Raw genomic sequence first — 144,179 nt, forward strand, 5'->3', positions numbered from 1 at the left:
CATCAATTTACAGTGCAAGACTTGTCGCCTTCCATTGTCAATTGCGCTCATTCCCGTTGCATGTCCTCAATTTGACAACCCGCTGGAGTGTTGAACCTGAGGAGGAGGGTGCGGGAGAAACAATATTTTGAATTTGGACTGCAGTACCCATTTCAGCCACTAGCTAATTTAAATTTTCTAGAAAACTGGAAAAAAAACGGCATTCAAGCGCTTAAAGGCATTTAAGCACATACGAAAAAAGTCATTATTTAGCAAGTTTGTAACCACCTAAATCAATGATTTAAAAAACATTTTTGGCAAATCCAGGTGATTTACAATCAAGCTGCACCCTCTCGCTCTCTCTATTGAAACCAACATGGAAGTGACTTAAACTGCAATTCTTCGACTGGCCCCTAGACAGTGGCTCCAAAAGGGGGTCAATCCCATAGACTCCCCATGTTAAAATGCCCAAACTTACAGCAGAAAAAAAAAAAAAACGTTTTTGGTACAAAAAGTGGTTTTGGACTACATAGCTATTTTTGCCCTTCATGACAGCTGTGAGGGGGGGGTGAATTTTTTTATAACTCGTCCATTTAAATTATATTAAGCCTTAAAGTTCTGCATAATTTGGGGCGTGGCCACTTGAGTGACAGGTGGATTGCCGCTGCTGACACTACCGTAGAGAGAAGTGCTATCTTAATTTAATTTGTTAAGAAATAGTAATTTTATTGGCACGTTGGCCAATTTATAGGCTGAGTGTATGCCTATTTAGAGCTGAGATGTTACGATGTTACAGAGGACTTACTTTATTTCTTTGTATCAACTTCCAAGTGGCCTATAGCCTACGTTAGTCATGAATCAATTATGTTAAAACATGTATAAATGATTCATTCTTGACAAAAGGCAAAAGAGCTGTCTGCTTGCACACATTTGAAAAATGTCGGGGTGTAAACGGGTTCGGGCTTTTAAAAAGCTGTCAATCAAAATATACTTGTCGGGCTCGGGCAGAACTCTGTCAGACTCGGGGCCTTGTCGGGCCTAACTTTTAAGGCCCAATTACAGCTCTAACGTGCAGTGATGTGATTCCAAGATGGCGACGTCCGAGTCCCGCCCACTAAGAGCTTCAAAAATGCTCTTCAGAAACCTAAGGGTGACGTCACGGACACTACGTCCATATTTTTTACAGTCTATGTTTACCATAGAAATATTATGTCTTTTTAACAGTTATGACTGTTATAGCGCCAGCTGTAGTCTGATCCCCTTAAAACTTTGCAAGCTTGTTTAGAATCACCTGTCACATGTGCTCAGCAGGTTTCATAATGCTTTGAGTTTTCCTTTAGGGTTTATAGGATTTTGAGGTAAATTGGACTTAAATGACTTTTCTAAATGACCCTGTTATAGCTTCCCATAGGGTAAAGTTCCAAATTTTTAATAATTATTGACCTAGAGAGTCCAGAGAATTGTACCACAGTGTTTTTTTTTTTTTTTTTTTTTTTTCCAGATTGAAGGACTAGTTCACAGAAGTAGGTTTTTTACATCTTCTTGATCGTTTAACAAACAATTTGATTGACAGCAGTGGTTCTAGAGGCAAAGTTGTCCAGAATGAGTAGTTCTACCATATGATATGAGTATCATGTGCATGTGCCAAAAAAAATGCACAATGTACAATCATTTACGGCATTGAAAAATGCGATATTGCCTCTCCAGTGGCCGATTTCTTTCAAATTGCTCACAGACCTTTATGTCTGTATAGACACTTGTGGCACTTTGGATCAAGACCATGCACAGCGATTTTCATGTTGATAGGACAAATAGTTGCGTAGTTTTAGCCATTTTTACATTTGTTCCCTCTTATAGAGCCACCAAGTGGCCAAGCTCCATGATTTAAGTAACATATGCATTCTAATTTTGGCGAGGATATCTTTTTTCGTTCTTGAGTTATAGGCATTGTACTAAAAGCGGCCCCGCCCCTTTCGAACGTTTTGCTGTCCCTTTGCGACAGTGAGTCAAAAGTTGATATTCACTCTGAGAATCCTTCTGCGCTGATTTAATTCCGATCAGGTGAAAAACCTAGGACTAGTTCGCAGAAGTAGGTTTTGCAAGAAATCCAAAATACCTGAAAATTTCACGGTTTGTCTGATGTGAGCCAAGGATTCCAACGATATAAGACACTCGAGCCTCCGACACTTGAGTGATTTCATACTTTTGATCAATGTAACGTCCCGTCAGGCCGATTGGGGCGAGCCTTGGTGACGTTGTCAGCGGTATGAGTACTACCATCCCTTTCAAGTACCACCCCCAAGTTTCAAGTCTCTACAACTTACGGTTTTGTCTGCACAATCAGTTTTACATGGAGATTGCTGATCCGGTAATTATAACAATTACAATATAGAGTTTCATCGCTACGTGCTTGAACCCCTAAAACAACATTTCCACAAAAATATTAATCAGCACGATTCTGTTCAACATTGATAAACAATCATCAACTTTGCCTAAACAGACACACAGAAAAAAGCTACTGCTGGCAGAATAAATGTGACAGAAAATGCATTTTGTTCAGCTTGAAGCAGTTAATTTAAAATATTTTAGCCATTGTAAAATGATGTTCCATGTAGGAAGATCATGAAGACTTAGATTACATTACGTACCTTACATTTGGGAGACTCATGCTTTGTCTCATGTTTAAATCCCTTTTAATTACCACAAAGAAAACGTGCATCTTTAAATAAACTGTAGTAACATGACTATAATTATTTTACACTTTAGCTGAATGTGTCAGCTGATTACAGAATGACATGGGATCACGTATATTTTCAGACTTCATCAGAACCAAGAGTTTACTATTAACCATCCTTGCGTGGGTGTTCATGCACCCCATTTCAGCCAATCCTATGTGAAACATATTAAGTAATTCTATTACTCATTATGCAGTAAAGAATCTGGAAACAGCTGGATTAAAGAACAATACAAATGTTCCTAATAGATTTCAGGCAAATACAAGCTTCCATAGGGGAAAAGGGTGTGGCTTCCCTTTGCATTAACATTTTTTTCCAGTGATAGTAAGGAAGTAGCTGTACATTTTTTAAGTATCTGTACTTTACTAGAGCAGTTTTTTTTTTTTTTTTTTTTTTTTTTTTTTTTTTTTGAGTAACTTTCACTTTTACTACATTCCAAAGCGTAAGATCGTACTTCATTACATTTCATAAAACATATTGTTACTCCTTATAATATATCACGTGCTCCAAGACGCAGAAGCGGTGTCTGATTCATGAACAAACTGATTCTTTTCAATGAACCTGTTTAGTCGATTCGCGAATCACACCAAATGATTCATTCACGAATTGGAATGATCCGATCGACAACTCATTGATTCAAATGATCCGTTTAGAGCGAGTCTCCAGTGAACTGAATTCACAAGTAAGAATCTTGTGAGCGCGCGCGCGATGGATGCTGCAAAAAGTTACTAATGTCGAATTTTAGGATTAATTATTGTAACTGAAAATCACATTTAGTTCACAACTGTCCGTTGTTTGTGAATTAAATCTGCTGTAAAGGGTGATCTGTTTAAGCAGTGTCTCTATGTTTTAGGTAAAAAAAAAAAAAAAAATTAAAATAGCACAGATACTGCTGTAACGTTTTATTAAAATGCTACACATTTAGTCCTACGTGGCGTCTGTTTTTATATTGTTTATAAACAGTATACATTTTTATATAACTAGCGGAGTAGACAGATATTAATGTTTATTCATAACCATACTGAAAATAAGTAAATATTGCTAGCTGATGCTAACTGTCTAGCTAACAAGCTTGCTGGTGCTAAGTTAAGGTAATTTTTAGATATAAAGTTCAAATATTTTTATTCAACCACCTAGATAGATTACATCTAAGGGGGAAAAAAAGGATACCTTAAAAACATAGTAACTACAGTAATTATCAAAGTGGGAAGTGATGCCCTTTGGGGGCATTTGGCCAGGGGTGTTTTTACACCACAGATAAGATTTGAGAGGAAAAAAGTCATTATGATAATAATTTTATTTTTCTTAAAATGTTCTTGCTAACTTCAGGCCTTATTCTCATATCATATATAACTGTGGCGTTATGCAAAACAACAAGCTTTAAAACACTTTTTTCGTGAAAATTAGATGGTCAAATCTGTTTTCCCTCAGGTACATTGCAGGGCAAGCTTCACAGTGAACATTACTACATCACTCTCGTCAGCGTAGTATATATCAACAACAAAAATGGATTTATGTATATATATAGTGTTTATTTTGGGAAAATCCCAGGTATTTTGAGCAGTAGTTTTATAAATAAAAGTGCTAATATAAAATTAAATTAAGCAGCCTATATAAAACTGCTAAATCTGTCAGTATTTTTTTACTTAAGTACATAAAAAGTACTTTTGTACTTTCCTTTTAAAATTGAAAAAGGAGCACTTTTATTTTTACTGGAGTAATAGTTTATTATACGTATCTGTACTTTTACTCAAGTAATTGACTTGTGTACTTCGTCCACCACTGGTGACCACACCCTGATGATACAAAATGCACATTAGTCACAAAAATTCAGCTTTCTCTCTTTGAGCAGTATATTAGACCCCACACAAATCTTAGAAACGTGAGCAGCATGAGTCTGCAGCCATTATAGGCAAGTTACAACAAAACAGAAAAGATTACCAACAGAAGCAAAACAGTTAAAGGAGAAGTCCACTTCCAGAACAACAATTTACAAATAATGTACTCACTCCCTTGTCATCCACGATATTCATGTCTTTCTTTCTTCAGTCGTAAATAAATTATGTTTTTTAAGGAAAACATTTCAGCATTTTTCCCAATATAATGGACTGATATGGTGCCCCGATTTTGAACTTCCAAAATGCAACTTAAATGCGGCTTCAAACGATCCCAAATGTGGTTGTATCCCAGCTGAGGAAGAAGGGTCTTATCTAGCATAACGATTGCTTATTTTAATAAAAATAATACAATTTATATACTTTTTAATGCCAAACGCTCGTCTTGTCTTACTCTGCCTGGACTGTTTTTGTTCCGGTTCATGACAGTTAGGGTATGTCGAAAAACTCCCATCTCATGTTCTCCCTCAACTTCAAAATCGTCCTATATCACTGTTTTACCTTTTTTGTTAAGGGTGCTCTTTTTTACATGTTCACTTTGTAAAGACTGTGTCTGTACTTCTGCAGTGATGTAGGATGATTTTAAAATGATCTTTGAAGTTGAGGGAGAAAATACGGTCAGAGTTTTTCAACAAACCTTAACTGTCTTGAACCAGAATACACAGAGTTCAAGGACTGCAAGGCAAGACGAGCGTTTGAGAATAAAAGTATTTAATTTTTATTTTTTTTTTTTTTAAAGTAAATAACCGATCATTTCGCTAGATGAGACCCTTCTTCCTCGGCTGGGATCATTTACAACCACATTTGGGATCGTTTGAAGCCGCATTTAAACTGCCTTTTGGAAGTTTAAAATTGGGGCACCATAGCAGTCCATTATATGGGGGAAAATGCTGTAATGTTTTCTTCAAAAAACATAATTTCTTTACGACTGAAGAAAGACATGAACATCGTGGATGACAAGGGGGTGAGTAAATTATTTGTAAGTTGTTCTAGAAATGGACTTCTAAAACATGAATGAACTGAACCACCAATGTAAACATCTTCATTTTGAAATCAGATGTATTTTTTTTTTTTTCTTCTTAACTACTGTTTTTGCAGTGGTTTTGTTTAAGAGTATGTTTACTGAGTATGTTTGTAGTATATGATTTCTGAAGGATAATGCGAAACTGCTGAAAATGTGGCTTTACCAGCACAGGAATAAATTACATTTTGTTGTATTTTGATTAAATTAATTTGGTGAGCATAAAAGATTCTGTCAGAAACTTCTGAAATTTACCAAATGACTCCTTTATCCAGGCTTTAGATATAAAGCGTATAAATTAGTATAAATTAGCGTTAAGTAGATTATCACAGAGAATGTCATCACATCTCTTTAGCTGTTTGACCTTTGACAATATTTCATATTAATACTTTAAATATGATTAATATGTATACCAGTATAATTCATTATTTGATAATAAGCATGGAAATTGATTCTTAATTTCAGTGGTGGCAAACGCTTCACCCATTATGATGCTGTACTGTAAATACAGATAGATAGATAGATAGATAGATAGATAGATAGAAGTCAAAAGTTTGTACCTTGTACAGTCTGCAAAATGTTAATTATTTTACCAAAATAAGAGGGATCATACAAATTGCATGTTATTTTTTTATTCAGTACTGACATGAATAAGATATTTCACATAATAGATGTTTCCATTTAATCCAAAAGAGAAAATAATAGTTGAATTTATAAAAATTATGCCATTCAAAAGTTTGCATACACTTGATTCTTAATACTGTGTTGTTACCTGAATGATCCACAGCTGTTTTTTTGTTTGTTTTTTTGTTTAGTGATAGTTGTTCATGAGTCCCTTGTTTGTCCTGAACAGTTAAACTGTCCGCTATTCTACAGAAAAATCCTTCAGGTCCCACAAATTCTTTGGTTTTTCAGCATTTCTGTGTATTTGAACCCTTTCCAGCAATGACTGTATGATTTTGAGATCCATGTTTTCACACTGAGATCAACTGAGGGACTCATATGCAGCTATTACAGAAGATTCAAACACTCACTGATGCTCCAAAAGGAAACACAATGCAGTAAGAGCCGAGAGGTGAAAACATTTTGAATTGAAAGATCAGGGTAAATGTAACTTATTTTGTCTTCTGGCAAACATGTAATCTTCTGTAGCTTAGGGCAGTAATAAATGAAAAAAATATATATGCGTGTGTGTGATATTTAGGCAAAATAAGAAAAATGAACACATCTTCATTCTGTTCAAAAGTTTTCACCCCTCAGCTCTTATGGCATTGTGTTTCCTTCTGAAGCATCAGTGAGTGTTTGAACTTGCTGTAACAGTTGCATATGAGTCCCTCAGTTGTCCTCAGTGTGAAAAGATGGATCTCAAAATCATACAGTCATTGCTGGAAAGAGCTCAAATACCAAAGAATTTGTGGGACCTAAAGGATTCTTCTGAAGAACAGTGAGTAGTTCAACTCTTCAGGACAAACAAGGGACTCATAAAAAACTATTACTATACAAAAAACACAGCTGTGGATCATTCAGGTAACAACACAGTATTAAGAATCAAGTGTATGCAAACTTTTGAATGAGGTCATTTTTATCAATTATTATTTTCTCTTGTAGACTGTATGGAAATGTCTTTCATGTGAAATATCGTATTCAGGTCAATACTAAATACAAAATAACATGCATTTTGTATGATCCCTCTTATTTTGGTTAAATAATCAATATTTTGCAGAATCTACAAGGTACTGCAATTATGAAAACTTTTGATTTCAACTGTAGATAAATAGATATCTATCTATAGATAGAGATAGATAGACAGATGTGTTTTATGGCCTCTAATGGCCTTCTACAACTATGCTGTGTGATACAATGAAGCATGTGTTGTGCAAGACATTTCACTGGTTTTGTCAGTGCTGTCAGATCAGTTGTACCGACAGCTTCATATCTCTGTGCTGTGGTCTCTCGGCTCTGATTTGACCATGAAGAGCCGGTAACACGACACTGAGAGAAGAGCACACTGAGCTGCCAGTCAGTCTGAGGAAGGAATGACAAGCTGTGGAGCCCTGGACAGATTCAGGTGAGATACACCCATAATCACTAGCATGTTACTATTGTACATGTATATTTTACTATGGTTGGTTCGTCTGGTTGGTTTATTTGTAGAGTCTGTAGTATGAACACCTAAATCATAAATATAAAAAAAAATACAAAGAAATGTCAAAATATGCATTAAATTAAACATGAAAGACTGAAATAGTATTTTCTTGTAAAACATACAAGACACTCCAATAAACTTCCAACAGTTTTTACAGTGTAAATGAATTAAAATGTGCATGAATAGTCTGTTCTGTTTTATGTTGCATTGGTGAAGAAATGTTATAAACATAATTATAAACTGCAGAAGCTTTACACTTTTTAGAATAAAGATTTGAACAGCAATGTTTGGCTAAAAAATGGAAAATGTTTTATTATGAGCTCACTGGTGAGCGAGTGTATGAGGTTCAAAAAAAATTTCATAAATCAAAGATAAATCAGGATTATTACACATACACCTAGGGAGTGTTAAAATGTCATCATATGAACTGTCATAAATGAGCTAGGCATACAAGTTCAGCCTTATCACATTCATGGACTCGCTGCCATTACTATTTCTTTATTAAGTCTTTATTTTTTTCTGATTTACATTTACAGTTCTGCTGGGTGTTGTTATTGATATAGTATTTGTACTATAGTAATTAATTCATACACTACTTAAACTTTACTAATATTTACTAAAACTAATATTGTGCTACCTGTTTCTCATGCAGCGCTCAGGGAGGGAAATATCATAAAAGCTCGACGCAAAGGCATATTTCAGTGAGTTAATGCTGGCGTGTTCTTTGAAGCATTAGTTTTGATCAGAGCAGCGGGGAAACGCATGTGTGTGTGAATCAGAGGGAGGAGAAGCTGAACACTCAGACCCACACGCATATTGATCATTAAAAGTGGGCGCGTTGTAATAGATTATCACGCCTACAGCGCGATCCTGGTTCAGATATCTTGCCGACTTCTCCCACTTGAGAGGATGCTCGTTCAGGGATGACCAAAGAGTTGTCGCAGGACTCTGTTCCAAACAGAAGTTGTGGTTTTCTTCGGTAAGTTTTGTTTTGATTTTGGCTCTGATATTAAGTTGTTCGGGCTTGTGAAGTGATTTTTATGTTCTTCAGCCACAGGGGGTTAAATGTTCACTTGAGGTTCAGGTGGGTACACCTGCCAGACAACATCGGTGATCCCCGAAATAATCGTTCGTTTAGAATCATTCGGTCATCAAGTTGTTTTAAAGAGAACTGAGTCGTAGAATGTTTATCAATGCATTATTATTTAAATTTGGCTGCATTTATTGCATCTTAAACCAGAATAAACTGGTTTGCTAGTCTTACCTGGTGTCCTTGACTGATCTTAAGAGAGGGTTTGCGTACTTTTTAGTTAGTTAGGCTAGTTTAAACATTTTTTTTTTTTCCCAACTGGAATGTAAATTAATATGAGAAATTCTTAAATCTTCTGCAGTATAAATTGACCTTGGTGAGTAATACAAGTTGTGAACGTTTTAGCCTAATATTTATTGATGTTTTGCTAAAAACAATGGTAACCATGGTCATTTTGTGTAAATGCATAATAAAAATATGTATTTTTATTATATATATGTTCCTCAACACTTCTAACCATAAGATATTTTGATCTATCTTACCTCATGATGTTTATAGTTTCATTGTGATTAGTGTTGCTAATTGCTTCTATATGCATTTTTCTGATGTACACTGAACAGCTGTCGTATGGTTAATAATAGATCCATTTTGTTTATGACTCTTTCTGGAATTTTTCCGTTCCTGTGCACTATGGAATCTTTGTAAGGAAAGTGAGGCCACTCTAATTGGATAAATTTCCACTTGGAAGGAGCGCACAGATTAACTGCATGAGGAAACACTTTAAAATCATGCAAATAGAGATAAAAACACTATTAGAGTCTTTTAATAATAAATAATGGATACTTGAAAATATTTTTTCTCAGATACATATTCTCACTCATAATAAATGCTTTTGGCCTCCACACATTATAACAATTACATTAGGGTTCAAATGTCCACAAATTAAAATCTGAAATAATAATAATAATAATAAAGTTTTAGAAACTTTAAAAAGAAAGATTATGACATAAAATGTAGAAAAATTGTGTCAGATACTGTACTGTATAAATATGTACATTTTTGACACTGATAATGCACACAACAACCAGAAACATAAGGTCCTATTTGGATCACCGAAAATCATGCTAGATCATGATCATCAGGTTTATTCCAGTTTGTACCAATAAACCAAATACTAATTCTGAAATTTAAAATTTCATTAAAATTTTTAATGCGATAATCAGTGCTGGGTAGTAATAAGTAATCTACTTTATGCAATGCATGAAATGTATGTCAGATACCAACAATAAAGTACTTGTAATTAGATTATATTACATTTTTAAAATGACCATGATCAAATTACAGTTACTTTTATTGTGGATTACATGATTACATATTATTCACACAAGAAGTTATTCATTATTTATTTATTTGACCTAATTCTTCCTTTTTCTTTCTTCTTTTACAAAGCAGTTTCAGAAACCCTGACATAATGTAATGTTTAATGCAGTTCATGTAGTTGAAAACAAAGAATGTAATATATTTTCTTTCTCTTCGTGTTTTTATATTAGTATACAAAACTATTTACATCTATGTAATAAATAAGTTTGGTCAAAAGTAATCTAAAAGTAGCCGGAATACATTACCTAAAATGTGTAATCTAATAGGTTATAGAACTACAGGTTTCGTCATGTAATTTGACTACAGTTTGTAAGTAATATACCCAGCATTACAGATATTTGTATTGAAAAAATGAGTGCTCTCAAATGATTAATTGCATCCAAAATAAAAGTTTTTGCTTACATAATACATGTGTGTGTACTGTGTATATTAATTATGTAAATACACACACTTGCATGTATACATTTAAGAAAAATATGTTTATATATAAAAATTATATGAATGCATGGACGAAATGTAAATGAATGAATGAAAATGTGTAAATATTTTCAAAATATATAATGTATGTGTATTTATATATACATAGTAAATATACACAGTATTCACACATATATATGTAAAAAAATTTTTTTTGGATGTGATTAATCGCATGTGATTAAAAATGCAAAATAGAAGCATTTATACTCATAGTCTTATATTTGCTCTCATTTTGTTCCTTTAAGGAGGTGTGTGTCGTCTTGCTCCTGCAATAACAGTATCATGGCAGCCTTCAAGGGTGTGTGGACTCAGGAATTCTGGAGAGCTGTTTCGGGGGAGTTTTTAGCCATGATAATATTCGTACTGATCAGTTTGGGATCCACCATCAACTGGACAGCAAAACAGGAGAACCCTCCACCCGTCGACCTCGTCCTCATCTCTCTCTGCTTTGGTTTATCCATCGCAACCCTCGTTCAGTGTTTCGGGCACATCAGCGGTGCCCACATCAACCCGGCTGTCACTGCGGCAATGGTTGCTACACGAAAGCTGAGTCTGGCAAAGGGTGTGTTTTATTTGCTGGCACAATGTCTGGGGGCAGTGGTGGGGTCAGCCATCTTGTACGGAGTGACACCAGCTTCAGTGAGAGGAGGAATGGGAGTGACTTCTGTAAGTATGTTTAATTAAATGGACAGTTCACCCAAAAATAACAAATCTGTCAATATAGGCCTGGAACACAGAAATCCGTAGGGTCCAGTTTTGTTTTGGACCCTATTGAATTTTATTGAGCAAAAACACTTGAGACAAACTTCAAAATATCTTCATTTGTGTTCCACTGAAGGAAAAAGTCATACAGAATGACACGAGGGTGAGTAAATGATGACAGAACTTTCATTTTTGGGTGAACTATCCCTTTAAGGCATTGGATTAAAGTTTTACACATGATTAAACCTATTAGTAAAGCACTCAGTAACCCAAATTAAGCATGTCACATTAGTGAGACCCCTAAAATTTGTAATTGGTAGGGGCCTCCAGGAGAATAATTGAAAAACGCTGGTGTCAAGGAAGCGGTTGAAGAAGTTCACTCTATACAAATAACTCACTATCGCCTCCTGCAGGTCAATGAGGAAATCTCCACTGGTCATGCAATTGTGATAGAGCTCATCATCACTTTTGAGCTTGTCTTCACCGTCTTTGCCACCTGTGACCCCAAACGCAATGATCTCAAGGGTTCGGCAGCACTGGCTATTGGTCTGTCAGTGTGCATCGGCCATCTGTTTGCTGTGAGTATTGATTAGTATAGTTTCGGTACATTTCAGTTGCTTTCCAAGGCATGTTTCTTGTGAGTGCTTTAACTGTTTAGAGATGATATTTTCAATCCCGCACTGTCAAGCACATTTTTAAGCAGTACTTGAAGATCTTTATCCTTTAAAGATTAGCCTCTTGAGGTGTATCTGCTTAGTTCTCCTTTGGAGAATTTGTAGCCTAGCTACGATCCCAAGTGATGGTGTTATTTCCATGCCAATAGTCCCAGCAGAATCTGCAGATGAGGTGTTTATATGAAAGCTCATTTGTGTTGCTAAGGATGTTGGCAAGAGAGCAGGATGCCCTCTACATGCCCTTATGTATTTAGGCCTGGCGCTGGTACAAACACTATTTAAGAACCTTTAGAGCAGATTTATGATTTAAAAAGCCAAACCGCTGTCACTCAGCTCATTCATTCTTCCCATATTTTCATGATAAATCTTCTCTCACATTTACATTTCTTCTCCTTGCATCTCTTCTCAAAATCCCAACCGAGGCCGATTGGAAAAATGGACATTTCTGCAAAATTATATTTTGTTGCTTATTGCAAGTTTTGCGACACTTTCGATATAGAATGTCTAGTAAGTGGTGCTAAAAGCATGTTTAGTTTTAGCGTTCCAAACCTGTAAGACCTTCGTTCATTTTTGAAAGACCAATTAAGATATTTTTGATGAAATCTGAGAAAATAGTCCATGTAACATCAGCGGTTCAACCTTAACTTTTTGAAGCTACAGGAGTATTTTTTGTGCGCAAAGAAAACAAAAATGACAACTTTATTCAACAATTTCTTCTCTTCCGTGTCAGTCTTCGACGCACTTTCACAAGAGTACCACTATGCATGGGTTCTGACGTAAAACCTGGATGCGCTACACCTTGTTTACAAGCAAAGGACTGTACACGCATGTGTTGTGGTACTGTCGTGAACGTGTGTCAAAGGCTCACATGAAAGGGTAGAGGTAGAGGTAGACCGATGAATCGGCATCAGCCGATTGTGCTGCATATTAGTTTGATTAACAGGCCGGCGCATCTGCAAGCAGCTAAATATCGTTGTGGAACACGTAATGCTGCCTCTTACATGCAATTCAGATGACTTTCCTCAATAAATGTGTCTGTGGGTCCAACATAGCCTCCACAACATCATTGCTGGCGGCCAGTGCACTTCAGAGTAGTTACAAGCAGCAGACTGTGTGCAGAGATGTAAACTTTCGGTGAAACACACTCACACATCTTCCCATTATACAGTGTAACACAGTGTAAATAAGAGATTGATTGTGTAGTTAGTGATTGATTATATGAGTAAGCTCGGCCAGTTTGCGCTATACATGGGGCGGCCTTTGCTCGGTTTCTCTGCATAATCCATTCACAATTTGAAGTAAAGTTTTGTTTGCCTTAGAGGATAAAACGTCCACGTATACTGTTTCAGGAATGACTAATGCAAGTGAATCTGCTAAATTATTCCGCTAAAAACACGAGTCATTGCTATGATTGACTGTGATAACTGTAGCAGTGGACAGAACAAACTATCTGACAAGCTGACGTCAAAATAGAGCTCTACATTAATACAGAGTAAATTCAGTGTATCAAAAATACAGAAACAACACGTCTGTGTTGGCTGATTATATAGCATCTTTTACAGTTAAAGGTAGAACTTAAGGCAATGTTTAAAAATGTATTTTTTAACTTAAATCTCAAAATATTTCAAACAATGCATTATTATTTAATTGTACATGCTAAACTTTATATTTCAGTACAATATGAAGTACAAAAATGAGCTATAACAGTAATTTTATAATATATCTAAAAGCAAGATGTGAAAACTAGCAAGAGGAAATGGTAACTGAGCTAATTAGTGTTCCTCTGCTGCCATCTACTGGATATAAACATCATTTCACGTAATTTTCAACTCCTGAATCTTTGTTTTCCATCAGGATTTTTGGCAGTTTTTTCATGTCATCTTCATAAATTAATCTTTAAAGGAAATTTTACTGCACAACTAGAGAGAGAGAGAAAAAAACTAATATAATAAATAAATAAACTAATATAAAAATATTAAATAAAAATATTACTGTCTACTATTGTCTACTAAATTATATTTTTACTTTTTTATAATTTATACTTTTTTGTTTTCTGAAACTTGATGAATGCTGCTAAGTGACTTTTTAATTGCGTGAGCACTTTGTTTTACTTAAAATGATAAGTAGATTTCAGATTCGGCCAAAAATATAACGGCCAAAAAATCTGCATCATATGTCGGCCATCGGCTACCCTGATTTCTAAGTATCAGCACTGGCATTGGCCAGACAAAAACCCATACTGGTCGACCTCTACATGGAAGAGAAGAAGTTGTTGAATAAAGTCTTTATTTTTGTTTTCTGTGCACACAAAAAGTATTCTCGTAGCCTCATAACATTACGGTTGAACCACTGATGACACATGGACTATTTTTACAATGTCCTTACTACCTTTCTGGGCCTTGATTGTGTCAGTTGTGTTGCTGTCTATGCAGGGTCAGAAAGCTCTTGGATTTCTTAATTCTTAAATATCTTAATTTGTGTTCTGAAGATGAACAAAGGTCTTATGGGTTTGGAACGACATGAGGGTGAGTAATTAATCACAAAGTTTTTGTGTGAACTATCCCTAAGTTGTTTTTTATACTGCATAAACCACATTTTCTGAAGTAACAATGCCATTTTAACCTGTTTCTTAATTTTTATTGAGTGGCATGACTTGTACACAAGTCCTGCACCAGGTGCGCTACCAAGCAAGTTTACTATGTCAAAAAACCCATACAGATGGAGTTGGTTATGTGATGAAAACATCAAAATGTCATAACATAGTATTTTGCAAGAAACTGCACCAAAAGAAGTCCTTATTAAAGGGATAGTTCACCCAAAAATGAAAATTAATTACTTACACCCTCATGTAGTTCCCAACCTGTAAGACCTTTATTCATCTTCAGAACACAAATTAAGATATTTTTGACTGGCGCAGACTGTTGAAGTCATAACAAATGTGACGCAGTTGTTATTTAACTATGATTATACACTTATTTGGTTTCTATTGAAAAGCGAAAGTGTTCTAAAAATGTTTGTTAGTGTATTTAAGATATTTGGATCTTAAGTCTAATGTTTAGGCATTTATATAGAAGGTTTCTGATTTTCTGGATTCATAATGTGAAACGTACCGATCATAAAGTGATGTAGTAATATCTAAGTGGTCTAAGTTTATGTTGTTTATCTGTTACAGTTTGACCACACACAGTCACAGATACAAAAACACACATACAATGATGTACAGCAAAGCTACTTTAATCCAAAGTCTGTAAATTGTGAGTTCTGCACAAAGGAAGTAAAGGAAAGAAATAGCAATTACTAGCTTACTACCTTTCTGGGCCTTGAACGTGTCAGTTGCGTTGCTGTCTATGCAGGTCAGAAAGCGCTCAGATTTCATCAAAAATATCTTAATTTGTGCTACAAAGATGAACAAAGTTCTTACGGGTTTATAACGACATGAGGGTAAATAATAAATGACAGACTTTTCATTTTTGGGTGAACTATCTCTTTAATCTGTAATCTGCACCATAATCAAAAATTGTGAGAAAAGGAATAAACGTTGCTAGTGTTTTACTGGCAGCAGTGTTCATTTCAGCTGGAAACGGTGATGAATTATAAGTACTTTTTGGAGTTTCAACATGTTTTTCCATTGTCCCTATTTTTCTTGCAAGTTCATAACAAATATAACAAGTTTTGTCTGTTTGTTTCAGATCCCGTACACTGGAGCCAGTATGAATCCAGCTCGCTCTTTTGGGCCTGCGGTCATCATGGCAAAATGGCAGGACCACTGGGTAAGATTTACGCAGTATCTTCTGCGTGTAGATAAACAATGCGAAGACTCATTAAGTTCTTGCTAATTCCTGCAGTGATATTTATGTGCATAAAGACTGAAGGTCAGCAAGGCTTTTGAAACTTTGGTTCATAATAGTGAAGCTGACAAGAATTTGATTCAAGGCCAAAACTTATTTAAGAAGAAAATTTTGGCTTTGTTTCACTCATGCATGAGAGACTGAGCTATATTTGGAACAACAAGGCGTTTATCTCGGACTGACCACAGACCTTTGGCATAAAGCTTGAGTTACTGCTTAATTAATTTTGAATATCTCAGTGTATTATAACATTTCTTGAACTGCACTAAAATTGTACTGAATATCAGTAAGGTTATATATTGCAGCTCTCTTGCTTGTAGGTTTAAATGTCATTCTGCTTGAAAGATTGCACAGCAGTCAGAAACCAGACAGATGTAGCATTCAAAACGACACTGGTACATAACACACATGCACATATGAACGTTATGCATCATCATGAGTGGCGCGTCTGGGTGACTGCTGCTGTCATCACGTTTGATACAGAGTCTCCTCATTGGTGCTGTAACATTAGAAAGGTCAAAACATTTCTTTCATGGAGTGTTTACCGCACTTGCAGCAGGCTACACATGGTGCCCTTTTCAAAGTGTTGGTGTGAGTTTCATCAATGAAAGATTTTGGAGATTATGAATGAAAGAAATGCATCAGGGATAAAGCCACGTGAAGGCCAAAGTGGTACTGTTACACTGATGAGAGCTGCTGGTGATCATTATACTGTAATAGTTTGGAAATAATGTGATAAACCAAATGAACTGCATTTTGGGCACAGGTGTGCGCGGCGCTGTCGAGGGTTGTGAAGGGTAAACGTATCTGTCCTGCACTATGCAGTGGGTTGCACCCACTTCTATTTCTGTCATCACAGCAGTTAGTAATTCAGGTTTGGCACAGTTTTGGAGTCAACATGCATATATCAGATATATAAGAGGATATAAGAGAAGCACAGATTTTATTGGACTGAAAATATAATGGAGTAAAGGAAATAAAAGGTCAACAAAGATTCACAAAAAAAATACAGAGAGTTAAAATAACTAATACACTGTGGGTTTCAGAAATATGAGTAAAAATGCTTGTTTTACATTTTTAATTTAATACATTTTCATTGCAAAATTATAATGTTAACATAACAATTTGAGTGAAGTCCAATTTTAAAAAATCAATTTAAAAGAAATCTTGAATATTATAGCGCTGACATACATATAATAGTAAATATTCTATTTTGATATATATTAATTTCTACCTTTCTACTTTTTTTCACATTTTTCCAAATCCGAAAACTTAAAATAAAAAAACTGAAAAAGTTTAATACTGGTGCAGACTCTGAAATGTGTTATTATATGATAACATTTTGTTAATTTAAAAAAAAAAATACTGACTAATTTTAATTAAATATTAAATAAGTATTAAAAGAAATCTGAAATATACTGCCACGGAACCTACATTCTAATGTTTCTTTGTTTCTATTATTATTATTTTCTTAAAATTGGAATTAAAGTGAAATGTTTAATTTAATTTAATTTAATTAAAAGAAATCTTAAATATACTGGTACAGAATCTGAAACATGTAATTAATTTTACATGATAACATTTTTCATTAAAAAAAAAAACTTAAAAACAATTTGAGTGCTTAAATTAAATTTGAGTGAAATCCAATTTTTAAAAAAAATGATTTAAAAGAAATCTTTAATAATATACATTATCATACAATATTAAATATAATAAATATTTTTATATATTAACATTTATACCTCAAATTTTTCCAAATCTGAAACAGTTTAATTAATTGATTAATTACATAAAAAAAATACATTATACATGAATAAAAACAAAATGTTAAATATTATGTATTTGTGCAGAATCTTAAAAGTTTACATCATAACATTTTCTCACACTTTAACACTTTCTCACAATTTGAGTGAAAGTTTAAATTAATTGTATGTAAAAGCATTGAAAGAGTATATAATAAACTGGTGTAGAATTTTAAATAATACTAATAATTTCATATAACGTTTTTTTTTAAGTAACATTTCCATTTGTGTCCATAAGTGTTATTAATTTTACATGATAATATTTCTTTCTTATTTTTTACTCCTTAACACTCAAAATTTGAGTGAAATGTTTAAATAATGATTAAATAAAACTTAATTATATTAAAGTATTAAATGCACTGGTGCAGAATCTGAAATATATGTTATCCTTTACATGAGAACATTTCTTTAATTTCTTTTTTCTTTCTTTAATTTAAATTCAACACCCACAATTTGAGTGTAATGTTAAATTAAATTAAATTAAATTGTTTTTTTTTAAAATCTTAAATATACTGGTGCAGAATCTGAAATATGTGTTACTAATTTTACATTGATAACATTTCTTTAATTTCTTTAATACTCACATTCTGAGTAAATGTTTAATTAATAATTAAATTAAATTAAATTAAAAGAAATCTCAAATATACTGGCATAATCTGAAATATGTGTTATTCATTTTACATGATTACATTTCTATAATTTCTTTAATACTTTCTATTCTGAGCAAAATGTTTAATTATTGATTAAATAAATTAAATTAAATTAAATTAAAAAAAGAAATCTTAAATCTTAAAAAAACTGAGAAATATGTTTTAATTAATTTTACATGAAAACATTTCTTTAATTTAAAAAATTGACGTATTAAAAGAAATCCTAAATATAGTGGTTACATGATAACATTTCTTTAATTTTTTTCGAAATCTTAAAGCTCACAATTTAAGAAAAAAGTTGAAAGACATTTTAAATAGTTTATACTAGTGCAGAATCTTAAATATTTTGTGTTGATTTACATTGTAACATTTACGAAAAAAATCAAAATTCTAGGTTAATTAAAAGAGATTCATTAAAAGAAATCTTAAATATATTTTGGTGCATAATTTGAAATATTGTAATTAATTATACATCATACATTTACTTTTTTTTTCATTTAAATGAGATGAATTCCAAATTTTCAATGTAGTTTCAGAGTTTTGGACCCCACCGTACTTTTTAATAACAACATTTATTGTTTTTCTCTGTCTTTCTCAGGTGTACTGGGTGGGCCCTTTAATAGGGGGCATCCTGGCTGCCGCTGTGTACGAATATCTATTCTGTCCCGACCCTGACCTGAAGCGGCGCTATGCCGACGTCCTCTCCAAGGGCCCCTTCCAAATCGACCCGTATCGGGTGGTGGACATGGACTCGTACCCCAACGAGCAAGCTCAGCTCATGGCCAAGCAGGCAACGATCAGAGTGCTGGACCTGGAGAGGGCAGAGAAGAAGGAGAGGGAGGCGGCTGGAGAGGTGCTGTCATCCGTATGACTAGTGAGAGGCACTGAGGAGGAACAGCACAACACTTACAGCATTAATGAGCTCAAAGAGACGGATCTGATCTAGAGTCACACAGTGTGCTTGTGTACAGATCCTCTACTGAATGACTCACAACACTTGACTTTAATCATTAAGAATGAGCTACGAACCACCTAATGGTCTCGCTTAAAACGCTCTTCCTTGTATGCCAGTCACAGGCCATAGATCTCATATCCAATAGAATCCTCTTTGAAGATTTTAGTCAGTCACTGAACATCCTTTAGCAGATGCACCTCATCAGCTACTGAATCAATAACTAAATGGGGTTCCCACATCTAAGCAAATGTAACGCTTTTGTTTGGTCTACGGGTTATTACCTGGCAATCAGGGTTGAGATTAGATCATCACCATAGTAATGCAGATCATTTTCCTTCTCAGTGCACTCTATGAATTAACCCTTTCTGTCCTCAGCTTCTCCCTTTTGAATCGAATGCTGTTTAGACTATTTTTATAGGTTTTTCTTTAAGGTTATTAATGTTATGTCTTTACATAAACTATGAAATAGTTATAGCTATTTTCTATTTGATCTGAAAATGCATGATTTGTCTGATTATGATTTACTTCTGTATTCACCTTCTGCCTTTTAAATCTAATGTTGCTTTGACTATTTTTATATTTTATGTTTCTCATTAAGGCTATTAATGTTACATCTTTGTTTCTATTAAACATCTGTATATTTGCAACCCTGGATGATTTTTATTTTATTTTTTTGGTATATATATATTTTTGCCCAAAATGCATGATTTGTCTGCCTATGCTTTTATTTTTTGAAATCACAAATATTGTGTCCTTTCACCTTTCCTCATTCTCTTTCTCTCATGAAAACATGTAATCATTGAAAAATGTTGCTAGTGTAATATTTAAGATTAATTTTCCTTTCAAGCGTTTAGAAGTTTTTATTTAATTTGATACGTCACAATCAAGCATAATCAAGTCTCAGTTCTTTAATATTAATAGCCAACTTGTTATAAAAGTATGTTATTTTATGCTTATTATTAAACTAATGTGTTGGATCTATAAAATTAAGTATGTTACAGTGCCTTGCGAAAGTATTCATACCCCGTTATTTTTTTCACATTTTATGTTGCAGCCTTATGGTAAACTGCTTTAAATTACTTTTTTTCACGTCAATCTACATTCCATACACCATAATGACAAAGCACAAAACAGGTTTGTAACAATTTTGCAAATTTATTAGAAATTAAAAACTTAAAAGATTCCATTGCATAAGTATTCATACCCTTATCTGGGACAGTTAAAATTTAGGTCAGGAGCATTCATATTGCTTGTAGATGTTACTACACTTCGAGTGAAGTGGCAAATTTAATTAAATCGGTATGATCTGGAAAGGCACACACCTCTCAATAAAAGGTCTAACAGCTGAAAATCCATATCAGAGCAAAAACCAAGCCATAGGGGGAAAAAAACTGCTTGTAGAGCTCAGAGACAGGATTGTGTCAAGGCACAGATCTGGGGAAGAGTTCAGAAAAAATTCTGCTGCATTGAAGGTTCACAGAGCCATGTAGCCTCCATTGTTCATAATGGAAGATGCTTGAAACAACCAGGACTCGTCACAGAGCTGGCCTCCTGGCCAAACTGAGCAACTGATGAAGAAGGGCTTTGGGTAGACTGGTAACCAAGATCCTGATGGTCACTCTAGTTAAGCTCCATGATCATATATGGAGACAGGAGAAGCCTACAGAAGGACAAACATCACTGCAACACTCCACCGATCTGAGCTTTACAGAGGTGTGGCAAGACTCAATCCTCTCCTCAAGTGAAGACACATGAAAACACACTTGGAATTTGCAAAAAAGCTCCTAAAGGACTCTCAGAGTGTGAGAAACAAGATTTTCTGGTCTGATGAACCTCAGTTCCAAGCATCATGTATGGAGGAAACCAGGCACTGCTCATCACTTGCAGAGTACCATCCCAAAAGTATAGTGTGCTGGTAGCAGCCTCTTGCTGTGGGGCTGTTTTTTAGCAGCAAGAACTTGTAAGAGTAAAAGGAAAGCTCAACACAGCAAAATATAGAGATAGCCTTAAAGGAGAAGTCCACTTCCGTAAGTCCACTTCCAAAAATTTACAGATAATGTACTCACTCCCTTGTCATCCAAGATGTTCATGTCTTTCTTTCTTAAGTCGTAAATAAATTATATTTTTTGAGGAAAACAGTTCAGCATTTTTCTTCATATAATGGACTGATATGGTGCCTCAATTTTGAACTTTCAAAGTGCAGTTTAAATGTGGCTTCAAACAATCCCAAATGTGGTTTTTAAACGATCCCAGCTAAGGAAGAAGGGTCTTATCTAGCAAAACGATCGGTTATTTACATAAAAATAATACAATTTTTATACTTTTTAATGTCAAGCGCTCATCTTGTCTTACTCTGCCTGGACTCTGTTTTTTGGTTCATGTCAGTTAGGGTACGTCGATAAACTCCCATCTCATGTTCTCCCTCAACTTCAGAATCGTCCTATATCACTGTTTTACCTTTTTTGTTGAAGGGTGTTTGATCTCGTTTGCATGTTCGCTTTGCAAAGACTGGGTCGGTACTTCTGCAGTGATGTAGGATGATTTTGAAATTATTTTTGAAGTTGAGGAAGAAAATACAATTGGAGTTTTTTGACATACCCTAACTGTCTTGAGCCAGAATACACAGAGTTCAGGCAGAGCAAGACAAGATGAGCATTTGAGATGAAAAAGTATTTAAATTGTATTTTTTTAATGAAAATAACTGATCGTTTTGCTAGATAAGACCCTTCTTCCTCAGCTGTGATCGTTTGAAGCCGCATTTAAGCTGCATTTTAGAAGTTCAAACTCAGGGCACCATACCAGTCCATTATATGCAGAAAAATGCTGAAATGTTTTTCTCAAAAAACATAATTTCTTTACGACTGAAGAAAGAAAGACATGAACATCTTGAATGACAAGGGGGTGAATACATTATCTGTACATTTTTGTTTTGGAAGTGGACTTCTTTTTAATGAAATCCCAGTCCAGAGCATTCAGAACCTCAGGCTGGGCAGAAGGTTCACCTTCCAACAGGACAATGAGCCTAAGCACACAGCAAGAGTAGGCTTATAGACAGCTCTCTAAATGTCCTTAAGTGACCCAGCCACAGCCTTGGCAAGAACACAATCAAATATTTCTGGAGAAACCTAAAAATGAGCATCTGCCCCCATCCAACCTGACAGAGCTTGGAGGAGAAAAGGTGAGGTGAAGAATGGCAGATCATTGCCAAATGCAGAAGTGCAAAGCTTGTCGCGTCATACCCAAAAAGGCTTGAGGCTGTAGAGGTACTTCAGCTAAGTACTGAGTTAATGGTATGAATACTTATGCAATGTACTTATTTCAGTTGTTTTATTTTTAGTAAATTTACAAAGTTGTGACAAACCTGTTTTGTGCTTTGTCATAGTGGTGTATGGAGTGTAGACTGATGTGGAAAAAACTAATTTAAAGCAGAGTTTAACATAAGGCAGCAACATAATATGTGGAAAAAAAAGGGGGTATGAATACTTTTGGAAGGCACTGTATGTATATGATTTTTTACATAATAATTTTAAAATGGTAATAGAATTATACTATATTATTCACCCTTATTTTACCCATGGCAATTTATAAATTTAACATGTCTGGCTTTCGGTGTCATTTCCAGCTATTGTACAAAACAGCTCGTTTTGCTGCTTGATATTGCAAACTGGTGCTCTTACCATATTATTTTAATGCATTATCTTAATTATCAACACAGTGGTTTGTAGTTCAAACAGTTTTACCGTTTACTGCACTTTGTTATTGTTCTCTTTGTATATGTCCCCCTGGCTAATGAACCGGAAGTCTCGCTCATTCACAAAAAACGGCTTACTTCCGCGTTGAAAAATAAAGTGTATTATTATGAAGAAAAGTAACTGGAATTTCATACGGAAGCCCATTCCACACACAAGAGTTAAAAAATAAAGAGCTTGTGTAATTCTTGTTTGTATTTACACCTTTTTACCAGCAGAGGACAGCACATCCTTAAATTGCGTCGTTACTCTGAAACTCCAGTAAAGCTGAAGCTCGTTTGTTTATTTTTTTTTTTTAATTGAGAATAGCCAGATTTCTGCCGATATTTTTAAGGAAGTTTTTGCTTCCAACATTTTTCAAACAAAGACTCTCTTGTAGAATGCCTTATTGCTAAGTCATTCTCCTTCTGTTGGCCTGTTTCACTTTTATAACATTCCCATTCTGTCACTTCCTGGAGAATGTGTGTGTGGTCATGGAAACTCTGGAATTTTTGTTTTAATAATTTTAATACTGTTTGATGTTAAAAAAATCTGACCTGAAAAAATCTATATAATATGTATAATATATATATATTTTTCCAAACATGGATAACTCCTTTGAGTTCATTAAACAGCACAGGAATCCTGTTGTATATATGTATAAATCAGAATGGGAGGGAGTGAGGAAGAGTGCGCACTGTTTATATTTTTATTTATAATTAAGAAGGTGGTTAATCCCAAGGCTTTTGACTGTAACAGAGGCAGCCCCCCACTCTTCAATCCCTCCCTCAGCTATTTATGGAAATTTAAATCTTAATTGCTCCATTTAAATTAATTGGAGAAAAAAAAAAACTCAGCAGTTAGTCTGTTAAAATATTTATTTTCCCATGTGACTACAAAGGAGATGCTCCATCATAACGCACATAGAAAGCTACCCAATACTGACTACCAGCATCAAAGCTTTTTAGAATGAGTGTGCATTAATCCAACTTCACAGACTCACAAATCATTACAGACATTAAACACCAAAACAAGTGATGAAAATTGCAAAAGCACAGTCAGTCATTTAGGCCGATGCACACATAAGAAGCACACGCGTGTGATGCACATACACAATGGCACGAAAGTTTGATGCAGTGACAGTTGAAGCCAGGGCCAGAGGCTAAACACAATAAACAATCTGATGATGAATATTCATGCAAGCTCACACTGTGGTTTTGTGTAATATTAAGCAACCCGATGAATATTCCTGGAGACAAATTAAAGTGATGGGCTGTGTGTGGAAGGTTGTATCTACATCTTCAAGAATGCCACTCTGATCTTGCTGATTGTAATATATACAAACCATGGTTTGAAGTGTTAAATAGTCTAAGGACTTGATTTAAATACAGAGGCCTTCGTCTGCAAAACGTATCGACCTTTCTGGAAAGTCTCTTTAAGTGACTCAAAGCATAAATAAAAGGAAACAGGTATAAAATAACATCATCAGGGCCTGTCTCAAGCCCTGATAATGTTATTTCATACCTGATTTTATTATTTTTATTTAACTTTCTTTCTCTGGACAGGTCACCTCAACAGAACTCTTATGTATTTTATGTGTCATGTAACAAAAACATATTTTATGTGACCATGTGGACTGAAAATAAAGCAATAATCCACAATACACAGTGTCTTTACAATCTTTACGATATGTTTGTTATGGTGAAAATGATCAATTGTATTGCTTATTTGTAAAATCTTATTCATAAAAGAACAATTAGGGGTTCCGCCTAGTAGTATAGTTAATTTTTTTTTATGTCTACTACAGAGTTTTTGTCAACTAAAAATTTTTTTCCAGAAAAATTTTTGTTTGTTTTTGTTTTGTCATCTAAACAATCAGTAGGCTACTCACAGCCTTGTTTTCATTCCTGGCACTATATGTTCACTAAAAATGACTAAAAAGTGACTTCGTAAATAATAAAAATGACTACTAAGGGACATTTTTCAGTCATCTCAGTAGCAAAACGTGTCCAAATTTACCTTAATTCACCAGTTACTACTTCTGTCCTTTACAGTTTTGTATTTATTCCTGTCAAAAATTTAAAAAAAGGCACAAAGGTCACTAAAAATGACTAAAAAGTGATTTAGTAGATACTAAAAATGACTACTAGGGGACATTTTTCAGCCATCTCAATAGCAAAACGTGTCCAAATTTACCTGAATTCACCAACTACTACTTCTATTCTTCACAGTTCTGTTTTTATTCCTGTCAAAAATAAAAAATGGCACTATAAAATCACTAAAAATGACTAAAAAAGTGACTAAGTAGAAAAAGACTACTAAGGGACATCTTTTACCCATTCATCTCAATAGCAAAAAAGTGCCCAAATTTACCTGAATTCACCAGCTACTACTTCTATCCTTCACAGTTTTGTATTTATTCCTGTCAAAAATTAAAAAAAAAAGGCACAAAGGTCACTAAAAATGACTAAAAAGTGACTTAGTAGATACTAAAAATGACTACTAAGGGACATTTTTCAGTCATCTCAATAGCAAAAAGTGCCCAAATTTACCTGAATTCACCAACTTATATCCTTAACAGTTTTGTTTTTTTATTCCTGTCAAAAATGAAGAAAAAAATTGTACTAAGGTCACTAAAAATGACTAAAAAGTGACTTAGTAGATAATAAAAATGACTACTAAGGGACATTTTCCCAGTCATCTTAACAGCAAAAAGTGTCCAAATTTACCTCAACTCACCCTACTACTTCTATCCCTCACAGACTCGTTTTCCTGTCATAAAATAAAAAATGGCAATAAGGTCACTAAAAATGACTAAAATGACTTTGTAGACGCAACAAAATGGCTAATAAGGTCTATAGCAAAGCAATTTTACAATCTGGCTCATTAAAAGTGCTGTTAATGTCCGCTCCCTGATTTTTTTTTATGTTGTTGTTTAGAGCCTATGAGTCTCAGAAACAGGTGTAGGCCTAATATCATCTGTTTCACGGATATTTGTTAAATAGTGACATTTAATGTGTTTTATTCCTAATTTTAATAGCTGTTAAATTGTATTCGAATGCAGATATTATATGCAGTCTTATATATCTATATGCAGTGCTTTTATCAGCATTTAAAATGGCTTGGAGTGCGGCTTAGCCAATCAGAATTGAAATCCGTTCTATAATTAAAGTTCTAAAATTACGAAAAACAATGTCATTTTCATTCTCACCTTATCATGTCAACATCAGGGATTAATATACCTGCAGACACGCACGCATTCACGCAGACACGCATTGTCTGCTTCTCTCGCAGGCAAACATGCATCACATAAGTACACCATGCGGAAACTCTGAGAAATGGCCGTTACTCAGGGAATTTTGAATTTTAAATGGCAAATCAAGCATTTAACACTTTCACCCTCCTAATAATTTATACAATAAACAGGAGCCTAAGTCACTTCCTTAATAATTTAGACATAAGCTAATGTTGATTTATTCAGCAGGGCTAGTGCCAGCAGGAGACCCGGAGGAGCTGAAATGTGTATTAAAGTAGGACAGAGGCAGCCGGCGCCATAATAACATTTGGATAATTTTATTATGGCTCACGGCTCAGTTCATTTCCCCTTCTGCTCGCTGCATGAAATTGTTTGATTCTCACAGTGCCTGGAGTGAACTGAGAAGGTGCCACACACGCACATAAACATATGCAAACACACTTTTTCGCGCAGTTCGCAGCACACCTACCTACTCCCTCATACCTTCTCTCTTTCTGCCACGCGTTCCTGACACACACACACACATTCAAAATCTCTCTAAACACACACAAATGGTTCTCGTGGCTCTGCCTGACACGCAGAGAACAGGCAGATAAATGATGTGTCTCATTACCGGAGATGCGGAAGAGTGGCAGCACTTTCAATGAGAATGGACTGAGATTAATACCCTCTATCATCCCTTCTTCTGTCAGAGAGATAGACAGCAGGAATTGGAGAGTGAGGACGAATGAGAAAAGAAAAAGACAGAAAGAAAGCTGCCTGCATTTGTTTAACTAAAGATGAGATGCTGATGGTAAAGTCTGTCTCCATAGACCAAGACTGGAACAGTGGAGTCAGCCATAATGCTCCAGCCTCAGGGCTGTGTGTGTACGACCATTTGAAATGTCCTGTTGTCATTCACTATCCTACCATCTTTTCTACTCCTTTTTTCTTTTTTCCTAATAGCATGCGTAATATGTAGCTTATATTCACCTTTTTTCGTAAGCCTATGGGTGAGACTTCTGGTTCATTATCCGCTATAAGAAAATAATGAGAAGAATTCAGAATAACAACATGCAGTAAACAGTAAAACTGATTGCACTACAAACCAGTGTGTTTATAATTAACATAATAACATTAAAATAACATGGTAAGATGCCAATTTGCAATACCAAGCAGCAAAACGAGCTGTTTTGTACAGCTAAAAATAGCAGGACACATATGTGACCCTGGACCACAAAACCAGTCTTAAGTCGCTGGGGTATCAAAACTTAATTTTTGATTAGTAATATGCATTAGTAAGAGCTTCATTTGGACAACTTTAAATGTAATTTTCTCAATATTTAAATTTTTTAGCACGCTCAGATTCCATATATTCAAATAGTTGTATCTCGGCCAAACATCAATCGAAAGCTTATTTATTCAACTTTCAGATGGTGTATAAAGCTGAATTTCGAAAAATGGACCCTTATGACTGGTTTTGTGGTCCAGGGTCACATATGAAAACAGAAGCCACACCCATATAATTTACAAATGGCCCACGCTGCTTTTGGGTCATTCTACAGAAATGTCCACTTTTGGTATGGCAAGATGCCTTAAAATGTATTTCTTTTTCTAACATTTAAACTTTGACCACATTATTAGATTATCTTTTGACTTTATGAATACATATAAATGACAGATTTTGTTTTAAATCTTTTTTGTGCAATTATTTAAAGACCACATGTACCATGTTTTGTCACTGGTGTTACCTTCTTTGGCAGTATTAAAGGTTTTTATGAAACATTATTTCTCAATGTTTTATTTCAGCACATGTTGTCAGAGTTATGGAAAAATAATGAAAATGCAAGAAATAAGGAGATTGTGTTTTATTTAATGTGACAGGAAAAAACACAGTGACACAGTGAATCACCAGTGACATATGACCTGACATACTGTTACCCAAGGAAGGTAACACCAGTAAAATTTTTCATGAAAAATGCATTTTACAAAATGGCTGCTGCAAAGGTATCAAACCACATGTTGTCAATCATGGTATACTCACTAAATTAAGTAGTTTAATCCATTTGTATTCTAGTTTTTTTACAGTTCCCTAACAATAAAGTAGGTCACACCAGTGACAACTAAAAAATTCATATGAAATCATGAGATAAATGAGAAAATTACTGATAATTGAAAAAAGACAGTGGACTTAACATGGGCCTTTTTTCATATATCTTTAGGAAATCAGAAGAAGGAAGTCAAGTGATGTCATCAGTGTGATTTTTATTTCAAAACTAACGTTTTTTGTTAAACGGTAACACTGGGGGACCACTACTTTTATTATATCTTTTATAATATTTATTCAGCATTTAGTTTTTTTATGCCATTTACATCATATAAGAATACATCATTGTATTTTAAATGGTAGAAAAACCAGTTTTTGACCTCAAAATAAAGCACTTTCCCTCTGTACATGGTATGGGGACAAGTGGTTTTGTGGTGCTTGGATTTCTATATAATTAATTTTAAAACAAATATTTCCACATTAATGGCTCAAGAAGTTGCTCAAATAAATGTTTTTTTTAAGTGTAATATTTATGTATAGGCTAGAGACAGAAAAAAATAACATTTCCATAGAATGACCCTCTTATAAAAAAATGCTGGATAGCATCTGACATAAACTGACATTTTATCAAGGTTGTGACTGTGTGAGTAAATATATATTGAACTAATAAGCCATTTTATTCATAGTGACATTTCCAAAAAAATGAATATATTCAACAAGTAACACCAAAACTGGTGAGAAATAAACACTCTGGTTCACGGTTCATATTTTACACAAAAATGACATGCGGAGTTTCCACACCTTTTGAGCAATGAATCTTCATGACATTTTTGTGACCTTCCCAGTTAGTTGAACTGGGTAAGAAAGTATTTTATAGAAACTGCACAACCGTTTCTATCTAATAGAGCTGGGCAAAACTATAACAAAAATACCATAATAATGCATATAAAATAAGATTTTTTTAAAGAATATGTTAATTTGCATTAACGTTTCACAATCACAGTTTTATAATCCCCCAATATTTACAGGTTTTGCATAGCCTTGACATAGGTTTCAATCTGTTTAATGGCCCTCTCCCCCTCTGTGAGCGCGCCCGTGCGCGCACACACCATCCATTTGCAGGAAGCGCCTGCGGCAGCGTTCCATCAAAACTAATCATAACCATTCAAATCTGCCTCCCCGCTGCAAGATGTAGGAAGGACGACGACTGTTTTACGCAGAAAAATCACCAGATCCCTTTTTACATCCTAGAATAAGCGAAACTGCACATTTTTGTGTATTACAAATAGCTCATTCTTGTGATCGGTTAATTCACTAGTTGTCCTGAAGTGAGCAGAGATCTGCAGGGGCGTTTGTTTGAGAGCGCGCTCTCTCTCTCTCTCTCTCTCTCTCTCTCTTTTCTCTATCCGGGTCTGGCCCAGAGGGGTTGTGAAACCCCTGGAGCGACTCTCTGTGAATTCAGCTTCAGCTGGGCTCCATTCCTCAGCGCTTGAGCGAGGGGCGCGGACAGGAGCCCAAACACGGAGAGGTGACACGTCGCTGGATGTCCCATGTTCCAGGTGAGGAGCGCCAGATTGGGCTTTGTGGGTTTTTTCTACAGAGAGAGGCAGCGGGTCTTCAGAGCGCAGCTGCATGTACGCATGTGCCAAAGGATGAGCGCGTTTGGGACAAAAATATTTATCTTCTCCCAGTTTACATCCTGTCGCTTCCCGATTTGTGTAATGGCAGCGCAAAACGACACTTGAAGCAGTTTATACGTTGTCACACGTGAAAGTGTTCTGTAGCGTAGCCACGAATTATTGACTGATATCGTAATGGCGTCCTCGATTGGGTTTCGCGATGCGCTACGATAAGTCGCACGCTCTTTGAACGCGAAGCGAATGTGGAAAGCGATTATGAAAATCTGTTCTTTAACACAGCGGCTGCTTTTGTAGTCATACTATAAGGTTTGGGGTTGCCAAATAGCAGGTCTGATCGCAACCAGAGTGCGTTTTTACGCAATTGTAACACTTTTTGAATGATGCCGAGGGTGTTTTTCTTGTTTATTTGTGTTTAGCGCCGGTTGTTGTTTTTAGCAGCGGTGTTTAAAGTCGAGCATTCCTTCATTCTCATCGTATAATACGCTACAGCTGCTGCGCTCTCAGTGCGCGGGTGGGAGGAACAAGACGCACGTGTTACAATGGAATCGCATTTTAAGTGCACTGATTGTTGCGTGATCCACTTTGAATGCATTCTCTGACCAGTGTATCATACCCTATAAGTTGTATTCTGTTGGCTCAGAGCCGTAGCGCCACATGCTCCCAGCTCGTGGAATTGCCAGTCGCTGTCCAAGTGGATGTGTGTGGTACTGTCACCCGGCATTTGAGTCTTTAGATATACTGTCTAATTAGGTTACCTGGCCAAGAGAGGCATCAAAAGGGCATTCTAGTGCGCACTAGAGGGGGCTTTGCTTCTATATTCTGTGCTGTATGCACACACATGCCCAATATCTATCTATCTATCTTGTTTTCCCCTAAAAGGTGCATATTATGCGTTCTAGTACCCTAAAGGTACATAGTACCTAATTGGGAAAAATATGTGGGTATCATCCCAGTGGCAGCTTTTGTACCATTCTTCCTTAGATAGATATATAGATAGATAGATCTTGCATCTTGATAATCTCTGTTTTTACTAAAAACATACCTTCAGATGAAGGCGGAACTACAAGATTTTTGATACAGTTGTCTTGTCTCAATTCTCATACTTTAAAGGGGTCATGACATGGATTTTATAATTATTTTAATCTGTTCCTTGATGTTTACGTATAACGTTAAGAGTTTTTTGCAAAAAAAAAAAAAAAAAAAAAAAAAAAGTGGAAAATTATTATTTTCAACCCTCATTCTTACCCTTTGTCTAAAACTACCTGTTTTTAATGGACGGGTCCTTTCAGGCTTGTTAATAATGATCCACTGTTATGATTGGCTAACATCATTGCATAGGAAATAGTATCAACGCCCGCCCCCTCGCTATTGCATGTGAGTGTTTTGACAACATGATCCACAAAAAAGGTCACTTCCAGACAAAGCATTATGAAATAATTTACTTACAGTTTGTGATGCAGCTGCATTTAGATCTAGTACCGCTTCATCATTTAACATATGTTTGTTTGTGAACTCTCCATGACACTGTGCCTCGTTTACAAAACAAAACACTATTGACTTGTTCCTGACGCTGGAATCCTTCTGATATCTGTACAAAGATGCGAACGAGTTTAAACCAAACGCATCAAAGCAAACGTTCTTTCACTCTGTTTGTCTTATTGACGACAGACTCAAATGCGTGGACTGTGTCAGAAAGCGAACGTGCATCTGCATACTGTATGAAGTGTAGACAAGACAGCAGTAATTGTAATTTCTATTTGCTTTTGACCTGAAGTGACACTCGCATTTAGCACATCAGTCATTATGTGACTGAACGCCAGTGGGCGGGGCCTATGGTGAGAATTGGACTATTAGCCTTGCTCTGGAAGCAGTGTTTATGCAAATGTTTGTGCCTGGGTGATGTCATCTTGCACCTCGGATCCAAACGAGCCAGTTTTGGAGCTTGATTAAATAAATGCTTTGCTGATAATGAGGAGGATGTTTTAAACCTATGAAACTTGCAGGATATTTTAATGGCAAAAAGACCTCTTATATGCCAAAAGATTAAGGTAAATTAGATTTGTTCATGTCATGACCTCTTTAAGTGGTTAACTTTTTTAAAATCTCAGGGCTCTTCAGTTCATGTTGCCTCCAGCAAAGTATCCATTGGTTGCACATTTTAGAATCTTAGTGAATTCAGTGCGTCATCCTGTTCACCTACTGTGTTATTAAATTTGTTTCACATTTTAACCGTTCATTAAAACCAAGTGCTAGTCATCCTAGTGAATACTGTCATGGTGAAAAGAAGGCTCCTGTTCTTCTGAGAAAACTTTGCACGGACAGAATCGCCGTGCGAGGACGACACAGTCTGCACCAGCCTCATCTGTTAAATCTGGAAAGAGTCTTGTATAACTGTAGGGGATCATAAAGTACAAATGTAATTGGTCTCGTAGAGAACACAAGCATTCCTGTACAGAACACCATCACCCACTAAAACGCTCACAATGGATCGCATGCAGCGAGCTGAATTGCTGCCCACGGACAGGGCAGAGTTGCTGAGTTTTCTGACTCACTCTTGTAGAATATTCAACATGTTAATGTGGGCTTGGAATCACCTCAAACACAGGTTACTAATCCTCGCGCTGTCTTCAGCGATTCTCGACACATCCATACTTTGCATATGCGCCCATGAATATGGATAAGATTATGAGCAGAATGTCATGCAAGTCTTTCCATCTTCCTGTCTCTCTCCGAGTCCCTTATGCCACAAACATGTGAAATGAACTGTAGCCTGATGGCCATCTAGCACCAGGGTTATTTTTGGCAACTAAAACCAATTAAAAAAAAAAAAAAAATACTTGAAATGAAAGAAATCCTAACTGAAATATAAATATTTAATGTATTATAATTATAATACATATATTTGTTATAAATGTTATAAATAATAAATATTTTTATTTAAATACAATAATATTTCTAATACGTAAAATACAACATTATAAAAAGTAAACTTTATTTATTTAAATTTATGTAAAAACAATATATATATTTTTTTATACTTAAGTTCTAAAATAACTAAGACTTAAACATGAGCCATCCACAGCACCAGGGTCATTATAATGAACAAAAAAACAATAAAAAATTGTTACTTGAAATAATAACAACTGAAATTGACTGAAAGGTATATATAAAAAGGTAAACAAGTGAGAAATGTTAAAAAAAATAAGTAATTTTAATATATATATATATATATATAAATATATATATATTTAAAAGTTGAACTTAATTAAAAACTGAGTTATCTGTTTTTGCAAATAAACACACACACATATATATATATATATATATATAAATATATATATAAAATAAATATATATATCAATAATCAATATATATAATTAAAAATTAATTAAATTCAAATTCAAAACTAAGTTATCTGTTTTTGCAAATAAACACTTTGTGTATGTGTGTATATATATATATAACACTTATTTGTTATCATATGTGTGTGTGTGTGTGTGTGTATATATATATGTATATATATATAATAAAATAAAATAAATTCAATTAATTCAATAATAAAAAAAATTGTTATCTGTTTTTGCAAATAAGCACTTATTTGTTTTCATGTTTTTATTGTGTTAGCTGTATTTTTTAGTTATTTTTTTTTTACCTAATAAAAATAACCCAACTGCAGTTTGATTGAGATTAATTGGAGCGCACAATGAATTGTTAAAATTTTTCTACAATTTATTATATTTTAAAATATATAAAATATACTAAAATATTACATAATACAACTAACTTTAGGTACTAAATAAAATAAAATAAATAAATAAAAACAATATAGCCATATTTAAAAAAGAAAAAAACTAAAATTTAACTAAAACTGAAAATAAATAAATTAATTAATTAATTAAATTAAAACATTAATAGAAAATCAGTGATGCTAAAATAACACTGCCCATCACACCAAATGGTAAAATATCAGTACGATATCGAAGGAGCGGCCAAAGAGGTCCGACTCGTACTACAGGTGCTCGATGCGATTTCCATCTCTCCCGTAGCGGATGGCGCACAAGGTTGGCTCGCTCAAAGATGGTTTCTATCTCTCTTGAAGCCGTACATACCCAGACACGCACTCGCACATTCAGTAGTTACTCTTTTTTGGCAGCCTGGGGCTCTGGCAGTAGGTTCAGCTATATCGCACCTTGGTGTTCCTCTCTCTCGCTCGCTTTCATTCTCTCCCAAGCCTCGGAGGTAGAGGCGATTTGTGATGCTGCGCTCACACTGTTTTTTAAAAAGTGCTTCCTCTGAACTTCTCTATCTCTTCAGATTAGTCAGGGAACAAATTACCTGCCTGCACATAAAAAGCCCCTCTCCAATCCTCCGCACAGCCATGTAACGAGCCTGATCTCCCTTTTGAAGAGTGGGCATGTTATTTTCCCTCTCGCCTGCAGGCTACCCTGCCATGCAAATGATTATGAAATTAAATTTAAAACTATACATGTATTCAGCCTCTCTCTTATCGCTATCTGCACAAAGCGCATACAAATCAGGCCGGGATCAGGGCCTCGGCTCAGGACTGCACTTTAAAGCTTTGCTAATTGCTAATTGGGTATCTAGGTGTGAAATGGGCTCTGCTAACGAGAATTTAAAATGTGGAAAGGAGGGTTTCTTTTTTTTCCGTTTCTGCTCGAGCTCTCTCGCTCTGTCGTTCCCTCTCCTTCTCTTTCCTTTGAGAGATGTCAGAGCTGTTTCTGGTGACATGCCTGTGGGCAGGAATGACAGAATGAGACAAAAGAAGAGAGGTCTCTCGTTTCAAAATGGAGGCTCATCCTCGCACGGGGATATATGTGTGCTGTGCGGAGGAGAGAAATGAGATACAGGTCCGGCGTTACCTCGGCCCTGCGAAAAGGATGCTGGGAGTTTAATGATTGAGGATTCAGGCGTCTAACACAAAGGTGGCTGCTTTAGTTCTAGCTAGGGGTAACCTGAGGACTCCAGTTACCGAGATCACGATCCGGTTGTGTTGGCGTCGTGGCCTCGGGCGAGGGACTGTGCGGCAGGTTTCTCCCAGGGAACTGTGAACCTCGGGAACTCCAGCACTGCTCCTTTGAGGTCTTTCTCATTTGACGCACCTCTTTCAGGTTATGGAGCACTTTGCTAATGAGTGAAGACTTGAATCGGGTGTGTTAGATAGGGAAGACGTCCAAAATGTTTAGTGCTGGAGGGTCCCAAGAGCAGAACACTGCTATTAGTGACTGGCCGAACACATGGAGCCTGATAAAAATGTTCATTTTAGAAGAAAATTTCGTGCAGCACTTAGAGGCTTTTGCATCCGAACACTTCTTTCTTTAAAGAAGTTCACTCCCAGAACAGAAATTTACAGATAATTTACTCACCCCCCCCCATCCATAATGTTCATGTCTTTCTTTCTTCAGTTGTAAAGAAATTGTTTCTTGAGCAAAACATTTCAGGAATGTTCCCCACATAGTGGACTTCCATGGTGGCCGCAAGTTTGAACTTCCAAAATGCAGTTTAAATGTAGCTTCAAAGGACTCTAAATGATCCCAGCCGAGGAAGAAGGGTACAATTTAAAAAAGTACAATTTATTTACTTTTTAACCTCAAATGCTCATCTTGCGTAGCTCTGAGATGCACAAGCGTACTTTGTGTAATCCGGGTCAATGTTAGTGGTCGACCAATATTGGATTTTACTGATACTGATAACTAGGTTGGACCACACTGGCCGATACCAATTAATCGACCGGTGCTTTTTAAAGTGGATACTGAATGGAAAATAAATAGTGCTCTACTATTTAAAAAAAAAAAAAAAAAAGTAGCCTACTGAACCATACTTTGTAAATGAATAAAATATTAATATTAATTATATATTGATCATTACAGTTAGTTCATTGTTTGTTAATGTTAACAAAAGCAACTAAATTTTTAAAATATATCAGTAAATGCTGAAATTAACACACTCTAACAAGGAACAATATTTCTATTGTACAGCTTTTATCAATCTTAATGTTACAAATGGACTCATATTGTAAAGTGTTACCATTACATCAACAATCAAGCCAAAGATCTTTAAATATCTACACAAAGGCCACAGTATTAAAATTGCATACATATGGATATTGTGTACTTTCACAATTTTACTGCTTCTATTCTAGAACATTTGTGGTTATCTAATCAGAATATAAAAAATGTTAGTCACACAACGGACAAAAGTCCAGTACTGCGTGTAGAAGAACTCACAGCTATCCGGTATCACACACACTGGACGTGTCGTGTTCAATTCAAGCGGCGGTCTACAAGACTTTATTTGATCACCAAACGGGCAGAAGTATACTGCTGTCCTTTCTCCACTAATGCAGCATCTAGTCAACAAATGTATTGCTTAGTAATGATATGAAAACATGCACTACAGTATACTGTACACACCGTTTCGTTGTCGATGTTTTAAATCCGCTTTTGAAGTGTCCTGCTCAAGTGTCATGTGTCTAAACAAATGGCATGTGCTGTCAATGATTTCCGCCACTAGAAGGCGCTATCGAAAAAACTATCAGCATGGATTTTTGCCGATAATCAATAGTTCCGCCAATCAACTATCGGTGCCGATTAATCGGCAAAACCGATACATTCGTCGACCTCTAGTCAATATAGTTAGGGCAGGTGGAAAAACTCCCATCTAATTTTCTCCTCCAACTTCAAAATCATCCTACATCGCTGCAAAAGTACAGACCCAGCGTTTACAAAGTGAACATGCAAAGAAGGTCAAACGTCCTTTACAAAAAAAAAAAGTTAACAGGGATGTAGGATGATTTTGAAGATGGAGGAGAAAATGAGATGGGAGTTTTTCGACATACCCTCACTGTATTGACCCGGAATACACAGAGTTCACGCAGAGCTAGACAAGATGAACGTTTGAGGTTAAAAAGTTGTAACCTCAACTTGTTTTGTAATTGTAAATTAGGAAATAACTGATCGCTGTGCTAGATAACACCCTTCTTTATCGGCTGGGATCGTTTAGAGCCCTTTGAAGCTGCATTTAAACTGCATTTTTCCAAAGGTCGCCGGTTCGATTCCCGCACCGGCAGGAATTGAAGGTGGGGATTGTGAACGACCAGCGCTCTTTCCACCTTCAATACCATGACTGAGGTTCCCCCTGAGGAAGGCACTGAACCCCCGATTGCTCTTTCACTTTCATTTTAGAAGATCAAACTCGCGGACACCATAGAAGTCCACTATATGGAGAGAAATCTTGAAATGTTTTCCTCAAGAAACATAACTTCTTTATAACTGAAGAAAGACATAAACATCTTGGATGACAAGGGGGTGAGTAAATTATCTTTACATTTTTGTTCTGGAAGTGAACTTCTCCTTTAAAAAGTGTATAAATCACTTGTTTTCCAAAGAAACATTGTCCAACAGAGATGCCAGCTGGTAAAGTTACAGTCTCTCTCGCCCTCCCTGAACCCAATGAGTTTTAAAAGACTTCCTAAAGCGTGCTGTGAGTTTGGTGGGGGATAATTGAGAATGAGTGGGAAGTCGCCATATGATTGGATATGACTTATGTTCGTTCGTTCATGTGATTGGTTCATCAACAAATCCCGCCTATTGTGTTCATACGCATTCTGCATTCACAAATGAACGAACAATATAATGCCGTCAATGGGAAGACTAATTAAAAAAAGTATGTAAACAGCTCACACACTTAGATATAAACACTTTCTGTCAAAATAAGACTTAAAATTGCATGAAAACATGAGTGGGAGTTTTTAGTGGTTAATCAAATTGGTGAAATTTAAAGTAAATCTCTGTGTCTGTGACCAATATTTACAGAGCTTTGATGACTGATCATCTGAAAGATTTAAAAATAGTTAAAAGTTAACTATTAAAAAGAATAGCTGAACATAAGTTCACAAATAAGATATATTGTTTAAATCGTTACTGCCTTGAGTTATTTTGTTATTTAAAAACACTTGATGAGATTCATATTTGCATTTAATAGAATATTGATTACATTGTTAATGTAAAATGATCAAATAGATTTAATAATTATATAATATTTAATATTCTATAATAGTATAATGTTATAGAATAATTATATATATATATAAATGATGTATTCAGTGCATTAGGAAAATACTACTTTATGTTATTATCATTTTACTTGGTTGTGCCATGTGACATATGAGTCATTATTTAAACTTTTCTTGAAATGGTGAAAACATTTTTCAAAGCCATCACAGACAGTCTTACTTGCCATTGACTCATATCTTTTCTTTAAAGAAATGTTCACAAGACTGTGGAAAGACTCTGACCGTACAAAGTTAATGAGTCAGATGATCGCTGTTGATTTGCTGATGGATGAATAGAGCTTTTTTTCATCCCTCCTCTAGCTTTGAGCCCTACTGAGCTCTAAAATCCGCTTCCTCATGCGTTGCCTCTCTCTGAGGCACAGCGCCGGAGACAAACATCTGCCTTATTCTCCAGAGCCAAACCTCAGCTCTGTGCTGTTCATACTGAGACAGCAGTTGCCTCAGGGTTCTCACGACACACACACAAACACAAGGGAGAGGAGAGAGGCGTGAATGTAGAAGCACTTAGGAATGTGTTCTTGATCAAGGTCACTCATATAGGATGATCTTGTATTAATAGATGAATGTAATGAATCAGATGCAAACTGGCATATTTTGCTGTATAGATTTAGCGATGGCGCATGACTCTATTAACAGGGCCAAAAGCAATTTTATACCGAGTACTCTAGAATCATTCATACATGAAAATATCAATGTATAAATGAGTAAGCCATGATGCAATTCAGAGGGGGCTCCATTTACATTACTATAGCCTCTATTGATACACTGAGGAGTACAAGAGAGGAAAATGGAAATCTGCTCTAACCTGAGAAAGTCTGCAGTGAGCTCCAGCTGAGCTGCATTTGCAAATCACAGCACATAAATGCATATCAGAACAGCAGAAGTTAAATACAGTCCAGTCGCACTGGCACATCATAAATAGTAAGTAATATAAAAACTGTGGACGAGTTAAATTCAGCCACCATTTATTCACCCTAATGCATTTCTTGGTTTTGTGGAACACAAAAGGCAGCGTTTTGAGAAGTATATAGTTGAAGTCAAAAGTTTACATACACCTTGCAGAATCTGAAAAATGTTAATTATTTTACCAAAACAAAAGGGATCATACAAAATGCATGTTATTTTTTATTTAATACTGACCTGAATGAGATATTTCACTTAAAAGACGTTTACATAGTCCACAAGAGAAAATAATTGAATTCATAAAAATGACCCCGTTCAGAAGTTTTCTTCATGAGTCCCTTGTTTGTCCTGAACAGTTAAACTGCCTGCAGTTCTTCAGAAAAATCCTTCAGGTCCCACAAATTCTTTGGGTTTTCAGCATTTTTGTGTATTTAAACCTTTTCCAACAATGACTGTATTATTTTGAGATTCATTTTTCCACACTGAGGACAACTGAGGGACTCATATGCAACTATTACAGAAGATTCAAACACTCACGGATGCTTCAAAAGGAAATTTTTTCTTTATCAATTTCAAGATCTGGGTAAATTTCAATTATTTTGTCTTCTGTGAAACATGAAAGTATCTTCTTTAGCTTCTATAGGGCAGTACTAAGTGGGAAAAAATATTTAGGCAAAATAAGAAAAATGTAAACATCTTTATTCTGTTCAAAGCTTTACACCCCTGGCTCTTAATGGATCGTTTTTCCTTCTGGAGCATCAGTGACTGTTTGAACCTTCTGTAACAGTTGTCTATATGAGTCCCTCAGTTGTCCTCAGTATAAAAAAAGATGGATCTCAAAATCACACAGTCAATGCTGGAAAGGGTTCAAATACACAAAAATGATGAAAAACAAAAGAGTTTGGGGGACCTGAAGGTCTTTTCTGAAGAGCAGCAGACAGTTTAACTGTTCAGGACAAACAAGAGACTCATGAACAACTATCACTAACAAAAAACAGCTGTGGATCATTCACGTAGCAACTTAGTATTACGAATCAAGCGTATGTAAACTTTTGAACGGGATCATTTTTAAATATTTTAACTCTTATTTTCTCTTGTGGACTATTTGTAATTGTGTTTATGTGAAATATCTTATTCAGGTCAGTAATAAAAAAATAACATACATTTATGTATGATCCCTCTGATTTTGGTGAAATATTTAAAATTTTGCAGATTCTTCAAGGTGTATGTAAACTTTTGACTTCAACTATATTTGCTCTTTTCTTTTCTTTTTTCCAAAATATTAACTGTCATGGATGTATATTTGCTGAGTAACCAACTATTTTGTAGAGGGAGGTCAAATTTCAGAGCCAAATTACAGAGGGTAAAAATGACTTCAGAAAGTTTGCAGCATCATCATATTATTTTTTACACAGAGATTGGTAGGTCTGTTAAAAAAAATCTGTTGACTTTAGCAATCTTTGTTGCATTATGTGCCAATGGTAACAATTCAAAAATGGAGAAACAGCACTTTTCAAGTTTTTCTCCACAAGTTTGCCTGTCTGTAACTCAAAAAATATTAAAGATATCTTAATGCCCTTTTAGATATGTAGCAAATAGACAAAATTAAGGTGCTGTTAACTGATAATCTTTCACTCAGTGAGCTGTTAACCAGTGATTCAGTGAGTTGATCTGAACCTGAACTAAATTGGTCCATTTTGTAAACTGGATCAACTGGTTTATTGAAATGAGTCAATTTAAAATTTTATTAATTCTTTCATACATGTGCCAATGAGAGCTGGATCTTAAGATTTTTCTAAATAACAACTTCGATTTAGTATTTTGCAAATACAAAGTTGACTTCACATGCAAAGTTGACTTCAAATGACTTTAAATATGTGTATTTTTTTAAAACTTTCATTCACTTTTATTATAGCAAAAAGTGTGCAGGATATTCTTTAATGTACACAACAAAAGAAATTGATGTGGAAATATTTTTCACTCAGAAATTGCTAGCAAACTTAACAAACAAAACAAGAAATTGAATATCTAAAAAAAGCACTCGGTAACACTTTACAATAAGGTTTCACTTGTTGATGTATTAACTAACTTGAACAATACATTTATTACACTATTTATTAATCTTTGTTAATGTAAGTTATTAAAAAAAAGTTGATTATTGTTAGTCCATGTTAGTTCACAGTGCATAACTAATGGTAACAAACACAGCTTGTGATTTTTAATAATGCATTAGTAAATGCTGAATTTAAATAAATGCGGTAGAAATATTGTTCATTCTTAGTTCGTGTTAACTAATGAACTTTATTATAAAGTGTTATCAAGTACTCTAACAACTTTAATTTTACAGTATAATGTAAGGTTGGAGTGCCAGAGTAATGAAGCAGTTTTCATTTTTGTGTGAACTATTCCTTTTCTGTGAGTTTTCACCTTTTAGAGTGTTTTTTTTCCTGCCTACTGGCCATCATTGCACACCCAAACCCACGGTGTGCACTTTGTGCTGTGTCGAAATTATTCTTACCATGCACAGAAATATCAATTAGTTCACCACACCTTCATCTCTCCCTCTCTTTCTCCCTCCCATCTGTCACATTCTCTCTTCCTCTCACACATACAAAAGGCTGTATACACACACTCGAAAGTATATGGATGGCCTCAGGGTTAGACATGATCACAGCTGCTACTGGAAACTCCCAAATCAAGTCAGCCTGCCTGAGCTGCATAGCCCTTTAATAATTAGCAGGTGTGTGTCTGTGTGGGTGTATTAAAGGCATAATTTAGTGCTTAATTCTGCTGCAGTCCAATACAGAGTATAGCTGACTGTTTGCCTCTTTCTGTCGCTTTATCTCTCCATTCAAGTGCGAAAGAGTGTGTGTGTGTTAATTTTGGGCAATCTAGCTCCCCTTTCCCTGCACCTTTAAGAGCGCGTGCCTGTTCTCGTAGCTGAAGGTCACTAAAACGCACAAAAAGCTCTCAGCTCTGCGGTCCAATATAGCGCATGCGCAGTGCCTCGGGACTCATACACTGTCAGACTGCAATATGGCGAGAATGCCTGGCAGCGGGGACCACTGCTGTAGAGAGGATGATGAACCGGACCCGATGGCGGAGGAACGGGAGAGAGACGGAGGCTCGGGAGAGGAAGAGGAGGAAGAGATTCAGGAGATCCAGATCACTGGGGAAGAGGGAGAAGTGTCAGAAGAAGAAGCCGAGTTAGAGTGGGAGGAGTGCGGGGAGCCCGACAGCTGCGCTGCTGCCGTGGAAACGGGGGAAGCGGTCCTTATGCGGAATACGGACCAGCTCGAGTCAGCGGTGGCGGTGGCGGCGGCGGGGGACCCGCTCTTCGCCGCTCTGGACTCAGGACCCGAGGGAGACATGCACCGCTCCAGGCTCAGCGAGAACACGCGCCTGGCCACCCGGTACGCGGTGCGAATCTTCCGGGAATACCTGACGGAGAAGGCGCAAAGTACGGACTTTGAGAGCATGGACAAGAACGCGCTCTGCAAAGTGCTGCGCTCGTTCTACTCGGAGGCGCGCTCCAAGAGCGGACAGCTGTACAGCAAGTCCTCCCTCATCAGCATCCGGAGCTCGCTCAACCGCTACCTGAACGAGCCCCCCTTCTGCCGCACGCTGGACCTCACCAAGGACCCCGAGCTGCGCAGCGCCAACCTCGCGCTCGCCGCGGTCATACGCAAGCTGGAGGAGCAGGGCGCCGGTCCCGTGGTGCAGAAGCAAGCCATTACGCGCTCCGACCTGAGGAAACTCTACACGTCGGCCGTGTTCAGCGCCAGCTCGCCCTTCGGGCTGCTCAACAAAGTGTGGTTCGAGACTTGCATGTACTTCTGCACGAGGGGGCGGGAGAACCAGCGCGAACTCGAGGAGGACTCGTTCGGGCTGGCCGTGGACGAGGACGGACGCAAGTTTGTGTACTTCAAAGCGCTCGGCCCGTACCACAAGTCTCGTTCCGCCTCCTGGACGAAAAAAAGATCGGACACGGACGATGACAACCTGCCCCGCATGTACGAGACCGCCACGGAGTTCTGTCCCTACGCGAGCTTCGTGAAGTACCTCTCGAAGCGCAATCCTCTCTGCAAGGCTTTCTTCCAGCGCCCGCGGGACCACTGCAGCGAGACCGACACGACGTGGTACGAGAATAAAGCCATCGGCAAGAACCTGCTGGGCACGAGAATGCAGATGCTGTCGCGGGCCGCCAAACTGTCAAAGACCTACACGAACCACTGCATCGGCGCCGTCTCCATAGCAACGCTCAACGGCATTGCGGGCATCGGGTCAAAGTTAGCGCCTCTCCACGTCTCCCCGGAAACGGTCAACGGAGGAGCGCACCTGCAGCACGTGCTGCACTGCGAGGACGAGCCGGAGCTCAAACCGCAGAAGGTGATCAAACGCCCGCGGACGCTCGTCTATCCGGTAAGCGTTTCGGGACCAGGGGCATCGCCGAAAAGACTCTGCGCTCGCGCCGCCGCGGAGTGCGCGGACACTCCGACCGCCACCGCGCTAGTCTCCTCTCATTGCGAACCCAACGGAGAGAGTCCTCGTATGCTCCCCTCACAGGTAATAGCGATTTTATGTCTTTGGCACGTCGGTAGAAAGACAAAACGTTTCTGACACGTGACGCGCTCTTAGAATAGCGCTTCACATTAGTTTTACAAGCGGCCCTGCTGTCTGTCAGTCACATCAGTCAGAGGACAATTGGCTTTTCGCACCGAGTATATTTATGCAAATTAATCATTTAAAACAACAACGTGGGATGTCAAATTTGACTCATCTTTGTGTGTGTCATTTTGCATGGAACATTTGTCAGCAAATCCCTAATTAACTTCTTCATTATAATGTCAATGTTGTTGTGTACTGGGTTATCTTGTGAAAGAGTGCGATTTCAGACTGAAAGTTAACTTTGAATTGTGCCACTTCATGCACAAAGCAAGTGAACTGTATGTTTTCATGTGTTTAAGATTAATACTCCATGATGTATTTGTGACCCTGGACCACAAAACCAGTCTTAAGATCATGTTACATGAAGATATTTTGTAATTTTCCCACAGTAAATATATCAAAACTTAATTTTTGATTAGTAATATGCATTGCTAAGAACTTCATATAAACAACTTTAAAGGCGATTTTCTCAGTATTTTTATTTATTTATTGCACCTTCAGATTCTAGATTTTCAAATAATTGTATCTCGCCCAAATATTGTCATTTCATAACAAACCATACGTCAGTGGAAAGCTTGTTGTGGTGTATAAATCTCAGCTGCAAAAAACTAAAACCCTTATAACTGGTTTTGTGGTCCAGGGTCACATTTGTCCTTTTTTCTAACTAACTCCGCATCTTTATAAACAAGTCCATCATTTCCATCTTTGCCGAGGGGCAGCAGCACAAATCGCCGGCAGTGGTCCATTTGGGGATGTGATTAAGATTGATTCGTTCATATGTTGGTGAATATTATTATGTTTTGTAAGTAGGCTGCACTAAAACAGGCACTGATTTCTTCACCCTTCAGCATGAAGGTGAGTGTGAAAAATAAAAGCATTCGTTGCCTGCGGAGGCATGAGCTAATATTGCACCTGTGCTGGGCTCCAGCAAAAACCAATGACTACTAAATATAATGCCTGAGATGAGCTGTTTGTAGTGTGTTCTTTAGCTGCATTACACTGTATTAATGATCAGAATTAAACAGTGCTCTACAGGACTTGTTCCACACTAAAATAAGAGTTTACACCTGTGCTTTTTTTAATGCAACCTGTCGTTATGAATGTTAAAGTTGAAGTTTTTTTCTATTTGTAGTTGCCATGCATACAAATCACAGCTTGTATTTGTCCTTAAAAAAAAAAAGTTTGGGGTAAGTATGTATTAGCGACCCCTAGAGGGGGAAGAGAGTCTTGGAAAACATCCTGGAAGAAAAATTGAAAGGCCTTGTCAATTATGACACTTCATAATTTCACATTCACATCCAATTATGTCCTGTTCCCTCCTTGCTAATTAACTGATGTAAAGTGAGTCTGTGCCATTTGCTTTCATATCTTTCCTCAGTTGCTGTACATGCTGAGATGTGGTGAGATAACAGTAAAAAGTCTGGGTCACAGACTTTGAAACTTGGCGAAACTTTTTACCTCATGCATCCATAGAGTCATATGCATTATTTAGGCTTATCGTTTTACATGTTTTGCATTTACAGGCTCACTACTTTTCTAAAGTCTCTTGTGTTCACCAAGACTGCATTTGAGAAAAATATTGTAAAAACAGTAATATAGTGAAATATTAGTTTTTGTTTGTTTGTTTGTGTTACTATATTTTTGTAATGTATTCCTGTAATGGAATTTCAGCATCATTACTCCAGTCATCAGTGTCACATGATCCTTCAAAAATCATTCTAATATGCTGATTTGCTGCTCTAGAAACATTTATTATTATTATTCATGTCGAAAACAGTTGTGCTACAGCTGCTTTGTTTTTTGTTTTTTTTGTTTTTTTTTTGTTAGTTTTTATTTCATGGAGACTGTAGTTATTTTGTTTTATTCAGGATTCTAAAGTATTTTTTAAACAGAAATATTTATATATATATATATATAAATGTAAGCTGTCACTTTCAAAATCAATTTTAAAAATTAACCACAAATTTTTGAACAGTTATTTTTTATATATACAAATTTATTATTTTGTCATTGAAAGTTTAGAAAGATGTACACTGTACCAAAAAATAAAAATAAATAAAAAAACACAATTTCTTGAGTCAACTTAAAATAATTTGTTACCCTGCTGCCTTAAAATTGTTCTGTCAACTCAATTAAGTTTAGTCAACTTGAAATGTTAAGTTGTACTGAGTCACAACTTAGATATTTGAGTTTACTAAATTCAAAATTTGGTTTGTTAAACTTGTTAAGCTGGGCTTGTTACCCAGCTGCCTTAAAATTTTAAGTTGAATCAACTCAAGTTAACAATTTGTTGAGTCAGCTTAAATTTTTTTTAAGCTCAGTCAACAAGTTTAACTTGAAATTTTAAATTATGCTAAGTGACAACTTAGATATTTGAGTTGATTCAACTTAAAATTTTAAGGCAGCTGGGTTACTTACCCAGCTTTTAAGTTTAACAAACACAAACATCTAAGTTGTTACTTAGTACAACTTAACATTTCAAGTTGACTAAATTTATTTGAGTTGACTGAATTTAAAATTTTAAGCCAGCAGGGTAACAAATTATTTTAAGTTGACTCAACAAGTTGTTTTTTTACAGTGTACACTAAATAAATCAACACTGTAGTAGTAGCTTTTGACACATGTTGTTTATATGATACTCTTATTATAACAATGATGACTATTAGATGGCCTCTAAAAAAATTTTCTTTTTCTTAAATCAAACTTTATTTATTTACTTATTAAGCATGGTTAAACAGTGACATGTAGACATCTGCTGCAACATTTTCAATCACTTTTATTCTGATGTTTTTTGGCTAGATCTATAGACCTGTATACTGTATATCTTACCAACTGCCTTTCTGCCCTCTCACTCACAAATCACTAATAATCTACAAAAATATTAAAGTATGGACATTTATGTATACCGTGCAAAGAGCTAAGCTCTATTTAAACTCTCTCACGTCCTACTGCAATAATTAACCTATCCTGCTTGTTTATTTTGAGCATCCTCAATTTCAGAGTACTTTTAAGTTGGTGTCAACATCTTTCCAATTAGCTAATGGCACAGCCAATAGCTCACCCTTCTCTGGCTCCCAGCACCATCCATGACAGTGGAATAATAAATAGGTTTTGTTCATGTAGTACTTTATTGGGTTGTACTTATTTGCTGCACAGGTCACTGAACTAGCTTTGTTCTTTAAGGCACAAATAAATAATTTTTTATATGTGTGTTGGATGTTTATATATAAGTTGACTGTACAATCTTATTTATTTCTGTCAAAAGCCTATTGCCAAATCAATAAAAGCGAACATTTTCCACCCCATGCTCTCATTTCCTCATTGTCTACACTGCAAATATAAAACTATCCAGAAAATAAGATAATAATAAATGATGCATAAGAAAATGACCCAAGTTTGTCTGCCCATAGGCATTATGCCTCATTCAGCCACCATTAGAAAACAGCACCCGCTAAAACACCCAGTTGTGCCAGAGATGTTTATCATTAGCGCTTTAATGTGCTAGCCTGAATGCATGTTTACTTGCACATGTTCTGTGTATTACCAAGGGTTAATGCTTGTTTTTCAGGTCGCCGTATAAGCCAGTCCGCTGTACTCATTCTCTCAGCACGTTTCATTCTGTAAGACAGTCGACTCAGATAGCATTACTCCGCTCTGGGGGAAAAATGCATTGATAGTGCACTAAGTACACAAGTATACTTATGTTACAGTTTACTTTTTGCTGTTTTTCATCTTTAAAGGAAACTCTGCCCATGGCTGTTTCATTGCGCCTCAGTAGAGAGTGACCATTGAGATTTAGCAAGCGGTTATTTCCCAGCACAAGTAGATATTATGTCAGACGAAGCCCATGGAACGAACCCATAATGAGAGTAGCGCTACTGTAATGTGTAGTGCTGACAGCCAAATCACCATTAATGCTGTAACGGGTCAATTTAATTATTTCCACTTATAGTTGTCAAGGTAGAAATGATTATCTGTGTTTATTGTGTAAACCATTTAGCGCTGTGCTCCCATTCCACACTCATGACACATTAACCAAATGAAGAGGCCTCTTGAATTGTTTCTGTTAAAATACTTTCCTACTCTAGTTTAGTGTGCAGAGTGCTATAAGTGAGCCATTTAAAAGTTGATTCCCAGAAACACTGTTGCCCTGTGGTGTTTTTAAAACCTTGCTTCATTTAAATGGCTAGATTACTTGTTTCTGGACAATGGATGATGGGAGTTCGAAGCAAAAGGGGCTGTAGGAGTGTTCGGGAAAACAATTCTGTTTGGTTTCAGCTAGTGACACCTGTTTACGTAATACACATTCTGGGTGATACTTCCAGTTCCTTCAACGTGCAGTCAATGGTAAAACTGTTTGCACTAAAAACCAGTGTGTTCCTAATTAAGATAATACATTAAAATAATATGGTAAAACCAATTTGCAATATCAAGCAGCAAATTAAGCTGTTGCCCTTACGAAAATTAACTATGGTTAATTTTCGTAAGGGTTTGTACAGCTAAAAATACCTGGGTGCAGATGAGACCAGAAGCCAGACCCATAAAATATACGAATGGCCGCGGCCACTCTTACGGGATAAAAAAAGGTGGATAAAAGTTAAAAGTTTATACAACTTACTATTTTCCTGAGGCAGTATGGCTATATTCTTGATGTATCCGTTCTGGTGTGTCAGTGTCCACTTTTCAAAATCCAGTCAAAACCTGATGCATAAACTCAAGTCCCAAAGTTTTTTCCAACAAAGTAAAATGGGTTTCAATAGTTGACTCATTTAACCTCCTGCTATGAATGTTAATTTTGAAATCTTACCTATCATCTTTTTTTTTTTCTTCTCAGGAAAATCGCAGCAACAGTGTGGGCATGTCGACTCGGCCGATCTTGGCACATTCGCCGGTCTCCCCGTTGGGCACAGCTGGCATCCCCACACCTGCACAGCTCACGAAAGCCAACGCGCCGGTCCACATTGATGTAGGGGGTCACATGTATACCAGCAGCCTGGCCACATTAACCAAATACCCAGAGTCCAGGTAAATTTTACACACATACACAAAACCATACAGAAAAGGAACCACATGGTGTTGCGAATCGAGAATCGACTTATTTCTAACAATTTACGTCATGCAGGGTCATGCACGCTGCCAAGCAATGGAGGCAGCGTCTCCTCAAAACAATTGTAGTACAAAATAAAACAATGCCAGTATTACAAAATACAACATTAAAAAGTGTAAACCACTTGTTTTTCTAAAGAAACACTGTCCAACAGCAACATCAGCAGGTAAAGTTACGTGAGAGGAGGTGTTGCTTCCATTGCAATACGATTGGATATGACTAGTTATGTTCGGTTGTGATTGGTTCTTGTGATAAATCCCACCTGTTCGTACGAATTCCGCGTTCGCGAATCAGTTTTTATGAAAAATATAATGTCGTTAATGGGAAGAAAAATTTTTTTAAAGGAAAATAAACAGCTTACACACTTAGAACAAAACAAGACTTTGTCCAAATATGGCATGAAAACATGATCTGTGGGAATTTTTAGTGAGTAATCAGCTTGGTGAAATGTACATTAAATCTGTGCATCTGTGACCAATATTTAACGTTACAGAGCTTAACTTATGATAGCTGAACATAAGTTCACAAATAAATAATATTGCTTAAATTGTTACTGCATTGAGTTATTATTTTGGAATAAATGTGAAATGCTTTAAAACACTAATGTGATGAGATCAAGTCAGAGATAAAATCAGAATTGCGTGATAGACTCACAATTCTGACTTTTTTCTCAGAATTGTGTGATATAAACTCATAATTGCAAGAAATAGCGAGAAATGCGTGATATAAACTCACAATTCTGACTTTATTCTCAGAATTGCATGATATAAACTCACAGTTGCAAGAAATAGTCAGAATTACGTGATATTTACTCACAATTCTGACTTTTTTCTCAGAATTGCAACTTCATTTCTCAGATTTGCGAGTTTTATATTTTTCACAATTGAGATACTTTAATAAATAGAATATTGATTACATAGTTAACGTAAAAATATAAAACATTATTTTTTCCTCTTCATTCTGTGATCCTGCATCTAAAACACAATACAGACAATACAGATTTGTTCTAAAGTATATAAAAATAATAAACTAATCTTATAAACATGGAGTGCCTGAAAAGTTAACAAATTATTATTATCAGCATCTATTATCTTTTTATCCATTATTTAGGAAGTTTAAAAGGATGGAAGCTTTCATATCATGTTTTTACAGTAAGATTAGATGAACATGCTTTTCCAGTGTCCAATGTTTTTCTCCATGTATCTCCAAAGAAAGAAAGAAAGAAAAGAACTGAAAGCAACAGTGAGGAATTGATTCCAGCATTGATTCCAAAAAATTTGGAAACAAATTGCCCTAGTAGTAGATGAGAGAGGTGTTCAAAAGAAAGGTGTTCTTTTTTACAAAGTAACATTTCATTCCACTGTCTTCCAGTTCATTTGGCAGTCAGCCTAAAATTTGAAAACGCATGTCATCCTCTGAACACGTCTGTTAACAAGTCCTTCATGATGTGTGTTTGCTCCATATGTGTGTGTTTTGTCTGTATGTGTGTGTGTGTGTGGCTTGTCTGTGCTCATTAGCTCACTGACCGGTATATTTCTGCAATGCCAAAGAGCATTATTGTCTTGTAGCTGCTGACTGAGTCAAACATCAGAGCACAGGCCAAAAGGAGCCTGAAGCACTTTGAGCCAGACTAGCATCCTGTCTCACAACTGCTCACGTCTCACACGGTTTCTGCCTCCCACTGTCCCTTACAGTGGCATAGAAACACTGAGTCTCACACATACGGTCTCATATAGTAGGCCTGGTATAATCTAGTATAGGCCTCGGAAAGCCTCTGTAATAGTCAAATAGATGTTTCAGAGAGCATTGGCATCAGTGACAGTTGTGATCCATTCCCCCCTTGGCTACTTTATCACAAACAACATCAATATGACAACATACTCATCAGAGAGCCAGAAAGCAGGGCGCTGGATGATGACATTTGCGTCGTCAGGAGCAATGATGGTCGCCGCCTCCAGCTATGCCCGCCGTGATGCTGATGCAGATGCAGGCTACAGTTCAGGCACACTGTGCTGACCGAAACAACTGTCAAAGTCTGCTGTCGGATAGTCATGTATTTAGATGAGTGCACTCAGATCAGATGATTGTTTTTAATGAATATTTTAGCACAGTGGTTCTCAAACTTCCATCAAATCCAAAAAGCACCTTGTCACAACAGCTGATTGTTTCAATCGTTTATTTTTTGCTAACTGACATCTCTTCAAAGGGATAGTTCACCCAAAAATGACAATTCTGTCATTAATTACTCACCTTCATGTTGTTCCAAACCTGTAAGACCTTTGTTCATCCTCAGTACACAAAATAAGATATTTTTGATGAAATCCGAGAGCTTTCTGACCCTGCGTAGACAGTAACACAACTGACATGTTCAAGGCCCAGAAAGTTAGTTAGGACATTGCTAAAATAGTCCATGTGACATCAGTGGTTCAGCCGTGATGTTATGAAGCTGTACGTTTTGTGCGTAAAGGAAACAAAAATGACTTTATTCAACAATTTCTTCTCTTCCCTGTCATGTGTTTGTGAGGAAAAACCTTGCATTAAAAAGCTAATCATTGTTGTTGTTTGATTACATTTTAATATTTTAATATCTGTCTGTTCCTCTCACAGGATTGGTCGTTTGTTTGATGGCACAGAGCCCATTGTATTGGACAGCCTGAAGCAGCATTATTTTATAGATCGGGATGGACACATGTTCCGCTACATATTAAACTTCCTCAGGACCTCAAAACTGCTCATCCCAGATGACTTTAAGGTAGGATTTTAAATCTTACACTGCATTATTATTGATGTTATGCTGAGGTTTTAAAAAAAGTTACTTTTTTTTTCACCACACATTTCTTGCCATACAACAGTTCATAGGGACCAAGTGCTGTCCAAAAACAAAATAAAGGTACTGTAACAGACTGAATGTTCATTTTAAAGTGAATCGTTCCTTAAAAGTGACCTATTATGCCCCTTTTTACAACATGTAAAAAAAGTCTGATGTCCCCAGAGTGTATATATGAAGTTTAAGCTCAAAATATGTGACAGATGATTTTTTATAGCTTGTTAAATTTGCCACTTTTAGCAGCCAAAACTCGCCGTTTTTGTGTTTGTCCCTTTAAAGTAGAAGTTTACTTCCAGAACAAAAATTTACAGATAATTTACTCACCTCCTTGTCATCCAAGGTGTTTGTGTCTTTCTTTCAATTGTAAAGAAATGATGTTTCTTAAAGAAAACATTTCAGGATTTTTCTCCATATAGTCGACTTCTATGGTGCCACCGAGTTTGAACTTCCAAAATGCAGTTTAAATGCAGCTTCAAAGGGCTCTAACCAATCCCAGCTGAGGAAGAAGGGTCTTATCTAGTGAAACAATCGGTTATTTTCTAAAAAACTTAAAATTTATATACTTTTTAACCTCAAGTGCTCATCTTGTCTATTCTCTGCAATGCGCATGTGAACTCTGCGTAATCCGGGTCAATACAGTTGAGTCCAATCTCATTTTCTTCTCCAACTTAAAAATCATCCTACATCGCTGCAGAAGTACCGTCCCAGTGTTTACAAAGTGAACGTGCAAAGAAGATCAAACGCCCTTTACAAAAAAAGGTAAAACAGCGATGTAGAATGATTTTGAAGTTGGAGAAGAAAATGAGATGGGAGTTTTTCGACATACCCTCACTTTATTGACACGGATTACACAGAGTTTGCATGCGCTACGTGGAGAAAGTTTTTAGAAAATAACCCATCATTTTGCTAGATAAGACCATTCTTCCTCAGCTGGGATTGTGTAGAGCCCACTGAAACTGCATTGCAGAAGTTCAAACTTGGGGGCACCATTGAAGTCCACTATATGAAGAAAAATTCTGGAATGTTTTCCTCAAGAAACATAATTTCTTTACAACTGAGGAAAGAAAGACATGAACATCTTGGATGACAAAGGGGTAATTTATCTGTAAATTTTTGTTCTGGAGAAGGGGGCGGAGCTTTAAGAGCTCATGATTTGGCATACGGACAATGTCACACACTGAATATGTCAGAATCTCTCAGTAGTGGTGTTCAGCGTTATATTTTTGAACCGGAATCAGTTTAAAAGTCAGTAATTTATGAATTACACAGACAGGGAGCACAGCACGATTAAAAATAATGACATAACACAAACTCTATAAGTCCCACTTGTGATGATGAGCTCGACAAATTCAAGCGGTCGACTTCATGTTGCCTTCATATGCAATTTTTAACTACCACATTCCGATTTATGATCATTCTGGTAGCACGTGAAGGCTGCATCAGTGAAAACAGACAGAGACAATGCTAGCTTTAGCAGCATTAGCCTTACAGAGTGCCAAGAAGCTCTTTCAGAATGGCAATTTGGAAAACAAAAACGTGATACTTACTTTGTTTGGAGCTGACGTCCACGCTGGTATTGATCCCTAATCATATAGGGGATTTCTCCGGTTTTTTTTTCTGGGACATTTCCTTTGATAATGAAATTTAACCACAGTGCCCTCAGTGGCTCAGATAGAGGGAGTCTATGGAGACTCCTGTGTTCAATGGTGCATCCCAAAACATGACACTCGTAATGCCACTTTGGTGCTGACATTGTGTATCTCCAGCAGCTACAGCAAGAGAACAGTAATGGTGGACTGCTGCTTTTCACTCCGGGCTGTGTCTATGCTAATAGAGCAGAGATCATCACAAATGGGAGAGAGTTTTTCCCTATGATGATGTCATCATAGGGAGAAATCTGGAATGGCTTGTTCAAAGAGACTTTGTAAGATTTATTGAGATTTTTAAAAAAATAGTAGGTGGATTTTTACCATTACAGGCTGGTTGTTTTCACACACTTTATAAAAGTGATTTTTGCATAATAGCATAAGAGGTCCCCTTTAAAATCAGTTGTGCCATTTATCTCTGTATCTGTGTGTGTAGGACTACTCTCTGCTGTATGAGGAGGCCCGATATTTCCAGCTGCAGCCTTTGCAGGCTGAGCTGGAGCGCTGGCGTTCGGAGCAGGACTCTAGGTACACATCACGCATGTGTGAGTGTGTTGTGGTGCGCGTGGCCCCCGAGCTGGGAGAGAGGATAACGCTCAGTGGCGATAAAGCCCTCATCGAGGACATCTTCCCAGAGATAGGAGACGTCATGTGCAACTCCGTCAACGCAGGCTGGAACCACGATTCCACTCACGTCATACGCTTCCCACTAAACGGATACTGCCACCTCAACTCTGTACAGGTGCGCGACACCTTAAACACCACTCACACATCAGCGAATACCAACTTTTTATTTATTTTTTAATAAATATTCATTTTATGAAGTATTGACCACTTTTTTTACAGATTTTAGAGAATTCACTAGCCGTGAAAGTTATCAACACAGTCAAAAATATTACACAAAAATGTGATAGAGCTGTCCTGATATCATGATGAAGTAAAAAAATTTTTTTTACAGTTTTATTAGTACTTTTTATTAGACTTTATTCTCTTAAATAATGATCAAGATGTGTATATGCACATGTATCTTTGGTGTAAGGCAAATATATTATTTTTTACTTGATGGTTACAACACATGTAACCACTTCAAATTAAATCTGCAAGTCTTTTAAAACAGCTTCATCCAGAAACGTCAGCTGATTTTGCATTAGAAACTACAAACACTGGCCTATGATTCATGTCAGGAATGAATGTACAATATGAGCTCAATTTTTCCTATACTGTGCTCTGTAACCATTTCATACTGTGTATGTGTGTGTGTGTCTAGAGGCTGTCTAATCCTGTTTGCTTATTAAATCTTTTGGCCCCTGGCACTTGCCGTCACACTAATGGAAGCAGGAGATTGAGAAAAGTAGAGGCAGAAGACAGGAAAGAAAAATGAGAGAAAAAAAGGGTTGAAGGACAAAAGCATGATGGAAAGTCACACAGAGCAAACAGACAGAAACTTTGACCTGTAAATGAGAGGTTGGGTGGGGGGACCAAGAAAGAGAAAGATGGTGGAAAACTGTAGACGGAGAAAGGGAGTGAAGGGAAATTTAGTGACGCAGTGCTGGAGAGAAAAAGAGAAAGGGACATCCTCAAGGCACACTAATGGAATGTGATCTCACAGTTCTGTGGAGCGAATATCTGCAGGACTGGAAGAAACACTGAGAGGGAGAAACAGAAACAAAGAAAGACAGAATAAGCAAGTGGTTTAAGTATCTCATTCTGTTCAGTTAAGAGAGTTGCTGGACAGATGGTTTGTAACACTTTCACTGTGTTGTTTTTCTAAATGAAGATGACAGTGATTTTGTGCCAGGGGTGTTCAATTAAAGGGGTAGTTCACACAAACATGAAAATTGTCACAATTTACTCTCATTCTAAATCCATATGCTGTTTTTTCTCTGTCTCTGTGGGACACAAAAGCACTATTCTTTTCATACAGTGATTACTTATAGTAGCCTACATCACTTCTTTTAAGCTCCAAAAAGGACAAAAAAACTTCTCTTGAGTAGTATATTATTTGAGCTGTATTTAGTGATTAAAGGAGACCTTTTATGCCCTTTTTTACCAAATGTAATACAAGTCGCATGTGTCCCCAGAAAGTGTCTGTGAAGTGTCAGCTCAAAACCCCTAAGATCATTTATTATATAATTTTGAAAATGCCTATTTTAAACAGAAGCAGAAACACGCTGTTTTTGTGCATGACTCTTTAAATGCAAATGAGCTGCTGCTCCCCGCCCCTTTTTCCAGAATAGGGCTGTGCCTTTACAGCTCGTACCTCAGATACTCTGCTAAAAAATATCGCACTGAAATCACGCATTTTTAACCGTTGTAGTTTAAACATCTGCTATAGGGTTTTCTGAGCACACACAATCGAAGCATGCGCACAGAAAGCACCTGTCACACGACATGCGAATACTAAAGTACACAAAAAGTTTATGTTAAAAACACACAGGAGTTACAGAAACAATCGATTATGTTTGTGAAGGTAGACAGCTGGGAAAGAAATGTTTATATTAGACCTGTGTGGCAGCAGCTTTTTGTTTTATTTGTTTTTTTGAAAGGAAGAAAGAAAGAAAGAAATTAATACTTTTATTCAGCAAGGATGCATTAAAACAGTGGTTCTCAAACTTTTATACCAAGTACCACCATAATGACCAGCATTAAAATACAGTAGCATAGTAGGCCTAATGATTTAGCTACAGCTCTGCAGTTCAAAAGCGAGGCAGTTTTATTATAACACTGCACAGTGCTTACAAAGAGGTAAATAAAAATTTAAATAATCATTAAATTAAAATGTGTTGTACCTAAAAGTTAAATAAAAACTGTACATGTAAATGTAAAAAAAATAATAAAAATAACAACTTTACTTAAAGCTTAAATTGTATTGTGTTTTAACATTAATTTATATTTAATTTAGTGATTCTTCTGCTAGTGGTACTCTTACCACTCTTCGAGAAGCACTGCATTAAAATGATCAAACGTGACACTAAAAACTAAACAGCACAACTTAATATTTTTAACATGACCAAAAACGCATATTAGAATAATCTCTGGAGGACCGTGTGACACTGAAGACTTGGAATAACCACAGCTTTGGCATCACAGGAAAAAATTATATTTATTAATCAAATAAATGCCGCCTTTGTGTATAAACGAGACGTCATTCAGAGCCATTAAAGACCTTGCTGACCCCAAATGTTAGTGTATATTAATTGTTTACTGTTGGTAGAATATGAAAGGATAATAATTTGGTGTGTGTTTGTGAATTTTTTTGTGTTCGTCAGGTTTTGGAGCGACTGCAGCAAAGAGGTTTTGAGATCGCTGCTTCTTGTGGCGGTGGTGTGGACTCAACCCAGTTCAGTGAGTACGTTCTGAGGAGAGAGATCAAACGAAGTCACCGCGGGGTCACGACCTCCGTCATTCGAATCAAACAAGAACCGCTGGATTAGCCGCCCGTTCTCACAAACAATAAACTGGATATGGTATTTTTAAACTGAATATAAGGGATGTTTTGATTTATGTTGTAAACCTCTGAGACTTTTTTTTCATTGGTATTGTCCCTAAATAAATAATTTCAAATAAGGAAAAATATTGTTGAAATTCAAACGGAAACTTTTTCTGAACTTCTCTGGCTTGAGTGGTCTCCATTTGATTCTCTGTGTGAAGGTTTGTTTTAAAACTTCAAGACTGTCTGACTGCACTTTTGCTGGATTTGTCTTCACCATGACAGCTAGGAGGGGAAGAGGCTAAACTAATGTTACACTCTATATATGACATCCTGTAAAGAAATTCAACTGCCATACTTATTTAATAAGCTGTTTGATGAATAATTTATGTTGCTAATCTTCAAGTGTTTCTCTCATAAATAGCATATCACACCAGAGAGGAATAGCAGCTCTAATTAGAAAAATACACACATACATATAAAGGGTAAATCACAGCAGTGGGTTTCAGAGGGATCATATGACTAGGTGAACCCTCATTTTGTCAAACGCAGTCATGAAACTGAATGATCTGAAAGATTTCATTAAAAAGTATATTTCTTTCCCCAAATGTTATAATTTTAACAGACAAGTTCAAATACAAAACTGTCAAGCCAGTCTGACGAATTTATGCTGTAACTTGCAGTATTTTTTCTTTGAAATATTACACAAAAATGAAGATAGACTTTTTTTTTTTTTTTTTGATCATAAATTTACAGTGTCTGGCTACACTTAAAACTGGTTTATAATCCATGAGATTGAAGTTTGAGAAGAATGTAATGTGACATTGTTAATAAAAGTTTTGAAAAATCACCAAGACTTGTTTATTAACCTATGGAAAATATGCCTACAGGATTTTTTTTTTCGTTTCTTTATTTAAGTGTACAATAGGCTCTAATTAAATTACTTTGCATTAACTAATGAATGCATAGGTGACATTTCAAATATTGGCTGTATCAAATATTGCCATTCAATTCAGCATTTCATTGGTTGGATTTACTGAAGCAATACGCCCTTGGATGAAGGAGTCAATTAAGATTTTTGAATCTTAACAAGATTCGGAACGGCACTGACCGAAGCATCTCATTCACAAACGCTTGTTTCCCTCATGAATGACTCGGTGCTTTTAGCGAATCAGTTGAGTGATTCACTGACTCACACACACACACACAAACATTCGCTTGTATCTTCTGGCGCAACGGTAACTGTGTAGCGTACAGAAAGAGTCAAAGAACGAACCGATGAATCAATAATAGTTTGATGAATTCAAAAGATTCGAATCCTTTGGATTCGGATGAATCAAAATCCCCACGTCCAACGGTTGATTTGGCGAAAGCTGTAACTTATATCCGTCGAGTCGCTTACGTATTTGTACATACAGATTTGATAATTCGTTATCCTCTCGACCAAATTATTCAATCTACGTCATAAAACTAGCTTTAATAATGTCGGAAACATCGGGTTCAGATAAATCAGACATTAATGGGTCTCGGGCGGCAATAGAGAATGAAGAAAACAACAACGACGCCCAACCAAGCAACGCTGAGGTAACTTCACAAACCGCTTTAGACAAGAAAAGAGAGACATTAGACTCAAACGCAAATGTTAACACCTCTGAAGACAGCAAAACAGATTTAGCTGCCACTTATGGGGAAGTAGAGCAGCCAAAACCAAAGCCAGAGACTGATTCATCAAACTCTGCAAGTCAGCGTCCTGTAACAGTTGCTGTGAGCTCCAGTTCAGCTTCATCTGAACCTGCTCCAAAGATCATAGCAGGCCCTGCACAGATCAGATCCACCACACCAGTGGTCGTAGGAGCCAGGGTGGTCACGTCTAATGTTCAGGGACCAGGGGCCACCAGCTTGGCACTGGTTCCTCAGCCTGGAAGGGTCTCGGTGGCCGTAAGCCAGCCCAGGGTCACCACACTGACCGCTGCCAAAGGGACGGTCGTGACATTGCCAAGGATTTCCACCACATCACAAAGTGCACCAATGACACGCGCACCTCAGACTGTGCCACTGCAGCTGCCTGCCAACTTCCAGGTCCCACAAGGTGAGTTTTATTACGTGTGGATTCAGGATCCACTGTTTCATTTCTTGGTTTGTTAGTGTAATCTGCAATACTGTACTTAACCATCAGGCCTACTTATCAGTCTTGGCGATGTCTTATTCTCTCTGCCTTGCCTCTGAAGGAATGGTGTTAATCCGCAGTGACAGCGGGCAGTTGATGTTGGTATCTCAGCAGGCTCTGGCCCAGGCACAGGCTCAGGGAATGCTGCCAAAACCAGCCAGTGCCAATGCCACTGCTATAGTTAGACCCTCATCTTCACAGGTGTGTTATTTTGGTCACTTATTTTTCATGCTGGAAATAGAAACAAAGATCCAGTGAGATAAACGTGTGGTTTTCAGATTAGGATCTTTGGATCACCAGGGGGCCAAAATGGGGTCAGTGGACAATTTTCTTGTTTTATGCATATGCAGTTATGCCCTTTTAATTTAGTGCTTTTTTTCCCCTTTAAATTGTATTCATGATTATCTTTAATTATGAAAAGCGTCTTACTTACTTTTGAATTCATTTAAAATATTATACATTATAATTTATTCATATTTTATACTTTGCATATTAGTATTAATCTTAAAATATTAATGTTTTAATGTTTTATTATTCATTCAATTATGTTTTAATTACATTTTATTTTTCAATTTAATTGTGTATAAAAATGATACATATTTAATTAAAAAAAATCTAGATAAAATTAGAATTTATTATGGCTGTATAATATGTATTCAGTATGTAAATGTGGAATGTCTTTTTTCCACCACGGTATTCTAAAAATCATATATTTTGAATATTAGCATTTGTCTTAAAATATTATTATTATAATATTAACACAATTATGTTTTAATTATAGATTTTTGTATTTAATTGTGTATAAAAACTATACTTATTTAATACAAAAAAATGTTTTCTAGACAATTGTTAAATATATTATGGCAGTATAATACAATAATGTTTTATATTTTGAATAACAGTATTTATCTTAAATTATTCATATTTTAGTATTAATAGAATTATATTTTAATTAAGTATTTTTTATTTCATTATGTGTAAAAAATACACATAATATTTTAATATGAACAATACATAATATTTTTATGTTAAAATAATTATATTTTAATTAGAAATATTTTTTCATTGTGTATAAAAATTATACATACGTAATAAAGCAATATTTTCTAGATAGCATTTACATTTATTATGGGTGCATAATAAGTATCCAATAGGTATGGAAGCATTTTTCCAGCACAGTATTAAAAAAAATACATATTTTATATTTTGAATATTAGTATTTATCTTAAAACATTAATATTTTAATGTTAATATAATTCTATTTTAATTACAATTTCAATTAAATACAAAACATATTTTTCTAGATAACATTTAAATTTATTATGGCTGTATAATAAGTGTTCAATAGGTATGAAAGATTCTTTACACAACAGTATTTAAAAAAAAAAGTTTTATCTCACAATTCAGACTAAGAATTGCAGCAAATAAGTAAGAATTGTGAGATATAAAATTAGAATTGTGAGATTAAAAGGAGCAATTACCTTTTACTTTTTTTTTTTTTTTTGTGGTAGAAAACGGAATTTTGAGATGTAAAGTCAGAATTCTGAGAAAAAAAGTGGAAAGTAAACTCAGAATTCTGACATTCAGATTTTTTTTAATCCTGTGGGTTGAAAGAGGCTTTCATAAAGAGCTCATTATGTTGTAAAAACTTAGTCTTTATATCATGCTTAATATTTTTCACAATATAATTGCTCCTGCATATATCAAAACATGAAACGGGCTTCTCTCAAAAAAGCAGATAACCATATTTGGCATTGACATTGCAAAACGCTTGAAAAGCCGTCATAAGATATCTTACGAGCATTTGATTTATTATGAAAATGCACAATTTTATTTTATCTGTCTCTCTCTTTTTTTTTTTTTCTTTTTTTTTAACAGGCAACTGTAACCACCACACCAATCATCAGAGTTTCTCTCCCACCTTCCAGTGCATCAGCTACCACCAATATTAAACTTAACCCCACTACAGGGACTGCTGTTCAGAAATCATCCACTGCTACAGGGACTGCTATTTTCACGCCATCATGTACAACAGGAGCTACCATTATTAAACCAGCCGGGGTTATAGGGACAGCCATCAGAAAGCCCAGCTCTACCATGGGGCCTGTTATCAAAGCCAGTCAAATGACTCCAAACAGCAGCACACCGGGGACCTTTAACCAGAGGACTAATTCTGTCACTGCAACTACCATAATTAATACCACTGCTGTAAAGGTATTACTCACTTTGGCTGCATCAATTATTGATCCAAACAACAAAACAAAAAAAATGATTCATACTCTGACTTCAGGGCACGATGTTGACTGAAATGCATTGTTAGCTTTCCCTCAGTAATTTAAATAGAAATGTAGGTCATTCCGTGTCATATTCATCTACCTAATCATGTCTATGCTTCATTTGTCTGCAGTCTGTGGGCAAAGGTGCTCTCTCCACCCAGGGTAATGCACCACGTATGGTGTCTCCTAATGTACCAACCAGAGCCAACACAAACACATCATCAACTCCAGTCACTGTTACAGCTGTAAGTTGATGTGTGTAGGGATACACTAATATTAAAGGGATAGTTCACATAAAAATAAAAATTCTGTCATTAGTTACTCTCCCTCATGTCATTCCAAACCCGTAAGACCTTTGTTCATCTTTAGAACACATATTAAGATTTTTTTTTTTTTTTTTTTACCTTATTTTTAGATTTTTTAACTATTTTAACGATGTTCTTACTACCTTTCTAGGCCTTGAACGTGTCAGTTACTGTCTGTGCAGGGCCAGAAAACTCTCAGATTTCATCAGAAATATCTTAATTTGTGTTCTGAAGGTGAATGAAGGTCTTACGGATTTGCAACAACATCAGGTTGAGTGATTAATGACAATTTTCATTTTTGGGTGAACCCTTTAACTCTTTTATGGCTAATATAATATGATATAGGAGAATATGAGGCTTGCTAATAATAACATGGCTAACAAGTAAGATTAAATTCTGTTTGCTTGTAATGTAAATCCATGAGATTTCATAACAATATAGCAGGCTCCTTGCAAGAAATGCACATAAATAACAGTTGTCACTCTATATCCAATTAATATGTCTGCGTTAGACGACATTTAAATGGTCAGTTTTATAATCAAAGCTATTTAGTTTCAAGCGTGGGGGCAGAAAACATATTGCAGTGCAATACAATGGTGATTGAGAGAAGAAAAAATAAAGCTTCCTCAAAAGCCTGACGTAACATTTGATGGCAAAAAAAATTGATGTTCGGTTCATCAAATAAACCTAAGTTGCTTCAGTACAGTCAGTGTTCATCTTAAAACATTACTAACAATATACAAGTTATTCCGTCATTTACTTTATGAAAATTAGGATTAAAATTTGGCCAGTATCGAAAAGCCAATAATTATTTTCATGTCCAGTAAATGGCAGATATTACAATTTTTTACTTTTTTGTCTAAATTATCTAAAACTAAAACACTCAAAACTTAATTGTTTTAAATGTTACAAGTGAATTAAGGCATCACAACTTTATAATGTAAAGTATGAAAAATGTATATTTGCTAAAAATGTATGTTTTATTAGGTCATAAGTGTTTTTTTTTTGTTGTTTTTTTTTTTTTTAATGAATGGACATTAGGTGATCTAAAAATACATTTTTATATTTAAAATTAAAAACCCAATATGTAGGACAGCATTTTAGTGCCATGTTAAAAATAAAATAAAAACAATATTGAAATATTTCAAGAGTAAAGTAAAAAGTAAAAATTAAGATAATTAAGTCATAGCACTTGCGAGATTAAAGTTATATTCTGAGTGTATTCACCTTTTTCTTCCCTTAAAAGTGGGCGTGACCATTCGTAAATTTGATGGGTGTGGATTCCAACCTCATCCACATCCAGCTATTTTTTAGCTGTACAAAACAGCTTGTTTTGCTGCTTGATATTACAAATTGATGTGTCTTACCATAAGACACATCAATTTGTAATACATTTTAATGTATTATCTTAATTATGAGCTGACTGGTTTGTAGTGCAAATAGTTTTACCGTTTACTGCGCGTTGTAATTCTTCGGTTTATTTCCCTATAGCGGATATTGAACCGGAAGTCTCACCCATGGGCTTACTTCAACGTTGAGGAAACAGGTGGATAGCCTGTATTGCACATGCAAATGGCCCAGATTGGGAGCACTGGGAGAAAATTCCAAAGTCTCAGCTTTCAAATTCTGTCATTTTGATAGTGAAATACAATCAATATGTCTTAAAATAATGTGTTTTTCACACTGTTTAAACCTGCAACAGATTGCCACAGTTTAAGCAGCATATGAATCAATCATCTTTGTGATTACAATAAGACATTTGTTTAATTAAAATAGGCTAAACTGTTTTTTTATGCTTTCTGATGTTCCTTCACATTTATGTCATGCTATAACTTGAAGTAAAGAGAAAAAACACATTTCTAATTTGTATTTCATGATAAAATGAACTGATTTTGAAAGCTGAGCTGTTATATTAAGAGCAACAAAGCACAAAGCTTATTGCGATTACAACAAATGATGAGTGAATTTGAAGACATGAAATATTATTTCTAATCATTTACTGTATTATACCATGAAAACAACTTCTTGTGAATAGTCACTTAATGTTATATAGCTCAGAAAAGACAACAATATAACTTGTTAATGAGTTGGAGTCCACGTCAACCTTGTTTTTAATTAAATACATGTGAGGAATGAATAGGTGGTGGAATTTTCAAAAAGAAAACAGTATAATTTAATGAAACAAATGTCTCATTGTAATCTAAGACACGTTTAATTCACACGAATACAGCGATCTGTCACACCACAATAAAGAGTGTGAAAAACATTATTGTAAGACACATTGTTTGTATTTAGCTATAATACTGACAGTTTTTTGAAGCTGAGACTTTGTTTTTTTTATATTAAAAGTTCCAGAAGCACAAAGCTTACTGCTGTTATTGGGTTACTGCCGCACTACAAATAATGAATGCAATCGAAGGCGTGAAAAATCATTTCCAAGCGTACTGTCCCTGCGAGTATATGACACATGGTATTATTTCTACTAGTAATTCCACATATATATTTAAATAAATTCTGGTGGCTTGGCAACTTCTCCCGATGCTCCCAATCCAGGCCATTTGCATGCTCAATGTAGGCTATTCTCTCAAAATATTATAATTGTAATTGTTACTATTTAATTCTTATAATTTTGACTTTATTTTCTTAATATTTTGACCTTTTTCAAAATATTTCAGCTTTATTCTCATAATTTTGACTTTATTCTTGAAATATTTATACTTTATTCTCAAAATATTTCAAGAATAAAGTCTAAATATTTCAACCTTTCTCAAAATATTTCAACTTTATTCACGTGATTTCAACTTTATTCAAAAAATATTTAGACTTTATTCTCATAATTTCGACTTTATTCAAAAAATATTTAGACTTTATTTGTGTAATTTAGACTTTACTCTTGAAATATTTCAACTTTTCTCAAAATATTTCAACTTTATTCACATAATGTCAACTTTATTCTCATAATTTTGACTTTATTCTCGTAATTTTGACTTTATTCTCAAAATATTTAGACTTTTATTTTTGAAATATTTAGACTTTATTCTCAGAATTTTGACTTTATTCTCAGAATTTTGACTTTATTCTCAGAATTTTGACTATTCTCGAATTACTTTGACTTTATTGCAGAAATATTTAGACTTTATTGTTGAAATATTTAGACTTTATTCTGGGAATTTTGACTTAATTCTCAAAATGTTTAGACTTTGTTCTCGTAATTTCGACTTTATTCTCAGAATTTTGACTATTCTCGAAATACTTTGACTTTATTGCAGAAATATTTAGACTTTATTGTTGAAATATTTAGACTTTATTCTGGGAATTTTTACTTAATTCTCAAAATATTTAGACTTTGTTCTCATAATTTCGACTTTATTCTTGTAATTTTGACTTTATTCTCAAAATATTTTGACTTTATTGCCGAAATATTTTGACTTTATTGTTGAATTATTTAGACATTATTCTTGGAATTTTGACTTTATTTTCAAAATATTTAGACTTTTTTGTTGAAATATTTAGACTTTAATTGCATAATTTTAACTTTACTCTCAAAATATTTCGACTTTATTCCTGTAATTTCGACTTTGTTCTCGTAATTTTGACTTTATTCTCGTAATTTTGTCTATTCTTGAAATGTTTCGTCTTTATTGCCGAAATGTTTCGACTTTATTGTTGAAATATTTCGACTTTATTCTTGTATTTTCGACTTTATTCTCGTAATTTTTACTTTATTCTCAAAATATTTCGACTTTATTGTTGAAATATTTAGACTTTATTCTCGTAATTTAGACTTTATTCTCGTAATTTTGTCTTTATTGTTGAAATATTTAGACTTTATTCTCGTAATTTTGACTTTATTCTCAAAATATTTTGACTTTATTCTGTAAATATTTCAACTTTATTCTCTAAATATTTCAACTTTATTGCCGAAATATTTAGACTTTTTATTGTCGAAATATTTAGACTTTGTTCTCGGAATTTCAACTTCATTCTCAAAATGTTTTGACTTTATTCTCTAAATACTACTTTATTTTTAAAATATTTCAACTTTATTCTCAATTTTTTTTACTTCATTCTCAAAAAATTTAGACTTATTCTTATATTGCTATGACTTCAGTCTTGTATTTTTGACATTTTTCTTCATCAAAAAATCTTCTAAATTCCAGCCTCAGACCAATCAGAAGTACCAGTACTTACATAGAAACCTATACAAAGTAGGCAGAAAGAAATGCTCATTTTAAAGAAATACGTCAGATGGATTTAGCTGGTTTTGCATCTGAGCTCTTCATATATATATATATATATATATATATATATATATATATACATATATATATATATATATATATATATATATATATATATATATATATATATATATAACTTCAATATGTGCATCACAAGACAGATAATGTTTCATTTTCTTTATCATCAGGAGACCTTGGAGAATGTGAAGAAGTGTAAAAACTTCCTGGTCACCCTTATGAAGCTTGCATCGAGCGGCACCCGCTCGGCCAACATGGCTCAGAACGTCAAAGCTCTTGTTAAAGGCCTGCTGGTATGATGTCACGTGCTCAATTCAAAATCAATACATCACAAAACATGATGTGTTTTTAGGGGTTTTTGTTTTCTTCTCTACATGTAGGATGGGAAACTAGAGGCAGAAGAGTTTACTGAAAAACTCTACATGGAGCTCAAATCATCCCCTCAGCCATATCTAGTGCCTTTCCTGAAGGTGAATGCAGTTTCGTCACTTTTAAAACTCATTTAGATATTATCAGCGACTTCAACAAAGTCATATGGGTATATATATGAGGGTACTGACCTCATTTTTGACCTGATTTTAAGATGAAATCTATTATCAGACCTTCATGTATGAATGAGACACGACCTCTTTGGTACAAGCTAAATTAGAGACATATAACCAGAGATGCTAATGTATTAATTCTTTCAGAGGAGCCTGCCAGCTGTCCGTCAACTCACCCCAAACTCACAGCTCTTCATTCAGCAATGCGACCAACTCAAGCCCTCAGATTCTGCATCAACCAAGGCCGCAAACCAGAAGTCCGCTGTGTCCGTCAGCTCCGCCCTCAAGCCCAACCAGCCAACCAGAACGGCTCAGCTGGTAAACCCCGGCCCGTTTTTAGTCCCGGCAGTGTAATTTATCAAGATGTTTTCAGGGGTTTGCCTATATGAAACAACGAAAGAGTAATTTGATAATAAGGAAAACAAATGATCATTCAGTGATGGTGTTTTCACCATGGAAACAAACCTGGATGTGCATTATTTTAATGTTAATCTCGAGGTATGATTTCTCTATCAGTAGTTAGAGTACCATATGGTGTCTGGAATTCAGGTATGTGTGTTTGGGGATCCTGAATACACCGTTTTGATGTTTTATGTAATAGCAGACTCAGTAGACTGTCTGTCTGTGTGTGTGTGTGTGTGTGTTTGTGCGAGAGTGAAACACTCTAATTTCACACTGCCTCCTTCCCAGCTCACTGGTTCATTTTTATGACAGCCTCTCTTCACTTTGTCTTCATTTCCTGGTTAACTCACCACCGCCCACGGTGTACAGGCTAATTCACTTAAAACCACCAGTATCCCACAAGCCCAAGCAGAGCCAAATTAGTTTTACACTAGAGACAAAGATGCATGAGTCTCACCCCATTTCTTACCAGGAATGTCATGTTATCATATTCAAATAATGTCATGATTTGTTTTTCTGTAATCTAATATCACCATTTTATTGGACGTCTTGATGGATTTCCACTGAAATACAGAAGCTCATTTCCCATATACCTGAATAGACTTTAGAGGTTTTGATTACTTCAGAATCAGAAAGTGCTCTGAGGGTTTGCAGAGAGTGCTGCTGTCTAAAATGGTTTTTACAATATCCTCGAGGTGGACTAAACCCAGCATACCTTCTTTGAATATTTTCATATGCATAATTTTTGCATCTTTGCTGAATTTATTTAGGAATGCTGTCTTCTTATTGATTTTGCTTTTTACTTTGTCAGGTGATCCAGCAACCTAAAGGAGTAATTGTCAAACAGTCTCAGGTGGGCTTACCTGCACAGAACCAAACTCAACCCAAACAGATCTTCATTCAAACCAACACTCAGCCAGCAGGTATAGCCTGTAGTTTTACCGTTCAAAAGTTTGAAATAAGTCCCTCATGCTCACCAAGGCTGTGTTAATTTGATCAAAAATGCAGTTAATTCAGTTCCAGGTCCAGTTTGAAGTTCCATTAGCGTCTGGCAACCGAATATGCTGGAGTGTTGTTTTTTGTTTTGAATGAGAGCAGAGCTGATTTTTTTCTTGAAACCCTCCCAAGCAAATTGTGGTGATGTGGGTGCTGTTTTATATATTTTTGAGGCTTTCTGACAGCAAGACTCAACTAATTTCTGCTATTCTCCAGCTGTGATCCTTGGAGAGTCTTTGTCAATTTAAACTATCCTCCTCACCGTGCATTAGGATGATATAGATACGTTTGTTCTTCCAGGCAAATTCATAAAATCTACAATTGATTGGAATGTCTTAATTATTGCCCTGATGGTGGAAATGGGAGTTTTCAGTGCTGTAGCTATTTTCTCACAGCCAATTTCTATTTTGTGAGGTTCAACAATCTTGTGCAGCTCATCAGAACCATATTCTGTGGCTTTACTCATTGTTTACACTGTGTTACCTTATATTTGTGCAGGAAGTCATGGCTGGACTTTTACATAACCTTTATAAAAATGGGAATATACTTTATACATATTTTATTCATAAAAATATCTAGGGGTTCTAATACTTTCAATTTCAAAAAAAAAGTTGGGGGAAAGCATCCTTTAAATCTGAATGACCTGGAGCAGTTTGCAAAAGAAGAGTGGTTCAAAAATTCCAGTAGAGAGGTGTAAGAAACTCATTCATGGTTACAGGAAGCGATTGATTTCAGTTATTTTTTCCAAAGGGGGTGCTACCAAATATTAAGTTAAGGGTGCCAATAATTTTGTCCAGTGCATTTTTTTGGGTTCTGTGTGGAATTGTATCAGATATGACTTTTCTTCTGTTTTTTTGTGTTGTTCCAATGCAAACAAAAAAATAAGTACACATTTGCAACTGCAACAACGTTCTGAGAGAAGGGTTGCATTTTCTGATAGAATTGCAAGGGTGCTGATATTTTTGGCCATGACTGTATATACATGTGGGTTACATGAATGTCATTTTAATTAAAGCTCAATACACTGAAAGACTAGGTGAGCTTTTATTACTTTTGTGTTTCTTTCACCTCCAAGTGTCCCAATTCATTTTGAGCTGATAAAAATATCTGTATTTTTATTCTGTCCCCACAGGTGCTGTTGTGCGGCAGTCCATCCTTCAGGCGTCTAAAACACACTTTTCCCAGCCGCCCCTTCCAGCACAGGCACACGGCTTCAAGGACAGCACCTCGGGCTCTTTCCGGTAATAGCTCTGACTTGCGGCCATTCCCTGCTGCACAGCGGGTGAATGTGCATATTGGTTCTTTATAGGATGAATGTGAATAGAAGGCAGTCAGTGTCGCTATAGATTAGGATTTCTAGGTGAGCTACACCATTAGCATATTCATTTTAAGCCGAAAAATTGAAATTCTGTCCTTTCGTTTTCTTGACAGTCTTTCACTTAGAGATGACGATGACATTAATGATGTGGCCTCCATGGCCGGTGTGAACCTGAGTGAGGAGAACGCTCGTATTTTGGCCTCTGGCTCCGAGCTTGTGGGATCAGTGATCCGCTCCTGTCAAGAAGAGCCCTTTTTATTCCCATCAGCCCTTCAGTCACGAGTGCAGCAGATCGGTAACTTCACCCAACCCATTTGATTACTTACTTACACTACTGGTTTTTAATGTTTTTAAAGAAGTCTCTTCTGCTCACCAAGCCTGCATTTATTTGATCCAAAGTACAGCAAAAACAGTAAAATTTGAAATATTCTTACTCTTTAAAATAACTGTTTTCTTTTTGAATATATTTTAAAATGTAATTTATTCCTGTGATTTAAAAAAACTACATTTTCCGCATCATTACTCCAGTCTTCAGTGTCACACGATCCTTTAGAAATCATTCAAATATGCTGAATTGCTTTTCAAGAAACATTTTTTTATCAATATTTAAAACAGTTGAGTGTATATATAGTCATGTTATGTATATATTTTAGGATTCTTTATTGAATAGAAAAATCCAAAGATCAGCATTTATCTGAAATAAAAAGCTTTTTTAAGCTTAGAGCTATAAAGCTATAAATAAATAATATTTGTAGAAAATAATTTAATTAAATAAATTTAATAATTATAATTTTTTAACTTTTATATGCTTTTATTGCTTTAAATTCATCAAAAGTGATGATAAAAAAGTTATGTTACAAAAGAGCTTTATTTCAGAAAAATGTTGTTCTTCTGAACTTTATTTATTAAAGAAACCTTTAAAAAGTTATACGCAGCTGTTTTCAACACACTCTCTCTCTCTCTCTCTCTCTCTCTATATATATATATATATATATATATTAGAAGAAAATTAAAATATTAGAATGATTTCTGAAGGATAATGTGACTGGAGTAATGATGCTAAAAATTCAGCTTTGAAATCACAGAAATAAATTACATTTTAAAATATATTCAAATAGAAATCCGTTATTTTAAACAGTAAAAATATTTCTAAATATTGCTATTTTTGCTGTACTTTGAATCAAATAAATGCAGGTTTGGTGAGCAGAAGAGACTTAAAATCTTAAAAAATCATTAAAAATCTTACTGTTGAAAAACTTTTGACTGTTTGTGTCTATATATATACCTACACATACATATAAAACTTTTTTTTAGGTACAGTGTCTCATTCAGTTATAATTTTTTTGTAAATACATCTTGGATCGCATCAAATAGCTTTTACTAAATTTATATCAAATATGACATTGCCACCCACCCTAAACCAGTACATTTTGTGTTGTTTTTTGGATGGTTTTAGAGGGGTTTTTGATATTTTTCAGCTGGTCAGCCTTGGGGAAAAGCTTGCCGACCAGCTAAAACAACTGAGCTCCAGCTTGTCCAGTCTGACAGAGTAGCTGAAGCCCATCTTAAATCTGCTAAGACTGGCTTAAACCTGCTAAGAACAGCAAACCAGCTGTTTTGCAAACAGCAAAAAATTTGACTTTAAATGTAAAAAAAAAAAAAAAAAGAAACGCCAGGCAAACACTTCCAAATTGGAGGAAAGAGTGTCTAAAGAGGAGAAAATGTAACACAAAATAGTCCTAATGCATTACTTTTCCTGTACTGTAATTAGTTACTTTTTAATTAGTAATTAATAGCTCAATACTTATCAATAGTGTTTAAAAACTAACATTCCTGAAAGCTGTATTCCTCCATGTTTCACTGACCTTAGCTGTAGCATTACCTGCTTTTTTTTATACATCAGCGTGTCTTTACTCAAAGTGATATTGCCTTTCCCTCCATCTCTGTTTGTCAAAGTCTGTTCGCCTCCCTCAGCTCTGCCTCTACGGCATGCATCCTGTCTGTGTTTTTTTTGGGCATATGTTGAGCTGTGTTGTGACACACGAGTGCAGTCTCTGTCTTTGATCAGTGGTATCTCTGACGAGCCTGTTCTGCTTAATCAGTATGCTAATGACTGTCGAGCCGCGCAAAGTTGCCAGAGTGGCAGGAATCCACTCTGCTGCACTGATCAAAAAAGCGTCGGAACAAGGGAGAGAAAGGACGACAGAGGCGGAGGGAGGGAGAGAGAGAGAGGGAGATAGCCAGGAGGTAGGGGGAGTCGTGCGGAGGAGGAGGAGACGAAAAGAGAGAATGTGGAAATGAAAGAGACAGGCTTGGCCTCGCAGGAACTCTGTCCGCATCAGCAGAAAGGGCAAAAATGAGATGGAATTGGAGTGTTTGCAGATGTCTGTCTACTCGGCAAGCGTAACAGACCAACAGGAGCAAAGCATGTCTGACATTATGGAAATGTGAATACAATATAAACAGCGGAGGAAAACAACAAAATCGCTGGATTCCAGCTCGATGAAGACATTTGCCTCTAATTCTACATGATCTACATTTCTGTCAGGCAGTAAATAGGTCTGTACGAATGCTGAATTAGAGGAGGATTCATGCGATTCTTGAATAACTCTCTGTGATTATCAGGCCCACACGCAGTCTGTGCCCACAGAACTTCAATGTGCCATTCACAAAGTTGTACCTTCAGTATGTCCCGCATCTGACATGTTAATACACTTAAGCCAGTCTGATTATGCATTCAGCTACAAATAAGAGTACTGCAAATAACAGCACATCCCCACCAAAAAATTGCAACTCAGCCTGGGAATTTACTTGTGTAAGATTCATTAATTGGAATTAGGTTCTATTGATTCTACTGATTTGTATCGAAAGAGATTATTATAGATACAGTCCTGAAATGTATAAATGAGTCCAGTTGGGTCGGTGAGAATAATTATTCACTGGTTCAATGTTATACTTTTTATGTGATTCTGGATTGATCCACAAGAGTTTGGATTTTTAAATTAGTAATGAATCTTGTCAATGATAATATGCAGATTAGGTCAATCAATAGAATGAATATTTTTCACATGTTAGGACTACAACTAACACGTGTGATTTTGTGTGCATAGGTGGAACTTTGAGTATCACGGAGGTCTGTCCTGATGTTCTTGAATTGTTGTCTCTGGTGACACAAGAGAGGCTCCGAGACCTGCTAGAGAAGATAACCGTTGTGGCACAACATCGACAGATCTCTTATAAGGTATCCTCACCTATAAAACACAGTGGACAGAATAATTGAGAAATTAAAAAACTGAATTTAATCTTGCATCTGTAATTGCTAGGGCTGTCCTGAACTAAAGATTTTTCTGGTCCACTAGTAGTCATTTATTTTAAGCATTAGTCGACTAATCACACGTTTATTAATAAACCATTTAAATCATAATAATGAGCCTTTAATTGCATAGCTTTAATACATATCTCGATAAGTGCTGAAGCGCACACATAAAGCTTGACACAGCACACCGCAGAGGTAATGATTATAAATGTGTCAGAACAGTAAGGAGGCTGCATTAACTTAAAGGAGAAGTCCACTTCCAGAACAGCAATTTACAAATAATTTACTCACCCCCTTGTCATCCAAGATGTTCATGTCTTTCTGTCTTCAGTCGTACAGAAATTATGGTTTTTGAGGAAAGCATTTCAGGATTTTCTTTTATATAATGGACTTAATTGGTGCCCCAATTTTGAACTTCCGAAATGCAGTTTAAATGCAGCTTCAAAGGGCTCTAAACAATCCCAGCCAAGGAGGAAGGGTCTTATCTAGTGAAACAATGTCTTTTTTTTTTTTTTGTATAGTTTTTAAGCACAAAAGCTTTTGTAGCACAGGCTCTGGGATGCGCGTACATGATGCTACGAATTAGTAATGGGTCGTTCTTGAATGATTCTTTAATTTTGAATGAATCTTCAATGTGACTCGGAAAGAACGAATCGTCTCGGGGGAGTGATTCGTTCAGTCGTGCATGCGCAACATCCTATTAGGTTCTGCACTGGAATTAGTTCACCTGTTTTGAGTCTTAGGGTTTTTTTAGTCGTTCGTTCATTTTATGGGGCTGTCACGTGATGAACGAACGACTCAAACCCGAAAACTTGTCAGATAAGAGGTGAGGTGGCTAATCATAGACTAAAGACCCAGGTAAACAATGAATTAATCTTTTCTGTTTCGAGTAACGAGTAAACAGCATTTACAAACTTACTTGCACTTTCTTAGTCTTTGCGCATTCACTTTGTAAACACTGGGTCTGTAGTTCCACCTATGTTCCACATGACCTTTCGACATGATTCAATAGTATGTAGCGTCGTGAATGCGCATCCCAGATCCTGTGCTACAGGAGCTTTTGTGCTTAAAAAAATATATAAAAAAATATTTTCCAAAAAAAAATGACAGGTCGTTTTGCTAAATAAGACCCTTCTTCCTTGGCTGGGATCGTTTAGAGCCCTTTCAAGCTGCATTTAAACTACATTTTGGAAGTTCAAAATTGGGGCACCAATGAAGTCCATTATATGGAGAAAAATCCTGAAATGCTTTCCTCAAAAACCATAATTTCTTCGCGACTGAAGACAGAAAGACATGAATATCTTGGAGGACAAGGGGGTGTGTAAATTATTTTTGAATTGTTGTTCTGGAAGTGGACTTCTCCATTAATAATTTATTGATGAACTAGTGCTTTCTTTGTTTTCGGCTTAAGAGAGAAAGTCGGCGACTCTGACTCTATGCATGTTTCATACAGATTATGGAATCTCAGAATATTTGTTTTCCATTTGAATCGGTTCATTTGAAAGTAGACATTTCACTCTTTATTCGAATCTCGACAGATTCGAAAGATGTGTTGCTCTTGTCTGTATGACCGAAAATTACGGAGTATTTTAAGTGCAAGTGACCGCACCGGCGCCTCCATCTGTCATGCAGTGAGCGCGCTACTATTCAGCTTCCACACAGGCAACTGAATAGCACACATTTTTTTAGGTTAACATTAGATTGAGCGGCCATGTAAAGTTGCTACTACTTCAGGGCTCTACGCTTATTTTTATTTTTTTTTAGGAGTACTTCTCCTTAAAAAGTTTAGGAGCACAGTCAAAATTTTAGAAGCACCTTCTAATCAATAACCAAAAAATCTGATTTAAAATTAGAAATTAGCCTTCCCATTACGAAGTGATATTTGACTCCTTAAAGTGATTTACAGGGGAATTTTGTTTTTACCTTTGTAATGGCATTTTTTGAACTTTATTAAAAGTATGTAATATTTTGTCAATTAAAAAAAAAATAAATAAATACAATAAAGTAAGAAAAATAAGAATAAACTACCAATCAAATAAAATCAGTATTAAAATTAATTTGTACTGCAGAGGTGGCACAGAAGAACACAAAAGTGCTTGTATGTGTATTTTCGGACATTTATTGAGGCTCAGAGGTGGCATGAGTGCAGTGAAATTCATAAATTCATGTTGAGATTAATTATTTAAATATAACATTGAATACAGAAATATTAAATGATTTAAATAACTGAAAAGATACTTTAAAAATGAAAATGATTTAATTACTGAATCATATCATTCATTTGATTCATTTGAACGACTGATTCATTCAGGAATAAAGCAAGTGAGTGTCTTTATGAATGGGAAATTGAACCATTGACTCAGATTTGTTTAAAAACGCACGTTCATTCATAAAACACCGCTGTGTTTGAATGGAGATGCGCAGCGGCTCAGTTGTGACTTGTTTCGGACTATTTTTGACAACGAAATAGAGCAAAATCATGCAATAGGGTTTATAATATTAACTTGTTTATTTAACTGTTGTGTTAAATCAATATCTCATTTACAAACTCCCTTAAAAATCATTAAAAGCTGGTACTCATCTTAGTTCATCGCAATCTCACAAAGTTCTATTATAATCAACAAAGTTCTCCACACTGCACAATCAATCTCTTGTTTACACTCTCTCTACACTTTGTTTATGTAAGGATTCATGAAATGTCTGATACATTACTCAATGTTGCAAAAACACGTAGAAACCTTTGAAGCTCCCCTCAGCGCAAACACAAATATGCTGATCAGGTCAGTCGCACATGGTTCTCCTAAATATTTTTTCATAGTCGCACGCAGTAGTTTTCGAAATGGTCACACTGTAGAGCCCTGTGCTTACATATTTTACATGATAAGCCATATGTGCGAGCGTTAGGATGTCCCGTGCAATGTACTGTATTACCACACAGACCAGCCATTAACGATTTGTTCGTCACGGACTGCGTGACTTTGCCACTTCCTGTGGATTTTTTTTTCTGCGACTAAGCGGCTAATAAAATTTTGGTCGACTAAGCCTCTTCTTGTCAACTAACGGTTAGTCGGCTATTAGAGGGCAGCCCTAGTAATTACGCTGTTGACCCTACCTCATGCCTTAAACCTGGTCATACTACCAAACCTGTCCCTAACCTTAACTGTATACAAACCTCAATAGCAACAAAAGTGTTTTGCAATTCAACATGAACACAATAGAAACATTGTACCTAAAATGAATTTTTGACATAAGATCATGCAGCATGATCTACTAGTTGTTTATTGTTAATTTACAACATCACTTATGGGCAGAAATAATAACATGTCCCTGCATCTAAAAAAAAAAAAAAAAAAAAAAAAAAAAAAAAGTGGCAAATGTAGGCAGTTTGCTACTGCATATTACCTCATTTATTAGACGGATGCTAATGTTTGCTGTGGTGTGTGTTTCTTGTGAGGATGATTGGCGCTACAGTCAGACCAGTGACACGCGCTCTCAGCTGAAGTTCCTGGAGCAACTGGAAAGACTGGAGAAACAGAGGAGGGAGGAAGAGGAGCGAGAAGCACTGCTCCGCATTGCACGGGTAACTAGCCAAAACAAAAGAGGTTAAAGATACCAGGAATTGGTCTCCGTTTAAAATGCACTGTTTTTTTCCTCTATTTGCATGTAGAGTCGCACAAACACCGAAGACCCAGAGCAACAGCGTCTGAAACAGCGAGCCAAAGAGGTAGAAGGATTTCTGTGTGTGGTGGTGTTAATAAAAATACATACGTCCCTCCTCCACAACCTGTTTTTCATTCCTTCTGCTCCCTTGTATAGCAATGAGGACGATCAATACTCTTCATAAAGTCCCATTTGTGCCCCACATAGACAAATCCACACACATACATACACATACCCTGGAGACAAGGCTCTCTAATTGGGGGCTCATTTTAATTGAGTCTAATATTGGGTCTGGAATTGAAGCCTGCGGCTAAACAGGGAACAGAATGTAATGAAAGCCCTCTGGATGAGTTGTGTGTCTGTTTACAAGGTAACGCTCATCTACTCGTGTGTTAGAGAGCACGTAACATGTTTGTGTGTTTTTGCTCAGGCCTCCAACTCAGGTTCTTTGTCATAGTCTATCGCTAAAATCAATAGTGCTAAAATGAAAGATTCATCACCAATAACAGTTTTCCGTTTTTTTTGTTTTGTTTTTTTTTCCCCAAACATTCCACGTGGATTTGGGTGAGCCAATGGAAATATTGATTTTATTTTTGAGTGCCTGTCAAACCCACATTCTCTCTTTTTCGCCTTTCTTTAGATGCAGCAGTTGGAGTTGGCACAGATGGAGCACAGAGATGCAAATTTGGCAGCGCTGGCAGCCCTGGGGCCTCGTAAAAGGAAACCTCTGGAGGCTCCCGGCTCAGGGGCCAACCAGGTACCCGCACATGTCTATACAGTCACCTCTGTTGTGAGTTTTCCTGTATACTGTCTTAATACTTTATTCTTTGCAGATGTGCAGGAAATGTTTACATGCGTTTTCAAAATCAGTCACATACATAAACAGTCTGTAGCACAGAGCATTTGGTCATTTTTAAATTTCTGGCTGTATTTAGAAAAGCTGTTGCGTTTTTTTTTTTTTTTTTTTTTTTTTTATTGAGTTCATGTGCAAGTCTTCCTGTGTGGCCATATTCCTTGTTTGAACATTAATTTGTGTTGGCAGTGTATGTACAAATCTACCCTATAATGATACAAATCAATGCAGTGGTTTTTAATTAATCTGTAAAAATAATATTGTTTTGATGCGGAGCAGGGACGTAATAATGAACATAGTGGTCGTCATTTAGTTCCGACATCTGTGCCGCTGAAGATGCGGTGGATTACATTTGTTTGTGAAGGGTAATGCATCTCCCAATCTACATAAATGTGTCTATAGCCACTTTTCCACTATTGGGCCGAACCGTTCTCTTTGCTTAACCATTCCATTCCGTGCCGATCCGGGCCAATCAGCACGGATATGGTTTCATTTTCCACTGTGGTGCTGGTAAAACTCTTTGGAATGTAAACACAAAATGCATCAGTCGTTGCCTTGGTAACGCAATTGTAATATAAACCGCGATATGGACGATGATCAGATATTTCTGTTTTTGAGACTACTTTGTTAAATAACAAAAAAAGGACACAACTCTTTTTGAATGCAGCGTAACAGCTGTTTACTTGGCTGTTTAATCAAATAGCGCGCTTTCGCTTAGCACACACATTCCGTGCCAAGAACGGTTTGTAATCGTGCCGTACCAGGCTCAGGTGGAAACACAACTGGAACCGTACCTGACTGTTCTAAGAACCGTTCGGCCCGATAGTGGAAAAGCGCCTTATGTTCGTGCAAATTGTTCGTGATCCAGCTTCACCTACAGCAGAAGTGAGTATAAGTTTTTTTTTATGAATCTCTACAATCACCTTTCCTAATAACATGCTAATTAGCAAGTTTTGCAGCTAAACGCGCTAAATGTGGCTAAAGTAAACAATCTCTCAGAGCACAGCATGTCACTCCACAGAGAGAAGAGAGGGGCGGGGCGAGCAGAGCTCATTTGCATTTAAAGGAACAATCCCTCAGAATGGGTTGATTTTTGCAGAGCTCATTTTGGCAAGGTAAAAAGGGTGTTGTTTTACACTACCATTGAGAATTTTTAACTATAGTATATTATAGACTTTTCATTAAGACCCTAAAGAATCATATCAACTTGTGAAAAATGGGCATCCGATGACCCCTTTAAATATTAGTAAACTCCTTTAGAAAGGGAGTTGGTATATGGTGTTTTATTTCCTGACTGAGTTTGGCTGTTTTAATGCTATAAAATCAGTTGATACTTTGCTGTTCAAAGATTTGGGGTCAACAAGATTTTTATTTTTTTAAAGAAATTAGTACTTTAAATCAGCAAAGATGCTCATCAAAAAATCCTAAAAAAGAATATGCGTCATTATTTCTACAAAAGTCTTAATCAGCACAACTGTTTTTAACATAGATAACATAAAGAAATCCTAATAGTAAAAATACTAAATCAGCATATTAGAATGATTTCTGAAGGATCATGGGACACTGAAAACTGGAGTAATGGCTTCTGAAAATCCGTCTGCATCACAGGAATAAATTACATTTTAAAATATATTTCAATAGAAAATGGTTACATTTTAAATTGCAACCATATTTCACAATATTACTGTATTTGTGATCAAATAAATGCAGTCTTAGTGTAAGGGACTTGTTTCAAAAACTTTTTTTTTTGTTTGTTTTTTTTAATCTTACCGACCCCAAAGGTTTGATGGTAATGTACTGTTTATGCCTAAAGGGAAAGACTTTACTCTATCTGTAATATACCATGTGTTATTAGTGATTTTATAAAATTGATGAGAAAAAAGGACAAGGAAAGACTGAACAAAAGACCAGAGGATTTTATGTTAGTTTAGTTTAATTAGTTTTTACATTTGTGAATTCCTTTTGCTTTAGGCAGTGAGCAGTGCTAATAAGTGAAAAGATGGTTTTGAGTTTTTGTGTGCTTAAATTACACAGGCCTTTTAGAAAAAAAAACGCCTATGCCTAGGGAAGTAGGTTTCATCTCTGTAGTAGAATAAGCATCTCTATAAAGAGACAGTACAGTTAGCAGGAAAAGAACAAAAGACGCCAAAGTTAAATGATCTGCAGTAGCATTTAAGTGTCTATATTTATAAGTCTAAATCTTTATTATTCTGTATTTCTTGTTTCAGAATAAAGGTGAGTTTATTCTGATTGATTTCTCAAAGGATAATTCATTCATTTTAGCACCGCTTGTGAAAAAAACACTTAATTATATTGATTGTGTATTTGTCAGTTTATTTGGCAGGGTGTTTTAACCATATTTTTAAGACAGTAGTGGTATAATCATGTAATTATGACACATCATATGAAGATGTACTTAAAGTGCCCCTATTATGCCATTTCGAATATTGCCTTTAATGCAGTGTGTAATGTAGCTGTATGTGAATGCAAACAATCTGCAAAGTTGCAAAGTCGAAAAGTTTACGCTGTTCGGAGTTGATTCTTTCTTTTTGGAGACAATAACTTTATTGCCCGATAAATAAAGTTATTGTCTCCAAAAAGAAAGAATCAACTCCGAACAGCGTAAATGAGGCTTTAGTTATTTGAATACCACCTCTGTGATGGCTACACATCATGGGGTAACACATTTTCAAAATCCCACCTACACTACCAGTCAAAAGTTTTCAGATTTTGAATGTTTTTTTTTTTTTTAGAGAAGAAGTCTCTTCTGCTCACCAAGCCTGCGTTTATTTGATCGAAAGTGCAGCAAAAACAGTAAAATGTTGAAATATTTTTACTATTAAAAATACCTGTTTTCTATTTGAATATATTTTAAAATGTAATTTATTCCTGTGATTACAAAGATTAATTTTTAGCATCATTACTCCAGTCACATGATCCTTCAAAAATTCTAATATTTTGATTTGCTACTTAAAAAAACATTATTATTATAATTATTATTATTATTATTATTATGTTAAAAACAGCTGAGTAGAATTTTTTTTTTCAGGTTTCTTCTGAATAGAAAAATCAGAAGAACAGCATTTAATAGAAATAAAAATCTTCTGTAACATTATAAATGTTTTTCTTTTGTCATCTTGATCATTTTAAAGCTTCTTTGCTAAATAAAAGTATTAATTTCTCTAATTTCTTTCCCAAAAATAAATTGCATTTTAAAGTGTATGTTTTAATAGAAAAGAGTTATTTTAAATAGTAAAAATATTTCACAATATTACTGCTTTTGCTGTATTTTCGATCAAATAAATGCAGGCTTTGGCATAAGATAATTATTTAAAAAAAAAAAAAAAAAAAAAAAAAAAAACAACATGAAAAATCTTACTGTTCAAAAACTTTTTTGAACGTCTGACAGCCGTAAACAACTTTACCCGCCCTCAGACACATCATTTTACTGATGACTGCTTCTCTAATCTCGGGGAGTTCAACGCGGGATTCACAAAACACTTGTTCTTGAGAGATTGCTCTGTACCCAGTTAATGTAGACCAGATGGCTCCACTGAATCACAACCTTCTATCGAGCTTTCAAAATACGGAACTATGAGGATGTTGTATCGTTTCCGACACGTGCTGTACACGGTAGACCAATCATAACAGACTGTGCCTTCTGGCCAATCAGAGCAGAGTAGGCTCACGGAAGGGAGGGATTTAGAGAGACTAAATTTTAGAACTGCTTCGAAAGAGTTGTTTAAGAATCATTGGAAAATTAGGTGATAATAAATGCATATTTTGAGAAAAACCAAAGCGTTTTTTGACCTTGCATGCATGTGAACCTATTGTAGGAAACATTAAAAATGGCATAATAGGGGCATTTTAAGTTCTTCTTAAGTGGTTCAGAAAAGCACTTATTTAATAACTTAATGAAATAATTTAAATAAATTATAATACATTTTCTTTTAATTTCATCTAACATATGTAAGTATACTAAAGTCTGCTGCTTTTTCACTAGGAGTGTGTGATGATGGCAAGCAAGTGCTATTGTTTTATCATTTCTTATTGCTAAACTGATTTCATGAGGAAATCCATTTAGGTCCATGTGGCCCAAAAACTCATTCTCTGCATCTCTCTGCTCAGTTGTTAGGTTCATGTGGGCAGTTTGCTACTCGAGCACCGATTCGGGTCACTTTGAGAGATCTGACCTTCTGCATGGAGCAAGACCCCACATTCAGACACACTCTCATGCTGTACAGAGCATTTCTAGGCTAGATAACCACACAAACACACAACTGTTGAGGTATGTGCTGTGTTTGGATAAGTTCTTTAGATGACATAATACTTTACCATTTTTCAAAATGAATTTTTTGTTATATTATATTTCTGTGTTCCTGTCCCTGTTTTGATTATTGAATATATATATAAACTGTACATATATATTGACAAGTAAAAAAAGCACAAATGAATAAACTAAACACTATTAGCAGCAACACACTGTGTGGATCTTGTTGAACTGCACAGTTGTGTATTTTGTCCAACTTCCTAATATTTTAATGTTTACTGCTTACAAATGACCTTTTTCTGCTGATACAATCATGCTGAACTTTTGTTGCACTAGCTGTTTGGGGATTGTACAGAGGTCTGTGTATAAGCTCCAGGGCAGTGGATGCCCTGAACAAAACACCACCCACCAATCACACAAATACAGCCTTAAGCAACCAAATCCACCAATCACAGCTAGACACTGGCCTAGAGAACAATACTGACCAATCAAAGCAGGATATTTCCTTAGAGCCCAAATCAACTAAAATCAGTTTTAGACTGACCAACCAATCAGATCATGACACAAGAACTAGAGCGGACCAGTAGAAAGTACAAACAGCCAGAGGGTTCGAAGCTGAAAGAAACAGGACAATAGATGCCCTCAAGAACTCTTTGTGCAACAAGATCAAGATAACAAGGGCCAAAATCAACAGATCAGGGCAGGATGTCTCTCATGATTCACTGCTGACCGATCATCTCTCTTAAATGATTTAAACCGAGGTTAAAGAAAGTGTAACCAACAATGTCATAATTTCAGAGTTTACCTCTGGTTATGAGCATTGCCATCTTCCTTAACTGTCATGCATGTCTTTGCATTTGTAAGGTGAATGGAAGTTTTCAAAAAGAGCCGTTTTTAATGTATGCCTCACCTCAGCCTCAGAAACTTAAATACTTTGTGTGCTCGCCTGAGGTACAGGATTCTGAAATATTCCATTACCTCTGAATAATCATGAATGAGAAGCTGGGAGCTAAATATTGATATGCCTGCAGCATTCACAGTCCCCTCAGAGAGTGTGAGCGAATGCTATTCAGAGGTACACAGCCTCACATGCCAATACAGGCTTAGGAAAGTCAGTGAATGTAGCAGAAAGCGATTTTTAAGCACAGAATGTGCAATTTTCAAATCAAAATGCAGGTTTTATGCATTATATAGAGCACTTTTTATGAAAGACTGATCTGTTTACCAGAAACGTTCATTTGGATTTGTTAACTCAGTTGCTCAGTTTACACTGTTACACCTGTAGGTGAGAAATTTTCTTTTTGAGATTTAGAATGAGTCACTAGCATATTGCTGCTGTAGTTGAACAACTCCGTAACATCAAACAATTGAAATCAATTGTGCATTGAGTCAAAATTCATTTAAGAATTGAGCGTCTTGTGTTCTAAATTGAATGATTAATTGAACTAATATATCAAAGTTCTATTATAACTAAGCTACAGTGATGTTTATGACCAGCTACAATATTTATGTGGCCAAGTATAAGATGACACTATTGTTGAAACTCGTAGCTCCAAGGTTGGTATTTATTTGTAAGTATTACTTTTCTTGGCTGTTCATGTGCTCAAAATCATAATTACGATATTTCCAACTCAGCTTGGCACGTTGCTACATTCAAATGTTTGTAGGAAAATCCATGTTGTGCAACCCCTCTGTCTTTTGCAACACGAGGACGTGCCAAAGCCAGTTGTAGTTAGATTAACATATGCGCTGGATGAAGAAAAAAAACAGTAGGCAAAAAGTACCCAGGTGACATACTAGTTCCTATTCTGAAGTGCACATCTGATGTACAGTTTCATGAGTTTGCCTGCCCATCCAGTCCTGATGGTCCTGATGGAGGCTTGAACCCGAGGCTCTGCTTGAGCTCTGAGTTCAAACCCTCCATTCTGGAACCACCTACAGGGAGAATATTAGAATTAGAGGTGGAGATGGGGAGCTGGAGGGATGCCTATAGAAAATCATAGGGTGCCTATAGAAAATCATCATACCCCTGTGAAAACCTCTACCTTTTGTCACATTACACTCTGGAAAATAAAGTCTTAACTTTTTTAGCAGCATGTACCCATTATAACCCTCATCATTAAAGTAAAAATATAATTTAAAAATTAATCAGTGAAATGCCTGGTTTGGTAAAGTGATCAGCCCTGTAGAGTATACCATTATAAACTTGCTCAGGTGCAAGCAATCAATTTCCAGATTAAACATCAGGCTAGTTGCCCCACTTGACTTTTCTAACCCTGTTATTCTAGTTTTTTTGTTAATTTGCAGAACTGTTGTGTTTTTTCTTTCATTGGTTTGATGTTATAAGACCAAAATTTTAAATAGAGCTGGAAAAGTTATTTGGAATGGGGTTTGATTTCAGGCTGCATGACAGATAATGTAACTATTTCAAAGGGGTATGATGATTTTTCTATAGGCACTGTGTATATACACTGACCAAAAGGCCTTTTGCTCTCAAATATTGTTCACAAATGTGTGTAAATCTGTGTTAGTGAGCACATCTCCTTTGCCGAGATAATCCATCCACCTCACAGGTGTGGCATATCAAGATGCTGATTAGACAGCGTGATTATTGCACTGGTGTGCCTTAGGCTGGCCACAATAAAAGGCTACTCTAAAATGTGCAGTTTTATCACACAGCACAATGCCACAGATGTCGCAAGTTTTGAGGGAGCATGCAATTTGCATGCTGACTGCAGGACTGAAGCAACCAGAGCTGTTGCCCTTGAATTGAATGTTTATTTTTCTAGCATAAGCCGTCACCAAAGGCGTTTCAGAGAATTTGGCAGTACATGCAACCGGCCTCACAACTGTAGACCACGTGTAACCACACCAGCCCAGAACCTCCATATCTTCTCTGCATCTTCACCTCCAAGATCGTCTGAGACCAGCCACCCAGACAGCTGCTGCAACAATCGGTTTGCATAACCAAAGAATTTCTGCACAAACTGTCAGAAACCGTCTCAGGAAGCTCATCTGCATGCTCGTTGTCCTCATCGGGGTCTCGACCTTACTGCAGTTCGTCGTCATAACCGACTTGAATGGGCAAATGCTCACATTCGATGGCATCTGGCACTTTGGAGAGGTGTTCTCTTCACGGATGAATCCCGGTTTTCACTGTACAGGGCAGATGGCAGACAGCATGTATGGCGTCGTGTGGGTGAGCGGTTTGCTGATGTCAATGTTGTGGATCGAGTGGCCCATGGTGGCGGTGGGGTTATGGTATGGGCAGGCGTATGTTATGGACAACAAACACAGGTGCATTTTATTGATTGTATTTTAAATGCATGAGATACCATGACGAGATCCTGAGGCTCATTGTTGTCATTCATCCACGACCATCACCTCATGTTGCAGCATGATAATGCACGGCCCCATGTTGCAAGGATCTGTACACAATTCCTGGAAGCTGAAAACATCCCAGTTCTTGCATGGCCAGCATACTCACCGGACATGTCACCCATTGAGCATGTTTGGGATGCTCTGTATCAGCGTATACGACAGCGTGTTCCAGTTCCTGCTAACATCCAGGAACTTCGCACAGCCATTGAAGAGGAGTGGACCAACGTTCCACAGGCCACAATCAACAACATAATCAACTCTATGCAAAGGAGATGTGTTGCACTGCGTGAGGCAAATGGTGGTCACACCAGATACTGACTTGTTTTCTGACCCCCTTCCCCCCCAAAGTGGCTTTTTATTGTGGTCAGCCTAAGGCACACCTGTGCAATAATCATTGTCTAATCAGCATCTTGATATGCCACACCTGTGAGGTGAATGGATTATCTCGGCAAAGGAGAAGTGCTCACTAACACAGATTTAGCCAGATTTGTGAACAATATTTGAGAGAAATAGGCCTTTTATGTACACAGAAAAAGTCTTAGATCTTTGAGTTCAGCTCATGAAAAATGGGGGCAAAAACAAAAGTGTTGCGTTTAAAATTTTGGTCAGTGTGTATATATAGAGAGAGACAGAGAAATTCAGTTGTACTAAAGTGTTTGGGGGACATTTAAAAAAAAAAAAAAAGTGTTTTTTTTTTAAGTCAGGCTGACATCAAACTTTTAAAGTGCATGTAAACATACTTAACGGTGATTCAGACTGAGGTTCTCCAGTCAAGGATGTTTGACATAAGCATTTCACGGTCCTGGCGTGCTGACTAATGTATAAACACATCGTGTGCTCGCTGGACTCATTGAACAGCCAGTGAAATTGTTCCCGACTGAAGCTCTTCAATTCAATTAATTATTGATTGCATCATCATCTGCATGCGCTGCTAACTGCCTCAGATCAAAGGCACACAGAGTATGTGTGCGTTCTAGGTTTCCGTCCCTCTGACAGCACGTCAAATGGAGGAAGACAGAGGTAATTTACCCGTCATTATTATGCATGAGTGCGCTCGCGAAAACAAAGATGTTTTTAATGTTATCTGAGGCATAGTCTTCATTCATACACTGGGGCACACAGTCATTTTCCATCCCAAACCGCCTGCTCCAGAACTCCTCTCAGGCAGAACAGCTGAACATTGTAAACATCATTTAAACTCGATGACTTGCTAAAGCCCCATTTGGACAGGACTGGTGCTCCCTGAGGAGGTTAGCTGAGGTAAAAGTGGTTCATAGACGAAGCGTCCGAATTAAACACGTCCTTTTTGTTGTCATACAATATCAGTAAATATATTAAGAAAATAATACCTTTGACAACCGCACACCCGTAAATTTTAAGGACTCACAACCGCATTCTCGGAACACACTAGTGATGGGTCGTTTGTGAACGATTCGTTCATTTTGAACGAATCTTTAATGTGACTCGGGATGAACGAGTCGTCTCGGGGAGTGATTTGCTCTGTCGCGCATGGTTCTGTACTGGAATTAGTTCACCTGTTTCGAGTCTTCAGGTTTTTCCGAGTCGTTTCTTCATCTTATGGGGCTGTCACGTGATGAACAAACGACTTAAACCCGAAAACTCGTCAGATCAGAGGTGATCTAATCATAGACTAAAGACCCAGGTAAACAATAAATGAATCTTTTCTGTGTCTTATAGCATTATAGTTATGTCTTGTTTGTAGTGTGATCAATGTTTGTGTAAGCAGTAGATGTGTTACGGAAGTAACACGTAACGTTTTAATTATATTTTGCTAAAATGAACCAAATGCTTTGGAAAAAAAAGATTCGTTCATTTTGCTGAACGAGACTCAAAGGTCCGAGTCTGTAAAATGATCCTAACTTCCCATCACTACAACACAGGCTAGTGGTCTGTCACAACATTCAGTGCAAGAGAGCTCACAAAACGCGTCTACCGTGTGTTGCGTGCGTTCATATGGTTTCGATAACTTACAATGATAGAGAAATGAGCTGTGCCTCATCTTAAAGTTTTATATCCAGTCTCCACCGGCACCGTTACCGTCAGTTTTGTGTTCTGTGCGCGACTCAAATGGTCCACTCTTCACCCAAATATAAAAGCTGCTGTTGGTTAATTAACTCGCAGCTCGATTGGACTCTTGTCGTGTCAGAAAGTGATAAAACTTTAAGTTTCATGGACGCTGCTTGACTCCTGGGCTTCGTGTGAACAGGGCATTTTGAGACTCACACCTGTAAGTAAATGCGGTTGTCAATCCCAAAAACTGACAGTGTGAACATAGTCACAGTACTTTCATCTGGATTCTGGAATACTGGGAACGTTTAAGGCTCAAGTTGTTGTTTTGGATTGATCTGTTCAACATGTTTAGAAGCATTATGTTGGGATGCATCTCCTGCTCCCGCATAGTCAATTATTTATTGTAAATATTGACAAATCTAGCATTTATTGGATTAAATTGGATTGCCAGGATTGTTTCAAATTTTCATCTGTTGAACTGTTAAAAGAAAATCCTTACGTTAACAAAATTAGAGAACCTGCGATTTAATAAATTTAAACATCACTGCTTAGTTCTACTGGACAGAAATAGAACAATTATACAATACCCTATTTAATGGGCAGCATTCCTCCAAATTTGACTGAGATTGTAAAATGGCGGGCCACCCTGAAGTGATTGAAACCCTGCAACAAGGGGTTGTCCAAACCCCCCTTTCAGTCACTACAAAAAAGTTGGTCATTTCACATCAGTGACTTCTCAGATATTACAGGTTTACAATGACACTAATTCAAGTCGCTCAAAACGCCTGGTCATCCACGTAAGATAAATGCACAAGAAAACAGGATCATGCAGAAACTCTTAATGGGGAATCAGTTCAAAACTGCAGCTGGAATTGCTTGCCAGTTAAGTGCTGAACAGTGTGCATTTCTCAAAAACATCCTAAGCCTAAGTTGATTGTAGCGCCATTGATGACAATAGTTCTACAATCAATTTAGGCTTATGATGCTTTTAAGCAAAAAAGCCCTGTTATGGCCGTTCCCATCAGAAGAGCTCTTAGGTTTTCATCACATCAATAGAAAGACATCAGTCCACTGGTACAAACCAAAAGAGTTTATTTGGAGACATCAGTCAAAGCACATTCTCCCAGAATTCTCAACAGTGGTAAAATGCAGAGTGTGAAAACTGACCAGGACTTGCTTGGTAACCCCAAACCTGAACATGCTTTTATTACTTTTGATTTTAAAAAATATTTCCTGAAACAAAAACAGTCACAGATACTGTGGGTTCAGCAGAAGACTGAAAGACTGTGCTCTTAACGGATGAGCGGCAAGAGGGGAAGAGGGTACAGTGTGGGCCTGAGCCAAGTGCTTCCGCCCATATAAACAAAACTAAGCGAGGAGCTACACAATCATGCAAGTGATTTACGAAGATTTCTTCTGTTTCTTCTTCTCTGCCTCCTCCTCTTTCTCCTTTTCTATTTCGGCGACCAGCGTCTCGATTTCTTTGGACTCCAGAATCTGTGAAAGAAGAGAGATGAAAGGAATGTTCTAACAGACAACTGTAAATAGATGAATATACCAAAAAAAAAAAAAAATCATAAATCAGATGTTTTACCTTTAGGGGCTGGTTTCTTCGGATCACAGCCAGCTCGATGTTCTTGCCCCCAGATTGCACAACCTGTGTATTACAAATCATACAGTTGCAAACATGTTACAACCTGTCAGCTTCATGATGTGAGAGTCTGTTTTGAATGCGGGTAACGATGGTAACGTGGTGTTTACCTCTAGTAAGGCTTTGATGGCCAGTTTTATGGCATCGTTGTCACTCGCGATGGCTTCATCTGTGTAGTTTTTCTCCAAAAACTCCCTCACCGTCTTCGCACTACGCCCGATAGCGTTTGCCTGATGACACAGGAGCAGTACAGTCATAAAATGGGTAACACCTAAATGTTATAGAAACAAACGGCTCTCGCTTTACCTTCCATGCGTGGTATGTTCCGGAGGGGTCCGTCTGATATAGACGTGGAGTCCCATCATAGTCGAAACCAACAATCAGGGCTGAGATACCAAAGGGACGGCGTCCGTTGCTTTGAGTGTAGCGCTGTTGCATGAGCAAAACACAATGAATACAAATAGTTGACTGCAACACTGTACCTAAGGTGTACCTACCTACTGAAAAAAGCACTATGACACTGCCATTAGCAAATCACAAAGGCTGTTATTTAATTAAATTTGCCATTTGTTTCAGAATGAAACGCCTCACTGTGTTCTTTTAAACGTGAGCCGCTCATGATCTGGTGTTTTTAGTGTCTCAAAGCTGCTCGGTTTGCATCTTTCTAAACTTTCTAAGCACTTGAACCAGATGTTGTCAACAAAAGAAAAACTTTATGGGCTCCATGCAAAATAAAATGAAAGACTGATGGTTTAGTAGGGCTGGGAAAATAAATCAATGCATTGCAAATCAAGGAGAGAATTTAATTCTGCAGTTAAAAACTAGATTAGAGCGCCATCTGCTGTTAAAAAAAGAAACGAAAGCTAAGAATCCATTCCAGAGAGAATCGCAATGCATTCGGAAAATCTCCGAATCAATCCATGAATCGCACTGTATTGATTTATTGTCGCAGTCGAATGATTTAACACTTGAAAGTTAATAGTCATAAATAATTTTAATTTTACTGAAAATTTTTTTTTTTCAATTCAAATTATTTTTTAAACTACTTATTCACTTTATAGTAAATTTTTGTTTAATATTTTATACAGAAATAATGATAAAACATAACAGTACTACCAACAATTATTATTGTTGGTAGTTATTATTATTACATAGTGAATATATTATTAAAATATTACAAATTTCAGGCCATAATCTGCAGCCCTACAAACAAAAACACCAAACCAAGAGTACACAAAATTAGATTTTTCCCTAAAATCATGCAGCCCTAACTCACCCTCATGTCATTCAAAACCTGTATGACTTTGCTTTTCTACAGAACACAGATAATTATATTTTTAAAGAACAGTGGGGTCCAAATAGCATTGAGTCATTTTTCAATCTTTGTGTTCCACATAAAGTAAATCATATAAGTTTGGAACCACAGAATTGACCTATCGGTAAGCCCCTCCCCTCGAACGCAGATGAGCCAATGGCAGTTGAGAATCAGTTGCATTAGGACCGGAACTCGGACATCTTTAGGTTTCAGCACCAGAAAACATTGGAAAATCTGATGCTTTTACCACTTTGATGGTGTTTATGCTACAAAAATGGTAAAACGATGTGCCTGGGGTACTTGTAACACTGATTCCAGGTATCCTGAGAGGATAGGCAATGGAATTTGACATTTATTTTATTATTCAACATTCATTTTCTGCTCATCATACTCTCGGGTTACAATTTTTATCTGCTCAAGCAGAACGTTAATGTATCTCTGGCTAAAAGTAGCTAATGTTAGTGAGTCCATGCTAACGTACAAACCTAAAAAGCTAACTGTTCTCACGTCATATACGGTGTAGGTCAAAAACACATAATCGAAGGTCTACATTTCATATTAAACTGGTTAAATGTAAATTAATTTAATTTTACACTGCGGTACATGAACAGTGTTAATCCTGGATGATGTCATGTGCGATCGTGACAACAGTAACATGAGGCTTCTCCCATCTGCATTGTGATCTGTAAACCCTCACTTGTAAAATTAATAAATATATCCCTCCATCGGATATTTAAGCCCAACTTGAATGCTCCTCAACGAGAGGCGTGTCCAAAAGGTATCAAAAACATCTTGGAACAAGATTTTCAGACTGACAGCTATCATAGTAAGACAATTACTCTGTTTGTTTGTCTGAGTGAGCGACAGTAGCTAAAGGGGGCAGGGCTTACCGATAGGTCAATTTCCATAAGTGAACCATTTTGAGTGACCCTTTAAAATAGCCTGATTGTGAACTGAAGTAAGAGATGTCACCTGTTTCAGTGTGGCGATGTAGCGGGTGATGTACTCCACAGTAACGGGGTCCTCCACTGTCAGTCTGTGGCTCTGGCACTCTACTCTAGCTCTGTTTATGACAATCCTGGCATCTGCAGTCAGACCTGCACAAATACAAACACATTTAAATGTAAAAACATGCTCAGATCACAGATTGTAGAATCCAGATTATAAACTCCCTACTATGTCAAATCAGTGGTTTTTAACATATTATCTAAAATTTGAAACACCAAAAGTAACAGATGCCACCATTCACTTTTTTTTTTAAAGAATGAAAGGGAATGGTGACTCTTAAACATTATAACAACAGCACCATCCCTTCATGGCATTGATTATAAGCACAGTACAGATGTAAAAGAATGAATCTTACCTGCAAAGGCCATGCAAACATGCTCATCTAGAGCACAGATCTTCCTGACTGTCCTCTCCTCCTGAAGCTTTGCCACGGATTTCTTCTCAACACCCAGGACGACAATATCCTTCCCCCTGATGCCAACCTTGCATAAATTAAAAGATTTTTTACCAGTTGAATACAGGGGAAAAAAGCATTTAGTGTGAAATCATACGTTTTATATTCATTACATCTAATCCTAAACTATGGGCACATCGCCCTCTACCGGAATTTTAGTCCATTACACTCACACAGCCTTAAGAACGAAACTACATGAATCATACTGTTACAATCTAAGCCCAACAAAACGTACTATCTCAAATAAGCCATTAAAATGGTGTTTAATTATTTAGGGATCTTTTAACAGTCGTGACGTTTAAAACGAACCTAGTAAAGTTATATGGACTTTACCTGAACATGCTATTTCATTGATTAGTTAGCCGGCAAAATTTATAAACGTTCCCACGTTCTTCCATTAATTTCTTTTTAAGAAAATTAACACTGTACTAGTGTAGTATATAACATTCTTCTACATAAAAGTGTGATTAAAATAAATACATACATGCACATATCTAGTTTAACATCAGGAGAGCCCATGCTAACATTAGCCGCAACATGCAAGTCACGCTGTGGCATATCAATGAAAATCGCTGCTAATAAAACCAACGACTCAGCTGCTTCACAACGGTCTAACTCAAACACAGTATTTATTCTTGTATCCAGCGCTTGTTTGCTAAAATCATCTGTCAACCGGTCAAGAATGTATATTTATGTAGCCGTTAGCCACCGCGCTAAAGCTGCAGCTCAAATGTAACTAAATAAACACACTCACAGCTGTGGAGCCCTTCTTTACTGCTTCCTGAGCATATTCCACCTGGAACAGGTGACCATCAGGAGAGAAAACTGTTATAGCTCTGTCATATCTAGCTGCCATTTCTGCACACTAGATACAAAAGCACGAATTAGGGTGAAATAGTTGCCTCTGACTTTGGACTCCGCAGCACAGGAGGTTTCGAAATTGATTTGCGCATGCGCAGGAACAGCGCGCGTTGAATGGTGGGATTTGTAATCCTCAATGCACGAAACTCTTGTGATTTTTCGTTTTTTTCTCTATCGGTTTTGAATAATAGCATTCATTCATTCATTCATTCAAAGGTCAGTTTTATCTGTTGAGATGTGTTTTGTGATCACAAAGTACTTTATTAAACTTTATTTTAGCCAAAATAAATAGCCTACAATCTGCCACGTAAATACAACACATAGGTAGCCTACTTAAATTTAATGTATCAATAAACCGTAGTTTCTCAATTACCAAATTCGTATATTATATTATATTGTATTATATTATATTATATTTATTCATTCGAGGAAAATGGCTACTGCCGAAAGACTCCTGAAAACAAAAATTTCCATCTCAGTTAAATGTTGTTCTTTTAAATATATGTAAAACTGTATTAAATCTACAAATCATATTATATATATTTATATATTTTTTCAAGCAATAATAATTAATTATTATAGTCATTATTACTATATATATATATATATATATATATATAATTTAAATTTCAAGCAGTAATAATAAATTAAAGCTGATTATTATTACTATAATAGTATCTATTATTACTATAATAGAATATTAATACTATAATAGTAATTGTATATATATTTATATATATATATATATATATTCAAACAGTGATATATATATATATATATATATATATATATATATATATATATATAAAATTATTATTAATTATATATAATATATTATAAGTTATTATTGTCTTTTAAATACTACAAACAGTGCCTTTTAAACAAACACTAAAGACATTTGTGACCAGTGTTGGGGAAAGTTACTTTAAAAAGTAATGCATTACAATTTTTAGTTACTCTTATGCGTTACATTACTTTTGCATTACTTTTTAAATCTGGGCAGGGTTTGCTTCTTTGTTTTTAATATGAAACAATTCTAATGTAAAAGCCCTTTTACACCAAAAGTGAAATGAATTCACCTCAGGCTGAAAGAAAAGTACATTTATGCAGGAGATCACTCTTCAGCTATAAAAAAACGAAGCACAAATGTTAGTTTATCTAAAGAAATTTTGCTTATTAGTATGGTTGAATTGCATCATCGAAGGTCAGCAGCAAAGACACTGGTTAATAAAATGGAATTAAATACATAAAAGATATTTGTTTTATTTAACATTTAATTATTGCAGGGTTGCGTCATATTCTGAGTTTGCATTTCACTGTTTTTATTCATTTTGAGGAATACCGAATTTGTTTTTTTGTGAGTGAGATGAATTAATGCATGTTCACATTTAGTCTAGAATACAGTAACATCATGTTTACTCCCAATTTCCTGGCAGGAGACTTATCAATCAATAACTAGGGAAAAAAGTAACTGGCGTTACCTATTTGAAAAAGTAACTCAGATATTTTCTTACAAATTCAAAAGTAATGTGTTACTTTACTAGTTACTTGAAAAAAGTATTATTACGTAACTCGCGTTACTCGTAATGCGTTACCCCCAACACTGTTTGTGACCATGGACCACAAACCCAGTCATTAGGGTCCATTTTCTATTTTTATTTATTTATTTATATTTATTTATTTTTTGTTTATAGATTTTTTATTTATTTATTTATTTTTATTTTATTTTTATTTGTTGTTGTTGTTGAGATTTATAATATATTAGCTTTTCATTGTTGTATGGTTTGTTAGGATAGGACAATATTCGGTCGAGAGACAAAGAATTTGAAAATCTGGAATCTGATGGTGCAATAAAAATCAAAATATTGAGAAAATCACCTTTAAAGTTGTCCAAATGAAGTTCTTAGCAATGCATTTTACTAATCAAAAATTAAGTTTTTATATATTTATGGTAGGAAATTTAGAAAATATCTTCATGGAACATGATCTTTACTTATCCTAATGATTTTTGGCATAAAAGAAAAATCAATAATTTTGACCCATACGATACATTGTTGGCTATTGCTACAAACATACCCGTGCTATTTATGACTGGTTTTGTGGTCCAGGGTCACATTTTAGATTGTAGAATTGTTATTAACCAGAAGCTGGAAAAAAAAATCTGACATTAAAGACATTCCAAGTCCAGAGCTATTTAGCCATTTAATTTAACTGTTATATCAAAAGTCCTCAATAGTTTTAAACAAACAGAAAACAGCCTGATACCTTCGACAAGTGCCTCTACAAGTACCTACCAACACTTTCATGCTTCTACTTCAAAGGCCATTTTGGTGCCACCAAACCTCTCATCAATGCTTCATCAAGAGCATGATAAACCTGCAGAGAACAGGCCACAAGTCTCCCGAACCTTATTAAAAATGTCCTTTTAATTAAATTCAACAAATAAGAATACATTAAACTAAATATGATGCATCTGGGAATAGAGGGGTTTGTGTTCCGAGACCATGGAGCAGTGTTCAAAGAGACAGAAATGCCCACCCACTAGTATTCCTTAGCTGTGTATTCCCTCAAACCAAACTAATGAGGACCTTCTGTAGTGCTCGCTAACGTTCACAACCTCAGCATTTCTTACGGGAGTCACCTGTGTGGGACATAAGGGGTCTCTAAGCAAGTGTGACCTAGCTAATAACATATTAGGACGACTCTGAAGTAAACCAGGTTGTGGGGGGTATAAACATATGGAAAAGTGCATCGGGGAGTGTCTGTTCAGAATGATTTTTCTGATGTTTCCTGCATATTGTGTTACTGTAAAAATCTGCTACTGTGTTTACACATGTTGCTCAGCCTGTAATTTTTTTCCATTTTAAAGGGACAATATTTTCTCCTTCAACTTCAAAAATCATTTTAAAATCATCCTACATCACTGCAGAAATACTGATACAGTCTATGCAAAGTGAACATGCAAAGAAGATCAAACACTCTTAACAAAAATGGTAAAATAGCGATACAGGACGATTTTGAAGTTGAGGGAGAAAATACAGTCTGAGTTTTTCAACACACCCTTATTGTCTTGAGCTAGAATAAACAGAATTCAGGCAGAGTCCCGCTGCTATAAGACAAGACAAGCATTTGACATTTAAAAGTATATAAATTGTTTTATTTTTATGAAAATAACCGATTGTTTCGCTAGATAAGACCCTTCTTCCTCGACTGGGATCGTTTACAACCACATTTGGGATCGTTTGAAACCGCATTTACACTGCACTTTGGAAGTTCAAACTCGGGGCACCATATCAGTCCATTATATGGAGTAAAATGTTTTCCTCAAAAAACAAAATTTCTTTATGACTGAAGAAAGAAAGACATGAACATCTTGGATGACAAGGGGGTGAGTATATTTTCTGTAAATTGTTGTTCTGGAAGTGGATTTCTCCTTTAAGGATATGAATCAGAACTAACAGCTCTCTTCCCTTGAGATGCTCTGATTGGGTTTTCTACTACATAGTTCAATAAGAGACATCATTTATGTTATATACTTAACACTTCAGTTACAGTGTTACAGGAAAACTTTTTTTAGGTAAAAAGTACCTTGCTACCACACAACCCTTTTACAGCGGCTTGACCTTGACTTCAGCTAGAGAAGCGCTGAAGTCTTTTTTCATTTCTCATCCACTCTAGATCAGTCAGTTTTGTTCACCGACTGAGCTGGGATCATCATCATTAGCAATCAGCTTCATCGCTGGCTCTGTAATTAGCTGATTAATAAAAATTAACCTTCAAAGTTCATTAATATCACACAATAATTAATCTTGATGTCCTGATTTAAAAATGCCCCATCTCTTTTTTCATTTCCCTGAATTGGCAATGGTAAAATGTTCATAAAGATAATTGGCTCATAAGATTGAATACACTGTAGATAATCGAGCCCCTCATGAGCACCCTCTGTTGGAGTGCGTTAGGAAATCTCTTGAGAAAACAATTTTTAAAGGGACAGCTCACCCAAAAATGACAATTCTGTCATTAACTCGACCTTACGACTTTCTTTGTCACAAAAAGGAAACAGTCCAAGCTGCTTTTCCATACAGTGGACTTTTATTCTATGGAATGGTTGTGAACATTCATCAAGACATCTCAAGTACATACAGTTTTTGAATGACATTAGAGCAAATGGCTGATTTTTTTGACTTTTGGCTGAACCTTTAAGAGCTAATACCATTTATGTTTTTTAATATCCGTATGGGTCTTGGAATAACATTATGCATTATCAGACACTGGAAACTGACAGTGAATGTGTTTCTATACTTCTGTGGAAGCCTTATCTAGGATGAAAAAGTAATTTTTGATATTTCTTCTTTAATCCTCAGAAGAAAAACCATCTGCCTTCCTGTCAGAACTACACAAGCTTTTCTCTCAGTTCAGGTATTTTCAAAAGTGAATCAATCAAAAGAACAATCTAGGGAAATTGACTCTTTTTTTAATTATTACTGTAGTTTCACTGTAAACTATTTGTTCTAGGACAGACTAATAAAACCAACTGGATGCTTGAGGATATGAATCAGAACTAACAGCTTTCCTCCCTTGAGATGCTCTGATTGGCTGATACATTATTTCCTTCAGGATCTCCTTTGCGCAAAGGTTGCTTTTGCATGTCAATACTGTCTATTTAAAGCTACACTATAGGCCTATACACGTATTCACAAATGGCCTAGCTCTTTATATGACTTATTCAGTGATGCAGATTCATAATGTCACCAGTCTGAATCACTACATGAATCCTTAATGGTAATGTCAACTCAAACTATACATAATTGACCCACAGTGTTACCACCTGAACCTGAGCGACGCGTTATGTTGTTGTGTTTTCATTGCAACATCTTCTCCTTTATTCACAAAACAGTCACAGACAAGTGTCTCAGCAGCTAATTCAAAACTCATTAGAAACATGCAATTGCAGAGCAGACTCCCAAAGGGATCCAGCTTTCTAATCAACGTTCCCCACTGCAAAGCCCATCCAACGGGGCGGCTCATAACTAACGTTTCCACAGAGAAATTAAACCGAGGTGTCATTATGAAAGGAGACGCTCCTCTGATGATTTCATTATGACAGTGCCATATGTTTGATAGTATATTATAGATATTAAAAATGTTAAAGGAGCATTTTGTCTTTGATAGGTTGTGTAATTCCTTTCGATTTTTAAAGAAATTAAGGCAATAATTAACTAACTGTACAAATGTCATGTAGACCTATGTGAACTAACTACTAAGAAAAAAAAAAAAAAAAAAAGGCAGAGATTTCAGCAAGCCAGTAAGTTAAAAGGAATAGCTCACCCCCCAAAAATAAAAATTTCCTGAAAATGTACTCACCCTCAGGCCATCCAAGATGTAGATGAGTTCAGATTTGGAGAATTCAGCATCGTATCACTTGCTCACGAGTGGATCCTCTGCAGTGAATAATAATAATTAATAATAATAATACACACAAATTCAGTCCATTGATTAACATTTTGTGAAGTGAAAAGCTGCATGTTTGTAAGAAATAAATCCATTAAGGCATTTTAACTTCAGACCAATACTTCTGGCTAAAATATGAGTCCACAATCCATAATAACGCTTTCTCCGGTGAAAAAGTAAATTCCCTGTTGTCCTCTCACAACAAAATCGACCGACATAACATTACCAGCCAAAAGTTTTTGAACCGTAAGATTTGCAATGTTTTTTTTTTTTTTTTAAAGAAGTCTTTTCTGCTCACCAAGCCTGCATTTATTTGATTTAAAGTACAGAAAAAAACAGTAAAACTGATAAATATTTTTACTATTTAAAATAACTGTTTTCTACTTGAATATATTTTAAAATCTAATTTATTCCTGATTTTAATGCTGAAATTTTTAGCATCATTACTCCAGTCACACGATCCTTCAGAAATCATTCTAATATTCTGATTTGCTGCTCAAAAACATTTAACATTATGTTTGAGCTGAGTAGATTTTTTTCAGGTTTCTTTGATGAATAGAATGTTCAGAAGAACAGCATTTATCTCAAAAAAGATTTTTTTGTAACATTATAAATGTCTTTATCATCACCTTTGAACAATTTAAAGCATCTTTGCTAAATAAAACTATTAATTTCTAGAATTTCTTTCCCAAAAAATTCCAAGCTTAAAATTTAGATTTGATCACAGAAATAAATTACATTTAGAATATATTCAAACAGACAGCAGTTGTTTTAAATAGCAAAAATATTTCTGTATTACTGCTTTTGCTGTAATTTGGCTCAAATAAATGCAGGCTTTGTGAACAGAAGAGAATTAAAGATCTTTAAAAATCCTATGTTTAAAAACTTTTGACTAGTATTGTATTTCTCTGGAACTGTTTTGGAACTGTAAATGATCAATTGATAGACTGGAGTTGTTAATTACCTGTCGTGTTTATATAAGCTGTTTGGACTCGCGCATTGCATTCTGACGGCACCCATTCACTGCAGAGAATCCATTGGTGAGATAGTAATGCTTAATTTCTCCAAATCTGTTCTGAGGGAAGAAACAATCCCCATCTACAACTTGTTTGTGGAACTTTTCCTTTAAATCAATAGACTCACTAAGTGTCCTGTTCCCCATTCCTGAGGAAATGCCGACTGTGTGTCTTTCAAAACAAAACTCAACGTCTCAAATTGTGCTCAAGACTGATTAAGATTTTAATACAAACGTAAACATTTCTCATCAAATTCTTCTAAAATAAAACTATTTGAGGTATTCTAATCACGTATAGCAAAAAGTGTCGTATAAACAATGTTTAGTGTTTGCCTCCCTCACAACATTCTTTCACGGGAGAAAACAAAACAAGACAAAGATGATATTGACGTAAATAGAACTATATTTGAGCTAAAGACTAGCAACCTTTGAGCAATATAAATGTCCTTTGGGGTTCCGGTGTGTGTGTGTGTTTGTTCGTGTGAGTACAGTGATTACGCATCTCGAGCGCGTCCCCGGTGGCGCAGAGCGTGTATGGAGTCATCCCGCTGCTGTAGGCGGGGGCGAGCCCCTTTGCCCGTGATATTAATGTGCTTTACCGCTATTCCAATCCCCGAATCAGTTCGCAAGTATTTGCCGCTTGTGTGGACAGCAACTTAACGCGTCTGTGTTGACATCTACTGAAGTCCTTTGCAATGTCTCGTCGAAAGCAGGCGAAGCCCAGATATTTGAAAGGTACGAAAGGGTTTTTATTTAATCGCTTGCTTCCTTGTTGTCTCAAGTGAAATCCGACCGCGGGACAAATCTACTGATAGACTGTAATTATTTGGATATCATTAGGCTTAAGATCAATGTTTCGGCAAAACAGGAGACAACTTGTTTTGGAGCAGAACTTTTCTTGAATTTCTGTGTAATGTAATTTCATTGAAAAGGGTTTGTCATCACTGTTTTATGTGATGTACATTAATACAGATTGATCTACTGAAGAATTATTTATAATGTTAATCAAGATCTACAGTCTAGAACAATAAAGTTGTCTCATCTGTAGTCAAAACTAAATGTGTTTGTGTCTAGTTTTGGCTACAGCGCAGGGACTCCATGTCCCAACAGAGATGGTAAAATCTTAATAAGGAAAACGACTTAATAAACATACTAAATAATGTCTTGTTGAAAATGTAGATTTATGTGTCAGGGTTAAATTTAGTATGGAATGGAAAATATTAGCTCAGTATAAAAACAATAAAGGTCATAGCAAATCCCAAGCAATGTGTGTATACAGTATCAGTATTTTAAAGTTGCATATGGTTTTTATGTTTGCGAATAAAAGCTACTCAGTCAAATCATGTGGCTGTTATGTCACCTTGAAAACATAGATGTTATAAGAAGAATGAAATGAGTAAAGGACAAATTAACATTTTTGTGTAAATAATGAGAAATCGAATGAGCTTAGTGTGAATCTGTTGTGAATCAAATCTGTTTGCTTACAATAGTTGCACTTCATGGAGTTTTCCCTATAGAAATGATTCACGCATCCACTTCATAGCATTATTAAAAACTACAAAAAAAAAAGACTACATAAAAACTTAGGAAGTATTTCAAATAGTACTTGTCTTCAGTGCAATCTTAGAAGGGTATTCCCCTGCTGGATGAAAAATAGATCAAAATGTTGATATTTGTTTATGCTTTGCCCGTTTAAGGCAAAGGGGTGCCATAGTGCACGGTTATATTTTGTCGCTATTATTGGTTGGCTGATAAATATAGCACATACCTATATTAAATATGAATGGCTTTCTAACTACCCGTCACTCTTTCTTGCTTGCAATCTTTTCTCCACAGGTCAAGACGGAAGGTTAAATACGAAGGATGATAGCGTGATAATAGGGAAGAAACGTTGCTCCTGGGAGAGGAGAAAAGAAAAGGATGAGGACAGAGAAAGAATTGAAAAAGAGAAGGATGAAGATGCTAAAAGCCTACAGCAAGCAGAATCATTCACCCAGCAGAGGCTGAAGTACTGCCACGGTACAGGTACATCCTCCCACACTATCCTTCTTTTTATAGCATCCTTTACATTGATAAACTGTGAATATTGTGAATTTGTCTCTTTTTGTTTCTCTTCACAGACAGATTAAAAGGAATAAAGACCTCTAGGGTTTTAGTTTAGTGTTTCTGCATGTTTGTGTGACCTTTGAATTACTTATATTTGCAATTCCCTATTTGCACACTAACAGTATGAATCATGCCTTTACAAATGATTTTGGATTTATGATTTAGCTGTTGCTAATCTTATGAAGACACTTTTGTGTTTTTAATATGTTTTATCCTTTAAAGCAGCTCCATTAATCCGTTGATTCAGAGAATAATTTTGTACAGTGATTTGGGTTTTGGTTTTTCTCTTGTACACGTTCAGTAGTTTAAAGTAGCAGCACTCCATTTGTTCAAACTGTGAATCTGGTCCTCTCACACTGACAGCAATTTTAGTCACAGTGGGACTGCTCATTATGTGGCCCCATGCCGAGCTAATTACATCTAAAAAAGTGTGAAAAAGAGCATCCAATTCATATTTTTGGTGTTTAGTCTGCTCTTATGAGGCTGAATTATATTTTAACCTGCCTGACTTCAGTGAGACAGAACTCTTGAAATAAAAGAGCAGAATTCTTAGCCAAAACATAACAGTTTTGGTTGTAGTGTATACAGTTGAGGTCAAAAGTTACATACTCCTTGCAGAATCTGCAAAAAGGCTCATTATTTTACCAAAATAAGAAGGATCATACAAAATGCATGTTATTTTTTTTATTTAGTAATGAATAAGAATATTTCACGTAAAAGATGTTTACATATAGTCCATTGACCCCGTTCAAAAGTTTACATACGTTAGATTCTTAATACTGTGTTTTCACCTGAATGATCCACAGATGTTTTTTTTGTTTTTTTGTTTTTTTTTTAATGATAGTTGTTCATGAGTCCCTTGTTTGTCCTGAGCAGTTAAACTGCCCGCTGTTCTTCGGAAAAATCCTTCAGGTCCCACAAATTATTATTTTTTTCAGCATTTTTGTGTATTTGAACCCTTTCCAATGACTATACTCAGCTAGGGGACTCATATGCGACTATTACAGAAGGTTCAAATGCTCACTGATGCTTCAAAAGGAAATGCAATGCATTAAGAGCTGGGGGTGAAAACTTTTCGAATTTGAAGGTCGGGGTAAATTTAACTTATTTTGTCTTCTGGGAAACATATAAGTATCTTCTGTAGCTTCTGAAGGGCAGTACTAAATGAAAAAATATGATATTTAGGGAAAATGAATAAAGTGTACACATCAGTGAGCGTTTGAACCTTCTGTAATAGTTGCATATAAGTCCCTCAGTTGTCCTCAGTGTGAAAAGATGGATCTCAAAATCATATAGTCATTGTTGGAAAGGGTTCAAATACACAAAAAAAGCAGAAAAACCAAAGAATTTGTGGGACCTGAAGGATTTTTATGAAGAACAGCAGCAGTTTAACTGTTCAGGACAAACAAGGCACTCATGAAAAACTACAAAAAAATCAACAACAAAAAAAAAAAACAGCTGTGGATCATTCAGGTAACAACAGTGTCAAGAGTGTGTAAACTTTTGAACAGGGTCATTTTTATAAATTCAACTCAATTCAGGTCAGTACTAAATATAAAATGACATGCATTTTTATGATCCCTCTTATTCTGGTAAAATAATTAAGATTTTGCAGATTCTGCAAGGTGTATGTAAACTTCTGACCTCAACTGTAGTGTTCGGGAAGCTACAAGTCACTCATAAATTTAAAGAAGTTAAATTGCAGCTATAATTTAACTATCAAGTAGTTAACACATTTTCCTCTCTTCCTTGTCCGTAGCAAATCATAATGTGGAGAAAGATGAAGCATGTTGTTTGGCTTTGCCTCTTTCCCTGGTCCTTCCTCCTCTGACCATGAAGAAGGATGTGACCTTGGATCCAAGGGAGATACATATAAAGATCATTTGAGACTTGGTCAGTGTGGGAGGATGAACACCCCTTTGCCTGGCAACAGTTCAGTACCTCTTGAAATATCCCAAAAAGATATCAGCAGTGAAACCTTCATAAACAGCAAACAGGGCTTGAGTAATCAATATGAACAGGGTAGTGCTATGTCCTCCCAACATCTCTCTCTTCCAAATGAACCATCGAATAACATGAGGGACACTGAGAAAAGACAACCTTCAAATTGTGCTGCACAAGATCAATCAGCGCTCTCAATGGCAGAATGCAGCTGTGCCACCTCACACATGTCCAGTCCAGCCAGTGTAAATACTAGGACAACGGCTCCTTCTGCAGAAAAGAGAAAGTCTCAATTTGACTCAAACAGTTGTTTAGGAATCTCCAAAAAGCTCAAGGCTTTCAATAATTGTGTTCATTGTCAAAACCACGTGAGCCCCAGAGCACATTCACAGCCTCAACATGTGGAAAACAATATCCGCTGTAGTTCTGAGATCCTGACTTTTTCGGAGCACCAGAAAGAGGCTAATGTGATGCTAGGCCACTCCGTTTTGCTTGAGGCCGCAATCACAGCGGCCGTTCAAACAGTTCTTCAGTGTAGCTTCTGTCCTACGTCATTAAAAGACCTGAAGGCTCTTCAAGAGCATGTTCGCGAATCGCACAACTCGGCTTTACTCGAGAGCAACGTCTTCTTCTGCTCGCAGTGCTTCCGAGGATTTCTGACAAAGGACACGCTAGACAATCACATGCAGCAGGTCCACTGTAAAAACCAAAGCTTGAAACTTGATCCAGACCCAGAAGAAAAGGCAGAACGGAGGTCTTTGACCTTCTGTCCATACTGTACTCATTTGCCTATGTTCAACAGCAAGCTAAAATTGATGCAGCATATTAGAAAGACACACAAGAACATTAACTTGATGAACCTTAAAGAGGGAACCAGGACTGTGGGTTCAGCTTCACCCCTGTCAATCAAGAGTCCAGCCAAAAAAGCTGCATTACCTTCAACCGACCTCATCTGTGACCACTGTGGGGCTAAATACAATGATCTGGATCTGTTTCAAACTCACTTGAGTTCCCACCTGAAGAGTATGCTCCCAAAACTTACTTGTCCAGAGTGCTTCAAGGATTTCCCAAACCATGAATCTTTTAGGGAACACACAGTTTCTCATTTTAGCAATACATCTACGCTGTACATCTGTGAGAGCTGCAGTAAAACCTTCACCAGTGTCAGAGACTTGCATGAACATCTACTTGAGATGCACACCATTGTGTTTTACCGCTGCTCCCTCTGCCAGAAGGTGTTCAGCTCCAAGATGTCCATTCAGGTTCACCTGGCCTCTGAGCACAGTAACAAGAGAACCACGTTCCACTGTACGTCCTGCGAATGGGACTTCGAGCAAGAGCATGACTTGCACCTGCATGTCAAACAGAAGCATCTCAACAAACAATGCAAAGAGTACTGTTGCATCTTCTGCACAGAGTCCTTTAGCACGGACATTGAGTTGCAGTGTCATATCACCACGCATAGCGACAAATGCAATCCCTGCATATGTACCAAGACCAGATCTCCCCTCGAGGTGCCCTTACACGAGAAACTCCGTGCCAAGAGCCAGAGCGCTGAAGGTAACAACCTGACCCCTCCACCTGTCTCCGAACCAGTTGCCAAGGACAGCGCTGGAACGCTGCCAGCGAATAGTGAAATAAGAGAAGGTACGATGGAATCGCTGTTCAGCCCTCCCACCGAAAGCAAAGGGAAGGCGAATCTGAACGATCCTATGTTTGCCTGTGAAATCTGCGGAGCTTCTTACACCATGCAATCCTTGCTCGCCAACCACCAGCTGCGAGATCACCACATCCAGCCCGGGGAGAGTGGCACTCTCAAGCGCAAAGTGGAGGCAATCCAAGGGAGCCACAAATGCAAAGACTGTTCCAAGACCTTCTTCACTGAGATGGCACTGTGGGAGCACGTCCAGACTCATCTAGGCCCCACCAAGCACTGCCAATGCCCCATCTGTGGAGAGCGCTTCCCTTCACTGCTAACTCTGACTGAACACAAGGTCACCCACAGCAGGAGCTTGGACACAGGCAACTGCCGCATCTGCAAGCTTCCGCTTCACAGTGAGCAGGACTTCCTGGAACACTGTCAGAGGCACCCAGACCTGCACAACTCACTGACAGGCTTCCGCTGTGTCGTATGCATGCAGACTGTCACCTCTACACTCGAGCTGAAAATTCACGGAACCTTCCACATGCAAAAGGTCCAGGGTGATGATTTGATCAACAGCTGCATGGATGCCTCCAACCTTAAAATCTCTTCGAGCGTTGCTCAGCAGGAAACTGTGACTATGAACGTCAGTACATTCGAGCATAAAGTCAGAGACAATAAGACTAGCATTTCCGTAGTCAGCTGCTGTTCGGCTACGGCTCTTATACCGGAGGAGAGAAGCAATAAGAACACTCTCACCCAGACCACAACAGTCTGAGTCAATGGCAAACTCATAATTGTAAATGACATATCTGTACTCTTCTGATCGCTCGCTTGTGATCTGGAATATCTGTATTATGTATTTATGCCTTAAATGTGTAAAGATGTTTGGAAGAGGCTGTTTTCTCCTTTCCAGTTTTAAAAAACACAGGCTAATGAAAATACATGCCTCCATATACATTTCTGCAACACTGTAATTACATACCTTACTGCATGTTTTGTGGCAGTTTCAAAGTGAAATGTCCAGAGAGTCGTATTATGTTGGTACAGGCACGTATTGCTGTGTTTTTATTATGCTGCTTAAAGGGATAGTTCACCCAAAAATGAAAATTTGATGTTTATCTGCTAACCCCCAGGGAATCCAAGATGTAGGTGACTTTCCTTCTTCAGCAGAACACAAACGAAGATTTTTAACTCCAACTGTTGCAGTCTGTCAGTCATATAATGGCAGTCAAGGGCATCCACGACTTTGAGAGTCAAAAAAACATACACAGACCAAACCTAATTAAACCCTGCGGCTTGTGATGATACACTGAGGTGTTAAGATATAAAACAGTCAGTCTGTACAAGAAACTGAAACAGTTTTTATATAATTTTTTACCTCTTATCCACCGCAATGTTCAACTGTCCTGAGCTTGTTCACAACAGCCGGCTCGTGACACATCAGCGTGCTCTGGCATAGGCGATCAGGCTGGGAAAAAAAGTTGGGAATCGGTGAAAAGTCAACATTTCCGGATGAGTTTGCGCAAGCAAACTTAATCTTTTAGTTTTTAATCAGCTGCAACAATCAGGATAAGCACAAGTAGTTTCCATTTTGAGTAGACGTCATACCCACAGTCTCGCTGTATAAACAATGATGGATAAGAGGTAAAAAAAAATTATATAAATACTGTTCAGTTTCTTGCACAGACCGATTGTTTTGAAATCTTTGTTTGTGTTCTACTGAAGAAACAAAATCACCTACATCTTGGATGCCCTGGGGGTAAGCAGATAAACATCAAATTTTCATGTTTGGGTGAACTATCCCTTTAAGGTACATATTGCGGCTGTTCAGAATTCCAATTCCAGATGGTGTCACTAAAGGTAAATGTTCTATCGTGTTGGAAATACCCTACACCAAACTCAACCCTAAACCTACCCGATAGTGTTGACAAATGCAAAAGTAATATAAAAATGCATTTATTGATACAGCCATGCTATTTTAACTTCCTTAGCGGATTTGACTGTTTTGCCAAACCATAGTTTCTTGGAGCTCATACCGGAGCTCTTCATCAGTCAAGTGCAACGCCGTATCAGTTACCAAGCAAATATACTGAGTTAGAAAATTCATGCATATGAAACTATATATGTGACGACAACGTTCAAAAGTATCATTTTTCAAATTGTGCAGAATTTTTCATAACAATATTTTGCAAGTAATTGTGTGAAAATTAGGCTTTATTAATCAAAACTGCGTGTTTAAATCATACTTTGTGTAAAAAGGAATAAAAGTTGTCGGTTTTACTGACTCTAGTGTTTATTTTAACAGGAAACTGCAGTGATTCATACATATAGGTATGTTTTTTTTTTTCAGTTTTGCAGAAATGTATATAGAGGCACATATTTCCAATGAGCCTTTGTTGGTTTTAAAAGTGTTTTCTTTTGTTTTGAGATGCTCTGCAAATGACTAATTCTCCCAAGTGTGAGGCTAATCTTCATTGGACACTTCTGAGGTTCTGAACTCAGATTTACTGCCATATTTGGATCATTTCCTCTATCTTTGTTGCGTTTTAAGATAAATCCTTGTGTTAAGAAATGGAGCTGGATCTTGGTGGATCGAGACAGTAATGAGTTGCTGATGACTGAAACTGCAGATGCACAGAGGGGCAGAAAAGAGGATGAGATGTGGGCAGTGGGACTTGATGTTCTGAGGGAAAGAGTCATTAGCGGTGTTTTATCTAATTAAAATCTAAGCAGGCCTCTTGGTAAACTTTATGGATTAGATGTAGGGCTTTTGGACAGTGACATCGAATAATCACAAAACATTATTTTGTATCATGTATTTTTAGTAAAATATGTTCACCTCTGCCTTTCAGATATTTTTGACGCAAAATTTCAATGATGTTTCTTGTTAATTGTGTATCTGTATATGTTCTGTTGCAGAAAAGTAAATTGCTTTTGTGGGTAAATGTGCATGTGTGTGTAAGTGGTGTGTGTTTGCATTTTCAGTTCTCCATATCTACCTTATTCTTCAATGCGGAAGTAAGCTTATGGCCGAGACTTACAGTTCATTAGCCGCTGTAGGGAAATAACAAGAAGAATAACAACGTGCAGTAAATGGAAAAACTACAAACTACAAACCAGTGTGTGTTCATAATTAAGATAATGCATTAAAATAATGCGGTAAGACACACTTATTTGCAATATCAAGCTGCAAAACAAGCTGTTTTGTACAGCGGAAAATAGCTGGATGTGGATGAGACCGGAAGCCTGACCCATAAAATTTACAAATGGCTCCGCCCACTCTCACGGCAAAAATTAGGTGGATAAATTCCCATTAAAAATAATAATAATAAAAAAATAACCCTATGGCATGTTACTGGACCAATGCAGAGGGAAGGAAGTTACAGGACATCTTATACCAAAAAAAAAAAAAAAAAAAAAAAAACACAAAACAAACCTTTTTTATTTTTCTTAGCTCCCTAAATAACACTTTTTTCAGAGAGAGGTTGCCAGTGTTTCGCTTGATATTAAGTATGGTTGACTTTTAAAAATCCAGTTAACATGATGTCAGTGCATATTTTTGAAAAGGAAAATTAGGTAACAGAGCCCTGAAGTTGGAAGCCACCAGGACCTCATTTGGAAATACCCCTCAATCACCATGGCAGCAGCTGGGCTTTGACCGTAGACACAGGAAGGAAAAGTGGCATCATTTTAGGCACGCCTGTGCTGTAAAAATGCATTTTCAGGAAAAATATTATAAATACACCCACGGATACTTTTACCAATGAGTGCACTGTGTTACTGAATCTTTACAGGAACACAAAAGCTTGTATCAGAAACTTGACAGGGTTAATGAACTAATCCAGTCTGATTTTATATAGGTCTAATCATAATACAAATGCTGATTTAATGCTATAGAGACAGTGATCATTCCAGAAAATGTTTGGGTTAAAACATCAACTTGGTTTTCCTTTTGTGTGTCCAGGCTTTAGGCCAAGATAAAGTCGGCTGTGAAAACATGATGCCGGGTAATGCCCGGACCATCTGTCAATAAGCGTCTCCCGAGTGGGTCGAGTGCAGAGGAGAAATGACTAAAAAGACAGTGCAGTTAGAGTGAGTTTTGAATCAAAATATTTACAGTTGCAGGGTTAAAGGTGTATATTAAGTACAACACAGTGCCGTAAGTGTCAGTAGTGCAAATATACAATATTTGTCATAGTCTCAAAGATACATAAATCAAGGCATGATAAGTCTATACTTACTACTGTTGTGTATGAGTGTATGAGAGGTGTTATACCTAAGCCTTCTCAAGGTTCTCTAAGATTCTTCATTTTCTGGGTGTCTGACCTGCTGTCCAGGTGGTCTCCCATGAAACTGTAGGACTATGCCATGTCAGCATCCTCCAGGATGGAAACCGGGGTGAAAGTTTCCTCATCCTACTGATATCCAACATCTTTGTTTTTATTTTTTTCCACATTGCGTCACAAATCATTTCTCTGCACTCTCCTTTCTCACACATCCCAAACATCCAACAATCTCCTGAGTACTCCTGGAACGTTGACACACGGTACAATGTTGTATTTTAAATCTGTTGTATACAAAGAGCAAACAAGAAGGTAGGCATGATGGCTCTCTGGGGATGGGGTCCAGATAACTGCTCACATGATGTGAAAAGCTCAGACACTCAAACAGGCAAGAACTTGATGTCTGTTTTTGTTTAACGCTGGTAAATGGCATTTAAGTGTCAGGATTTGCTGAACAAATTCTGTTTTTCAATAACTGACAAATTCAATGGTGGAAAACCATTAAATATACCACTGCAAGGTGAAAGCGGGACAACACTTCCCCCTATTGGCTGAGTATGACACACTACAGCACCTTAGTTTGTTTTTAATTGGACTATTGAAACACTTATTGGGCATTCGTTATAATACTAATACACAAACTGTATGGGGACTTGCATTATTGCATTCTTTTATGCAATAGTATATATATGTGACCCTGGACCACGAAACCAGTTATAAGGGTCAATTTTTTTAAATTGAACAAATGAATAAATAAGCTTTTCATTGATGTATGTTTATTAGGATAGGATAATATTTGGCTGAGATACATTAATTTGAAAATCTGGAATCTGAGGGTGCAAAAAAAAAAAAAAAATCTAAATACTGAGAAAATTGCCTTTAAAGTTGTCCGAATTAAGTTCTTAGCAATGCCTAATAATTATCAAAAATTTTGATAATTATTAGAGTTTTGAGAATTTTGAGTTTTAATATATTTACATTAGGAAATTTACAAAATATCTTAAAGGAACACGACTTTACTTAATATCCTAATGATTTTTGGCATAAAAGAAAAATCGATCATTTTGACCCATGCAATGTATTGTTGGCTATTGCTACAAATATCCCTGTTGAAAAACAGGGTTAGATAGGTTTTGATGCTGGTTTAAGCTGGTCCTTTGGTGGTTTATGCTGGTCCTTGACCAGCAACATGACCAGCATAAACCATCAAGCGACCAGCATCAAAACCAGCATTGTAGCATCAAAACCTACCTACCAGTATATGCTGTTTTTTTCAACAGGGATACCTGTGCTACTTAAGACTGGTTATGTGGTCCAGGGTCACAAATATGATGTCACGTTCATACAACACAATAGACCCAATCGAGTATGATTTTTGATAAGATAATATAACATTTTGAAGTACTACCTCAGTTGTAGTATTACCAAAAAAAAAAAAAAAAAAAAAAAAAAAATTCAGTGTAGGCTTCTGCGGTTTAGTGGAAAGAGAGGGAATGCTTTAAAAACAATGAAAAAGGTTTTATACAGTTTCGCATGTTCACAAAACGACCAGTAGATGGAGCTGCAAGAATATGTGTACGACTCCAAAATGTCTTTCAGTATACTATGTTACATTCTACCGTATTTTATTAAGCTTCTGTTTAAAATACGTCAGTGGCAAAGTAAGTTCAACAGTTTCCATTCATCTCTCACATGAGCCTCAGGGTGAGGCCTTGTTGTTGTCATCACCTTAGCTTGAAATTGAAGATGTTCCTGCAGTCAGCTGTTTCCCCCGTTACGTCCCATAATTCCCATAGACATACTGTTTCAGGATATTTTCATCCCAAAATACATGTTAAAGGAATAGGCTATCGTGGATAGCAGACAATTACACTCGCGCCCTTAGTGTGACCTCATGGGGCATGCGCACAATAAACACGAAAAAGAAAAGAATATTTTTCATATTTTTCAAAAATTTTATAGCAAAATTGCCAGTTAGTGCAATCTATTGTATATTAGGAAATAAAAAAAGCAGAAATAAAGTAGAAAGTAGGCTATGCCAATGAGTTTTTGGCACAGTAGGTGATAAGCTTGTAATTTACATGAAAAGTTCACCGCGCTAAAATGATAAGCTTCTGAGAGATAAAACCCTACAAATAAAGAAAGGCAGGTAGGTCAGGATGTTTTCTGCGGAGCCTTTTTTTGTTAATGCATTAATAATTTACATTTCTTGAAGCACATCAAAAAAGATACTATTTAATAAAGCAGAAGACAGAGTATTATAGCAACTAGAACAAAAGGAAATGCCTTTGAAGAAACACATTCAGTCTCTTGGGATTTGTTATAGATTTGAAGAGAACTACATCATATGTAATGCTAGATCAATACAACATCTCTATCTTAGGCCAAACAAAGCAAGTCATTTACTGCCATTTTTACTGTACATTGTTTTCTGTGAATTTCCAGTGTCAATCATATTTCACAGAAACAAGATATTGTTTCACAAGACATTGTTTCACAATGTGTCTCACACATGTAGTGTGAAATGTATTTTTTTACATCCTGATGACAAGCGATGTGCCATGTGGAATTTATGAACACATGACTGGACAGTTGCTATGTACACAGTTATTCAGTCTGTCTCTGCCAGATGCCCAGCGCATCACAACAGGGGCGGGCACCAATGGGATGACTGTTTGCTATTGGCTGAGGACAGCTGCTGGCTCCTTAATTATTCATTGAGGGAAGGGCCAATTAGGAACCTGTCTTGGTATCTGAGTTAATTATTAAGGATGTTTACATTGGAAGGAGAGGGCAGACATACCAGCTGACCATGAGTTTGTCTAGCTTTTAGCTTTTGCAAAATGTCATATGCATGTTTCACTTAAAAGTGTAAATGAGGAAAAATGCTGAACTGCTGCACTTGCTAAATATGTAATCATATTTACAGAAGTTTGCATTTGCTGTTGTTGTTGATTAATATACATCTTTCATACTTAAAAGAGCACACAAATAGGCTATCACATCTCAGACAGTTTTCATCAACCCACATTTTAATAATCACCACAGAAGTCAAGAGTTTTCAATATTCAGTGCATTTAAATTACTTTTCACTTTGTCTTTTGAATGTTTTGTGTCTGTGAAAAACATACACATTTTAAATATTTTTTTTCAGTATCAGTTGAAATGTTTTATATTAATTTAGTATCATACTCCTAAAACCATAATTAGTCCATGCCAAGTTCATATATTGGAAAACGTTTGCACTTCTCTTGTAATCTTGCTTGAGTTTATTTACAGTTTCTTAAAAGAGTAGCAGTATGTGCAAATTGTCCATTGTAGTTTACTGGTGACTGTACGAGAAAAGCTTGACTGTGATTTATTACGGTCTACACATGAAATCTGGGAAAATAGGACAAATGGAAAATCAACCAAAATAAGAACGTAGCACCTAAAAACAAAGCCATATAGTAGATAGGCCAGAAATTGTGGCATATATTAAAATAACATTAGAACAAAATTATCATAATGCAAAACACATCCATTATAAAATTGTATAAAAACACACACACAAAAAACAATAATTTAAGAAAATACATAGATACATAGATGCTTTCTACGTAATAAACTTTCCAAAGAACACTGTCATCACTAAAAGGCATGCAGTTTAATACTGACACATTAAATTTACAAAACAAAACACTGCATTTGTATTACAGTAAACTATGAGAGAACAAAAGAAAGTGATGCTGTATATGGTTTGAAACAGTTGGTATCAGACATAAGCCGACACACACTATCCACCGACCATCTGAAACTTTATTGCACACAAAAAGCAATCACTTGCCACACCCTCGGAGAAAAAAACAAACAAACAAGAACTGTAAATTTAAGGCCAGGACGCACGCACCAAGCCGACTCCCAGTTATCAGCATAACTGATATTCAAAATAGTAAGCAAGTGCTGCTTTGTTTGCATTTCGTGTATCTCGTATGTCCTTGGTTTGGTTTCTTCCTTTTGGCAGATGCTGCAAGACGACAACTTCATCAGCTTTCGTCGCTGCTTATTCTTTGAAGTCGGCTTGGTGTGTCCCTGCCTTTACGGGTACAATGACTTGTCACTGGGACTGGGGGAATACCCTAAATGTGGTATCTTGGCAACTTATTTCCCCCTAAAGGGGTCATAATAGTACCATACACTACCAGTCAAAAGTTTTTGAACACTAAGATTTTTACAGTTATTAAAGAAGTCTCTTCTGCTCACCAAGCCTGCATTTATTTGATTCAAAGTATAGCAAAAACAGTAACATTTTGAAATATTTTTACTATTTACCATTTAAAATAACTTTTCTATTTGAATATATTTTAAAATGTCATTTATTCCTGTGGTCAAAGCTAAATTTCCTGCATCATTAGTCCAGTAACATGATCCTTCATTGTAATTTGCAGATTTTCTGTTTAAGAATCATTTATTATTATTATTATTATTATTATTAATTTTTTAATACATTTATACATTTTTTAGGAATTTTTATGAATAGAAAGATCCAAAGATCAGCATTTATCTGACTTAAAAAGTTTTATATATATTATATATATATAAAAAGTGAAAAATATTTCTATTTCAGATAAATGCTGATCTTCTGAACTTTCTATACATCAAAGAAACCTGAAAAAATCTACTCAGCTCTTTTAAACATAATAATAATAATAATAATAATAATAATAATAATAAATGTTTTCTAAACAGCAAATCAGAATTTTAAAGTGATTTATGAAGAATCATGTGACGAGTAATCACAGGAACATTTTAAAATATATTCAAATAGAAAATAGTTATTTTAAATAGTAAACATATTTCACAATTTTACTATTTTTGCTGTACTTTGGATCAAATAAATGCAGACTTGGTGAGCAGAAGAAACTACTTTAAAAAACATTAAAAATTGTACTGTTCAAAAACTTTTGACTGGTAGTGTAAGTGTACATATTAGCCCACACACTTTAGGGGATTCTTTAACCCTAAAGGGTGCATATTATTACCTTAAAATAGTATAAAGGTATCTCTTTGAGGGTTCTGCCCCAGTTACAAGCCATTGTTTCCCAGTTTGCAGTTGGCTGTAGTCTGCGGTGTGTTCAAGCGCATCTTTTTGTTCCAGATTGCTATCGACTTTCGCTGCTGCTAGTTCTTTGAGGTCGGCTTGGTGTGTAATGGCCTCAAAAGTGCAATTTTTGCACTTTTTTTCTGACAGTGCAAAACAGCAAGCTATAATCTGATTGGCTGGCTTGATACACCTTATGTGATTTCAGCTGCACATTTTCACCAGTCCACTCGGAATCAGAAATCATGTTTACAAGATACTGAGCCGGTCACTGGATTTGACATAATTTGCCCAGTTTGTGGCACCAAATCTCTGATCAGTTTTGAGGCACTTAGTAGCATGTAAATAGAATGTTATCCCACATTATATCTGCGGTATTTGTACCTCTTGTAATTTGAGAATTGCAAATTCTTGATTTGGTATGACTGATTTAGGCTATGTGAAAACAACAAAAAGGGAAATGAGCAACTTTAAAAGCAGGTCAGACTGCCTCTTCCTGTCTGTTGAGTTCGTGCTTATCAACACAATCTAATACGCTCTAAATATAAGTCCAGGATATTTAGATGCAGCAGCTGAGTGTTACAGAAGAATTCTGTGGCAGAAGCAGGTTTAGAGGTGTGAAATGCATAGATAAGATCTTAGCGTGAGATCATTAAGGTGAAAGACCACAAAAACAACAGGAAATTCACCTTTGTTTTTTTCTGTCTCACTTCAAGATGATATTGTATTGATGTAACCTTGATTTTCCCCCACAATGTCCAATGCATCTAAAATTTAGCATGCACTGGGACATGTTGTCCTCATTTGATTGCCTTTTGTTGGGACGAGTTCTGAATTGCTTTTGGAGCTGTGCATGTTGTGTTGGCTGCTGTGCGTCGAACGCTGACTCGCGTTGACTTTGTTGCACATCGACGCAATGACTTTTCTGATCTCCTGACGGATATTGTTGCTGGAGAGCACGTAGAGAATGGGGTTGAAGGCGCTGTTGAAAGTCGACAGTCCTAAGAAGATTTTGTAGGGCGTGTAGACGTATTGTTCAAAGTGACAATTCTCTGCCAGCTTTGGGAAGTGGTAGGTGATGGCACGCAACAACAAGATAATGTGGTATGGAGCGAAACAGATTAAAAACAACGCCACCACCGCCACAGCCAGATAGCGTACCTTCTCTTTCTGATGAGGCTGGAGACCCGTACTGGCCTGAACGTTGGCAAGAATGGCTCTATTAGTGAAGATCAGGATGGCGAGGGGGATAAAAAAGCCGATGCAAACGCGGGCGTAGCTGAATCCCGCAACTACCGCTGAGGTCTGGCTGGGCTCAAAGCAATGGCGACTTCCTTGGGCAGCATTGCCTTCAGGCATCATGAAGACAGGAACGTGACCCAAGCCTACGACCACGTAGATCGAAAACGCCACAAGAGCTGCGATCCGTTTCTGGCGCAGACCACGAGACTCAATGGCGTAGACCACCGCCACATAGCGGTCGATGGACACACAGCACAGCAGGAAGATGCTGATGTACATGTTGTTGAAGAACACAAAGCCGGTCACTTTGCAGGCCATGGAGCTCCAGGGCCACTCGTGGTTATTACTGACGTACACCGTCCACAAAGGCAGCGTGAAGAGGTAGGTGAGGTCGCACACGGACAGGCTGAGGAGGTAGATGCCGAGGACGTTCTTACGACACACCTGGTGGAGGGTGAGATAGACCGTGGCCAGGTTGGCTGGAAGGCCGATGATAAAAACCATGATGTAGAGCACCATCAGAGGAACGCGGTCATCTTCATAGGATATTTTACATGACACATTCCTACTCTGGTTCATGGTCGTCGAGATGATCGATGCCACAGTGGATTCCTGAATCATATCTGGGGGGAGAAAATAAAGAGAGAAATTAGAATTAAAGCATTAAGAATTCATTCCCATGATTCATTCATTTGGCCATGATTTAATCATTTGTTCCCTAATTTTGTTAAATCATGGCTAGCTCATATTATTTTCTTCCCTTATTCATTTAAGTAATTGCCACATTGTACATTGAGTGTGCTGAGTTCAGCCTGTTGGGTCATTTTATTGGGTTATTTTTAATATTTTCTACCAAAGTGCTGGGTAGTTTTCTGTAACTCAGCTGCTGGGTCATTTTTACTACCTAAATGTCAATACAAAATACAAACCCCCTCACATACCTACCCAGTGCTGGGTAACCAAATGTTAGGTAGTCTGTGCCAAACCGGTTAAACCGAATACATTTTTCTGCGGTCATTTTGTGTTTTGTCCTGAGAGAAAACTTTACTGACGAGACGCTTCTTGAATGAAATCAAGGTATGTATTACATTGTATTCCTATAAAATTATTACTGTATGGATAGGAAAACGTCCTATTTTTCCTATTTTTAATGCAGCTACCGTCTGCTTGGAACGGTAACCTTCTACAAACGCAGCATTCACCGAATCGACACTCAAACCGAACGCCGCGCCGGCGCCATCATGGAAGTTTCAAGAACTATAGTAACCATGGTTTTTGGTTTTATATATTAAAACCTTGGTTAATTTTCGTAAGGTTTTCTTTCCACAGATTCCCATTGGCTGCATTTGCTGCTCCTGTCATGTCTTAAAACCTTTACTAAAATGTTTTTTTTTTTAAAGTTATGGTTGTAAAAGACTGTCTATTATTTAAAATGAAAAAATCTTCAATAGGTTGACTCACCCAACACTGTCAAAACAAACAAACAAAAAAACAGCAAATGAGTTAATAAACCCAGCATGTGTTCTGTCCAATATTTAGCCAGCACTGGGTTGCTAAATATCCCAGAAATGTAGCATGAACCATTAGGCATTTATTACAGTACTTGTTAATATTTGTTAATGTTAATGAAAAGACCGTCGTTCATTGTTAGTTCATGTTAATTCACAGTGCATCAACTAATATTTACAAACACAACATTTTATTTTATTAATACATTAAATCCTGAAATTAACCTTAAGTAAAATTAATAAATGCTGTAGAAATATTGTTCATTTTTAGTTCATGAAAAAATAAATATATACACATAAAAAAATATCAATAAATACCAATAAAAAAATAAATAAATACACATTTTAAAATAAAATGTAAAATAAAAATGAAATAAAAAGACCTTAAATTAAAAATGAAACAACAACTAAATGTAACACTGAATACATTTAAATAATAAAAAAAATAATACAATCAAATAATACAAATAAATATTATTATTAGTTACTATTTTGACCATGTCTAATAAAATAAACAATCAGAGTTATTCAAGTTAAAGCCCAAAGTGGCTCCACTTACAGTATATTTATGTATTTCACACGTGGTATTTGCCAAAGACGTGGTATGCATCAAAGAATCTAAATTAACATCCACATTCTGTGCTTTATTTAAAACAAAACGCCTTTTTTTTTTCAATAATTCTCTGGGTTTTGTACCTACAATCAATATTCACTTTTGCTTTGATTAAAAAAACCTTCTTGAGTCATCCGACCTGCACGCAAGCATTGAATTGGACAACTATTGTGACAATTTGGTATAGATACATTTTGATATAGATACAATACATTTATTACAGTATTTGTTAATATTTGTTAATGTTAATGAAAAGACCGTCGTTCATTGTTAGTTCATGTTAATTCACAGTGCATCAACTAATATTACAAACACAACATTTGATTTTATTAATACATTAAATGCTGAAATTAACATTAACTAAAATTAATAAATGCTGTAGAAATATTGTTCATTTTTAGTTCATGAAAAAATAAATAAATACAAATTAAAAAAAAATAAAAAATACCAACAAAAAATAAATAAATACACATTTTAAAATAAAATTTTAAATAAAAATTAAATTAAAAGACCTTAAATTAAAAATGAAACAACAACTAAATGTAACACTGAATACATTTAAATAATAAAAAATAATAAAATCAAATAATACAAATAAATATTATTATTAGTTACTATTTTGACCATGTCTAATAAAATAAACAATCAGAGTTATTCAAGTTAAAGCCCAAAGTGGCTCCACTTACGGTATATTTATGTATTTCACACGTGGTATTTGCCAAAGACATGGTATGCATCAAAGAATCTAAATTAACATCCACATTCTGTGCTTTATTTAAAACACAACGCTATTTTTTTTTCAAGAATTCTCTGGGGTTTTTACCTACAATCAATATTCACTTTTGCTTTGATTAAAAAAAAAAACTTCTTGAGTCATCCGACCTGCACGCACTGAATTAGACAACTATGGTGACAATTTGGTACAGATAAAAGTACTTTCCTTTCGACCTGATCACTGATAAGCAGCAAAAGGCTAAAACTTTCCAATCTAACCACATGTCACTGTATGTAGTGTTTCAGTGTTTCTGCCATGTCTCATTCATAGTAAAACAGCTCCATTCCCCGCCATCCCCGCACAGCACTCCCAGCGTTTGCCCCAGCTAGACAAGACAGCCACTGAAATATTCATAGAGACCCCATCATCCACAGGGAGAGGGGAAAAAAACAAGTCCATCAGAATGAAAATGTGCTAGAGGAAACCACATTCGTTGCTGAATGAATTATGTGAGTCATAGCGTAACGGTTTGCCTAGACATTTCAGAAGTTTAAAATGAGTGGTCAGCCCACTGGAAGACGTTTTTAAAGTTTAGAGAGTTATGACAGTTAACCCACCCATAGGTCTATGCAAACTATACAGCCATGCTGACTAAGAATCACTCCCTTTCTTTGTGCTCATTTCTCACTATTCACACAGGCGAAAAAAAACCCTGATATTGCACATGAACTTTAAAGAGAATTGGGCAAGTAAATAGTGCAAGTTCTCTATTTGACCTAATGACATTGATGGACAGTGTCAAGAAAGACACGGATACAAAGAGGAGAAGAGTACAGTACAAACAGCATTAGTCTTCATTGTGTTCTGTGACCTCCTTATAGTCATTAAATCACTGTACTGGTGTTAAGACAGACACTGTGACTTTTGAATCAGATGAAAGCTTTTATTCCCTCGTCCCATATCATTAGTGTCAAGACACTGGCGATGCTCAGTCAAGTGTATGAGACCTTTATTTTTAGACGCCCCAGGCAGATTCAGGGAAACAAGCTCAAACATGAAGAGCAAGAAGATACCAGACATGCCATTATTTATTATCTGAAATGCATTTTGTTTATAATTAATGCTTTGAATGTATCAGAACAGAAAAATAATATAGTCTGAGTCTAAACTGACATTAAATATTCATGACTCCTTTGTTTACTGCTGACACCAAAATCAAACCATACCAAACCTCTCAAGAAAAAATGTGATGATTATTATTTGTTTGCTAGAAATGTGACGGTTATGCCGTATTAATCTTAGTTATTAATCAAGTTATCATTGTAAGCTATAGCTAAAAAGTGTTTTAGAGAAAATCGTTTTTTGAGGTTAAAAGTTAAAAATACCTGCTCTAGGCAATTAGCACATGGTAAATCAGTTACATAGTACACGCACACATCCTCTTATCAAACTGAAAAAAAGTCTGGTACTTCTCAGTATGCAAACGGAAATATGATTTTTTTTTTTAAAAGTAGCGTATAAAAACACGTGGCTCTTACCTTTAAATGTTGTTAAGAATGTGTCCACTCTTCATCCATAACCATTGAAATTGCAAATTGCTGTGGAGTGTAGTAGCGCAGCGTGTGTAATGATGAAGGGCGGCGTATGCACATTTCCAACCACACACGACCACGTGATCACCACACTTCTGTTTTCTGTTACTGCTGGGTCAAATAAGGTGTTTCGAATGAATGAAAAATGACGCGAACCCTGTGAGGCTCCTATAAAAACGCTTAGCATCATCAGTTGTGGGTTTGTGTACGTGAGCGCATCGAGGGTACTCAGTAGGCGTGATGATACTTATTAGGTTTTGAAACAGTGTGTGTATAAAAATTTTCAAAACGTTGTTCAGGCCCACCATCACACCTCAAATTGGACAAATATTTGTATATTAAACCTTTTTGTCTTTTTAGATAAAGTAGGCCATCCCATATTTATCAAAAATTATAGGTCTTTCTTAATTAAAAATGATTTATTAATGCATATGATCACACTCTAAAAAATGCTGGGTTAAAAATAACCCAACTTGGGTTGTTTGGCAACCCAATGCTGGGTAAATATTGGACAGAACACATGCTGGGTTATTTTGACCCAGCTGGTTGGGTTAAATGTTTTTACCCAACATACTGGGTTATTATATTTCTGGCTTAAAAATAACATCATATTTAGCTCCTAAAATGCGAATTTACCAAGGGAACCCCGACAAAAATTTGAATTTTATCCCCCTGAACTTGATTTTTAATGGGGGACCCCCCTCGAAGTGTGACTGGGCTAGTTTTGAGTAGCAGTTGGGTGGGTTTTAGTGGGCAACCCTGACAAGAACACCCATGGACAAAAATATAAGACAAATTAAATTTATTTGGGTGAATACAGCATTGTTTACGATATTACACACATTTAAACTTGTTTAACAAGCATTTTAGAAATAAAAAATAGAACATTTAAAAGTAGCATTTTAATTTAAGTGTATTCAACCTTTCACTCCCTGTTGAAAAAAAAAAAAAAAAAAAAAAAAAAAAGGATATGTTGGTTAGGTATGTTTTGAAGCATGACTGCTGGTTTCAGTTGGTTTAAGTTGATAATGTGCTGGTACTAAGCAGGAGTTGCTTAGGACCAGCAGATGACCAGCTAAAACCATATCTAACCAGCATATCAAAACAAACCTAACCAGCATATGCTGGGTTTTTTTCAACAGGGCTGTAATCACTTTTCACTGAAATAGTGCTAATTCTTGTGCTGGTATGTCTGCGAAATCTAAGCTGGTGATTTGCTGCTGTTCGCCAGAGGAAGTATGAACTTCAGACCGCCACCTCACATTTCACTCGTAGCTGAAAGATGCCATACTTGATTCCATAACCTGCCCATAAACAAACTGTATTGAGATTAGAGAACATATTTTAACATCAAATTAAATTCAGTGTTATAACGAATAAAATCAGTTTATGTTTTGCAAGGCAAAAGGCGTTTCCATCATGCGAAACAACCACTGCTGAAGTAGCTGACATCTCATCGTTGTACAGTATTTTGTGCTGCATTGCATAAAATGATAGAATTTACAATAAAGGCTTTATAAATGAAATAAAATGTATACAAACCTTTATTTCGCTGAAGACGTGCAACAAATTGGCGGCACTGAGAACTGCTTTCTCCTGTAGAGGACGCAAAAAGCCTACGCCCTGACTGTAACTCAGCAGCTGGGTTGTTTCGTTGGAGACAGGTATAACCCACCGGTTGGGCAGAAAAAATAACCTGATATTTACTAACTATCCTTAGTTATAGAAAAACTACCCAGCACCTGGGTAAAGAATATTAAAAATAACCCAATAAAATGACCCAACAAGTTGAACCCAGCATTTGGGTAAAAAAAAAAATAAATAACCCAACTTTTTTTAAAGGGCAGAAAAACTACCCAGCACCTGGGTAAAAGTATTCACAACCCACTTTTAATAGTTAAAAGGTGATGTTTTGTAATGTTTGTACTGGTATATGCAACTGAAACCATTAAAAGTTATGTGATGGTTTCTATTGCTCTTTTTTCAGCAGGGAAGGTTTAACCACAGCTTATTTCTGAAACTACGTACTTCTTTTAAAACTGTTAGGGTGAAACATTTGGTGTCATATTACTCATTGACACATACCAGAGCTGTTATAAACAGACAAAACAAAAACTATTGTACTAAAGTGTAAAACATGGAGAAACATGAACTTCCATAATAACTTGATGTGGTCTAGATCGGAGTGATCTCAAAACTAAAACAACATACCATGAACATTGCCTTGACACGTCTTTGTGTGTAAGAATTTCCAGTGAGCTAACAGTGACAATTCACTTAATTTAGTATTTCTTTGTCATGATCCCACATTCTTGTCAGAAAACACATCTCCACTACATCTGGGCACTTCAGATGTCTGTAAGAATTTTGTAAGAGTAGGGCTTTCATTACAAAGTTTTTAATCTTTAATTCATTTTTTTTATTATGAACAATCATTTTGGATGATTCCAAAATGGACTTTTCTGTGTTTAAGTTGCTATAATCTGGTCGTCGGTGCATCTACCAACCTAGAAAATGTGAAAAAGGACAATCCAGTTGAGATTTTGCTCCCCCAGTGATATAGTAAGATCTTATTATCATACTATCGTCTCTTAATCAACACCTTTCCAACCACGGCTCTGCCATTGTGTTTCCGCAATAATAGCGGTGTAAGCATTCTAACTGTTCTGTCGTTGGCTGCACAGACGACCACAGAACACTATATAGAGTCCCAGCCTCTGAGGAGGAGGAAGAGAGCAGTAGATTTATTGAATTATTTACTGTATATTACACTGCTGTTACACAGATCTAACATAAAAAACGTGACTTCTTTCCCATGCTGTTTACCTTCACAGACATAACCAACTGTTTTTGTAACTCATGTGTGTTTCTAACACAAACATGTGTGTATTTGACAGTTTAAGCGCAATAAGACATGAAAGAGAACTTAGTTGAGTACTCACGTCTTGTGACAGCTGCTTTCTTTGCACGTGGTTCAAATGTGTGTGCTCAGAAAAGCCTATATCAGAAGTTTAAAGAAATATGGCTTTAAAATGCATGATTTCAGCTTGATAGATGATTCAGCAGTGATATTCAAAACCAAACAAATGTTTTTTTTGAAGTGTATCTGAGGTACCAGCTGTAAAGGCACAGCTCTATTCTGGAAAAGTGGGCGGGGAGCAGCAGCTCATTTGCATTTAAAGAGACATACACGAAACATGTTTCTGCTTCCATTCAAAATAGGCATTTTCAAAATTATTTAAAAAATAATCCGTGGGGTATTTTGAGCAGAAACTTCACAGACACATTCTGGGGACACCTGAGACTTATATTACATCTTGTAAAAAGGAGCATAATAGGTCTCCTTTTAAAGGAGAAGTCCACTTCCAAAACAACAGTTTACAAATAATTTACTCACCCCCTTGTCATCCAAGATGTTCATGTCTTTCTGTCTTCAATCGTAAAGAAATTATGGTTTTTGAGGAAAACATTTCAGGATTTTTCTTCATATAATGGACTTCAATTGTGCCCCCGATTTTGAACTTCCAAAATGTAGTTTAAATGCAACTTCAAAAGGGCTCTAAACCCCAGCCGAGGAAGAAGGGTCTTATCTAGCGAAACTAACAGTTAATTTTTTTCAAAAAATAAAAATTTGTATACTTTTTAAGCACAAAAGCGCATGTAGCTCAGGTTCTGGGATGCACGTTCACGATGTACTATTGAATCATGTCGAAAGGTCACAAGGAAGGTAGGCGGATCTACAGACCCAGTGTTTAAAGAGCGAACGTGCAAAAACTAAGAAAGTGCAAGTAAGTCAAATGCTGTTTACAAACAAAAAGGTACAACATGTCGGACGATTCTGAAGTTGTAGGAGAAAATAAGATGGAGTTTTTCGCCATACTCGACCTGTTTTAGTTGGAGTACACAGACGATGAACTTAGACGTGAAACGTAGTATTGAGGGGAAGTTCGGATCATTTTACCGACTTGGACCTTTGTGTCTCGTTCAGCAAAATGAATGAATCTTTTTTCGAGTCATTTCGTTCATTTTAGCAAAATTAGCGTCACGTGACAGCCCCATAAAATGAACGAACGACGCAAAAAACCCAAAGACTCAAAACAGGTGAACCAATTCCAGTACAGAACTTAATAGGATGTTGCGCATGCGCGACTGAACGAATCACTCCCCGAGACGACTCGTTCTTCGCGAATCACATTAAAGATCCGTTTAAAATGAACGACAGTGTTGCCAACTTAGCACGCTGCCAGCGCTCAGCAGTAGTTGGTTAAGCTCCGTCGCGGAAAGTTTTAGCTACAAAATGAGTACCCCTGACCAGATATTATATTTCTTACCAGAATAATATTTCTTGCCAGAAACCTCTAGAACCTGTCATAGGGTGTCATCAACCAGTGTTGGGCAAGCTACAACAATGGCACCTGTTTCAGAATGTTGAATGAATAAAACAGAGAAAACACGAAATTTTTAAATAAAATAATTTATACATATAATTGAATAACACAGTCTATATATGAATGGGTGTTTGTCAAAAAAATAGCCTAATGGAAGTGCTGTAGTTTTGCTGTATATAGCTACTGAAATATGACAGACTGCACAAAAACAGCACTTTAATTTACTGCCATTTTTAAAGATAGTAATTGATTTCATGAATACAAGACTGTGAATAAAAAACAAGTGCCAAATGTAAGACAGATTTGGCCCAGACCCTGTTACTATCTGGGAAGCAAATCTAAATTCTATTGTAAATTTGTTAACTGACAGTAAGGATATTTAACCGAATCAAGCGGCTATTTTCGTTTGCCGAAGTTTTTTTTTAAGAAAAACATGCTAACATAAATTGTACGTCTTTGAGAGGAAAACCCGACAGGTCAGGGCGGCCTATAAGTCACATTTTATTATATTCTGAAATGAACAGGCCTACAGCTGTTATAATGTTCCGACATTATTTCCCTCACTCCACAACAAATCCTTTAACTTTAACCGTATTCAGAACCGAACGAGGATGAAAAAATAAATAAATAAATTTGCCTAAACAAATTTAAAGCTAAACTGAAAGTAAAGTTGGGCTTAGGTAGACTACCTCTCTCGCCACAAATACAAATGTTTCCAAATCTGCAATGTATTTGAAGCGAAAATATTATGCATTGGGTAAGCTTTGTACTTGATGCACGTCGACGGAAAATATCATGATGAGCAAAAATGTGCCACGGGACCAGTGTTCACGCTGAACTGCACGTAACACACACTATTTAAATTGACTAGTGTAACTTTTGGGTGACTGTGTTTTATTTTTCAAATGAACAGGCTGCAGTGATAGTGCGCGAATATTAGCAAAGATTATTATAATTCGTTTAGACTAGAACACTGTTTAATTCTTATTTCGCTATGGAACCTGATCGTTTTTTTTTTGTTTGTTTGTTTGTTTGTTTGTTTGTTTGTTTGTTTTTTTTTTGCTAAGAACGAACCGAAACATTGTGCCTTTCGCCATGAATTTCTTTATTTACCTCAAGTCTGCAAACACGCTGAGATGCTTCAAACTGCGCGCCGCACTTCATTCACGAGAGAGGCGGGAGGATTAATACGGTTTGACTGACAGTTTAATGAGCCAATGGCGTCACGAGGTTTAGTGGCGGTGACGTCGCTTACTGACCCAGGATCAGTGGTCCGTAGCAGTTATATTTCCGATTTAAGCTTAAAGTATAGAAAAATACATAGCTTTTAGCTTTTGTTGACGCTACCGCGCTACTTGATCAAAATAAGAGCTTAGCTTCTGAAAAGCTATTTGATTCAGAAAACAGCGACGCTACCACCACGCTACTGAGAAATGTAGTTAAGCTAGTAGCGTCACTACTTGTAGCGACGCTACTGCCCAACACTGTCATCAACACTAGGGATGTTCATTTCGGTTATTTTTCCTAACCGACAGCCGACGCTTGTTAACCGATTATTAACCGTTAACCGACAAGATTATTTTAAATTAGAATTTAATTATTTTAGAAAGGATAAGTGTCTGTGACCCGTTAAACTACTAACATTTGTTTTCCGGGATTAATTTTACATGCGCAAAAAGCAGCAAACAACAGAACATGAGGATTCACATGGACACGTCGCATCACCTGCAGCGCTTCTGCGAATGGAGAAAAACATCATAAAGCTAGGCTATATATATATATATAATGAATGAATAGGCCTATAAGATAAATATTTTTACTTAATAAAACAAACAAACAAAAAAAGTGCAACAAGTAGCTAGTATGCAGAGTTTTCGTTCATTTTTGTGCTGCGCGAAAGGAAGACGGCTGAAAGCGGCATCCTATTTTTCTTTATTTTACAAACAGCAAACCGTTTACAGTTTCGATTATCTGTAAAGAGTCGTTTCCCCTGTTAGAAGGAAAAAAAAATCAAGCGATTGCGCCGGCGCCGCACGCGCACACACAATCAGCCAAACATGGGGGAAAAAAAAAAAAAAAAAAAATCACACTGCTTAATCGTTATCAACGTACTGCCGTGATATTATGCCAAACATTTTTTATGTGGATATTTTAATGCGAGAAGTACAAAACCAGGTTTACATAATAAATAATATTTTAGCATTCAAATACATCTTGAATACGGAGACATTTGGATTTGTGTCGTATGAGAGACCCAATGTTAGTTTCAGTTTCGTTTTGTCTTGTCGCCGAGCTTCTTATATTTTTCATTCTTGTTCTTTTCTAAATACTGTTAAATTGAAAGGATTTTTTTGTGGAGTGAGGGGAACTAAAATAGCCTAGCCTATGTTTATAGTGTATTGTAAATATTTCGCGTCGACACCAGGTCTTTGTGAATGTAATAATGAAATGCGACTTAACGTTATAGGCCTACGCGATTTATCTTTTTTCTCTCAAAAATGCAATTTCATTTTATTTTAACCATCCAGAAAACGTTTTAAAATATTTTGATTACTGCATTACTGAAAAAAACGACCTTTTAAACCGTTTAACTGATTGTATTAATCGGTCAAAATTCTTTCTGTCGGTTAACCGGTTAAAATGAGCATCCCTAATCAACACTCAACAATGTTCCGGCCAGAGCAATGTGTTTTTGTTGTTGCTCACTCTTTATTTATTTATTGTATTATTTTTGTTTCTTTATCCTGGCTGAAGCAGTTTGTTTGTTGTTTCAATTTATATGAATATTCAGCCTGTTCTAGTTTAAATGGAAATATATTATTGTTAATAAGCTGAGTGTCACAGTTCTGTCTGTTTGTATTCTTGGTTTCTCCCATTGTCTCCCCCCGTCGATCTGTCTACTTTGGTTTAGTCCTTGTTAACGTTATCTGGTTCACCTGTCTGTCATTATTAGTTAGCCTTTATAAATCTGTCTTTGTTATGAGTTCCCTGTCGGTCTTTATTGTTGAATTGAGTTTCTGTGTGTGTGTGTGTGTGTGTGTGTGTGTGTGTGTGTGTGTGTGTGTGTGTGTGTGTGTGTGTGTGTGTGTGTGTGTGTGTGTGTGTGTGTGTGTGTGTGTGTGTGTGTGTGTGTGTGTGGATATCGCTCTGTGTTCCTGCCTGTTCCTCTTGAAAGTAATTAAAATAAGATTTGTTTCGTACGTTGTATCCTGTCTTCCATCCAGCACCAGCAACCGTAACAGAAAGACCGACCGCTACAGTTTTTTCCCGGCATCTTCCCCTGCGTTTATTTTTCCGTTTTTTCCCTCAGTGTTTTTGTTTTTTTATTATTATTATTATTATTATTATTATTATTATTATGGATCCTACCGTTCTTCTCATCCTCCCGAAGCAGGGGGAACGCTCTCTTGAGGACCACACTCGTGATTACATCTTCCTGGCAGAACACCCCCACTTTACAGATAGCAGCCTATGCAAGTTCTACTACACTGGACTTAACACCACCACCAAGGCGCTGCTATCTGGGGAGGGTCCTCAAGAGAGCCTGCCGGAGTACATCGAGTGGGTGCTGGCGTCCTGTGGATCGTCGTGGACCATCGACATCATCGAGGAGGACGTCATCCCCACTCCAGACCCAGAACCCAGCCAACCATCACCCCGACAAGCGGAGTTTGAGCCCGAGCCTACCGCAGATGAAGAGCCAAGAGCGACAGAGCCAGAGCCTGACACATCTGACCAGGTGCGAGAGCCGGCCACTACATTCGTGACGGTGGAGTGCTGCGTGGAGCAAGAGAGGGCTATGGAGAGCCCTGCCCACTGCACCACCACTGGGGTGAGCTGGAAGAAAACTCTGGGGACTTAATTGATTTTTCTATGGAAGTTCTAGAAAATGACTCTGGGGATTTAATAGACTTCTTTACAGAAATATCTACCTGTCACGTTATGCAAGCCTGTATGGAATCCCCACCCACCCTCCCTCTTCTGCCTATGTCAACGTCTGTCTGCTCACCGCTGTCCCCTGACAGCCCCTCTGCTCACCCTCAGCCCACCACCTGTGCAGTGGGCTCGCCACGGGTCTGCCAGCTTCCATCGGTGTCAGGGCTGGAGGATCCCTCATCTCCGCCTCCAGCCTCAGAGTCCAGAACTCCGCCTCGGCCCTCTGACCCTGCGGCTCCACCACGGCTCTCAGCGCCCTTGTCTCCATCGTCGCCCATCGGTCCACCAGCTCCACCGGGCTCCCTCGTCTTTCCGGCTCCACCCTGGTCGGTCGTCGTCCCTCCGTCACCTCAGGACTCTGTTCCTCCGGCTGCGCCTCGTCACTCCGTCCCACCGGCTCCTAAGGACTCCTCCCTCCCTCCGGCACAGCCTCCATCCTCTGTCGCTCCGGCTCCGCCGCGGACCTCCGGATCTCCGCCTACGCCTTGGTCGCCAGAGCCTAGGGCCCCGCCTTGGCCCTCCGGATCCTCGGTGTCGCCCTGGATCTTCGGCTCTTCATCTCCTCCTCGGGCTCCTTCACCAGCTGCTCTGCCTCTGTCGGTCAGCCCCATGGAGTCGTCAGCCTTTCTTCCACCATGGCTCCTCCCTTCATCGGCTCCACCGTGGGTCATCATGGCTGCGTTCTGGGTCCTGCTAGGTTCCTCCTGCTCCGGGTCCCTCCTGTTTCCTCCCTGGCTCCTCCCACCATCATCACCGCCTTGGACTTTGTTTTTTGCCCTTATCACTCTGTTTTTTTTTTTTTTTTTTTTGTCCCCCTCCCGGGGTTCCGTCCTCCGCCGAAGCCTCCTCCCACATGGACTCTGTTTTTCTGCTGTTTTTTTCGCCCCTCTTGTCTGTTTTGTTTTTTGTTTTCTACGGCGCGAGGACGCGCCTATTCGGAGGGGGGCGTAATGTCACAGTTCTGTCTGTTTGTATTCTTGGTTTCTCCCATTGTCTCCCCCCCCATCAATCTGTCTACTTTGGTTTAGTCCTTGTTAACGTTATCTGGTTCACCTGTCTGTCATTATTAGTTAGCCTTTATAAATCTGTCTTTGTCATGAGTTCCCTGTCGGTCTTTATTGTTGAATTGAGTTTCTGTGTGTGTGGATATCGCTCTGTGTTCCTGCCTGTTCCTCTTGAAAGTAATTAAAATAAGATTTGTTTCGTACGTTGTATCCTGTCTTCCATCCAGCACCAGCAACCGTAACACTGAGTCTGAGAGTTTTATTTATTTGATAGTTTTTCACATTTCTTGTTTGTAAAGGCTAAATACAAATAAAATGTGAACCCTTTTTTTTTTTTTTTTTTTTTTACTGTTTTTATTTAAAAAAAAAAAAAAAAAAAAAAAATTATATAATTTTAATAGGAGGAGCCTGGAGGTATTATAGACTTTGCAAATTCAGTTTGCAGACATTTGTAGGTACAGACATCCATTGTGTGTGTCCTCGGCAGTTTTTTCCTGAGGCTTTTTAATATTGTCCGTATCGATATCGGAATTATATCGTATCGACCGAAATTAATAAATGTATCGTGATATAAATTTTTGCCATATCGTCCAGCCCTACCCCCTTGGCGACTTTTTTCCAAAAAAGCGCTTAGCGACAAATCTAGCGACTTCTTGGTCAAACGTTATACAGTTTCTGAGACTTTCCGGTACTGCCGCACGGGCACGAATTGTGGCATGACGAGGCTGGCGACGAGGTTGCTAGTGGGCGTTCCCACTACTGGTTGCCTTGACAGCGAATCAGGTTTCTTGCCGTTAAATACAAACATTTTCGAGGCAAAAGACTAAATATAATATAAATATAAATTAAATCTGTACATATAAACAAAAACGATCAAGAAGCAGAGCCTGCTTATTTCAACTGAGTATGTTTTTCTGTGGCTGAGAGGAAAACGATCACATGAGCTCTACCGTCTTCTTTCCTATTGGCTGTCGCTCCCGACAGTCGCTCTTCATTTGCATAAAGTTGAGGGATTCTGAAGCCCCGTTCACACTACAAGCGACACGCAGCGACAAAGCGACGCGATCCCATTCATTTCAATGGAGAGCTGGCGATTTCCGGCGACAAGCGCGACATCGAGCTACAGCGACCGTTGGCGACCGGATGGGGCGTGTCCAGCGACGCGACAAAGTTGAGAATCCCTCAACTTTATGCAAATGAAGAGCGACTTTCGGGAGCGACAGCCAATAGGAAAGAAGACGGTAGAGCTCATGTGATCGTTCTCCTCTCAGCCGTAGATAAATATACGCAATGGAAAAATATAGGCTATGCTTTTCATCCGTTTTTGATTGTATGTACAAATTTAATTCATACTTATATTATATTTAGTCTTTTGCCTCCAAAATGTTTGAATTTAGCGGCAAGAAACCTGACTCGCTGTCAAGGCAACCAGTAGTAAGAACGCCCACTAGCAACCTCGTCGCCAGCCTCTGGCGACATACAGCGACAGAAGTCGCTGCTAGTGTGAACGGGGCTTTATAATGGGCCGCGTTTCAGTCACTATTTCTATTTCATATTCATCCCGTTGTCTGACAACAGAAACAGTAAAACATATAGATGAAAACAGTTTTATTGCGAATTTGGCTGCATTAAAATGCCATATGTGAGCGCAGAGAGGCAAGACAATACAAAGCACCTACTTCATGAATATGCTAATTAGTGTATGACGCAATCTAGCGACATTTAGCGACTTTTCAAGCAGGGTTTAGCTACTTTCCATTGAAAGAAGTTGGCAACACTGATGAACGAATCGTTCAAGAACGACCCGTGAATGGGCATCCGAGAGCCTGTGCTACGCAAGCTTTTGTGCTTCAAAGTATACAAACTTATTTTTCGAAAAAAATGACCGATCGTTTTGCTATATAAGACCTTTCTTCCTAGGCTTCCATTAAAGCTGCATTTAAACTACATTTCGGAAGTTCAAAATCGGGGGCACAATTGAAGTCCATTATATGAAGAAAAATCCTATAATAAAAGGTAAATTTGAGTTTATATTTCAAAATTCTGAATTTATTCTTGCAATTCCGAGATTAAATCTCATGATTCAGACAAGAAAAAAAACAACTCATCATTTTTTCTTTTCCCCTCGTCTCTGAGAATTAATAAACTCACTATTGAGATAAATCGAAATAAAACGTTATAAAGTCCGAATTAGCAGACATAAACTTGCATTTGCAGGAAAAAAAGTCATAATTGTGAGAGAAAATAAATATGTTTTGTAAAATGCTAAAAGTAATAGGTTTAAATATTATGTCATTCTGTAACTGTAGGGCTAATACAATACGTTCCCTATGAATAGCATATGTGAATATTATGTTTAAATCAAATTTATGAGAGTAATCATAGCAGCTTTCATCTATAGACCGTGTGTTTAAATGTCTGCGTTTCACATCAAATGGCGTCTTTTGATGACAGTATTCTCTAAAAAAATTATTTGCATTCCAATTCTGGCATCAAAAAGCACAAAAACATTTTTTTTCTCTTATTCCATCGACCGTTTCACTCCACTTGTTACCAGTGTTTTTTTTTTTCCACCACTAAGTGATGTAACTGTGACGTCTACTCCAAACTGGTCTACAGATTTTAAAATGCTATTTTTTTTAGCAACCATTACACCAGTCTTTAGTGTCACATGATCCTTCAGAAGTCAGAAGTCTAATATGTTGATTTCCTGCTCTGGAAACATTTCTTGCCATTAGTAACACTGAAAACAGTTGTACTTTCTAAGATTTCTGTGAAAGCAATGATGCAGTTTACTCTAGATTCTTTGACAATTCTTTAGTAACATTATGTCTCAACGTGTTACTTTCAAATTGACTGAGCACAACATTTTGGAAGGTAATGTGAACAGTGGTTGTTTTAGTTCCTAAGTGTGCCTTACTGTTTGTCTATTATGTTTATCGTCTATTATGGTCTTGTACGAATACCACAGGTAGAAATGTAAGCTGGAAAAAGTATACACACGTTTATATCTATACATGAAAATAATATGAAGTTGAAAAACAAAAACTTGAGGAAATCCGGGTTAAGTGACACAGTTTACTTTATCAGCAGGGGAACTTCCCAGGGTATACTGCAACGACGTCTTTAATTTGTGGTTATATATCAGCCTCCATTTACAGAAACTGTAGTTACTGTGATCACGTCAGTTCAGCTTTTATCTTACCAAGATTCAAATCTGCAGTCAGATATGTACCAGAAAACATATAAACCTCACACAGTTCAATACCATATTATTTTTAATATAAAATAAAAAAGAGGGGTGGGGAATGTTCAGAAATTCATACACAGGCAAACAAAAAGGTGTGAGGGGTTGAAGAATATATTATTAACATCAGCAACCACTGCTAGCCTCCCATGTTTCTTTAGAAATGTTCACCTGTAGAGTTGGCAGAAGGACACTTGGCAGTTTGATCATACTGAACAGATCACTCCGAATGACTCATTCCACTGGTTCTTTGAAATGGTCAATACCTGTGGGGATCTCAGTCCTTCTTGTTCAGGATTAACTCCGTATTAAGCAGCTTCATAGTGTTTACACCGTCTATGAAAGAGTTCTGACACACATCTGCCAACCATTGCCTTGTGACAGGATCCAAGTGTCAGTTTTTCCATCTGATTTGCTGAAGTAATAAAGAACAAATATCACTTTACGCAATCATAATATTGCATTGCAACAAATGAAGTGACCTGTAAAAGACACTGAAAAATTACTGTAAGATGTTTCTTAAGATGTCTCCAAACCTACTCATATCACACCGTGAGTCAGAAAATGACTCAACACTTCCTCTTACCACGTTATTGAGGAGCTCCTGAATCTTCCTGTATTCAGGCGAGTCTCGTTCCAGCTTCTCTCTGTACACAACCAGCTGCTGTCGGTCCTTCAGGTCTCTGTATGTCTGAATGAACAAAACAGACGCAGTGATTTACTCTGAGAAAGCCGTAAACACTGGCATAGTGATTTGAGAATGAACTCACATTGATGACGACATCATGGCATTTATATTTCAGAGCCACGCTGAGCTTGAGCTCTGTGTCGTCGATGAGGTTCACATACTCCTGCAGCACCTGCAGATCATGGGAAAGCATGTTGAAGTGCACGTTGGGATGGGCAGAGGAAACTGAGCAGGTTTATTACAACATCCAAACTGATGTACCGATACAGGGGCGCTGTTCTTATGCAGGATGTCCACCACTTTGTGAAAGCCAATGGGAGATCTTTTCTTGGTGTAACCCAGCCAGTTTTTGGTGTTGAATAGACTATCCACATCAAACCAGGACTTTAGCTTTGCTCTAGCGCCAAGAGCCGTGAGAATATACTGCTTTTCTGAAATCTGTCATAGCAAATGTGAAAGAGCATGTTATAGTAAATAGTTGACAGACAATGTTAAAGTCTAACACAACCTCTGACTTCCACATATGCCTTTTATACACTACTGGTCTAGACAACACATGACTGATGAATGACTGATAAATTTGTTTTTCTAATGACTGTAGAAATATCTAAAGGTGTAGGTGTTTGTAGACAAATGTGAAAACTATACTATAAAAATTACAATCAAATGACTTTGAAGAACCTAAAATATATTCCTGATTTGGTTAATGTTTTTGGTCACTTGACAGTTACCAATATTATTTCATCACTGTTACTGCACTATTGAAACAATTACCAGTAAAGTGAGTTAGTGTGTCCGGACTTTGCATGGTGCTGTAAGTTGGTGAACATTAAAATATAAAATAAAAATATATAATACTATATTTTACCCGGAAAGTTTTTCTAATGTTCGAAGGGCTGCTAAAAGTTCCCTGTAGAAGAAGAAAAAGAGGAAGATGGTTGAAATACAGTCGCCTCAAAAGTATATGGAGATTTAAACAATATATTATACAATTACAACAACATATTACATGAATACATCATATAATAACATGTTTATACAATTTAAACTGTTTAAAAATAGCACTTTTCAACTTCACAAGTATATGATATATGTGATATAATATATGTGAGTGTACTGCGTTAATATGTATATATATATATATATACACACATACATAATATGCGTGTGAATATTTAATAAAAATGTTATATTTATATATAAAATATTTATACATTATCTAAATTTAGTCAAAAGTTTTTGAACAGTAAGATTTTTAATGTTTTTTAAAGAAGTCTCTTCCACTCATCAAGCCTGCATTTATTCAAAATACAGCAAAAACAGTCACTTTTTAAAAATATTTTTACTATTTAAAATAACTGTTTTTCTATTGAAATATATTTTAAAATGTAATTTATTCCTGTGATTTCAAAGCTGAATTTTTAGCATCTTTAACTCCAGTCTTCAGTGTCACATGAGCCTTCAGAAATCATTCTGATTTTCTGTTCAAAAAACATTTATTATTATTATTATTATTATTATGTTGAAAACAGCTGAGTAGAATTTTTCAGGTTTCTTTGATGACTAGAAGTTCAGAAGTACATTTATCTAAAACAGAAATCTTTTGCAACATAAATTTTATAAATCTTTATCATAACTGTTGATCAATTTAAAGCATCCTTGCTAAATAACAATAAAATTTTTAATAATTTTAATATAATAATTTTTTTATTCTTGCCATAATGAGACTTTTAAAACCAAAACCTTTAGAATGCTACTGTATATTGTAATACTCGATGGCATTACATTACTAGATTACATATATTATAATATATTCAGTTCGTCTACATAATATTTTTCAATATAGTGCAGGAGTAAAGCATGAACTTGTACCTCTGACTCTCCGTAATGGTAAAAGCAGGAGTAGTACAATGTGGTGATGATCGGCATATTAAGGATGGATGCTTTTCTAGGGAACTTCTTAAAGATTTCTGCATCCGCCTTCTTGTCACTAGCCTGTATTTAAAAAACATACAGTGAAAAAAAAAAAGGAACTGATATACTATTAAAATTAGGATATTCTCTTCTGGGCATAATTTTCTCACATCTGACAACTATGCTTTCACACATCCTGCAGTTGTGGCACAGATCTTGAAACTCACATTGAAAGTGTGAGAAGCAATGCACTGTCATCCAGATATATATGCAACAATGACAGTCAAGTTTCTGAGCTCAGCCTATTTGCCAATACTATGAACATAACAGAAAACAAACTAAGGTGAAAATGCACAACAAAACCTTGTGTGATACAAGCTGTATTCAAAAAACTAGTGCTGTCAATTAATTATAAAAAACTAATTATTCACACATTCATCCCACCTAACATTAAAGTTTTTAAATATACTTTTATATTGCAATAATTTCACATTCAATCTTCAAATTCATTGATTCCAATATTACTGATGTTTCTAGGAAATTGTTCTTTTTTTCCTAAAATTCAATTTTAACATTTATTAGACTTAAAAAAAATAACAACTTCTAATTTAAGCGAGCTTAAAACAATCTTCACATTAACCCATTATTTACCTGTGCCCTTCAGCAAATAGGAAATATACAGAAATTAGTTATTAAGTTATCAAACACTAAATTCTAAATTGAATACAGATGAATCCATACAGCTAAAAAATGTATTGCTTTCTTCTTTTGTTCTTTGATTAATAGACGTCACAGCAGCTGGGTTATTGGGTTTTTCGGCTGCTATTACTTTAAGACCTGCCGCTGCTCACAGTTTAATTCGCGCTTTAATATAAATTAATAAAGACTATAGCGCGTCACTGTTTTTGTGCGTGCAACTGTAGAGCATGCTCATGGCCTGACAACATCTCATCTGACCGCAGTTCACTGTTGTTCTACTGAAGCTCCTCGTCGCCTGTACCATTTTCGCAATTGTTTAAATAGCACCTGGCGCTGAGGTGAAGTTGGAGCGCGCGTCTGAAAAGTCTCCCATTTGATGTGGTCGTAAGTAAACGCACTTCTTGACAAGAAAATACGAGACAGAAGCGGCAATTGTGAGTGGGGTGGCCAACCCTACCCCCGTCTCTGCGTTAACCGCGCTAAATATTTTTAACGTCGGTAAACTGAAAAAATTAAGGGCCCGCGTTAATGCGCTAATTTTGTCAGCAGCGGAAAAAACAATTTGCAGTGGTAACTAATATGCCATTGCTACTATTCAGTAAATCTGTACATTTTATCATCTACCATGTTATTAAAAGAAACTTTCAACGCAGTAACCTAAAAAAAAAAATCACATATTTTCTGCACTGTGCCATAGTGAGTAGCCGACACAGGATGTTTGACAGAGAAAATACATGTCAAGAGTCAAAACCCTGCCTGACAATGACGTTTTTACCGATACCTAACAAGAATACATTCGACTGACTGATGCAAACTCATGCTTGCTATCATGCCATAAGAACAAAGTAAACACAATTTTCACTTGTTTCATAATCTAAGGAAACATCTGCCATGTAACCCAATTTTAGAGGAGCCCATCCCTCTTGCTTCCCTCTGTACAGAGACACCCATCACCTACCACACCAACCTCAGGAAAGAGGAAGAGTGAGGAGGTGAAGAGGAAATATTTCTTTAATGCATAGTAAGGTGAAGCAGAAATAGAAACACAGAAAACCTTTGTGTCATTTTTTTCAACACTTTGGGATAAGAAGTCTGGTGTCTTTTTGCTTAAGGTGACATTTGGGATGGGGTACATCATTATTTTTCCAATTCCATTTGCTAGAAGTACAGAAATGATTGTACTGTATTATATTACATAGTTATTACATTGTTATTATGGAATTGTGGTATATGACAGTATTACATTAACCAGTAAACTGTTTTAGCTATTCATAAACTTACATTTTCAGTCATCAGTTTTCAGTTTTGATCTTTTAAAATGTTTTTATGCTTAAATAATTGAAAAAACAATTCGAAGACAATGATAAATCGTGCCTATATGTGACCCTGGACCACAAAACCAATTGAGATTTATACATAGAATAAATAATCTTTCCATTAATGTATGGTTTGTTAGGATAGGACGATATTTGGCCAAGATGCAACTATTTTTAAAATCTGGAATCTAAAAGTGCAAAAAAAATATTGAAATACTCAGAAAATCTTTTGAATGAAGTTCTTAGTAATGCATATTACTAAGCAAAAATTAAATGTATAAATATATATACGGTAGAAAATTTACTAAATATCTTCTTGGAGCATGATGTTTACTTTAAGAAAAGTAAAAGTTTAAGAAAAATCGATAATTTTGACCCATGCACTTGGAATACACTTTCATACACAGTTATGATTACAGCTCCATATGTTTCGCTTTCTGGTGTTGATCCCTGCCAGATTACTACCCCCCTAGTATTGCTAGGTTTAGGGTTAGGTGTGGGGGAGAGATAATTATTTGGCAGGTGATCTTTTTTAGGTGTAGTGCAAATGGTATGTTATTTTAAAACGTCACAGAGCATTCGAGTTAGAGCGCCACTCAATGGACATTTCGAGTCAGAACTGTGGTGACACCTACAAAAACCAATGTCACATAAAACATACCATATGTACATTCATCTGTTCCAGGGAATAAAAAACCCTGAACACTCTTTTAGCGACATTCAGTGGACATTTCTCTTGGAAACTGCAAAGATATGTACTTATTGGTACATGTCAGAATGGATTTAGAAATCATTTACACAAAAATGTGTTATGCTCGTGTTTCATGAATGATGCCCAATAAGTGGTTGGACTTATTTCCTCACCTCTATGATTATTTGCCTCTCGAGGAGTGTATAGTGGTCTTGAACGTGAGTGGCATCGTCTTGAGAGAAAGGAAGGCTGAGAACAAACAGAAAGATCATGCAGATCATTAAAAGTAAAAAGGAGATCATTCTGAACTCTTTTGAATTTCTTTTAAAGATCTTTACCTGAGGCAACTTTTAAGGAAGTCTCTTCTTCGGCCTTCATCCTTAATATTTAAGTGTTCTTTGTATTGAATCAACTGTTTCAAATACAAAGGAAGCCAGCTTAATGTGTGTGTGATCAGACAGAAACATCACTGCAAATTACTAAAGAAATATTAGCTAACTATATTAGTTCAAATGAAATCATGAAAAATAAGCATTTATTAATCTTCGTACATTTTTATTAACATTTTATTTGTTGTATTTTAATAACTAACGTTAACTAAGATGAATAAATACTCTAATGACTCTATTTATTGTAGATCTACTTACTGTAAATTGTTACCAAACTTCCTTTCTTGTCATTTTTATTTAGGACAAGTAATGTCAATGATGTAAAAGCAGAAATTTAATTTTGTGAAGGCCTTTTTCTTCCTCTTTTCACTTCTAGAATACTTAAAGTTATAAACTAATGTCAGCTGACGTCTATGACCTTCTATGATATAATGTGGTAAAAGTAAAAAAATAAAAATTAAAAAAAAAAAGTCCAAAAAATGTACACATAAGTATGTACAGTTTCTTTTTTCTACTTAAAACTTCAATATAATCAACATTTTATTTTGAAATAGTCTTAATCTCATCTCAGGTAACATACCATAATGGAAATAAAATGATTTCAGTTTTACAGTCACTTGCTGCTGAAAAAGAAATCAGCAAAAACACAGGGAATACCAGACTGTGTACATTATATAATTTTAACTCTCTTTCTCACAAATTCATTTTTCAACTTTTTTTTTTTTAATGTAGTGAATATGCTCCTAATATGTTTGGTATGCCCTAGTGTGACTCTATTATCTTAAATAATGTTATCTTAACAATCACCAAACTTTTTTTTTAGCCAGACGAAAAACCTCGATTACAGGTTTACTTTTCACAAGGGAAAGTACAGTACTGTAGTACATGTGTACACATGAAAGAGGAAGTGTTTGCATTTCCATTAGTTAATAATGGGCTCTCCCCACCTCTTTCAGAAAGCACCCATGAATTGGGAGGTGAATTTTGTAAATGCCAGGCAAATGTAGTCATATGACTTGGAGGGTTAAATATATATGGTCATGTGTATAAGCTATGAGTATAATGACAGTTGAGTATGTAAATGCAGTTAGTACGCACCGCCATATCTTCTGTCCTGCCAAGAGCCCTAAAACAAAGTCATGTGACCAAAGTGACAAGGAGTTATTCAAATTAAAAACAAACACGTACAACATAACTCTTCAAATCAAATAACCAATGCAAATACACGCAGAGATGCCAACCGCCCTTACACACTTAAACACTGAAGACACAATTATTTTTAATGTTACTTACTTGTTTTAAGCAAACTTACTTTAGTAGCTCGACCAAAAGCTTTTGTTCTCCCATTTCTTTTAAATAGTGAACGTAATGACGCAAAGCCACGTCTCTCGCCATTAACTCTCGAAAGAGGATTTCTGCAACAATGACAAAAAAACAGACTTTCCAGAAAATATTTCACTAATTTTGAAATAAGAGAAGGAACTAGTGAGCAATGACAGATGACAAAACACCTCACCTTTACTTAATGACTTTTTTAAAAATATCAAGACCTGCAGTAGGAAAATGGAAATGATCAGTCAATAAGCACAGTAAAAAATTGTTAATATAAGTCATTTTAAAGTCATAGCAGTGTTTCCATATAAGTGTGAGACATGTGTGACTCACAGCAGTGATGACGTTGCCATCATAAACAGCAACTGCTTCATCCAGGAGCAGAAGTTTGTCCTGCAGAGAGCGGAACTTTTCTAGGGAAAATGGCTGTAAAAGAATCATTTTAATTAAGTGTGAAAAGCTGATTTTTCTATGTACAGCCATTCAAAAGTATATTAGCCACATATTCTGATATTTTAAAGAAATACTTCTTGCTTGTTGGCAGGCAACATATTCAGTGGAGATTAAAATTAGAGAGCAATATATATATAATATATATATATATAAATATGTAATTCTTTTCATCTTTATCGCTCAAAATTTGACTCCTCTGGTGTGATCTTGGTCCACTCTTCTTCCACTCTCTGCCATAGTTTGGTAACTGTAGTGGGTTTCTTAGCCATAACTGTTGCCAAGATTTTTCCAGAGATTTTCAATTTTCAATCTTAGATCAGGACTCTAGGCCGGCCATTTCATTATTTCAGTGTTCTTAGCTTCAAGGAACTGCTTTATCCATTTTGCAGTGTGACAGGGAGCATTGTCTTGCATGAAATTTGCAAGCTGATGTTGCTGAAGGAGGTTCACATAAACATTTGCATTTAAAGTCATTGCATACTGAGTCCGAAATTTCAGTCTGAAAATTTTGCACGTAAAAAAAAAAACAACCTCACAGTGTGTCAATTGAGTTTACACACTGCATCCGAAACTTCCGTCCATCGTAAAAACGCTCAGATCAGGTTCGATTTTCTGCGTTTTCGCATCCGACTCAGTCTGCAATGACCTTTACTCTGCCATGTATCTGTACAAGAGGCCCAACTTCTGCTGCAGAAAACATCCCCCAAACCATGACACTTCCTCCTCGACCTTTCACTGACTTCTATACTAAGTAGGGCTTCAATGTTTCCCCACTTTAATGCAAAACAAAAAGTTTCCCATGAGAACCAAATGAATTTAACTTGCTCCCATCACTAAACCTTGGACTAGTTCTCCTCTCTCCACACAACATGCTTCTCAGCAGAGGTGAGCTCAGACATTTGATTCTTTCTGCTGATGAGAAGCTTGGTCACTGCAGAGTGTGCTTTCAGTCCAACTTCTCTTAAACATGCCGAGACAGATCCTTACCCTGTTTTAGCACTGAACTAGCAAGCAATTCCAGCTGCAGTGCTGAACCGATTCCCCATTGAGAGTCTCTGCATTGTCCTGTCTTCTCGTGCATTTGTCTTATGTGGACAACCAGCCTTTTTGGGGGACTTGAATGAATTAGTGTCACTGTAAAATCAAAGATTTGGAACAACCAACTTCTCCTCCAGTGGCTGAAAGTGTCATCCCTTTAGGCCCCGGTCAGACAGGAGCCTCGCATTTTAACTGCATTTTTGCAGGAGCAAAAAAAAAAAAAGCAACTCTGAGCAGAAAAGCCCCTGACGTCATCGCGTGTTTTTTCCATTGTCCAATCGAATGAATGTCGAGGCGGGCTTTCCGCTGTGGTGATGAAAATTTTACTGTTGCTTAAAAAGTCCGGAAACTTTTGGTGTCTATCGTGGGTTACCTGGAGCTGTATTTTTTAAGATTTTTGCTGATATGACAGATTACTTAACAGCTAAAAACCAACGATTTTAGAGCGCTCTGCTATAATCCTTTGAATTGACTGATAGGACTGCTGATTTGATGGTTGTTTAGCAACATATAAAAAAAACGCAAAGCACTGCTCTTTTTTAAAAGTCACCAAAAAAGGCACTGCTGTGCACCTCCCGTTTTTAGACCTAAAAAACGCGCTCTGTGTGATCGGGCCTTAGCCTTCATCTAGACAATCTCCTGTTGCAGGGTTTTAGTCACCTCACACTCTTAAAAATAAAGGTTATTTATTTGCAACAATGGTTCTGTGAAGAACCTTGAACATCCATGGAACCTTTCGAATGCAGAAAAGTTTCTTTATAGTCAAAAAAGTTTCTTTAGATTATTAAAATGTTCTTCAAAATGGTTCTTTTAGGAACTGTTCACTGAAAGGTTTTTTGGGGAAACAAAAATGGTTCTTCTATGGCATCACTACAAAAACACCCTTTTGGAACATTTATTTTTAAGAGAGCAGAGCAGCCTGCCATATTGCAATCTCAGTGAAAATTAGATGAATGCTGCCAGTTAAATAGGGTTTGTCAGATAATTAAGGAAATTAGCACCAGGTGCCAGAATAACACCAATAACTTGGAGGTATCTGTACGTGTTGTCTAATTTTGATCAGAGTTCTTTTTCAAATATCTTGTTTAAAGGAGAAGTCCACTTCCAGAACAACAATTCACAAATAATTTACTCACCTGAAAACCTGAAAAAACCTGAAAACTCGAAACAGGTGAACTAATTCCAGTACAGAACCTAATAGGATGTTGCGCATGCACGACTGAACGAACCACTCCCCGAGATCACTCGTTCTTCCGAGTCGCATTAAAGATTCGTTCAAAATGAACGACCCATCACTAATTCATAGCATTGTGAACGCGCGTCCCAGAGCCTGTGCTACACAAGCTTTTGTGCTTAAAAAGTATACAAATTTTTATTTTTTGAAAAAAAATGACCATAATTTCTTTACGACTGAAAACAGAAAGACATGAACATCTTGGATGACAAGGGGGTGAGTAAATTATTTGTAAATTGTTTTTGTGGAAGTGGACTTCTCCTTTAAGTTTTTTAATACTGTGCTTCAGAATATGATTAATTTATGAAATATGCTTAAAACGGCTTGAAATTTAGGGTATTTCAGGTTGTTCTCTAATTTTGATCTCCATTTTAGATACAAGACATGAAAAATGTGAAACAGAAATAAATTATCAGATGGAATAAGAAAAAAGAAGTGGCTTTATCTGTTATATCAGACCTCCTGACCTGACCATTAAACAGACAATATTGCACTATTGATTGCAGTACTGATAATACTTTTTGCAGTATTTATCAGTAAATATACTTTTTATATACAGCTCTTTGCTGCCCCCTACCCGTCCTTTCTGCATTCTCCTCACAGTTTCCTCAGGACTCAGGTCACTGACAAAATCCTATGACAATTTAGAAAACAAATCATGTTAGAAACTTCTAGAAAAAAAAAACAACTTGAACAAGCTTACACTAACATTCAAAACTTTGGGGGCAGTAAGTTGGAAGAAAATAAAAAAAACATTTTTGGAAGAAAAAAATACTTTCATTCAGCAAGGATGCATTATACTGATCAATATGACAGGAAAGAATTTCAAAAAATCATAAAAAAGTGGAGAGTTTCCACAAATATATTATGTGCCACAACTGTTTTTAAAATTGATAATAATAAATATTTCTTGTGCAGTAAATCAGCATATTAGAATGATTTCTGAATGATCATGTGACACTGAAGACTGGAGTAATAATGTCAAAAATTCAGCTTTGCATCACAGGCATAAATTACATTTTAAAATATTATTTAATATTATATTATTATATATACACTACCGTTCAAAAGTTTGGGGTCAGTAAATTTTTTTTTTTTTAAGAAATTAATACTTAGCTAATAATAGCTAATAATTAAAAGTTTATTAAAAGTTAATAATAAATAATTTACATTGTTATAAAATATTTATATTTTGAATAAACACTGTACTTTTTTAACTTGTTATTCATGAAAGAATCCTGAAAAAAAAAAAAAAAAAAAAAAAAAAATCACAGGTTCCAAAATATATTTGGCAGCACAACTGTTGATATTATCCAACACTGATCATTCTAATAATAAATCCGCATATTAGAATGATTTCTGAAGGATCATGTGACACTTAAGACTGGAGTAACAGCTGATAAAAATTCAGCTTTTCATCACAGGAATAAATTCTATTTTAAAGTATGTTAAAATAAAAAACATTATTTTATATTGTAAAAACATTTTGCAATATTATTGTTTTTTTTCTATTTTTAATCAAATAAATGCAGCCTTGATGAGCATAAGAGACTTCTTTAAAGACTATTACAAGTCTTACTGACCCCAAACTTTTGAACGGTAGTATATATTATATATAATATATTATATATGTATATATATATATTATATATATTATCATTAAAATACAAAAATTTTAAAAATTAATTGTAATAATACTTCACAATATTACTATTTTAATGTATAAAAATGTAGACTTGATGAACAAAAACATTACAAATCTTACCGACCTCAAATGTTTAAACGGTGACGTAAACGTATGCATTACCTTTCCATCCGACTTGGGTTTCCTCAGCTCTGGTGCGTATGTTCTAACAGATGTGTCGCTAAAAGCTAGAAAATAGTGAACAAATACGCTTGAGAATACAGGTCTAAATCATTCAATAAATGCTTCAGTGACTTGAACTTACACTCAGAGAAGGACTGGAAAGCACCAGGTTTGCTCTTTCCTAATGGAATATAAACAGAATCAGGTTGGTGAGTTTATAACAACTGCCCTAAAACATTTAAGAACTCTTCTGTATAGATTACCTTTAAACAGGGAGCTCAGGGAGTATCCAGAGCCCTGTTTGGACAGTGATGGAGTGGTGTCTATTTTGGGAAAGCTCTGCTCGCTGCCTGAGCGAATGCTGGAGGCAGTTTCCTTCACCGACCAAGAGATGCCTACACACAAACAAAAACTGATGAGCATACAGATGAAGGATGGACAGTAAACACAGTAAGAGAAAGAGAGCAGGGACTGCATACTTCCCACAGGTTCCCCACTCCAGCTGACTCTCTCAACATCATCCTCATCGTCATCATCATCCACCAGGATGCTGTTCACGGCCCGTTTGGACTCTTTCAGCTGGAAAATAACAATACAGTGTAGTCTGAATTAGGGCTTTTTAAAATGTGGGCCACAAAGCGGTGCCAGAGAAAATGTGTGGAAAATACAACTATTGTACAAAATACATAAGTGACCCTGGACCACAAAACCAGTCTTAGTTAGCATGGGTTTATTTGTAGCAATAGCGCACAACACATTGTATGGGTCAAAATTATCGTTTTTTTCTTTTATGCCAAAAATCATTAAGATATGAAGTAAAGATCATGTTCCATGAAGATACTTTGTAAATTTCCAACGTAAACATATCAAGACTTAATTTTTGATTAGTAATATGCATTGCTAAGAACATCATTTGGATAAGCGATTTTCTCAATATTTATATTTTTTTGCACCTTCAGATTCCAGATTCCAGATTTTCAAATCTATTTATTCAGATGATGTATAAATCTCAGTTTTAAAAAAAATAACCCTTATGACTGTTTATGTGGTTTAGGGTCACATATTAACTTTAAGAACAGTTAATAAAAGTTTTGTGATTTTTTTTTTCTCACTTATGTCACCTTGCTTAAATTAATTCCTCTAATTAATCCACTGTAATTTATTATTTTT

General features: G+C 36.4%; 7 protein-coding genes across 12 annotated transcripts in view; 4 read left to right on the forward strand and 3 right to left on the reverse strand.

Moving 5' to 3' along the window:
* Positions 1–7,140: 7,140 nt before the first annotated feature.
* Positions 7,141–19,886, forward strand: aqp4 (aquaporin 4). Of its 3 annotated transcripts, none has more exons than XM_051137814.1 (6): positions 7,141–7,157; positions 7,607–7,698; positions 10,909–11,329; positions 11,779–11,943; positions 15,729–15,809; positions 18,938–19,886. In XM_051137814.1, the coding sequence occupies exons 2-6, from the start codon at positions 7,667–7,669 to the stop codon at positions 19,208–19,210; spliced, it is 972 nt and encodes a 323-aa protein (XP_050993771.1). In that variant the 5' UTR covers positions 7,141–7,157; positions 7,607–7,666; the 3' UTR covers positions 19,211–19,886. The 3 variants fall into 3 exon arrangements, with proteins under 3 accessions (XP_050993771.1, XP_050993770.1, XP_050993769.1); XM_051137812.1 differs by lacking the exon at positions 7,141–7,157 and adding an exon at positions 8,429–8,755 and having other exon boundaries at positions 7,599–7,698; XM_051137813.1 differs by lacking the exon at positions 7,141–7,157 and having other exon boundaries at positions 7,532–7,698.
* A 9,514-nt stretch (positions 19,887–29,400) lies between these two features.
* Positions 29,401–57,434, forward strand: kctd1 (potassium channel tetramerization domain containing 1). 2 transcript variants are annotated; one of them, XM_051137808.1, is made up of 5 exons: positions 29,401–29,863; positions 48,442–48,632; positions 51,322–51,466; positions 53,624–53,929; positions 56,457–57,434. In XM_051137808.1, the coding sequence occupies exons 1-5, from the start codon at positions 29,855–29,857 to the stop codon at positions 56,619–56,621; spliced, it is 816 nt and encodes a 271-aa protein (XP_050993765.1). In that variant the 5' UTR covers positions 29,401–29,854; the 3' UTR covers positions 56,622–57,434. The 2 variants fall into 2 exon arrangements, with proteins under 2 accessions (XP_050993765.1, XP_050993764.1); XM_051137807.1 differs by lacking the exon at positions 29,401–29,863 and adding an exon at positions 41,925–43,505.
* Positions 57,435–57,975: 541 nt separating this feature from the next.
* On the forward strand, positions 57,976–81,158 carry taf4b (TAF4B RNA polymerase II, TATA box binding protein (TBP)-associated factor). The gene is made up of 15 exons (XM_051138018.1): positions 57,976–58,706; positions 58,846–58,985; positions 60,663–60,998; positions 61,192–61,305; positions 65,795–65,917; positions 66,005–66,094; positions 66,314–66,484; positions 67,380–67,491; positions 68,697–68,805; positions 69,008–69,177; positions 71,993–72,123; positions 75,653–75,778; positions 75,866–75,922; positions 76,499–76,615; positions 80,840–81,158. The coding sequence occupies exons 1-15, from the start codon at positions 58,100–58,102 to the stop codon at positions 80,969–80,971; spliced, it is 2,535 nt and encodes an 844-aa protein (XP_050993975.1). The 5' UTR covers positions 57,976–58,099; the 3' UTR covers positions 80,972–81,158.
* A 6,310-nt stretch (positions 81,159–87,468) lies between these two features.
* On the reverse strand, positions 87,469–91,773 carry psma8 (proteasome 20S subunit alpha 8). The gene is made up of 7 exons (XM_051092131.1): positions 91,576–91,773; positions 90,723–90,849; positions 90,332–90,456; positions 88,351–88,473; positions 88,155–88,274; positions 87,988–88,050; positions 87,469–87,890 (listed from the first exon to the last, which is right to left on the reverse strand). The coding sequence occupies exons 1-7, from the start codon at positions 91,675–91,677 to the stop codon at positions 87,795–87,797; spliced, it is 756 nt and encodes a 251-aa protein (XP_050948088.1). The 5' UTR covers positions 91,678–91,773; the 3' UTR covers positions 87,469–87,794.
* A 6,373-nt stretch (positions 91,774–98,146) lies between these two features.
* On the forward strand, positions 98,147–106,771 carry znf521 (zinc finger protein 521). Of its 2 annotated transcripts, none has more exons than XM_051137806.1 (3): positions 98,147–98,173; positions 99,985–100,173; positions 102,014–106,771. In XM_051137806.1, exon 3 carries the CDS (start codon positions 102,042–102,044, stop codon positions 104,613–104,615), a length of 2,574 nt encoding a protein of 857 aa, XP_050993763.1. In that variant the 5' UTR covers positions 98,147–98,173; positions 99,985–100,173; positions 102,014–102,041; the 3' UTR covers positions 104,616–106,771. The 2 variants fall into 2 exon arrangements, with proteins under 2 accessions (XP_050993763.1, XP_050993762.1); XM_051137805.1 differs by lacking the exon at positions 98,147–98,173 and adding an exon at positions 98,685–98,883.
* Positions 106,772–112,794: 6,023 nt separating this feature from the next.
* gpr132b (G protein-coupled receptor 132b) lies at positions 112,795–118,940 on the reverse strand. 2 transcript variants are annotated; one of them, XM_051137909.1, is made up of 2 exons: positions 118,820–118,940; positions 112,795–115,068 (listed from the first exon to the last, which is right to left on the reverse strand). In XM_051137909.1, the coding sequence occupies exon 2, from the start codon at positions 115,064–115,066 to the stop codon at positions 113,978–113,980; it is 1,089 nt and encodes a 362-aa protein (XP_050993866.1). In that variant the 5' UTR covers positions 115,067–115,068; positions 118,820–118,940; the 3' UTR covers positions 112,795–113,977. The 2 variants fall into 2 exon arrangements, with proteins under 2 accessions (XP_050993866.1, XP_050993867.1); XM_051137910.1 differs by lacking the exon at positions 118,820–118,940 and adding an exon at positions 117,253–117,335.
* A 12,383-nt stretch (positions 118,941–131,323) lies between these two features.
* The window catches only part of vipas39 (VPS33B interacting protein, apical-basolateral polarity regulator, spe-39 homolog), a 14,341-nt gene continuing 1,485 nt past the window's right edge, over positions 131,324–144,179 (reverse strand). The window contains exons 3-19 of the mRNA XM_051092124.1: positions 143,489–143,588; positions 143,273–143,404; positions 143,152–143,190; positions 143,010–143,074; positions 141,780–141,836; positions 138,811–138,903; positions 138,662–138,695; positions 138,458–138,560; positions 138,244–138,271; positions 137,095–137,168; positions 136,930–137,005; positions 134,009–134,131; positions 133,005–133,046; positions 132,398–132,574; positions 132,219–132,308; positions 132,035–132,139; positions 131,324–131,863 (exon numbers count right to left, since the gene is read on the reverse strand). Coding sequence (XP_050948081.1) covers positions 131,843–131,863; positions 132,035–132,139; positions 132,219–132,308; positions 132,398–132,574; positions 133,005–133,046; positions 134,009–134,131; positions 136,930–137,005; positions 137,095–137,168; positions 138,244–138,271; positions 138,458–138,560; positions 138,662–138,695; positions 138,811–138,903; positions 141,780–141,836; positions 143,010–143,074; positions 143,152–143,190; positions 143,273–143,404; positions 143,489–143,588 — 1,359 coding nt within the window. The 3' untranslated portion in view covers positions 131,324–131,842. The remainder of the gene's footprint in view (positions 131,864–132,034; positions 132,140–132,218; positions 132,309–132,397; positions 132,575–133,004; positions 133,047–134,008; positions 134,132–136,929; positions 137,006–137,094; positions 137,169–138,243; positions 138,272–138,457; positions 138,561–138,661; positions 138,696–138,810; positions 138,904–141,779; positions 141,837–143,009; positions 143,075–143,151; positions 143,191–143,272; positions 143,405–143,488; positions 143,589–144,179) is intronic.

Source organism: Labeo rohita, chromosome 20, assembly GCF_022985175.1.
Source record: "Labeo rohita strain BAU-BD-2019 chromosome 20, IGBB_LRoh.1.0, whole genome shotgun sequence".
Classification (NCBI taxonomy): domain Eukaryota; kingdom Metazoa; phylum Chordata; class Actinopteri; order Cypriniformes; family Cyprinidae; genus Labeo; species Labeo rohita.

Coding starts and splice junctions, on each gene's coding strand:
- kctd1 (XM_051137807.1), top strand. CDS start 41,976: ATGGCGAGAATGCCTGGCAGCGGGGACCACTGCTGTAGAGAGGATGAT. Junction 43,506..48,441: donor CTCGTATGCTCCCCTCACAG/GTAATAGCGATT, acceptor TTTTCTTCTCAG/GAAAATCGCAGCAACAGTGT. Junction 51,467..53,623: donor TCATCCCAGATGACTTTAAG/GTAGGATTTTAA, acceptor CTGTGTGTGTAG/GACTACTCTCTGCTGTATGA.
- psma8 (XM_051092131.1), bottom strand. CDS start 91,677: ATGGCAGCTAGATATGACAGAGCTATAACAGTTTTCTCTCCTGATGGT. Junction 90,457..90,722: donor TGTTTGCATGGCCTTTGCAG/GTAAGATTCATT, acceptor GTATTTGTGCAG/GTCTGACTGCAGATGCCAGG. Junction 88,474..90,331: donor ACATCGCCACACTGAAACAG/GTGACATCTCTT, acceptor CTCATGCAACAG/CGCTACACTCAAAGCAACGG.
- znf521 (XM_051137806.1), top strand. CDS start 102,042: ATGTTGTTTGGCTTTGCCTCTTTCCCTGGTCCTTCCTCCTCTGACCAT.
- taf4b (XM_051138018.1), top strand. CDS start 58,100: ATGTCGGAAACATCGGGTTCAGATAAATCAGACATTAATGGGTCTCGG. Junction 58,986..60,662: donor TTAGACCCTCATCTTCACAG/GTGTGTTATTTT, acceptor TTTTTTTAACAG/GCAACTGTAACCACCACACC. Junction 60,999..61,191: donor TTAATACCACTGCTGTAAAG/GTATTACTCACT, acceptor ATTTGTCTGCAG/TCTGTGGGCAAAGGTGCTCT.
- gpr132b (XM_051137909.1), bottom strand. CDS start 115,066: ATGATTCAGGAATCCACTGTGGCATCGATCATCTCGACGACCATGAAC.
- aqp4 (XM_051137812.1), top strand. CDS start 8,700: ATGACCAAAGAGTTGTCGCAGGACTCTGTTCCAAACAGAAGTTGTGGT. Junction 8,756..10,908: donor AGAAGTTGTGGTTTTCTTCG/GTAAGTTTTGTT, acceptor TGTTCCTTTAAG/GAGGTGTGTGTCGTCTTGCT. Junction 11,944..15,728: donor GCATCGGCCATCTGTTTGCT/GTGAGTATTGAT, acceptor TGTTTGTTTCAG/ATCCCGTACACTGGAGCCAG.